Source organism: Salvelinus alpinus, chromosome 15, assembly GCF_045679555.1.
Source record: "Salvelinus alpinus chromosome 15, SLU_Salpinus.1, whole genome shotgun sequence".
Lineage (NCBI taxonomy): Eukaryota > Metazoa > Chordata > Actinopteri > Salmoniformes > Salmonidae > Salvelinus > Salvelinus alpinus.
In genome coordinates, this window is record NC_092100.1 from 44,451,926 (window position 1) to 44,595,703 (window position 143,778).

At 42.1% G+C, this 143,778-nt stretch overlaps 7 protein-coding genes and 1 long non-coding RNA gene across 14 annotated transcripts; 2 read left to right on the forward strand and 6 right to left on the reverse strand.

Moving 5' to 3' along the window:
* Positions 1–7,029: 7,029 nt before the first annotated feature.
* On the forward strand, positions 7,030–9,106 carry LOC139540150 (LYR motif-containing protein 5A-like). Of its 3 annotated transcripts, none has more exons than XM_071343738.1 (3): positions 7,030–7,240; positions 7,826–7,919; positions 8,403–9,106. In XM_071343738.1, exons 1-3 carry the CDS (start codon positions 7,230–7,232, stop codon positions 8,613–8,615), a joined length of 318 nt encoding a protein of 105 aa, XP_071199839.1. In that variant the 5' UTR covers positions 7,030–7,229; the 3' UTR covers positions 8,616–9,106. The 3 variants fall into 3 exon arrangements, with proteins under 3 accessions (XP_071199839.1, XP_071199838.1, XP_071199840.1); XM_071343737.1 differs by lacking the exon at positions 7,030–7,240 and adding an exon at positions 7,242–7,328; XM_071343739.1 differs by lacking the exon at positions 7,030–7,240 and adding an exon at positions 7,356–7,487.
* LOC139540147 (uncharacterized) lies at positions 8,010–17,933 on the reverse strand. 3 transcript variants are annotated; one of them, XM_071343735.1, is made up of 12 exons: positions 17,789–17,857; positions 15,086–15,117; positions 14,574–14,803; positions 14,363–14,417; positions 13,686–14,232; positions 13,312–13,436; positions 13,019–13,108; positions 12,803–12,896; positions 12,576–12,685; positions 12,243–12,364; positions 9,545–9,644; positions 9,065–9,324 (listed from the first exon to the last, which is right to left on the reverse strand). In XM_071343735.1, exons 3-12 carry the CDS (start codon positions 14,750–14,752, stop codon positions 9,268–9,270), a joined length of 1,479 nt encoding a protein of 492 aa, XP_071199836.1. In that variant the 5' UTR covers positions 14,753–14,803; positions 15,086–15,117; positions 17,789–17,857; the 3' UTR covers positions 9,065–9,267. The 3 variants fall into 3 exon arrangements, with proteins under 3 accessions (XP_071199834.1, XP_071199836.1, XP_071199835.1); XM_071343733.1 differs by lacking the exon at positions 15,086–15,117 and having other exon boundaries at positions 8,010–9,324; positions 17,789–17,933; XM_071343734.1 differs by lacking the exon at positions 15,086–15,117 and having other exon boundaries at positions 17,784–17,913.
* Positions 17,934–18,139: 206 nt separating this feature from the next.
* On the reverse strand, positions 18,140–22,380 carry LOC139540149 (ADP-ribosylation factor-like protein 1). The gene is made up of 6 exons (XM_071343736.1): positions 22,269–22,380; positions 20,608–20,745; positions 20,328–20,409; positions 20,063–20,174; positions 19,690–19,868; positions 18,140–19,440 (listed from the first exon to the last, which is right to left on the reverse strand). Exons 1-6 carry the CDS (start codon positions 22,270–22,272, stop codon positions 19,410–19,412), a joined length of 546 nt encoding a protein of 181 aa, XP_071199837.1. The 5' UTR covers positions 22,273–22,380; the 3' UTR covers positions 18,140–19,409.
* Positions 22,381–28,530: 6,150 nt separating this feature from the next.
* On the reverse strand, positions 28,531–41,840 carry LOC139540130 (uncharacterized). 3 transcript variants are annotated; one of them, XM_071343711.1, is made up of 13 exons: positions 41,347–41,840; positions 39,873–39,966; positions 39,697–39,784; positions 39,025–39,376; positions 38,727–38,820; positions 38,349–38,436; positions 37,833–38,157; positions 30,900–30,993; positions 30,710–30,797; positions 30,215–30,539; positions 29,971–30,064; positions 29,790–29,877; positions 28,531–29,607 (listed from the first exon to the last, which is right to left on the reverse strand). In XM_071343711.1, the coding sequence occupies exons 1-13, from the start codon at positions 41,396–41,398 to the stop codon at positions 28,999–29,001; spliced, it is 2,391 nt and encodes a 796-aa protein (XP_071199812.1). In that variant the 5' UTR covers positions 41,399–41,840; the 3' UTR covers positions 28,531–28,998. The 3 variants fall into 3 exon arrangements, with proteins under 3 accessions (XP_071199812.1, XP_071199813.1, XP_071199814.1); XM_071343712.1 differs by having other exon boundaries at positions 39,697–39,771; positions 41,347–41,485; XM_071343713.1 differs by lacking the exon at positions 39,873–39,966 and having other exon boundaries at positions 41,347–41,485.
* Positions 41,841–69,804: 27,964 nt separating this feature from the next.
* LOC139540132 (caldesmon-like) lies at positions 69,805–72,114 on the reverse strand. Its single transcript, XM_071343714.1, has 4 exons — positions 71,736–72,114; positions 71,477–71,570; positions 71,071–71,158; positions 69,805–70,823 (listed from the first exon to the last, which is right to left on the reverse strand). The coding sequence occupies exons 1-4, from the start codon at positions 71,785–71,787 to the stop codon at positions 69,891–69,893; spliced, it is 1,167 nt and encodes a 388-aa protein (XP_071199815.1). The 5' UTR covers positions 71,788–72,114; the 3' UTR covers positions 69,805–69,890.
* A 3,393-nt stretch (positions 72,115–75,507) lies between these two features.
* Positions 75,508–77,306, reverse strand: LOC139540133 (uncharacterized). Its single transcript, XR_011668093.1, has 2 exons — positions 77,166–77,306; positions 75,508–76,649 (listed from the first exon to the last, which is right to left on the reverse strand). It is a non-coding gene; the product is annotated as an uncharacterized lncRNA (long non-coding RNA).
* A 7,980-nt stretch (positions 77,307–85,286) lies between these two features.
* LOC139540151 (guanine nucleotide-binding protein G(i) subunit alpha-1-like) lies at positions 85,287–101,264 on the reverse strand. The gene is made up of 9 exons (XM_071343740.1): positions 100,847–101,264; positions 89,737–89,779; positions 89,414–89,555; positions 88,787–88,944; positions 88,532–88,660; positions 87,284–87,413; positions 86,778–86,931; positions 85,925–86,116; positions 85,287–85,671 (listed from the first exon to the last, which is right to left on the reverse strand). The coding sequence occupies exons 1-8, from the start codon at positions 100,962–100,964 to the stop codon at positions 85,926–85,928; spliced, it is 1,065 nt and encodes a 354-aa protein (XP_071199841.1). The 5' UTR covers positions 100,965–101,264; the 3' UTR covers positions 85,287–85,671; position 85,925.
* Positions 101,265–114,713: 13,449 nt separating this feature from the next.
* Positions 114,714–126,561, forward strand: LOC139540134 (muscarinic acetylcholine receptor M2-like). Its single transcript, XM_071343715.1, has 4 exons — positions 114,714–114,831; positions 119,879–120,118; positions 120,398–121,372; positions 122,086–126,561. The coding sequence occupies exons 2-4, from the start codon at positions 119,945–119,947 to the stop codon at positions 122,413–122,415; spliced, it is 1,479 nt and encodes a 492-aa protein (XP_071199816.1). The 5' UTR covers positions 114,714–114,831; positions 119,879–119,944; the 3' UTR covers positions 122,416–126,561.
* Positions 126,562–143,778: the final 17,217 nt, after the last annotated feature.

A 143,778-nucleotide genomic window follows, 5' to 3' on the forward strand; every position in this document is an offset into this window, starting at 1 on the left:
TATTGTAATTTAAAATTCTGTAAAATGCGATTGGAAAAGGTGAAAAGATTGTCTATCAACAATGACAAGTCACCGGGGTCTGACAACTTGGATAGAGAATTACTGAGGATAATAGCGGACGATATTGCCACATCTTCAATTTAAGCCTACTAGAAAGTGTGTGCACTCAGGCTTGGAGGGAAGCAAAAGTCATTCCGCTACCTAAAAATAGTAAAGCCCCCTTTACTGGCTCAAATAGCCGACCAATCAGCCTGTTACCAACCCTTGGTAAACTTTTGGGGATTTTTTTTTTTGACCAGATACAATGCTATTTTACAGTAAACAGATTGACAACACACTTTCAGCATGCTAATAGAGAAGGATATTCAACAAGCACAGCACTTACACATATGACTGATTGGCTGAGAAAAATGTATGATAAAAAGATTGGGGTCTGTTTTGTTAGACTTCAGTGTGGGTTTTTACATTATCGATCATAGTCTGGTGCTGGCAAAACTTGTGTGTTATGGCTTTACACCCCCTGCTATATTGTGGATAAAGAGTTACCGATCTAACAGAACATATAGGGTGTTCTTTAATGGAAGCCTCTCCAACAAAATCCAGGTAGAATCAGGAATTCCCCAAGGCAGCTGTCTAGGTCCATTACTTTTTTCAATCTTTACTAATGAATTGCCACTGGCTTTGAGTAAAGCCAGAGTGTCTATGTATGCGGATGACTCAACACTACATGTCAGCTACTACAGCGACTGAAATGACTGCAACACTTAACAAAGAGTTGCAGTTAGTTTGAGTTGGTGGCAAGGAATAAGTTAGTCCTAAACATTTCTAAAACTAAAAGCATTGTATTTGGAACAAATCCTTCACTAAACCTTAAACCTCAAATCTTGCAATTAATAATAGGGAAATTGAGCAAGTTGAGGTGACTAAACTGCTTGGAGTTACCCTGGATTGTAAACTGTCATGGTCAAAACATATTGATACAACAAAAAAGGACTCAGGAAAATTGCAATTGGTTCAAGGCAGCACGGTACACAGAGCGCTAATATTAATAATATGCATGTCAATTCCTCCTGGCTCAAAGTGGAGGAGAGATTGACTTCATCACTGCTTGTATTTATGAGAGGTATTGACATGTTGAATGCACCGAGCTGTCTGTTTTAAATACTGGCGCACAGCTCGGACACCCATGCATACCCTCAAGAGAGGCCCTCATCCCTGAGTGTAGCTCCGAGGCCACAGCTACTCACGTCCGCACTGACCACAGTTGGTTTGCTTGGCGTCGTAGTATGCCAATACCATCATGCTGTGGGGGTGTTTTTCAGCAGCAGGGACTGGGAGACTAGTCAGGATTGAGGGAAAGATGAATGGAGACAGGTTTTTTTCTTTACTAAAACATGCAAAAAATCCCTGCTAGGGGGAAATGCAGGTTTTAACTAATTAAACAACAAAGAAATATGATCTACATGATCAGTCTCTGTGTGTAAAATAAGTGGTTAATGTGAACCTAACTCACAGCTTAAAAAATGTAAAGAAAGCAAGCCAATGTTATTTGTTGTCTAGACTTTACTGCAAATGACACTTAAGTCTTGAGAAAAAAACAATACACTAATATTGCAGTTAGCCATGACAGCCTTTATAATAGAATGCTAATGACCACACACATCTAAACATTGCACTTGGGAAATAAACATCTTAAAGTAGAAATAGGATGAAACCAACAGGCATTCTATTTTTGCTCAATTATAGAGGCCAATATAGTAGACATCGACAAGTGCACAAGGCTACATGTGTGCAAAATAACGTTCACTGAGTAAAAAAAGTAATAATCCCCCCCTCACTCACGTGTTACTGTCAAGTTCAACACAACAAAAGCAATATATTTGGGCTACACTGCACATTACATTGTCTGTGGACAGCTGTTCTACAAAGTGTACAATGTGCCAGCAGAGCATGATACCCTTTGTTGGCAGAAGTGATCTCTTTCAGGCAGAGTACACTTGACCTCTTTTTATCCACTGTATTGAAAAAATGAGAGAGGGAAAGTGTGTGGTGTTCCTTTCACCTCTATAGTGGCATCCAGCTTAAGCCAGGCCCAGCTCCAGCTCCACTTGATCCCTGAATCCATTTGTATAACAAGCAATGCCTCATTTTCACCTAATTCTCGCATTCTGAAAATATACCACATACTGTAGAGGAAAAACAAATCACAGATAGTAGTTAGTTCGTTAACATTTCACACAGATTGCCATGGTCCAGTAAGTGTAACGGATGTGAAATGGCTAGCTAGTTAGCGGGTACGCGCTAATAGCGTTTTAATCAGTTACGTCACTTGCTCTGAAACCTAGAAGTAGTGTTGCCCCTTGCTCTGCAAGGGCCGCGGCTTTTGTGGAGCGATGGGTAACGACGCTTCGTGGGTGTCAGTTGTTGATGTGTGCAGAGGGTCCCTGGTTCGCGCCCGTGTCGGGGGGAGGGAACGGTTTAAAGTTATACTGTTACATTGATGCTGTTGACCCGGATCACTGGTTGCTGCGGAAAAGGAGGAGGTTGAAAGGGGGGTGAGTGTAACGGATGTGAAATGGCTAGCTAGTTAGCGGGTACGCGCTAATAGCGTTTCAATCAGTTACGTCACTTGCTCTGAAACCTAGAAGTAGTGTTGCCCCAAGGGCCGCGGCTTTTGTGGAGCGATGGGTAACGACGCTTCGTGGGTGACTGTTGTTGATGTGTGCAGAGGGTCCCTGGTTCGCGCCCGCGTCGGGGCGAGGGGACGGTTTAAAGTTATACTGTTACATAAGCAACTAATGCGTTATAACTTGAGGAACGGCAAGGAGTCGTATACCAGTTAATACTATAGGGAAATTGTTAGGTTACTAACGTTAGCTCATCTGATGTTAGCTAGCTAATGTTAACTGTCTGACTTTATTAGCCATCTTATTTTCACACAAAATCAATTATTTGATCAGCTAAGTTGGCTAATGTTACTCAACATTTCTCTGGCCAGCTAACGGAGAATTCGATCCAGCTAGCAAGATACTTGGTCCACCACACTTTCTTCATCACCTCAAACTTTCCAAATGCCAGTTTTTCAGTTACAGCTTATGAAGTATGCTTCATCACCTTCTCACCCCTATCTCCATGGTCAGGCTTCTCACCTACCTCTTATCGTTCAAGTTGTACGTACTGCTGTAACTGGCAAACTGCCTTTCCACTCTGTCTTTCCAGAGCGCGCACTGATGCTGTAACTAGCAAATTGGTTGTCTCTTCTCCAGTTGTGTGCTCCATTCTGTTATGTGAATGATTGGCTGAGCCTTGGATACAGCCAGTATTGCTCCAAATGAGCATCACTCGTTCGCTTACAGCCAGTAGTGGGGGAGAGGAGACCATTGTCTGCACACAGGCTGGATGACAGAGGAGACACGCAACGATGCAGACCTCCAAATGGTCATGGGCTACATCCGAAAAGGTTGGTTTCAGAGAATGGCGCAGCTACCCTACTCACTACAGGGATACCACACAGCGAGAGCACATCTATCGGAGCTGGACGGACTTGTGCTATATCAAGACAGGATTGTCGTTCTAGCTTCACAGAGAGAAGAAGTTCTACTAGTGGTGGCCAGGCATCAGCACCCACAGAATTAGAGGGAGCATACTTAGTCACACAGGACAACAGATAGGACAGGAGAATTACACAAGATAAACAGACTGACCCTAGCCCCCCCCCCGGCATAAACTATTGCAGCATAGATACTGGAGGCTGAGACAAGGGGGGGACAACCGACGATACACCCGGGCAGGGCCAACCAGGCAGGATATAACCCCACCCACTTTGCCAAAGCACAGCCCCCACACCACTTTGAGGGATATCCACAGACCACCAACTTACTACCCTGAGACAAGGCTGAGTATAGCCCACGAAGATCTCCACCGCACGAGCCGGAGGTGGCGCAAAACCAGACAGGAAGATCGTCTGACACATCCCTCCTAGGGACGGTATGGAAGAGCACATGGTCAGGTCAGAGCCAGAGAATCCCAGTGGAGAGAGGGGAGCTGGCCAGGCAGAGAGAGCAAGGGCGGTTTGTCGCTCCAGTGCCTTGCATTTCACCTTCGCACCCATGGGCCAGACTACACTCAATCATAAGACCTACTGAAGAGATGAGTCTTCAATAAAGACTTAAATGTTGAGACCGAGTCTGCATCTCTCATATGGATAGGCAAACCATTCCATATAAATGGAGCTCTATAAGAGAAAGCCCTGCCTCCAGCTGTTTGCTTAGAAATTCTAGGGACAGTAAGGAGGCCTGCGTCTTGTGACCGTAGCGTATGTGTAGGTATGTATGGCAGGACCAAATCGGAGAGATAGGTAGGAGCAAGCCCATGTAATGCTTTGTAGGTTGGCAGTAAAACCTTGAAATCAGCCCTAGACTTAACAGAATGCCAGTGTAGAGAGGCTAGCACAGGAGTAATATGACACATCACACTTTTTGGTTTTAGTGCTAAACGCGGCTGCTAGAATCTTGACTACCTGAAGTTTATTTAGTGCTTTAGCTGGAGACTAGTGCATTGCAGTAGTCTAATCTAGACGTGACAAAAGCATGGATTAGCTTTTCTGCATCATTTAACAGAAAGTTTCTGATTTTTTAAATGTTACGAAGATGGAAAAAAGCTGTCCTTGAAACAGTCTTGATATGTTAGTCGAGAGATCAGGGTCCAGAGTAACGCAGAGATCATTCAGTTTTATTTGAGACTGTACAACCATCAAGATTAATTGTCAGATCCAACAGCAGATCTCTGTTTCTTGGGACCTAGAACTAGCATCTCTGTTTTGTCCGAGTTTAAAAGTAGAACATTTGCGGCCATCCACTTTCTTATGTCTGAAACAGGCTTCCAGGGTAGGCAATTTTAGGGCTTCAACATGTTTCATTGAAATGTACAGCTGTGTCGTCCGCATAGCAGTGAAAGTTGACATTGTGTTTCCGAATGACATCACCAAGAGGTAGAATATATAGTGAAAACTAGCCAGCAGGTCATCACCCGCCTCAAAGGTATGTTTGTAAGATGGGGGATACCTACCGAGATCGTTAGCGACAACTCTACTCAGTTTGTCTGCACTGAGTTCAAGGAGTTCAGAAGGAAGTATGGTTTCGCTCAAACCACCTCCAGTCCCCACTACCCGCAGGCAGTCTGAGCTGCGGAGAGCTGTACAGACAGCTAAGCAAATTCTTAAACAACCAGACCCACACATGGCACTGATGTGCTACGAGCCACGCGCAACAGGAGCAAGCCCAGCACAACTCATGACAGGACGTCTGATCAGAAAAGGGGAGATGTCTCCATCATGACATGCTCATCCTTGAAAAATGCCATAAGGTCTGAAATAGACATACTGTACAAACAATTACCTGGTCTAAGTAAAATAAAATAAAATTTGATCTACTGCTCTGCTGACCAGCTAGCTAAAGTGTAGTCAGTGGCTATCTAAGACAGAAAGGGGACGGAAGAAGTTCAACACTTCATTCAAGTCATTTCAATAGAGCACATGGATTCATCATGGATTGGGCACAGAAGGTCTCTGATCGCGCTGGTGAACGGTAGGTGAAGTGTCATGCAGGAGCTTCCTGCAAGAATTTATAGTCATGCTGAGGTCTTCTCTTGCTAATTAGCATTTCATTTTTTTGTTGTAAATTGAGGCTACTATATTGATAATTACACGGTTATCAAAACCTCATGCCAAAGTAAGCCTACTAATGTACACATAGTGAATTTTACGAGCACTTCAAATTAAGTATGTAAAAAATGTATGGTGGAAAGACAAATGGAACCATTTCTGTGTTTGACCGCTAGGTTTTATGGGTATTAGGAAGCATCCACTGTGGCAGACTAAATGGCACACTATACCCTACAAAAATAAATTGAACTGTATTTTAAGACAGTTAAATACTCTAACAAAAAAGCTGTTAGAATTGTAAGTATGTCCCTTAAGGTCCTTGTGTAATTGTAATGTGATATTGTACCCCCTAGCTCGATTGTCCATTATATATAATCTATATATACTTGTGTTCCCTTATGTACTTTCTGTATTGATTTGTTGTTAATAAAAATAAAATAAAATTATATAAAAAAACTAAATGGCACAGATATAAAGATGAGTCCTCTCTCTCTCTCTGCTGCTCATTGGCATGGTTGAGAAAATCGGACGTTGAGTGATGCGCAACAGAACACTGGTCAGGTTTCCACTAGATAGCACAGCCACAAAGTAAAAATTAATGGGACCAAAAATTAGCTTTTTGGTCTTAATTTAAAGCTACAATATGTAACTTTTTGGGCTACCTGACCAAATTCACATATAAATGTGAGTTATTGATCTGTCATTCTCATTGAAAGCAACAACTCACATTTATATGTGAATTTGATCAGGTAGCCCAGAAAGTTACATACTGTTCATGTGCATTATTTCTGCATCCCGTTAAGTTTTGTTTTCATCTTTTACTTTTCATTGTGGAAAGATATTTTACAGCGGTTTAGATGGTACATCTAAATGTACCATCTCTAATTCTCTACACTATACTTATTAGGCAAACTATTAGAATTTTTGCAACCAGGAAATGTCAGTGATTTCTGCATAGTGCATCTTTAAGGTTAGGCATAAGGTTAGCAGTGTGATTGAGGTTAGGTTTCAAATCAGATTTTAGAAATAGGCGGGTTTTATGACTTTGTATGTGATAACTAGTGACGACCAACTGGTACGTGTTCATTAGTTATCACAGTCATAAATCCTGCCTGTTTCTACAATTTCTCTTCTTAAAATCTGATTTTAAACAACACTAACCACACGCTTAATCTTAAATTAAGACCAAACACCAAATATTTGTTTACATTCATTTTTACTACATAGCCAATTTATGCTGTGGTAACCCTGATCCGGGTACAAATGAACGTAAAGGCTGCGTAAACTTTGTTTTGCGGCATTGCGCGAACGTTTACAGGAGTATTTTTTTTAATTATTATTTTTTAAACCTTTTTCTCCCTAATTTCGTGATATCCAATTGTTAGTAGTTACTATCTTGTCTCGTCGCTACAACTCCCGTACGGGCTCGGGAGAGACGAAGGTCGGAAGCCATGCGTCCCCCGAAACACAACCCAACCAAGCCGCACTGCTTCTTAACACAGCGAGCATCCAACCCGGAAGCCAGCCGCACCAATGTGTCGGAGTCAGGCGATGCAACGATGATCCAATGACACCTTTGTAAGTTAACTGTAATATCCATATGTGTAAACATACTGAATTGTAATTGGATGCATTTTACCGCCGTATCATACTGCGCTATGATTGGGTAAGACCACCCAGGTGTTGAGGTCATCTTCGGTTGATCAATGTATGAGACATGCCAGTTATAGCTAGCTAATAAAGAGCTACGTTTAGAAATATCCTGTCGTACTGCATTTTATTATTTTGTACAAAGCGTGCAAGACAGTAACTATACCCTGCTAATGTATGTTAAGCTACTTTTATGTATTGCAGTTTGTTTTAACTTTACTGTAGGTTATTGTTTAGCTGTCTGCTGTGATCTACATAATATATTAGAGTAGAGTAAAGCATTGGCTAACTGTTAGCCACAACACCAGCAGCTGTGTCTAGACAAAAAGTAAACTAAAAGCTAAGTTAGCCAACTAGCTAGCGTTTTATGAGTATGTGCACTAAGGACAACCGCAGCATAGGATGGCAACCGTGTGACTAGGCTAATTAATGCCGTGATTAAGCACCTTCTGTTTACACTTTGTTTTGAGTTCACCTTCTAGGCAACTATGTTAACGTAGTTATGTGTTTCAGCACTGAAAGTCACCAGTGTGCTGTCCAATTGTCCCTAGCCTTTGGGACCATGGCTTATCCATTAAGGAGTGAAGTGGTCAGGCTGTATAAAAATGTAAGCATAACTTTGTCCCTTTCAATTTCTTCTTCGCGTGACCTTTTGTCTAAAGTATAACAGGACGTCCAGAAATCAAATGACCACAACTTTAAGATTAAGATAACTTTATTGGTAAATTGCACACAAGGTCCAATCATAATTTAACATCACCTTTTAACTGAACCCCTCCGAAAGAAACGCACACATACAGACTGGGCGCCAGGGGGAGCTGTGTTGTGGGAGGTGGGGGCAAGTGCCTTGCTCAAGGGTACATCGTCAGGCATTTGATGCCAGCTCACTTCCTGCCAGATTTTCAGTCGGACCTGGGATTCGAACCGGCAACCTTCCGGTTGCTGGCTCACCTCTCTCACCGCTAGTCTACCTGCCCTAACGCACTTTTTTTGGTTTTAAATATACGTTTCTACCACCTTCTCTGGCCATTCGTAAGTGCATGTAACTTTTGGTCAATGGGTAATTGTCACTGTTCTACTCCTCCAACAGCTCCTCTACCTTGGACGGGAGTATCCCAAAGGCGCTGGCTACTTTAGGGATAGACTGAAGTCTGCATTTTTGAATAACAAAGATGTGAAAGACCCAAAGATGATCAAACAAATGATAGCCCGAGGGGAGTTTGTCATCAAGGAGTTGGAAGCACTTTACTACCTGAGGAAGTACAGAGCCATGAAAAAGCGGTACTACGAACCTGAGGAATGACTGGCCACACTTGACACCACTGCCTTGAAATGTGACAATAACAAAGTTATGGTGCCCTCTATGAAGAGGTTTTATTAAGAAGGGTCTAAGAAGCCACCTGACCAGTCCATCAAACACCAGAATGATTGAAGGCCATATTAAGGTTGAATAGAAGCCATGACAGTGCATTCACTGTACAACAGTATATGCTGTTTAATATGCTTTCCTTGTACCAAGCATACTTGAAACAGTATACTGGCTTTTGTAGTCTTGTATTTTCCTTTTTATAAAATATTTTTACACAGATCAACTTTGCCAAAACCACCATAAAACCACCTCTAAGAATATTTATTTGAAACTATGCTGGAAAAATATTTTGGGGATCTGAAAAAACCTTCAATGTGGAATGAGAATACTAAAACATAGCAGCGATCCTGAGTTGCTTCATTCAAGTAGTATAACTTCATGTGGGTGGATAATTCTGAGGTTTTAATAAAAAAAATAAAAATAAACATTTTAACTCTTATCTGGTGAATGTTATTGTAGGATGACGATCTTCAGAATATAAAATTAAACTTAACAGTCTTAAAGTCTTGTAAACACCTTAACACATGTGAGGTTGTCGCGTTGTACGTCCGGTGAGGTCCAGGTCATGTTCCGTGGTCACTTGGGCTCAGTCACCACTGCACTCGGATATGTCAATTCGGCAGATAGGGCACGTGGAGTTTTCCTGCCAACAGCAAACAACCAGGTGTATTTTTTCCTAATAGATTTCATGTTATCTTATAGTTTACCATTTACCTTGTACAAACTCAAGGTTCAATAGTTAATGACATTTTAAATGGTGAGAACACCAACTGTTGTGTAACTGCATTGTAACACAGTGCTGTCTAAATATGTTGTGTTTGTGTGTTGGGGCCGGCTTATTTTGCACCACAGAAAAAATGTACCTTTAACCAGCGGTCGATGCATTGCATATGGTAGTTATGGAGGCATGGGAGCATCCTCAGCAGTTCCCCCTCTGTATAGTCCGAGAAACAGATCTGACACCTGTACACAGAGGAAAACATTATCACTGGAGAACACTAAGAGAACACAGTAGTAGTAGTGTTGTCACTAAACCAGAATTTTGACTTCGATACTGTCTCTTTAAACCCATTAATGACATTTATGACAGCACAAGCTCCCACAGTCAGTTGAGTTAGGTGAGGAAGAGATGTGACAGACGAAGGGGGACAGTATCTATAGACGTGACAGAGACGATTAAAGGTGCACTATGCAGATATCGTTCTGCCATTTCTTGGTTGCTAAAATTAAAAATCATTCACCTAATTACAGTTTATATGACAAAACTAGCATAGTGTACCATCTAAACCGCTGTGAAATATACTGTATGTAATATATAGTGCCTTCGGAAAATATTCAGACCCCTTAACTTTTTCCACATTTTGTTACGTTACAGCCTTATTCTAAAATGTATTAAATTGTTTTATTTCTTCATCAATCTACACACAAGGCTACAGGAAGGCCAAAAAGATCATCAAGGACATCAACCACATCCTGTTCACCCCGCTATGATACAGAAGGCGAGGTCAGTGCAGGTGCATCAAAGCTGGGACTGAGAAGCTGTTTCAGTCTCTATCTCAAGGCCATCAGACTGTTAAATGGCCATCACTAGCCGGCTACCACCCGGTTACTCAACCCTGCACCTTACAGGCTGCTGCCCTATATACATAAAACATTGAATCACTGGCCACTTTAAAAATGGAACACTAGTCACTTTAATAATGTTTACACACGGCTTTACTCATCTTATAATGTATACTGTATTTTATTCCACTGTATTTTAGTCAATGCTACTCCAACATCGTCCTAATATTATATCTGCACAGCTATTTACAGGTCTCTACAGAGATGTTCAATCGGGGTCAAGTCCAGCTCTGGCTGGGCCGCTCAAGGACATTCAGAGACTTGTCCCAAAGCCACTCTTGCGTTGTCTTGGCTGTGTGCTTGGGGTAGTTGTCCTGTTGGAAGGTGAACCTTCACCCCGGTCTGAGGTCCTGAGCGCTCCGGAGCAGGTTTTCATCAAGGATCTCTGTACTTTGCTCTGTTCATCTTTCCCTCAATCCTGACTAGTCTCCTAGTCCCTGCTGCTGAAAAACATCCCCACAGCATGATGCTGCCACCACCATGCTTCACCGTAGGGATGGTGCCAGGTTTCCTCCAGATGTGATGCTTGGCATTCAGGCGCTCCAAGCGGGATGACGCTCCAAGCGGGATGACACTCCAAGCAGGCTGTCATGTGCCTTTTACTGAGGAGTGGCTTCCGTCTGGGAACTCTACCATAAAGGCCTGATTGGTGGAGTGCTGCAGAGATGGTTGTCCTTTTGAAAGGTTCTCCCATCTCTGCAGAGGAACTCTGGAGCTCTGTCAGAGTGACCATCGGGTTCTTGGTCACCTCCTTGACCAAGGCCCTTCTCCCCTGATTGGCCAGGCGGCCAGCTCTGGGAAGAGTCTTGGTGGTTCCAGACTTCTTCCATTTAAGAATGATGGAGGCCACTGTGTTCTTGGCCCTTCAATGCTGCAGAAATGTTTTGGTATCCTTCCCCAGATCTGTGCCTCGACACAATCCTGCCTCGGAGCTCTACGGACAATTTCTTCGACCTCATGGCTTGGTTTTTGCTCTGACATGCCCTGTCAATTGTGGGACCTTACATAGACAGGTGTGCGTCTTTCCAAATCATGTCCAATCAATTGTTTTTCGCACAGGTGGACTCCAATCAAGTTGTAGAAAAATCAAGGATGATCAATGGAAACAAGATGCACCTGAGCTCAATTTCGAGTCTCATAGCGAAGGGTGTGAATACTTACGGAAATAAGGCATCTGTTTATTTTTAATACATTTGCAAACATTTTAAAAATATATATATATTTTTGCTTTGTCATTATGGGGTATTGTGTGTAGAATGACGAGAAAGGATTTATTTAATCAATTTTAGAATTAGGCTGTAATGTAACAATGTGGGAAAAGTAAAGGGGTCTGAATACTTTCCAAATGCACTGTATACACACACATTTTGCATGTGTTATTGCAGTGGCAGAGAAATGCTTATTTCTAGCGCCACGCGACCAATAAAATTGTCATTTGTATTCCTATTAACTTCCAGTTTAGTGAGAGCGGCTTTATCGCAATGCTAAGTCATACCGGCCAACTTACTGCCCGCTTGAACGGCAATAACTCAGATAAACATGAAATGACCCTGGGAATCGATACAGAGCTCAGATGCACAAAAGCAATATAACATTCAAAATGGGTGAATCTTTAACTTCTGTGCAGCATGAGTGGGGAGCTAACTTCCAGTGCTCTAGCAATAAGTGGAGCAGGCAAAAGGCATGAACTTTGCGCTCGTTGTTCATGTAGTAATGAAAAAGTACTGAAGTATATAGTGCTACACTAATCTGAAGCGTGCTGATATTCTGAGCAAGTAAATTGATGTATTTTAATTAGAACTGGTGAACTGCACTGCTTCATCTTTATTGGAAACTATGATGAGTTTAATCAATGTGTCACTGCTTAGGCTGGAACAATATCCTGTGCTCAGACAGCCCCATCTTACATTATGGAAAAGGTACTCGTTTGTGACTTACTGTGTCTTTCCTGCACTATGTGCTGGGTCGTAGGTTTTCGTAGGCAGCCTCTCAATCTCTCTTTCACTCAGGGTTTTCTTGGCCACAACAGCACCCTGGCCCTCCTCAAAGGCCAGTAGAGCCTGAGAGATCAAAACAGAGCATACACACATGAACCAAAACCCACATTATTAAGACAATAATGGGGTTACTAGGGATGCAAGACATAAATCAATGCAAGAACAATGCTGGAAAACCTATGTAAGAGTTTGACTGCAAAACAGAAGGTGTGATGCCTACATGGGGAGGACAAAAGCTTAGTTTGTTTCACAAATGGACCCAGGCAGGTTGTACCTCATAGTCGTCTCCCTGACTGTCATCAAAGAGGGAAGAGACCGCATGACGGGGGTTTCTGCGACGAGGAGTGCGAGATCGGCCTCTTCCTCTGCGCCTTCCCATCAACTCTGAATGATTCAACACACACTTTACACACCACAGCAACAAAACTGTTTTCTAACTAAGTAGTGCATCAAGCATACCAGTAAATTTCACACTACTGTGGTTGTTGTTCAGTAACATACCTTCCTCTAATCCCGCGACGAGAGGCGAAAACGCTGCGTAGTTCACTGCTGAGGGCCAGGGTGACATCCAGTTCATCCCTAAATGAGGATCATACTGGAGGGGGACAGAACAATAATCAGACCAGTTCACACAGCAGCGCAATTCTAAATAATAACAGTGGAATCCCCATTCAGTGTCACATTGAGTGTGTACGTGCTTTTGAACATAATACTCACTGGATAGTTGTGGTGGGGTCTGTTGGGCGGCATGGCTTCCTGCTGTCTCCTTTGTTCCTGCTGCAGTTGCTCCTCTCGGTCAAACTGTTCCTACAGAGAAAAAAAATCCATCATCACACAGGCTAATCAGGAGACTGAAGCTTTTATGGTTTTATGTGAAAGTCATTAATTCAGTTCCAATCCTGAATGTACTGATTACGATTGAATTAGCCTGAAGTAGAGAACCCAACAGTGTGTTGTCAACCAGTGTTGACTTAAAGCAAGCTTGTTTTTAAAAGATGAGTTATCCCTACCTGAAGACTGCGCGCAAATGCCTCATCTTCCTTCAACTGCACCGCGCGAACCACAGCCTCTACAATGACATCATCATCGTTGTCACTGATGACCACCTCGTCATATTTGGGCGGCATTGCTTCGGCTGTTGAGAGAAGAGTAGCCAGAGGGTCCAGAGACACACCAAGGATAAGCTTCTGCTGTTGTCTGTGAATTCTGTTTGAGTCAGGTTGGTCAATGTGTAGTGAGTCACTTAAAAGTGACCTAGAATCTACTCTGCAGTTAACTTTTAGGTAGGTCTACATAGTCTATATCGGACCCGTAACATTTCGAAGTAGCGTCCTATTAAAGAGCTAAACTTATTTTCGCCTTAGTATGTGTGTCATCTTCTTACCCGTAGAGAAAGGAACCTCCCAGCCAGCAACATGACTCTCTTTCTCTGTGCCTGGCAGGAATGACACGGAGTCTGTGGTGAGGTTTGTTGGAGCTCGGGCAAATGTGGAGGCCTTGGAGGTGGACTTGGTAGAGGCTGCTCTTTTACAGGTCCTCTTCCTGCCTCTGTTGTAACTAGGGAGCCCAGGTTCCACTGTGGATTCTGCCACAGGAGCCTGAGACGATGCATTTCTGCAAAATCCTTCCGCGGCTGTCATTTCCTGCGAGGCAGGGGGCGCACCAAGGGAGGATGAGGGTGGTGATGATGAATAAGAACATGGCATAGAGGACGGGAGAGGAGGTTCCAGCCAGGTAACCAGAGAAGAGTCTGTTGTCATGAGAGATGAAGCAGCAACAAAACCACTGGTTGCCCACGAGGTGCCTGGTTTGGCTTCACCTCTCATGCTGGTGGCTGGCATTGACAGCTTTTTGCATTTTGACATCTGATGAGAGGTGGGGGTCATGATGAGAGATTTGTCCTCTCGACTGGGAGGTGGGCTGAGAGAAACCTGCAAAAAAAGGGCAAGGTCAGGCTGTGGCGACATTCAGCGACTCAACTTTACATTTCTGTTGCAAGACTTGAGATGTCACACTTGGATTTTATAGTAAATTGTTGCCTTCAGAATGTATTCAACTTACCGATCCAAAGTTTTCAAACCTATTGTACCGCCGTCTCCTTCTGAGGCACTGAGGGCTGCACAAGCAAAATGAGAACATTTTTAGGAACATAGCTCTACAGTCTTGCTTCGTAAGGTACACAGACAGAAACGGGAGCTGGATCTTTATTGCACCGATGGTAGTAAGTGTTCCTAGTAAATACAGGACCATAATATGCTCAGCAGAAGTGTACCTGGGCGTCTCAAGGATGACGACAGGGGGCTCGTTGAGGGTGCCAAAGTCATTAAGATCACCAAAGAGCAGGTCTTGCTCATCCAGTAGGCATGCCTGATTCAGGGGTCCCATGGTGTCTAGTTCCTCCAAGTCCTGAAGTGGACTGCTGGGCTCCAAGTTCTCCAGTGTACTGTCCATGTCTATGAAGATGTAGCTACTAGCTTGTGTATGGTCCACACACTGTCAAAGCTGCAATGTGCAAACCAACACACATTCACACCATTTTATGTTGTAAATGACAAAGTTAGAGCAGTCTACTTGCTCATAATCAAGCAGTCTTAACGAGGTTTGCTACTGTATATCATTAATCCTAAATTACATAAGGTGCCTCTGGAGAAGTTACTAGCTGGGTAGTCCAGTTAATCACTTAATTGGTATATACAGCCTGAAACTAATGGCTGCAAAAGTGTGTAATTGTTCCTTACAAGCCAGAATGTTAAAAAATAAATAAATAAAAACACTTAAACTTACTCTACCGATTGTTTGTGTAGTTTGTACTTCAGCTGCTCATTTGAGATAAAATATTCACAGGAAAGTATTGTTAGGTGTATGGTTTGGTTCCAAGGTAAAAAAGGTTTTAAAAAAATGTATACTGAATATTTGGCTCCCTCGTCAATCGCTATTGAACCAAGTATGCCATGACAATTGAATATTGTCTCCCGGGTGGCGCAGTGGTCTAGGGCACTGCATTGCAGTGCTAGCTGCGCCACCAGAGTCTCTGGGTTCGCGCCCAGGCTGGGCTGGGTTCGCGCCCAGGCTCTGTCGCAGCCGGCCGCAACCGGGAGATCCGTGGGGCGACGCACAATTGGCATAGCGTCGCCCGGGTTAGGGAGGGTTTGGCCGGTAGGGAGGGTTTGGCCGGTAGGGATATCCTTGTCTCAGTATGTTTAAAATGTATGCACTCTACTGTAAGTCGCTCTGGATAGGAGCGTCTGCTCTTGGCCGGTAGGGATATCCTTGTCTCAGTATGTAAAAATGTAATAAAATGTATGCACTCTACTGTAAGTCGCTCTGGATAAGAGCGTCTGCTAAATGACTAAAATGTAAATGTATTCAATCACAGCCTTCCTTTTACTTGTATCACTGCACATCCTGCAAATGGGTTACCACATTTACTGTTGGTAATGCTGACAAATTGGATCATAACTCTAAAAGTAGCAGACAGCCCACTCTGGAACGTCGATATGTCCATTTAATATATTATGTTCAACAATACATTGAAACATTTGCCAAATCAAATTGTGTGTTTTCAATATTCATGTTTTATATTCTTCAATATTCATAAATTAATGTAAAAAAAGTTACTGAAATCTAAATACTACGTATTACAGAGCAAGCCGTAAAGCTTCATATGACACCAATGTTTGCTGTGTAGCACCTACAGATTAAACAATATGAAGTCTTAAAGGAGGCCTGGGTAAGGCCAAAATTGAATAAATATGCCAACTTTGATAAATTATGCTTTTAGATTAAAACATTTAAATATACAGTTCCTTCAGAAAGTATTCACACCTCTTGACTTTTTCCACATTTTGTTTTTACAGCCTGAAATAAAAATGCATTAAATCAAGATTTTGTTGTCACTGGCATACTCCAGAATGTCAGTGTTATGTTTTTTCTCCATTTTTACAAGTTAATTAAAAATGAAAAGCTGAAATGTCTTCAGTCAATAAGTATTCAACCCCTTTGTTAGGGCAAGCCTAAATAAGTTAATGAGTAAAAATGTGCTTAACAAATGATATAAGTTGCATGGACTCACTGTGTACAGATCATTGTATGTGTGGGGGTAAAGAGATGAGGTAGTCACTCAAAAATCATATTAATTTAATGACTACCTCATCTCTGTACCCCACACATGCAATTATCTGTAAGATCCCTCAGTCAAGCAGTGAATTTCAAACACAAAGACCAGGGATGGTTTTGAAATGCCTCGCAAAGGGCACCTATTGGTAGATGGGTAAAAAAAAAGCAGACATTGAATATCCCTTTGAGCATGGTGAAGTTATTAATTATAGATCAATATTGTAGTTATTCCACAATACTAACCTAAATGACAAAGTTAAAAGGAAGCCTGTACAGAAAAACATGTATCCTGTTTGCAATAAGGCACTAAAGTAAAACTGAAAAAAATGTGGGAAAGAAAGTAACTTTATGTCCTGAATACAAAAGCGTTAAGTTTGAGGTAAATCCAACACATCACTGAGTACCACCCTTCATATTTTCAAGCATGGTGGTGGCTTCATCATGTTATGTGTATGCTTGTCATCAGCAAGGACTAGGGAGTTTTTTTTAGGATAAAAACAAACAGAATAGAACTAAGCACAGGCAAAATCCTAGAGGAAAACCTGGTTCAGTCTGCATTCCAACAGACACTGGGAGACAAATGCACCTTTCAGCAGGACAATAACCTAAAAACACAAGGTCAAATATACACTGGAGTTGCTTAGAAAAGGTGTGCAAAGCTCTTAGACTTACCCAGAAAAACACTGCCAAAGGTGATTCTAACATGTATTGACTAAGGGGGTTGAATACTTATCTAATTAAGCTATATTAGTGTTATTTTTCTATGTATTTTATTATACAAATGTTAAAATTTTTCTTCCACTTTGACATTGCAGAGTACTTTGTGTAGATCCTTGGACAAAAAAGATTTTAGATTTTAATCCCACCTTGTAACACATTGAGAAACTCTAGGGGTGTGAATACTTTAAAGTCACTGTACTGTATATACCAATTAATTGTGTATTACAGCCTGATTAAATCCGACTACTAGCTAGGCAGCTAGCTTAAACGATAACTAGGTTAGTTAGATAACTACCTGTATTTGACCAAAGAATTAGAATAGTTCTATAGGATCCCTATTTATTTGACTCTGAAATTACTATTTTGACGGCATAAGGATGACTCATTCGCTTCATGATTTAAATAGTGGGAACGTAACGTCTTAACGTTACATACGCATATTGATGAGTGTACCTAGCTAGATATTCCCTATTTGAGGTGTGAACCTGTAAACATTAGCTAATTTACTGGCAAGTATGTACTGCACTCTGTTGGTATGCGTTGGCTAGCTAACTGTGCCTGTGGCTACCCGGTGGTATGCTAGCTAACGACTGTTGACTGATCTAATATAAATACAACAAAACTAATACTTTCACATAGATCACACCTTACTTCGTGATTACGATTCAATTGGTCCTTGTTCTCGAGAACCCTCTTGTTAATCCATCTCACAAAATACAACGACTAAACATTCTAGCCAGTTAGCTAGCCAGCTGCTAGTTTCCTTTCTCTTCCAGCGCCAAAACCACAACATTCTGTTTTATTTCCGTTTGTGACGTGTAATGTCCTGTGCTCACTTCCGACATCACTTCATAAAAAATTAACTTACAAGAAGTGGTTTTGAAGAGACCATAATATCAAAGATAATGACAACTCTGTGGTAATATCAGAGTATACATGTTTGAAAACTGTGGTTAAATTCTCCCGTACTCAATATGTAAATTAAAATACCAGTAACCGCCATCACTTGCAAATACGATGTAGATTTATTTAATTCATAATTTTGTATTTACATTATCATTAACGCCATTATCAAGGTACATAAATAAATATAAAAAATCAATTAACCCAACTTATCAGGACCAATGAGTCACTGCACACAAAAAAAAACAGAGACAACCACATATCCATAATTTCAACAACAACAAAAAAGATATATATATATACACACACTATACACTCAAAAACGAGTCCACCTAGCTGAATGTACTAGGAATAGAAAAGGGAAACTGATAGGAACTAAATGGAAGCTAGGGGACTCAGGGACAGCAATAAAAAAAAAAGTCCATCTTTAGGATGTCCCCTGCAACAAGGCAAACCACTCAGTCAAGGGTCCGGTTTCCTGATAGCCATGGAACTTGGTTTAGGAGTGTTTTAATGATGCCTCATTCTTACAACGGCCGAAGATGTAACGTCCGTTTCTCAAAACAACATGCAGAATGAACGTTCACTAAAAGCGTTGTTAGACCATGTGTTGACACTGATAGGATCGAAACAAAAGCAGCGCTGCTCTCAAATCAATTTTCTCCTTTCAAATCTTACTCCAAAATCCTAATGGTGGATCAGCTCCTAGAGAGATATTACCACCTGTGGCTGGCTGCAAATATTGAGGCAACTTATAATGCTTACCCAATAATGCACAAAATCACATATTGAGCACATCATTGCGCACATGTTGTTACACATCGAAATATTTTGAGGCAAAAATTACAGATACAGACAATAATAGGCAAAATAGAATTCAATTGATTGAACATGACATTGATTTCAATATGATTGAAATATATAGACACATGTAGCCTATTTATCTTTTAATGCAGTCATCTCGGTTTTAATTTGAAGCATATTTTTATCCTTCACTTGTTTGTAACAATTGCAAAGACTTTAGCAACTTTGTATTTGTAGTCAACTTTGTTCTGAAGTTATCGGTAGTCACAATCAGAGAGATGAACATCTTGATTCTATGTTTAGCAGAGATCTTCTATAAATAAAGTGACACAAAAGGTCAAAAACATAACGATGCACTTAGCTGTTCTACGAGTGGTGAGGCAGTCGGTAAATAATGAGCGTTTTCAAGTGCAACTTCAGTAACGATGGTTTTGGGAAACAGCTCAGAGATTTAACAATGCTCCAACGAAGATTCTAACGATGAATTTATGCTTTTGGGAAACAGGCCCAGGAGCATAAATATGCGGCGGGAAGTCACATTTATTTGCATGGTGTTAGGCTGAGGTTACTGTCCGCTCTTGAGAGACTCCACCAGCCTAAGGAGTAAGAAGAAACAGAAAATTATACAGTTTTGTTGTTGTATATTGAAAGACTCCTCAGCTTGTCATTCATATTTTTTGTTCCTAATGCAAACCATGTTATTAATTTAATGATAAGTTAAAACTGTCATCATCTTAACAGCTGAAAGACACACACACACACACACACACACACACACACACACACACAAAAACTGCCTTATTCGTAACTAAACAGCCTCATTCATTTGGTTCCTATTCCATTACCATTCCATGGCCTCGTCCAACCCTGTTCCCTTGGTGGCGGAGGTCTTGAAGATCTGCCACTTTCTGTCTTTGAGTGCTGGCAGGCCCAGGGAATTGGCGACCTCAGTGGGAGTCATGGCCTGCTCCATGTCTTGCTTGTTGGCAAACACCACCAGTATAGCCTTCTTCAGCTCCTCCTCCTGCAGAGAGAATACAGACAGAGCCCTCTATATCTGGAAACCTAGTCTGTGACTGCACATGCTGTTTAGCTCACAATTCCATCAAAATATAGCAAGTACATGGATAAAAAGAGCTAGTGTGAGCCATGGGACCAGTAAACATATTCAAGTATGAACGGCTTTTATACAAGCTACTAAAGCCACATTACTCATACCTCAAGCATAGCCACCAGTTCAGACTTGGAGATTCCCATCCTGTCCCTGTCACTGCTGTCCACTACATAGATAACAGCATCAGTGTTGGAGTAGTAGCAGCGCCAGTAAGGCCTGAAACAGAGAGAGATGCAAGAAGAAACATTAGGGTAACCAATACACTTGTTGGTTGACTCTTGACAAACTGACTGCTGATGGTTGCAATATTCAGATATGTGTGAGACATATGCTACAATAAATAAGTTGAAGTCAGGAATGTCTCAATACCTAATACTGGTCTGCCCTCCAAGATCCCACACCTGGAACTTCAGATTCTTGTATGTCACTGTTTCCACGTTGAAACCAATGGCTGAAAAAGAAGAGAATGGTAAGTCAACAAATTTCTAGTAATGTAGGTTAATCATAACTGTTTGCATGTCATTCTCTGCATGAGCCATTTCAGTGACCAATTTATCTGTTGCAAGACATACCATTGTATGGGCATGCAGGAGTTAGGCCATCAATGTGAGTGTTCCTCAGCACTGAGAAGTTCAGTATTTTCACTCACTGGGAATAGTGGTGACGACCTCCCCAACTTGAAGTCTGTAAAGGATTGTGGTTTTCCCAGCTCCATCCAACCCCAGGATCAGTATCCTCATTTCCCTGGTGCCAAACAGGCCAGAAAAAAGACTGGAGAAGAACCCACCTAGATTTAACAAGGCAGGAGGGATAAAGAAGATTAAAGTGGTAATACTTTACTCATATCATTTGTCAAACTATACAGATAACTTCAAAGGACAAACACTAATGTCAACTGTCAGGTCTGCTAAATGCATCACATTGTGAAAGGAATTCTACTAAAGACATAATAGCACTGTCTGGTATGCATTCACTTTCACGTGTCAGAAAGTTATTATTTTCTTGAATATGTAATACGAGATGCCTGCGAGGGTCAAACCAGTAATTCAGGTAGATAGCTGGGTGTTTCCCTTAGATATTTTAAGTAGAAATTGTACACCATTATTGGCGTGCCATTTAATATAGACCATATGGAAAATTTTCTAAAATCAGATTTTTATATGAATAAAGACTTGCTAAAGTGGCAAGAATCTGCCTTTTGACATGTCCCTCGTCATGTTTTTCAGACTTCTAGGAAGATCACTAACCCCAGCCTTTCACCATTATTGCAAAGCCCTAGTTATGTTGTTGCCATTTTCTTTTGTGGTGGAAAACGGAGCCCGTCGAGCATCACGTTAACCCTGTTGTCCATAGATAGATTAGCTAAAAATGTTTTAACAGTTTCAATTTGTGTGAAGCTTGCATTCAATTGCCCCTCCCTGTTGCACACAAGCTTACATGAAAACCTCAACCCTGTTATGGTCAACACTGTTACTTCAAAGGCACTTCATAGTCTTTTTTTACATTTAAATAAATTGCAAGTAAAACAAAAAAGACCAAATGCCAATAAAGTAAAAGGGTTGAGGTTTTCATCTTAAATCACGCATAAATCCCCTCATGACAGGGGGAATATAAGCGTGTTGTGTGCAACAGGGAAGGGCAATTGAATGCAAGCTTCAGCAGATTGAAATTGTTAAAACATTTCTATTCAATCTATCTATGGGCAAGAGGGTTAACGTGTTGCTCGACTGCTCAGTTTTCCACCAAAAAAAACCAACAGAAAATGGCAACAAAATAACTAGGGCTTTGCAATGATGGTTAAAATGTTAGGAAAGGTTGGTGTAAAGTGGGTTCAAATATTCCTATAAATCTGAAAAACATGAAAACATTTTTCCCATCTTAACCCTTTGAGATGGGAAAACATATTTTTTTATTAAGTTGAAAATTAGCTTTTTATGATAGAATGTTAGGTGAAATTAATAGTTTTCTTGGACAAAGTTACACTACCCAAAATGTACTCTACTAGTGGAACGACCCAGCTAGTAGAGCAACATGTCGACATCTGTATTTTAGACATTGACTGGATAGCAAACGTCCGTTTGGCATACCTCAAAGAATAACCAAATAATCATAATTTATTCATAGGAAATCGTACATTTACCACAACAGCCTACCTAGCTAGCTAATGCTAACACTAAGGCATACAACCAAATATTAAGATAAAACGTTGGCAGATGATGGTCAGACATTAATCAGTGGCTAAACATTGATTTCATGTACAATTTTGTCGATAACTCTAGAAGCAAACTGTAAAGTAGCAACGAATCTTACCCATTTTTGACTAATAACAGTCCCTGTTATCAATCAGTATGCAAAGCTTTTTGTAGGAAAATATGTATTGTATATTGAGTGGCGTCTCTTCTTCTTTCTTTTGGGTTTGTTTACATTGACAGCGCAGTTATTAGGACATTATCGCCACCTATTTTCAGGGATGTACTGGTGATTTGATGGTCTACTCTTTTACATTACAATCATACATTATACGGTACAGTCCCAACATTGTAAATATGAAAAAAGTACACATTAATGTTTGGAGAAAATAACTTATAGCACGAATTGAAGACCACACCGTGGATACCTCAAACTTTAGTGGATCAAAGTTTTGATATGGCTGCCTGCATTGACACATCGTGAAATACTCCTGTCTGTATTAAAAATAACTGCTACTCATAATAGTTTCAATAAAAAACATGACATATTATTTAGTGCGAATTGTTTTATAGTCACATAGAATATTGAGTACAATCACACTTCAAAAAGCAGATAAATATATAGGTTAATATACAATAACAGATAAATTGGCTAACAAATATACAAATAAGCAACATGTTAATGAATAAATACAGCATACAATATACAAACAAAAGCTTTAAAAACCTATCTCTGGCTTTCATTTTCAGTGTCTAACTGTCAGTGGGTACTTAAGAACCGGTCTCCCGGGTGGCGCAGTGGTCTAGGGCACTGCATCGCAGTGCTAGCTGCGCCACCAGAGTCTCTGGGTTCGCGCCCAGGCTCTGTCGCAGCCGGCCGCAACCGGGAGATCCGTGGGGCGACGCACAATTGGCATAGTCGTCGTTTGGCCGGGTTTGGCCGGTAGGGATATCCTTGTCTCATGTAAAAATTTAATAAAATGTATGCACTCTAAGTCGCTCTAAGTCGCTCTGGATAAGAGCGTCTGCTAAATGACTAAAATGTAAATGTAAATACTTAAGAACTACTTAAGTAGTTTGAGGTATCTGTACTTTACTATTTATATTTTTGACAACTTTTACTTTACAACAATCCTAAAGAAAGTAATGTACTTTTTACTCCATACATTTTCCCTGACACCCAAAAACACTCGTTACATTTTGAATGCTTAGCAGGACAGTAAAATTGTCTAAATCTAGCGGACTCACTAAATACATGCTTTGTTTGTAAATTATGTCTGAGTGTTGGCGTGGCTATCCGTAAATAAAAAAAAGAAAATTGTGCTGTCTGTTTTGCTTAATATAAGGAATGTGAAATTATTTATACTTTTACTTTTGATACTTAAGTATATTTAGCAATTTCATTTACTTTTGATACTAAGTATATCTAACACCAAATACTTTTACTCAAGTAGGATTTCACTGGGTGACTTTCACTTGAGTCATTTTCTATTTAGGTATCTTTACTTTTACTCAAGTATGACAATTGGGTACTTTTTTCACAACTGCCCACATGCTAGAAGTTGCACTGGACTAGAGTATCTACAGTGCCTTGAAAAAGTATTCATCCCCCTTGCCATTTTTCCTATTTTTTTGCATACAACCTGTAATTTAAATGTTTTTTTTATTTGGATTTCATGTCATAGGCATACACAAAATAGTTCAAAGCTAAATGAAAAAAATAACTTGTTTCAAAAAAATTCTAAAAAACAAAAAATGGAAAAGTGGTGCGTGCATATGTATTCACCCCCTTTGCGATGAAGCCACTAAATAAGATCTGGTGCAACCAATTACATTCAGAAGTCACATAATTAGTTAAATAAAGTCCACCTGTGTGCAATCTAAGTGTCACATGATCTGTCACGTGATCTCAGTATACATACACCTGTTCTGAAAGGCTCCAGAGTCTGCAACACCACTAAGCAAGGAGCACCACCAAGCAAGCAGCACCATGAAGACCAAGGAGCTCTCCAAACAGGTCAGGGACAACGTTGTGGAGAAGTACAGATCAGGGTTGGGTTATATAAAAATAATGAACATCCACGGAGCACCATTAAATCCATTATTATAAATTGGAAAGAATATGGCACCACAACAAACCTGCCAAGAGAGGGCCGCCCACCAAAACTCACAGACCAGGCAAGGAGGGCATTAATCAGAGGCAACAAAGAGACCAAAGATAACCCTGAAGGAGCTGCAAAGCTCCACAGCGGAGATTGGAGTATCTGTCCATAGGACCACTTTAAGCCATATACTCCACAGAGTCGGGCTTTACAGAAGAGTAGCCAGAAAAAAAGCCATTGCTAAAAAAATAAATAATAATAAGCAAACACGTTTGGTGTTCGCCAAAAGGCATGTGGGAGACTCCCCAAACATATGAAAGAAGGTACTCCGGTCAGATGAGACTAAAATGTAGCTTTTTGGCCATCAAGGAAAACGCTATGTCTGATACAAACCCAACACCTCTCATCACCCCGAGAATAGCATCCCCACAGTGAAGCATGGTGGTGGCAGCATCATGGTATGGGGATGTTTTTCATCAGCAGGGACTGGGAAACTGGTCAGAATTGAAGGGAAACCTGTTTCAATCTTTCAGAGATTTAAGACTGTGACGGAGGTTCACTTCCAGCAGGACAATGACCCTAAGCATACTGCTAAAGCAACACTCGAGTGGTTTAAGGTGAAAAATTTCAATTGGAATGGCCTAGTCAAAGTCCAAACCTCAATCCAATTGAGAATCTGTGGTATGACTTAAAGATTGCTGTACACCAGTGGAACCCATCCAACTTAAAGGAGAGGGAGCAGTTTTTTCTTGGAGAATGGGCAAAAGTCCCAGGGACTAGATGTGCCAAGCTTATAGAGGCTTGCAGCTGTAATTGCTGCAAAAGGTGGCTCTACAAAGTATTGACTTGGGGGGGTGAATAGTTATGCATGCTAAAGTTACGTTTTTTTGTCTTATTTCTTGTTTGTTTCACAATAAAACATATTTTGCATCTTCAAAGTGGTAGGCATGTTGTGTAAATAAAATGATACAAACCCCCCCAAAAATCTAATTAAATTCCAGGTTGTAAGGCAACAAAACAGGAAAAATGCCAAGGGGGGTGAATACTTTCGCAAGCCACTGTATAATGGGATTTGGTTTGTTTGGTTGATGTGAGGACTGTTAATGTTTGCTGTACTAATGATTCTTATGTGCCGCTTGAAACACAATTCTGGAGAAATTGGTTTACAAACAGCAAAATAATTTTTTAAGTGCAAACTGTATTTAAAAAAAAATCCAATCTGGTTTTTGGGCCCACCACAGCATAGAGACAGCCTTAAAGTGGTAACACAGAAGCCAAACAGCTCTCTGTCCAACTCTTGTATTTAAGTGCTGCATTTGACACTGTTGGTCCTAAATTGGTTTAGGACCTATTGAACCTTTCGAGAGTTTGTCACCCTTGGTGAACATAACTCAAAGAAAATATGTATCACATGTGGCGTTCCACATGGTTCAATTTTGGGTCCGGTATTGTTCAGTTTATATGTTACCCCTTGGCAGAGTTATCAGAAAGCACAGCATTGATTTTCACTGCTATGCAGACGATACACAACTTTACTTTTCTGTGTCACCAGAGGATTTTAGTTCCACTGATAAATTATTAGACTGTATTAGTGATTGAAATACTTGGATGGGTCAAAATGTCCTCCAGCTAAAGACCGAGGTACTTATTGTTATAGCCAAAGCACAATGAGAGAATCTGAGAATATGGCCCCACATTTTAATTAATGGACAATAAAGATTGCCAAGGTGCAGCCGTTTCTCTCTCAGGCTGGTACAGAAAGACTCATCCATGCTTCTATAGATAAGAGCGTCTGCTAAATGACTTAAATGTAAATGTAATGTATAAGAAGTAGGCTTAACTACTGTAATGCTCACCTGTCTGGTCTACCCAAGAAAGCCATTGGTCAACTGAAAAACATACAGAATGCTGCAGCACGGGTACTGACCAAGACCAGACAGAGAGCACACATTACACCAATTTTAAGGTCTCTGCACTGGCTGCTTGTGAGTTTTAGAATTCATTTTAAGATTCTTATGTTGGTTTTTAAATAAATTCCCAATTGTGCACCACAATACATGTCAGACATGCTTTTGAGTTATGTACCCAGTAGGTCCCTCAGGTCTACTGTCACTGGCCTTCAAAGCCTAGGACCAAGAGACATGGAGAGGCAGCCTTTAGTTATTATGCCCCCAGCCTCTGGAATACCCTGCCAGAGAACCTGAGGGGGGCCCAAACTGTGGACAAATTTAAAAGAGATCTTAAAACACACCTTTTTAGCTTTGCTTTTCCTCAGGGTGCTTTTTAGTCATTCAGTTGTTATTCTTTAGTTTTTATCCTCTTATGTTTTTTGTGTAGTAAATATTTGTTTTTATTTTGATTGTTCATTTTTTCCTGTGAAGCACATTGTGTTGCATTCCATGTCTTGAATGTGCTGTATAAATAAAGCTTGATTTGATTTGACTGGGTAATGTCATCATTTCATCCACGCTGGTATGAGGTGAAGTCTCCCCTGTCCCCTCTCTGTCTGTCATGGCCCATTATGCTGCTACTCGCCCGTGGGCAGGGGCCCATTTCATAATGGAGGATTTGTGGGACTTTTACAGATTCTGAACTGATGTTCTCATTAATTACATGTTTATGTTGCATATTGTATATGAATAGCTATTCTTGGAAGATGTTAAAATACTGTTACTTTGAGGATCTGACGCTGTAAAATGAATTGTCAATTTCTCTCTGAACTATGGAAGAAACATTTATCATTTCAAATGGAAGGGTCATATTCCTGCCCTTATAGCCCAGGGTTGGATTTCTACTAAGCTAACATATTGAATTGTTTTAAGATGGTCATACCAAGGATCATTTAGACATTAGATTTAGAATTTTAAGACCCCTGTAGGTACGGTTTGTAAATGTGATATTTCAGTTTTTAATACATTTGCTAACATTTCTAAAAAGCTGTTTTTGCTTTGTCATTATGGGGCATTGTGTGTCAATAAATGAGAAAAAAAAACAATTTAATACGTTTTAGAATAAGGACAATAACCTAAAACACAAGGCCAAATATACACTGCAGTTGCTTACCAAGACTACATTGAATGTACCAGAGTGGCGTAGTTACAGTTTTGACTCAAATTGGCTGGGAAATCTATGGCAAGACTTGAAAATGGCTGTCTACCAATGATCAACAACCAACTTGACAGAGCTTGAAGAAATTTAAAAAAGAATGTGCAAATATTGTACAATCCATATGTGCAAAGCTCTTACAGACTTACTCAGAAAGACTCACAGCTGTAATCGCGGTCAGAGGTGATTAACATGTATTGACTCAGGGGTCTGAATACCTATGTAAATTAGATATTTTTGTATTTAATTTTATACATTTGCAAAAACATTGAAAAACATGTTTTCATTCTGTCATTATTGGGTATAGTGTATAAATAGGTGAGAAAAATATTGAATCCATTTTGAATTCAGGCTGTAACACAACAAAATGTGGAATAAGTCAAGGGGTATGAATACTTTCTTCAGGCACTGTACATGGAAAAAGTGGCAGGATCATGCTGTGGGGATGTTTTTCAGCGGCAGGGACTGGGAGACTAGTCAGGATCAAGGGAAAGATGAACGCCGCAAAGTACAGAGAGATCCTTGATGAAAAGCTGCTCCAGAACGCTCAGGACCTCAGACTGGAGCGAAGGTTCAACAGGACAACGACCCTAAGCACACAGCCAAGACAACAGTAGTGGCTTCGGGACAAGACTCTGAAAGTCCTTGTGTGGCTCAGCCAGAGCCCGGACTTGAACCCGATCAAACATCTCTGGAGAGACCTGAAAATAGCTGTGCAACAACGCTCCCCATCCAACCTGACAGAGCTTGAGAGGATCTGCAGAGAAGAATGGGAGAAACTCCCCAAATACAAGTGTGCCAAGCTTGTAGCGTCATACCCAAGAAGACTTGAGGCTGTAATCGCTGCCAAAGGTGCTTCAAAGTACTACGCAAAGGGTCTGAATATTTATGTAAATGTGATCCGTATAATTTTTTATAAATTCGCAAATAAATTGTAAAACCTGTTTTTGCTTTGTCATTATGGGGTATTGTGTGTAGATTTGATTAAATTGTTTTTCCATCATTTTAGAATAAGGCTGTAACGTAACAAAATGTGGAAAGTCAAGGGGTCTGAATACTTTCCGAATGCACCGTACATTTCCCTTGACTGAGTGATGCTAAATGTAAAACAATGGCTCAACTTAACCCTCTCCCCTACCGTGATTAGATTTTTCAAACAATAATTCACTTCCATACTTTTTTAGCAGTACTTTACAGCATTTTTATTGTTTGAAAGTGAAAACAGCTTTCACAGAGACATTTTAAAAGTTATAACTTTTATAAGCATCCAGTTCTCTCACTTATGGTGCTTATTTTTCTTTTATTACAATATACTGTAATTGCTACCAAGATTGAAAAGACAGTATGAGGTCATTGGAATAACTTTGAGTCAAATCACAAAAACTTTTAAGGCTTATATCATTAGCCTTTTCTGTCAAAAGAAAGACAACAGACAAATTTCCAAATATCATTCAAAACAAGTGAGCAGTGTCACAGATTGAAATCTCTCACTGGTTTAGTTGAACAAACCATTAAGTTTAGAGATAGTGTAAAAAGAGATTAATCTCGAGCCAATAAGGTGAAAACATGCTGAAAAGTCTGTTCTCCAAGTAACTTGAAAGCTCTTGATCAGTCCTTGGCTTCCAATCAGTCTATAACATCAGTCTACATCCCCATCCCACAGTGGTTGATGTGTCCAGTGTGCACCACTGTAGCGCTGTTCATCACCACTGCTGCCCTCTGGCTCTCAAAGGCCTCTCTCTCTCTCCCCAGGACCATCCTGTCCTGTTCCAACAGCATCCTCTCTCTTGCCAAGTTGGCTCTCTCGCTCTCCAGCCACTGCCGCTCTCTGTCCACTGCCGCTCTATCCCCCTCTATCGCTGCCCTCTCCCTCTCCACCATCTCCCACTCTCTCTCCAGTGTCACTCCCTTGTGAGCAGCAGTGGCACCAGCTGGCCCCCTACCCAACCTCTCCTCTCTCAGGGCCCTCTCACACTCCGCTGTGGCCCGGTGGCACTCTTCTGTGGCGGGGTCCGCATACATCTCTTGGTCGTACTCCAGTGTGGTGTCGCCCCTGTCCAGCAACGGGCGTCCTCTACTTCGAATGGGCTGCGAAGGGGAAGGCTTTGGGTCGTCGCCATCCGTTATAGGGGTCAGGACAGGTCCGCTGGCAGCGAGGCGGCCCTCCATGGCCTCGTTCATGAGGTAGAACCATGGCCAGGAAGCAGCATTGTCTGCCATGCTCTCCATGCCCACAGGAGGGTACTTCAGGTCCTGTTCAGAGAACAACAGGGGACAAACTATAGAACACAAACACAGAGCAGACTACAGTGTTTGAGCAATGCATGTGCATTAGGAAGGATTGGTCCTTCACTAAAGACATTCAGATTTGTATCCACTTACAGTTTGGTTTATTTCATGTTGCACACATTAACAGCAAACACTTGATCGTTTACCTTATATCTCCTCTTTAAGTTGTCCCACTTCTTGGCCACCTGGTAAGTTGATACCTTTCCCAGGAGACCCAACTCTTTTAAAATGGCCCTGCACACAAACATGATCAATGAGTTTTGATAATGCATATCTGACTTCATTGCTTTGTCGTTGACATTTATTTTCATACTAAATCCTACTAACTTCCATGCAGTCTTGGCAGCATTTCTCCTCCCAGTGAAGAGAACCTCATTGGCAGCCCGCAACTTGATCAGCCTCCTCGTATCCTGCTCTGTCACTGTCATCAAAACAAAAATAAAGTGGATATTTGTTTACCTCATATCTTGTCAACATTCATACATTTTTAACTCCTGAAGTTTTACATTTTAAAAGTCTATTTTATCCTCCTTAAAAAGTACATTCTGAGACATGAAGAAATGGTACTGACTTTTATAGGAGAATTCCAAAGGTGTGGGGCACTCCTCTCCACTGGCATCGATGAACGTAACCGTTCCATCCACATCTGTGTCCCCTGGTCCCATTGCCTCTTCCAGCTCCGAAATCCCACTACTCTCTGGCATGGGACACGGGTCTCTCTCTGTAGGCATCGGTGAGGATACAAACAAGTAGTCTTCCTCGCTCATCCATACAGGCGTTATTTTGGGGGCTCTCCCGGCCAGTCGGCCCTCGAAGGCATCGTTCATAAGTTGGAACCAAGGCCAGGAGGCAGGGCTGCTCTGGTTCTCCATGCCACGTGGCGGGTACTTCAAGTCCTAAAGGACAAAAGAAGATCTAAACTTATTGGGAGATAAAACTTAGAGACTTACCCATCCTCCGGTACTCATCCTCCGGTACCACAAATAAGCATGGATGTTTACATACATGCGAAAGTAAACACACAGGCTCTGACAAACAAGGTGAGATTGTACACTAGTTACATTACCTTGAATTTTGTCTTCAGGTTGTCCCACTTTTTAGAGACCTGATCAGCAGACAACTTGCCTGCGAGGCCCATCTCTTTTACTATTGCCCTGCAGAGAAATAAGGGATTTACAAAATAAACCGAGTACATTGACTGGAAATAGCAGATTTTTATTTAGCCAAATACTTTCTTCCAACACAAGCCAACTCACCTCCATGCAGGCTTGGCAGTATTTCTCTTTCCTGTGAAAAGAGCCTCATTAGATGCACGCAGCTCTATCAATCTCTTGGTGTCCTCCTCAGTCACTGTAATGCAAGCAAGTATAACAACTAGTGTTATTCTTCACAAATACCTGTTATCGAAGTAACTTGTTCAAATCAAAGTTAATCAGTCGCGTACACAGTTTAGCAGATGTTATAGTGGGTGCAGCGAAATGCTTATGATAATAACTCCTAACAATGTAGTAAAATGTAAATCAAGTACACAAATAATAATACATATCAAAAACAAGAAAATTTCCGAATTAATCCAATTAACAACCCAAATAGCACTAACCCAAATGCAATCTATACGCATACGCATACACACACACACCGGATGAATTTACACAGTAGATATATTAGTGAGCCATGTCAAGATTCCAGTATACACATAAATACGCGGTGTTTAAACTGTAACTAAAATGCAATAGAATGAGCTTTTGAGAATACAGTATTTAAATACACAGAACAAAACCCCCATGGCAAAATGGATAATATTACAGGAAATTTGCATCAAGACCAGAGACCAGAATATACACTGAGAATACCAAATATTAGGAAGACTTTCCTAATTTTGAGTCACGCTCTGAATGGCACACACATACAATCCATGTCTCAATTGTCTCAAGGTATAAAAATCCTCCATTAACCGTCTCCTCCCTTCATCTACACTGATTGAAGTGGATTTAACAAGTGACATCAATAAGGGATCATAGCTTTCACCTGGTCAGTCTGTCATGGAAAGAGCAGGTGTGCTTAATGTTTTGTATACTCAGTGTAAATGTATAAAGTACCAGCTTTCATTTTTTTTTACAATTTTCTACATTGTAGAACAATAGTGAAGGCATCAAAACTATGAAATAACACATATGGAATCATGTAGTAACCAAACAAAAGTGCTATATTTGAGATTCTTCAAAGTAGCCACCCTTTGCCTTGACAGCTTTGCAGTCTTGGCATTCTCTCAACCAGCTTCACCTGGAATGCTTTTCCAACAGTCTAGAAGCAGTTCACCAATAATCTGGGCACTTGTTGCCTGCTTTTCCTTCACTCTGCGGTCCAACTCATCCCAAACCATCTCAATTGGGTTGAGGTCGGGTGATTGTGGAAGTCAGGTCAACTGATGCAGCTATCCATCTTGGTCAAATAGCCCTTACACAGTTGGGTCATTGTCCTGTTGAAAAACAAATGATAGTCCCACTAAGTGCAAACCAAATGGGATGGCGTAATGCTGCAGAATGCTGTGGTAGCCATGCTGGTTAAGTGTGCCTTGAATTCTAAAGAAATCACTGAGTGTCACTAGCAAAGCATCCTCCATGCTTAACGGTGGGAACCCCACATGCGGAGATCATCCGTTCACCTACTCTGCAAAAATCTCAAATTTGGACTCATCAGACCAAAGGACAGACTTCCACCGATCTAATGTCCATTGCTCATGTTTCTTGGCCCAAGCAAGTCTCTTCTTATTAGTGTCCTTTTTAGTAATGGGTTCTTTGCAGCAATTTGAACATGAAGGCCTGATTCATGCAGTCTCCTCTGAACAGTTGATGTTGAGATGTGTCAGTTACTTGAACTCTGAAGCATTCATTTGGGCTGCAATTTCTGAGGCTGGTAACTCTAATGAACTCATCCTCTGCAGCAGAGGTAACTCTGGGTCTTCCTTTCCTGTGGCATTTCTCATGAGAGCCAGTTTCATCATAGTGCTTGATGGTTTTTGCGACTGCACTTGAAGCAACACTGAAAGTTCTTGACATATTCCGCATTGACTGACCATGTCTTAAAGTAAAAAATATTTAACCTTTATTTAACCAGGTAGGCTAGTTGAGAACAAGTTCTCATTTACAACTGCGACCTGGCCAAAATAAAGCATAGCAATTCGACACATACAACACAGAGTTACACATGGAATAAACAAAACATACAGTCAATAATACAGTAGAAAAATAAGTCTATATACAATGTGAGCAAATGAGGTGAGATAAGGGAGGTAAAGGCAAAAAAAGGCCATGGTGGCGAGGTAAATACAATATAGCAAGTAAAACACTGGAATGGTAGATTTGCAATGGAAGAATGGGCAAAGTAGAAATAGAAATAATGGGGTGCAAAGGAGCAAAATAAATAAATAAATACAGTAGGGGAAGAGGTAGTTGTTTGGGCTAAACTATAGATGGGCTATGTACAGGTGCAGTAATCTGTGAGCTGATCAGACAGCTGGTGCTTCAAGCTAGTGAGGGAGATAAGTGTTTCCAGTTTCAGAGATTTTTGTAGTTCGTTCCAGTCATTGGCAGCATAGAACTGGAAGGAGAGGCAGCCAAAAGGAGGAATTGGCTTTGGGGGTGACCAGAGAGATATACCTGCTGGAGCGCGTGCTAAAGGTGGGTGTTGCAATGGTGACCAGCGAGCTGAGATAAGGAGGGATTTTACCTAGCAGGGTCTTGTAGATGACCTGGAGCCAGTGGGTTTGGCGACGAATATGAAGCGAGGGCCAGCCAACGAGAGCGTACAGGTCGCAGTAGTGGGTAGTATATGGGGCTTTGGTGACAAAATGGATGGCACTGTGATTGACTGCATCCAGTTTGTTGAGTAGAGTGTTGGAGGCTATTTTATAGATGACATCACCGAAGTCGAGGATCGGTAGGATGGTCAGTTTTACGAGGGTATGTTTGGCAGCATGAGTGAAAGATGCTTTGTTGCGATATAGGAAGCCGATTCTAGATTTAATTTTGGATTGGAGATGCTTAATGTGAGTCTGGAAGGAGAGTTTACAGTCTAACCAGACACCTAGGTATTTGTAGTTGTCCACGTATTCTAAGTCAGAGCAGTGATGCTGGACGGGCGAGCAGGTGCGGGCAGTGATCGGTTGAATAGCATGCATTTAGTTTTACTTGCGTTTAAGAGCAGTTGGAGGCCACGGAAGGAGAGTTGTATGGCATTGAAGCTCGTCTGGAGGTTAGTTAACACAGTGTCCAAAGAGGGACCAGAAGTATACAGAATGGTGTCGTCTGCGTAGAGGTGTATCAGAGAATCACCAGCAGCAAGAGCAACATCATTGATGTATACAGAGAAGAGAGTCGGCCCGAGAATTGAACCCTGTGGCACCCCCATAGAGACTGCCAGAGGTCCAGACAACAGGCCCTCTGATTTGACACACTGAACTCTATCAGAGAAGTAGTTGGTAAACCAGGCGAGGCAATCATTTGAGAAACCAAGGCTGTCGAGTCTGCCAATAAGAATGTGGTGATTGACAGAGTCGAAAGCCTTGGCCAGGTTGATGAATATGGCTGCGCAGTAATGTCTCTTATCGATGGCGGTTATGATGTCGTTTAGGACCTTGAGCGTGGCTGAGGTGCACCCATGACCAGCTCTGAAACCAGATTGCATAGCGGAGAAGGTACGGTGGGATTTGAAATGGTCTGTATTCTGTTTGTTAACTTGGCTTTCGAAGACCTTTGAAAGATATAGATAGATATAGGTCTGTAGCAGTTTGGGTCTAGAGTGTCACCCCCTTTGAAGAGGGGGATGACCGCGGCAGATTTCTAATCTTTGGGAATCTCAGACGATACGAAAGAGAGGTTGAACAGGCTAGTAATAGGGGTTGCAACAATATCGGGCAGATAATTTTAGAAAGAGAGGGTCCAGATTGTCTAGCCTGGCTGATTTGTAGGGGTCGAGATTTTGCAGCTCTTTCAGAACATCAGCTATCTGGATTTGGGTGAAGGAGAAATGGTGGGGGCTTTGGCGGGTTGCTGTGGAGGGTGCCGGGCAGTTGACCGGGGTAGGGGTAGCCAGGTGGAAAGCATGGCCAGCCGTAGAGAAATGCTTATTGAAATGCTCAATTATAGTGGATTTACCGGTGGTGACAGTGTTTCCTAGCCTCAGAGCAGTGGGCAGCTGGGAGGAGGTGCTCTTATTCTCCATGGACTTTACAGTGTCCCAGAATTTTTTTGAGTTAGTACTGCAGGATGCAAATTTCTGTTTGAAAAAGCTAGCCTTAGCTTTCCTAACTGCCTGTGTATATTGGTTCCTAACTTCCCTGAAAAGTTGCATATCACGGGGGCTATTCAATGCTAATGCAGAACGCCACAGGATGTTTTTGTGCTGGTCAAGGGCAGACAGGTCTGGAGTGAACCAAGGACTATATCTATTCCTAGTTTTTTTTTTAATTGAATGGGGCATGCTTATTTAAGATGGTGAGGAAGGCACTTTTAAAGAATAACCAGGCATCCTCTACTGACGGGATGAGGTCAATGTCATTCCAGGATACCCCGGCCAGGTCGATTAGAAAGGCCTGCTCGCAGAAGTGTTTTAGGGAGCGTTTGACAGTGATGAGGGGTGGTCGTTTGGTCGCAGACCCATTATGGATGCAGGCAATGAGGCAGTGATTGCTGAGATCTTGATTGAAAACAGCAGAGGTGTATTTGGAGGGCGAGTTAGTTAGGATGACATCTATGAGGGTGCCCGTGTTTACGGATTTGGAATTGTACCTGGTAGGTTCATTGATAATGTGTGTGAGATTGAGGGCATCAAGCTTAGATTGTAGGATGGCCGGGGTGTTAGGCATGTCCCAGTTTAGGTCACCTAGTAGCACGAGCTCAGAAGATAGATGGGGGGTAATCAATTCACATATGGTATCGAGGGCACAGCTGGGGGCAGAGGGAGGTCTATAGCAAGCGGCAACAGTGAGAGACTTGTTTCTGGAAAGGTGAATTTTTAGAAGTAGAAGCTCGAATTGTTTGTGTACAGACTTGGATAGTAATACAGAACTCTGCAGGCTATCTTTGCAGTAGATTGCAACACCGCCCCCTTTGGCAGTTCTATCTTGGCCGAAAATGTTATAGTTAGCGATGGAGATTGCAGTGTTTTTCCTAAGCCAGGATTCAGACACGGCTAAGACATCCGGGTTGGCAGAGTGTGCTAAAGCAGTGAGTAAAACCAACTTAGGGAGTAGGCTTCTAATGTTAACATGCATGAAACCAAGGCTTTTACGGTTACAGAAGTCAACAAATGAGAGCACCTGGGGAGTGGGAGTGGGGCTAGGCACTGCAGGACCTGGATTAACTTCTACATCACTAGAGGAACAGAGGAGAAGTAGGATAAGGGTACGGCTAAATGCTATACGAACTGGCCGTCTAGCACGTTCGGAACAGAGAGCAAAAGGAGCAGGTTTCTGGGCTCGATAGCATAGTTTCAAGGCATAGTGTACAGACAAAGGTAAGGTAGGATGTGAGTACATTGGAGGTAAACTTAGGCATTGAGTAATGATGAGAGAGATATAGTCTCTAGAGACGTTTAAACCAGGTGATGTCATCGCATATGTAGGAGGTGGAACAACATGGTTGGTTAAGGCATATTGAGCAGGGCTAGAGGCTCTACAGTGAAATAAGACAGTAATCACTAACCAGGACAGTAATGGACGAGGCATATTGATATTAGAGAGAGGCATGCGTAGCCAAGTGAACATATGGGTCCAGTGAGTGGTTGGGCTGACTGGGGACACGGCGATTCAGACAGTTAGCAGGTTGATGCTAACAAGCTAACAGTTAGTAGGCCGGGGCTAAACAAGCTAACAGCAGACCGGGGCTGGCAAGCTAGCAGACCGGGTTAGCAAGCAAGCAGTTAGCAGGGGCTAGCAGTTAGCAGACCGGGGCAGGCAAGCTAGCAGTTAGCAAACCGGGGCAGGCAAGCTAGCAGTTAGCAGACCGGGGCTAGCAAGTTAGCCTTTGGGGGACGTCGCGATGGGGTAAGTCTGTTTTTGCCTCTTCGTGCGGTGACATCGATAGACCAGTCGTGGAATTAGTAGGGTTCCAGGTAGCGCCAGGTAGCTAGCAGGCCTAGCAGGTTAGCAGAATGGGCCTTCAGCGGGCGTCGCGCCTGAGGGGCCTGTTGGAGTCCTCGGGCAGATTATGTCGGTATTCCAGTCGTAGAGGATCGGCGTGGTTCCGTGCCCCGTACCGGAAGTAGAAGGGGTCCGGATATTGTAGCCCAGGAGTGGGCTTCGGTGGTAGCACAGGAGCCCTGGCCGGGCTAGCTTCAGGCTAATTGGTGCTTGCTCCGGGATGGAAACGCTAGCCAGGAGTGGTCACCCGGGATTGCGTTTAGCTAGTTGCAAAGATCCAGATGAAAATGTTCAGAGTTTGCGGTAGTAAACTAACGGACTGTCGTTAGTTTATATAAACATTGAGTTGTTATTTTACCTGAAATGCACAAGGTCCTCTACTCCGACAATTAATCCACACATAAAACGGCCAACCGAATCGTTTCTAGTCATCTCTGCTCCTTCCAGGCTTTTTCATCTTTGGTGATCGGCATCTAAACTTTCATAGTATTACCACGACAACCGGCAAAACAGTTCGTCTTTCAATCACCCACGGGGGTATAACCAATGAGGAGATGGCACGTGGGTACCTGCTGTGTGGATTCATTGTCGGAGTAGATGACCTTGTGCATTTCAGGTAAAATAACAACTCAATGTTTATGTCCCAGGACAAATTAGCTAGCAACAGCAAGCTAGCTAAATAGGACAAATTAGCTAGCAAGTGCAAGCTAACTAGCTAAATTGCCATACATGTTTAATGCTTTTCGACCTATCCTCAAATTAATGTCATTGGTTCAGAGTTTGTTTTGATATTTTAACCTGCGTGTCGTGATCGCGTTTGGTGTAGGGGGACAAAATACATTTATGCACGATGGCGCACGCGCGCAGCCGGTTTGGGTTCCGTGTTAGGGTCACAAGATGGTGAACGTAACTAAATAACTCAAACATGCACTTTAAAAACTGTCTGGGTCAACCAATACCAGCCTAAGTGGCAAATCATAATGATTTTGTACAGTCATATTGTATTTTGAGCAAATCATCCCTTTAAAAAAGGCAAAACATCACTTACGCTTATATGAGAATTCCGTGGTCCTGTGATACTCCCCTATGGCGGCCCCTGGGAACATGGCTGCACCGTCCCTATCCTCCGTTTCTACAAGCTCATCCATTTCTGACTCTGTCAAGAACTCCGACATCCCCCCCCTCCCTGGTGTGCGACGAGCCCTCTTCCTTGGTGGTGGAGAGGGCTCAAACTCCTCATCACCCTCCTCTACTACTGGCGTCAGGATGGGGGCGCAGCCGGCGAAACGCCCCTCGACAGCATCATTCATGCGGTAGAACCAGGGCCAGGAATTTGGGTTGCTCTCCATGCCGCGGGCTGGACATTTCAACTCCTGCGCCAAAAGAGGAACAACACAGTGGACAGAGCAGTGTGGAGTGGAATTTGCGAGGAGATTTGTGCAGGACGTGATGCGAGATACATTGTGAATCAATAATAACTTCAAGAGATTAGGAGAAAGTTCACTAATACAAGTTACATACACAACTGCACTAGTTGAGTACTGCCATCACTCTCTCACACTACCTTATATCGCCTCTTGAGATTATCCCACTTTTTGGCTAGCTGGTCAGTAGTCACCTTTCCCTGAAGACCCAACACATTCAAAATAGCTCTGCAGGAAAACATGGAGACAAACAACAATGGTTAACTTGAGACAATAATTTGCAAAACAATTCTCAGTTAAGACACTAAACGAAATCTGAAATGATCAAATAGGTGTAAGCAATAGGGTAATAGCTCCATTTTGCCTTCTGATAGGTAAAAATGTCTTCCTAGCTAGCCTGTCCAGTCCCTTTAGACATATGTAAGTGTGAAAGAGCTAGGGGTGGATTAGGGACAGACAATAACAGAATTTGCTGGGCAATAATATGGTCTGCATCTGTCCATCCCAGACATATTCACCTCCAGGCTGGCTTCGCAGTATGTTTTCTGCCTGTGAAGAGGGCCTCATTCACAGCACGCAGCTTTATCATTCTCTCCGTCTCCTGCTCTGTCACTGTTGAGCAAAAAACTATGTCAGTAATATGAATGATTACTTTGTATCAAGTAACACTATTTTTGCAGCAAGCTTGCTAACAATCAATAACTACAATTACTAAAGACCTAGACTCTAGACAGACCTCCTGGACAAATAAAGGTTGAATAAATCATTAACTATCAACCTATCAACACAATCACAGAGTATGCTCAGCTCACTTACTTTTATATGAGCATTCTGACATTCTTCGCCAGCCCATAGTAGTAGGGGCCCCAGTCTGAGTTGCATCAGTGTTAACTGTTGCATTGTTTTCCAAGTTCCCTGTCCCTGCACTGTCCTCCATCTCCGTTTTGATCAAGAACTCCAAAATGTCAGCACCCTCGGTCCCCTGTTCTCTCTCGTTGGTTAATGGCGAGGGAGCACCTGGATCCTCACCACACAAAGATTCCACCGCCAAAACGTGGGCGCTGTTGAAGAGGCGTCCTTCCATGGCCTCATCCATAAGTTGGAACCATGGCCAGGAGGCTATGCTAGTAGAAACAGTGTCCTTGCCAAGAAAAGGGTATTTTAAATCCTAAAGGAAAAAGACAAATACAGAAGTGGGACTATGACTGGGATGCAGAGGAGGCTGGTGGGAGGAGCTATAAGAGGACAGGCTCATTGTAATGGCTGGAATGGAATTCATGGAACGGTATCAAACATATGGAAACCACACATTTGACTCTGTTCCATTAATTCCATTCCAGCCATTACAATCAGCATGTCCTCCTATAGCTCTTCCCACCAGCCTCCTCTGCTGGGATGAAGCTTTTTTGTTTTGACGACATGATCAGTAAATATTTACAATATCAGTAAACACCCAACTTCATTATTCCAAGTGCACACACACTTTACCTTGTATCTAGTCTTCAGATTTTCCCACTTTTTGGCAATCTGGTCAGCTGTCAGCTTTCCCTCAAGACCTAATCCCTTTAGAATTGCACTGCACAGTTAAAGATAGAAAACAGTTACCACCCTGATTGTGGTATACTGGTGTATACAATTTCATACATATGACAACCCTCACATACTTCCAGGCAACCTTGGCAGCATTTCTTTTTCCTGTGAAAAGAGCCTCATTGGAGGAACGCAGTTCTATTAACCTCTTGACGTCCTCTTCAGTCACTGTAAACAAAACACATTGGATTGTAATCACCTAATAGTCCATAGCTTGCTGCAACTAGATACACTACATGGCAAAAAGTAAGTGGACACCTGAAAGTCAAACATCTCATTCCAAAATCATGGGCATTAATATGGAGCTGGTCCCCATTTGCTGCTATAACAGCCTCCACTCTTCTGGGAAGGCGTTCCATTAGATGTTGTTACATTGCTACGGGGACTTGCTTCCATTCAGCCACAAGAGCATTAGTAAATTTGGGCACCGATGTTGGGCGATTAGGCCTGGCTCACAGTCGGCGTTCCAATTCATCCCAAGGGTGTTCGATGGGGTTGAGGTCAGGACTCTTTGCAGACCAGTCAAGTTCTTCCACACCGATTTTGACAAAGCATTTCTGTATGGACCTTGCTTGTGCACGGGGGCATTGTCATGCTGAAACAGCAAAGGACCTTCCCCAAACTGTTGCCACAAATTTCAAAGCACAAAATCGTCAAGAATGTAATTTATGCTGTAGCGTTAAGATTTCCCTTCACCGGAACTATGGGGCCTAGCCGGGAACCATAAAAAAAACAGCCCCAGACCACTATTCCTCCTCCCCCAAACTTTACAGTTGGCACTATGCATTTGGGCAGGTAGGTTCTATTGGCATCTGCAAACCCAGCTTCGTCCATTGGTCTGCCTGATGGTGAAGCGTGATTCATCAATCCAGAGAACGCATTTCCACTACTCCAAGCTAATGGCGGAAAGCTTTACACCACTCCAGCCGATGCTTGGCATTGCATATGGTGATCTTAGGCTTGTGTGTGTGGCTGCTTGGCCATGGAAACCCATTTCATGAAGCTCCCAATGAACAGCTCTAGTTCTTGTGCAAACGTTGCTTCCAGAGGCAGTTTGGAAATCGGTAGTGAGTGTTGCAATAGAGGGCAAACGATTTTTACGCACTACAGCACTCGGCGGCCCCGTTGTGTGACCTACCACTTTGCGGCTGAGCCACTTCACAATAACAGCACTTACAGTTGACCGGGGCAGAAATTTGACAAACTGACTTGTTGGAGAGGTGGTATCCTATGACGGTGCCACGTTGAAAGTCACTGGCCATTCTACTGCCAATGTTTGTCTATGGAGATTGTATGGCTGTGTGCTCGATTTTAAACACCTGTCAGCAACGGGTGTGGATGAAATAGCCAAATCCACTAATTTGAAGGGGTGTCCACGTACTTTTGGCCATGTTGTGTATCGCTACAACGGAAGCAGAGGGGATAAAAACAACCCATTCAATAAATGACTTCACTACCACAACAGCCTGCAGTTGCATGCGACAATTTACCTTATGGTAGGTAACTAAATGAGACGAAAGAAATTAGCTAATAACATTTACTACTTACTTTTATACAAGTTATCTGTGACATTAGGCGTTGGGTCCATCGTTGACTCCATTTGCACCAGCTAGAGAATAGAACGTACAGGAAGGAAGCGTGCTCATGCACACAAGCTTTCCATCCAGGAGGATAAGAATAGCTTAGTAGGCAGTGGTAGTTAGCTATCCAGCATCCACCAGCTCCTTAAGTTTGATAGTTGGTATTTTTCCTCTTCGGGAAATGGTTATTTCTCAAATGTATGGGGCAATTTGCCAACAAAGAATGTAGGATTTGCCAGCCCTTGATTAGTTGTTTAGCTAGCTAGCAGCTAACGTTTGGTATCAAGTAGCTAGTTACGACAACCCAACCACCTAGCAGGATAAGTCAAAACAAATTTCCTATTTTCAACACCCAGTAAATTCGTCTGTTATAAATATTTCGAGTTGGTACCAAAGTGAAAGGGTTACTCAGAAAGCACTCAAATTTTTAACAAAAGTTATGCAGTTTTTCTTCTGTATTCCTATCTGGTTAGGGTTGTGCACGATCCAAGAAGGGTGCACCCTATTACGATCGGGGGAGGAGTGTCATGTATTTCAACGAATATGATTGGTTTTTTCCTGTGGCGTAACCCTGTAGCATGGGGTACAACAACGGCATCAGGAACTAAACGTTTGTTCCCACTTCCACAACTGTGAGGTCGACACATAGTTGTTTGAGAACAAGCTAGCTTTTTCAACAACAACAAATCTAGCATATTCCGAGGATAAGAAAATATTTTCAGTTTGTTAACGGAAACATTTTCTGTACTAATTGTCAATGCGGTTTACAATACTTCTTTCAACTCAATCTTAAAATATAGGTAACGACTAACAGTAGCTAGCCACCTGAAAGACGTTAAGGACCGTCCTACGCCCCCTGTTAATATAGGGACACGAAACATTTAGCCCTTGCTATCGGATGTCGGTGAAAAAACAATATGTAGTCTAGGCAGCCGGTCAGGAGTATCAGTATCGTCTGAACTTGGTGTGCATTCGAGGTAATCCACTTGTGGACCGGCTCGTACATAAAGTACCCTCCATCCAGGCTGCAAAAACCTAATTTGCCTCCTTAACTAGCTTTATGGCGAGCAAACGGGAAAAATATATACCGTTTAAAAAATAAATGATTTCTTACAGTTTAAGATGTTTCACCGCGTTCGGCCAAGCGTGTGCAACTAACTACATCCCAGGGCTGATGGCTTTGAGTGAGATTTCCTGCTCGGGGGAAGATGATAACATGCGAATTTCAAACCATTCAAATGTACTCTGTTGGGTATTTCAACAACTACGAAAATATAGGTGGTTTTGGCTAAAGTGTTTACTTGTCAGGTAACCTTTCCTTTAACTTCCACGACTAGGTCCTCAACATCAAATTTGGACACCTGCAAAAGAACTTGTAATCAAACAATTTTCATTCAATCATTCCATGATAAATGTTCTTGCTTGGAATTAGACTGAGTTTAAGTAATTCAAAGCATACATAAATTTACTCTACTTAGTACACGACACACCTCAGGAAAAACCCTGTCCAGACTTTTTGGTAGTGTTGTGGATGATGTGACGGCCATGCATGGACATAGATGTTTGTATTTTCCTTTAACCTTCTTGAGTGATGGAATTCAAAACACCTTTTAACAGGTGCATTATCAATGCTCACACCATTGTCCTGTGGTATGTTGTTCTCCTTCAAGCCCCATCTATCTTTGGTAGATCATTTCAGCTGTGCTGCACTTTGGCCCTCTGGTGGTAGTGCACATATCAAGGAACCTGTGCACTCTCTGTTAGTGTCATAAATGCACTGTGATTGGGTTAATCTTTTCTCTTCCTGCAATGACAACAAATAGGCTTATCCGTTTGAAGACTCACTTCTTTTGAGTGCATGGCCTACTATATAAAACAAGGGAAAATAAACTAAATGCCAAGATACCAAACTTTGGAAACAATCTCTATATACATTACCGTTCAAACGTTTGTGGTCACTTAGAAATGTCCTTGTTTTATAAAGAAACGCTATAAAAAAAAGTGTCCATTAAAATAACATCAAATTGATCAGAAATACAGTGCAGCCATTGTTAATGTTGTAAATGACTATTGTAGCTGGAAACGGCTGATTTTTAATGGAATATCTACATAGACGTACAGAGGCCCATTATCAGCAACCATCACTCCTGTATTCCAATGGCACGTGTATGAGCTAATCCAAGTTTATAATTTTTAAAGGCTAATTGATCATTATGTGGTATCCCAGGAGGTCTACCCCGGGGGATGGTAATAGAGGGGAGGTACGTGAGGCGACGTTGGCTGGGAATACGGGAGCTGGGCACCCCGACACGAACAGCTCCAAGTGGAGGTAATTAGGGGGAAGTGCCAACCAGCGGTGGAGGCCAAATAAAAGGAGCACTGTGGCGCACCGCGAAAATGAACGGGGAGAGACCGACACCGAGTAAAAGTAGAGAAGGACCGAGCCAAACTTAAGTGATTTTCTTTGTTATGTTTATTTTCTGTCCTAGTAAAGTTGTTTTTGCGGACTAAAACCTCCCTATTTCTGTGTCAATCTCTGCACACTAAGAAATTATAACTAGCTAAATGATTTACTGCAGAACCGAGGTAAAGACAGTTTCAAGTTCGATATTCGACGGATATTCGCGCTTTCAAACCTCTAGCTTTCAAACCACTTGAGCCACAGACTCCAAATAAGTGTCATGGTGTTGGAAAAATTGCGCGCAACATTGCACAGGTCTTATTTTACCGATTTAGTCATTAATTTGCTTTCCAACGCTATTAAACATGTGGGAATGTGAGCAGCGTCTTGTATGCCTAGTTAAATTAGTTACGGAGCGTGAACAAAGTACACACTTTTTTTACATTCAAATTTCAATAGCTCCTTGGTCATGTGACATACTTACTTCAAATAAGGTTCAGAATGTCCGACTACTCTTCTATATTGCACACCCTTTCGTTTGTCAATTTTCAACTCACAAGATTTTACATTAATTTTTCCAAATGTAAAGTTTCAATAGCTCCTAGGTCGTGTGACCTAGTGACATCAAACAAGGTTCAGAATGTCCACTGAGTGGGCCTACATATTGCACACCCTTTAGTTTGCCTACTTTTATCTCACATGGTTTTACATGAATTTATCCAAATTTAAAATTTCAATAGCTCCTTGGTCATGTGACCTAGTGACTTCAAACAAAGTTTAGAATGTCCACTGACTATACTTTCATATTGCACACTGATGTTTGTCTACTTTCATCTCATGCTATTAGACTTAAATATGTAAGCTTTGCAGGCCTTCATTTTACATGGGTGTTTAAAAAAAACTTTTGTCAACAAATGTTCCATCCTCGCAATAACTATCTTTCACATGGACACTGAAAAGATACGCAAATGGCTGTATGTGGAATGGATCAAGTACAGGAGAGGTGTTCAGAGGTGCTTAAAGGAAGGCGCACAGGTAGGCCTCATGGAAAAACACTGTTTCATATGCTCTTTTTAATCACAGTAATAGGCAGTGATTTGTCAGTCACAGTGAGCTTGAACGTGAAAGAATCCTTTTTATATCATCACTTTCATATACTGTACATTAAGACAAATTCTTCTACGTTGAGAATTAGAACGCAGTTTACATAACCTGATAATGACTTGATATTTGAGTGCATTCACAACAAGCCACCTGCAGACAGTTTACAAAATGCAATAGTGCATTTGAGAGTTTGTTTTTCTGATAAATAGTTATTTGATGCATGGCCTACTATTTCTAACTGGGGAAATAAATTCCTACGTCTTTTGTGAGTAAAATCCTTTTCCCAAAATTGATTTAGCTACATTTTTGTGAAGAGGTATGAGGGTTGTGATATGGGTCATTTAATAGGGAAATCATTTAAGGGATCAATACATTTCTATATTGCTTCCCCAGTATCTGCATGAACCATCAGGCCAAGTGTTTTTGGTTGACCCTGCTGGACAGAAAGAGAAGGAAGAATCGGAACACGCTGCATTCAAATTCAAGTCTTAGTTATTCCATTGTACTGGATCTAATACATATTAGCATTTTACATACATTCATAAGTGTAATACTGTTTTATGACATACTGTGAAAAACTCTCTTGGCTGCTGGCTCTGTCACTTTCAGACATGCGCAGAGCAGACTTGAACCACAGGGGTTCTCTGTAAAGAGAGAGTAATCCAAAAGGCACAGACACACCCCTTGACTTTCAATTGGCACCGTTGACCTGTATGTATTCTCTCCTGATTGGCTCTGTGGTGCGCAGTCTGACTAAAGTGCCAGAGGTATGAGGAGAGACATCCTCCTTTGTATTTATGGGAACAAATATTTCCTAACACTTTGGATCCTATTCGTGGACAGTTAGAAGACACAATGCATCAATGCAAAAACAATGTATTACTAATTGCTGTCCATGAATAACCTCATCCTTGTGGGTCTATGGGTGTTTGGGCCAATAAAGTGCCAACTCAATTCTACCACTGACTAGTCTCTCATGCCCCTATGAACGGGGACACAGGGCAATAGTTTTTAATCTAAACCAGCCCTTTTTTACTAGAGTACACTAACCCCTAATTGGGGCTCTTTTCTTGACACATAGTAGCAGTTTACCAGATAACAAGTCAAGAAGAACAAAAAGTAGATTGTTGTAAGGGTGTATTACATCCTGTGCTGGCCCCATTGTCATATCCATTCTGGATTCTGAGTGGTAAAATCATAGCTGGAAAATGCCTTTATGTACATGTATACATTTTCCGCCAAGACAGAACTGCCAAAGGGGGTGGAGTTGCAATCTACTGCAGAGACAGCCTGCAGATTTCTGTCATGCTATCCAGGTCTGTGCCCAAACAGTTCGAGCTTCTACTTTTAAAAATCCACCTTTCCAGAAATAAGTCTCTCACAGTTGCCGCTTGTTACAGACCCCCCTCAGCCCCCAGCTGCGCCCTGAACACCATATGTGAATTAATTGACCCCCATTTATCTTCAGAGTTTGTAATGTTAGGTGACCTAAACTGGGACATGCTTAACACCTCAGCCGTCCTACAATCTAAGGTAGATGCCCTCAATCTCACCCAAATTTTCATGGAACCTACCAAATCAAATCAAATCAAATTTTATTAGTCACATACACATGGTTAGCAGATGTTAATGCGAGTGTAGCGAAATGCTTGTGCTTCTAGTTCCGACAATGCAGTAATAACAACAAGTAATCTAACCTAACAATTCCACAACTACTACCTTATACACACAAGTGTAAAGGGATAAAGAATATGTACATAAAGATATATGAATGAGTGATGGTACAGAACGGCATAGGCAAGATGCAGTAGATGGTATAGAGTACGGTATATACATATGAGATGAGTACTGTAGGGTATGTAAACATAAAGTGGCATAGTTTAAAGTGGCTAGTGGTACATGTATTACATAAAGATGGCAAGATGCAGTAGATGATATAGAGTGCAGTATATACATATACATATGAGATGGGTAATGTAGGGTATGTAAACATTATATTAAGTGGCATTGTTTAAAGTGGCTAGTGGTACATTTTTACATAATTTCCATCAATTCCCATTTTTAAAGTGGCTGGAGTTGAGTCAGTATGTTGGCAGCGGCCGCTAAATGTTAGTGGTGGCTGTTTAACAGTCTGATGGCCTTGAGATAGAAGCTGTTTTTCAGTCTCTCGGTCCCTGCTTTGATGCACCTGTACTGACCTCGCCTTCTGGATGATAGCGGGGTGAACAGGCAGTGGCTTGGGTGGTTGTTGTCCTTGATGATCTTTATGGCCTTCCTGTGACATCGGGTGGTGTAGGTGTCCTGGAGGGCAGGTAGTTTGCCCCCGGTGATGCGTTCTGCAGACCTCACTACCCTCTGGAGAGCCTTACGGTTGTGGGCGGAGCAGTTGCCGTACCAGGCGGTGATACAGCCCGACAGGATGCTCTCGATTGTGCATCTGTAGAAGTTTGTGAGTGCTTTTGGTGACAAGCCGAATTTCTTCAGCCTGCTGAGGTTGAAGAGGCGCTGCTGCGCCTTCTTCACAACGCTGTCTGTGTGGGTGGACCAATTCAGTTTGTCCGTGATGTGTACACCGAGGAACTTAAAACTTTCCACCTTCTCCACTACTGACCCGTCCATGTGGATAGGGGGGTGCTCCCTCTGCTGTTTCCTGAAGTCCACAATCATCTCCTTTGTTTTGTTGACGTTGAGTGTGAGGTTATTTTCCTGACACCACACTCCGAGGGCCCTCACCTCCTCCCTGTAGGCCGTCTCGTCGTTGTTGGTAATCAAGCCTACCACTGTAGTGTCATCCGCAAACTTGATGATTGAGTTGGAGGCGTGCATGGCCACGCAGTCGTGGGTGAACAGGGAGTACAGGAGAGGGCTCAGAACGCACCCTTGTGGGGCCCCAGTGTTGAGGATCAGCGGGGTGGAGATGTTGTTACCTACCCTCACCACCTGGGGGCGGCCCGTCAGGAAGTCCAGGACCCAGTTGCACAGGGCGGGGTCGAGACCCAGGGTCTCGAGCTTGATGACGAGTTTGGAGGGTACTATGGTGTTAAATGCTGAGCTGTAATCGATGAACAGCATTCTCACATAGGTATTCCTCTTGTCCAGATGGGTTAGGGCAGTGTGCAGTGTGGTTGCGATTGCGTCGTCTGTGGACCTATTGTGTCGGTAAGCAAATTGGAGTGGGTCTATGGTGTCCGGTAGGGTGGAGGTGATGTGGTCCTTGACTAGTCTCTCAAAGCACTTCATGATGACGGAAGTGAGTGCTACGGGGCGGTAGTCGTTTAGCTCAGTTACCTTAGCTTTCTTGGGAACAGGAACAATGGTGGCCCTCTTGAAGCATGTGGGAACAGCAGACTGGGATAAGGATTGATTGAATATGTCCGTAAACACACCAGCCAGCTGGTCTGCGCATGCTCTGAGGACGCGGCTGGGAATGCCGTCTGGGCCTGCAGCCTTGCGAGGGTTAACACGTTTAAATGTTTTACTCACCTCGGCTGCAGTGAAGGAGAGCCCGCAGGTTTTGGTAGCGGGCCGTGTCAGTGGCACTGTATTGTCCTCAAAGCGGGCAAAAAAGTTATTTAGCCTGTCTGGGAGCAAGACATCCTGGTCCGCGACGGGGCTGGTTTTCTTTTTGTAATCCGTGATAGACTGTAGATCCTGCCACATACCTCTTGTGTCTGAGCTGTTGAATTGCGACTCTAATTTGTCTCTGTACTGGGACTTAGCCTGTTTGATTGCCTTGCGGAGAGAATAGCTACACTGTTTGTATTCGGTCATGTTTCCGGTCACCTTGCCCTGGTTAAAAGCAGTGGTTCGCGCTTTCAGTTTCACGCGAATGCTGCCGTCAATCCACGGTTTCTGGTTTGGGAATGTTTTAATCGTTGCTGTGGGTACGACATCGTCAATGCACTTCCTAATGAACTCGCTCACCGAATCAGCATATTCGTCCATGTTGTTGTTGGACGCAATGCGGAACATATTCCAATCCGCGTGATCGAAGCAGTCTTGAAGCGTGGAATCAGATTGGTCGGACCAGCGTTGAACAGACCTGAGCGCGGGAGCTTGTTGTTTTAGTTTCTGTTTGTAGGCTGGAATCAACAAAATGGAGTCGTGGTCAGCTTTTCCGAAAGGAGGGCGGGGGAGGGCCTTATATGCGTCGCGGAAGTTAGTATAACAATGATCCAGGGTTTTACCAGCCCTGGTAGCACAATCGATATGCTGATAGAATTTAGGGAGTTTTGTTTTTAGATTAGCCTTGTTAAAATCCCCAGCTACGATGAATGCAGCCTCAGGGTGTGTGGTTTCCAGTTTACAAAGAGTCAGATAAAGTTCGTTCAGGGCCATCGATGTGTCTGCTTGGGGGGGAATATATACGGCTGTGATTATGATCGAGGAGAATTCCCTTGGTAGATAATGCGGTCGACATTTGATTGTGAGGAGTTCTAGATCAGGTGAACAGAATGACTTGAGTTCCTGTGTGTTGTTATGATGATCACACAACGTCTCGTTAATCATAAGGCATACCCCCCTGCCCCTCTTCTTACCAGAAAGATGTTTGTTTCTGTCGGCGCGATGCGTGAAGAAACCAGCTGGCTGCACCGACTCCGTTAGCGTCTCTTGAGTTAGCCATGTTTCCGTGAAGCAGAGCACGTTGCAATCCCTGATGTCTCTCTGGAATGTTACCCGTGCTCGGATTTCATCAACCTTATTGTCAAGAGACTGGACATTGGCGAGTAGTATGCTAGGGAGTGGAGCGCGATGTGCCCGTCTCCGAAGCCTGACCAAGAGACCGCTACGTTTGCCCCTTTTACGGCGTCGCATAGGGTCCCCGGCTGGGATCAGATCCATTGTATTGGGTGGAAGGCAAAACACTGGATCCGTTTCGGGAAAGTCATATTCCTGGTTATAACGATGGTGAGTTGACGTTAATCGTATATTCAGTAGTTCCTCCCGACTGTATGTAATGAAACCTAAGATTACCTGGGGTACCGATGTAAGAAATAACACATAAAAAAACAAAATACTGCATATTTTCCAAGGAACGCGAAGCGAGGCGGCCATCTCGGTCGGCGCCATTTTACCAGGTACAACTCCAAATCCGTAAACTCGGGCACCCTCTTAGATATCATCCTGACCAACTTGCCTTCTAAATACACCTGCTGTCTTCAACCAGGATCTCAGCGATCACTGCCTCATTACCTGCGTCAGTAATGGGTCCGCGGTCAAACGACCACCCCCCATCACAGTCAAACGCTCCCTAAAACACTTCAGCGAGCAGGCCTTTCTAATCGACCTGGCCCGGGTATCCTGGAAAGATATTGACCTCATTCCGTCAGTAGAGGATGCCTGGTTATTCTTTAAAAGTGCTTTCCTCACCATCTTAAATAAGCATGCCCCATTCACAAAATGTAGAACCAGGAACAGATATAGCCCTTGGTTCACTCCAGACCTGACTGCCCTTGACCAGCACAAAAACATCCTGTGGCATTCTGCATTGGCATCGAATAGCTCCCGCGATATGCAACTTTTCAGGGAAGTTAGGAACCAATATACACAGGCAGTTAGGAAAGCTAAGGCTAGCTTTTTCAAAAAGAAATTTACATCCTGTAGCACAAACTCCAAAAAGTTCTGGGACACTGTAAAGTCCATGGAGAATAAGAGCACCTCCTCCCAGCTGCCCACTGCACTGAGGCTAGGAAACACTGTCACCACCAATAAATCTACGATTATCAAGAATTTCAATAAGCATTTTTCTAAGGCCGGGCTTGGTTTCCACCTGGCTACCCCTACCCCGGTCAACAGCTCTGCACCCCCCACAGCAACTTGCCCAAACCTCCCCCATTTCTCCTTCACCCAAATCCAGATAGCTGATGTTCTGAAAGAGCTGCAAAATCTGGACCCCTACAAATCAGCTGGGCTAGACAATCCGGACCCTCTCTTTCTTTTAATAATGAATTAAAAAAACTTTTTTATTTTTTATTATCCACCGCAATTGTTGCAACCCCTATTACTAACCTGTTCATTCTCTCTTTCGTATCGTCTGAGATCCCCAAAGATTGGAAAGCTCTTCAAAGGGGGAGACACTCTAGACCCAAACTGTTACAGACCTATATCTATCCTACCCTGCCTATCTAAGGTCTTCGAAAGCCTAGTTAACAAACAGATTACCGACCATTTCGAATCCCACCGTACCTTCTTCGCTATGCAATCTGGTTTCCAAGTTGGTCATGCGTGCACCTCAGCCATGCGCAAGGTCTTAAACGATATCATAATCGCCATCGACAAAAGACAATACTGTGCAGCCGTATCCATCGACCTGGCCAAGGCTTTTGACTCTGTCAATCACAGCATTCTTATCGGCAGACTGAACAGCCTTGTTTCTCAAATGACTGTCTCGCCTGGTTCACCAACTACTTCTCAGATAGAGTTCAGTGTGTCAAATGGGAGGGCCTGTTGTCCGGACCTCTGCCAGTCTCTATGGGGATGCCAAAGGGTTCAATTCTCGGGCCGACTCTCTTCTCTGTATACATCAACTAACCTCCAAACGAGCTTCAATGCCATACAACTCTCTTTCCGTGGCCTCCAATTGCTCTTAAATGCAAGTAAAACTAAATGCATGCTCTTCAACCGATCGCTGCCCGCGTCTGCCCACCCGCATAGCATCACTACTCTGGACGGTTCTGACTTAGAATATGTGGACAACTACAAATACCTAGGTGTCTGATTAGACTGTAAACTCTCCTTCCAGACTCACATTAAGCATCTACAATCCAAAATTAAACCTAGAATTGGCTTCCTATTTCGCAACAAAGCATCCTTCACTCATGCTGTCACGTTCTGACCTTAGTTCCTTTTTTATGTCTTTATTTTAGTTTGGTCAGGGCGTGAGTTGGGGTGGGCATTCTATGTTTTTCTATGTTTTGTTCTGTATGTTATATTTCTATGTGTTTGGCCTAGTATGGTTCTCAATCAGAGGCAGGTGTCAGTCGTTGTCTCTGATTGGGAGCCATATTTAGGTAGCCTGTTTTTTCATTGTGTTTTGTGGGTGATTGTTTCCTGTGTTAGTGTTTGCATCATACGGTACTGTTTCGGTTTTCATAAATTTCTTTTGTTCTTTTGTATTTTGTATTCATTCTCGATTAAATGATATTATGGATACGTACCACGCTGCATTTTGGTCCTCCTCTCCTTCCACCAACGAAAGCCGTTACACATGCTGCCAAACATACCCTCGTAAAACTGACGATCCTTGACTTTGGCGATGTCATTTACAAAATAGCCTCCAACACTCTACTCAGCAAATTGGATGCAGTCTATCACAGTGCCATCCGTTTTGTCACCAAAGCCCCATATACTACCCACCACTGCGACCTGTATGCTCTCGTTGGCTGGCCCCCGCTTCATATTCGTCGCCAAACCCACTGGCTCCAGGTCATCTATAAGTCCTTGCTAGGTAAAGCCCCGTCTTATCTCAGCTCACTGGTCACCATAGCAGCACCCACCCGTAGCACGCGCTCCAGCAGGGGTATATTTCACTGGTCACCCCCAAAGCCAATTCCTCCTTTGGCCGCCTTCCAGTTCTCTGCTGCCAATGACTGGAACGAATTGCAAAAATCACTGAAGCTGGAGACTCATGTCTCCCTCACTATCTTTAAGCATCAGCTGTCAGAGCAGCTTACAGATCATTGCACCTGTACGTAGCCCATCTCTAAATAGCACATCCAACTACCTCATCCCCATATTGTTATTTATTTTATTTATATATATATATTTGCCCCTTTGCACCACAGTATCTCTACTTGCATATTCATCTTCTGCACATCTCACTCCAGTGTTTATTTGCGAAATTGTAATTATTTCACCACTACGGCCTATTTATTGCCTTACCTCCCTAATCTTACTTAATTTGCACACACTGTATATAGACTTCTGTATTGTGTTATTGACTGTACATTTGTTTATTCCATGTGTAACTCTGTGTTGTTTGTATCACACTGCTTTGCTTTATCTTGGTCAGGTCGCAGTTGTAAATGAGAACTTGTTCTCAACTGGCTTACCTGGTTAAATAATGGTGAAATAAAAAATACTGTATGTGGGAATGTCTTATGTCCATCCTACATGTAGTGTTGGTGCATGGAATATTCCTCAACTACATATATCATAAATTGCTATAGCAAAAATAAGTATTATGTTCAACAACTGACATTTTAAGATATTATTTTGACAAACACACTTTGGTGCTTACAATTCGTTCTCTATTGTCATAGATTTGGTGGGCACTGTCATCTGTGATCTTTGTGATATGACTTTCTTTAAGCACGTACTGATGAAACTGTCACTTAATATTTTTTTCTTAAAGTCTACAAACGCTCTACAGTCGTGGCCAAAAGTTTTGAGAATGACACAAATATTAATTTTCACAAAGTCTGCTGCCTCAGTTTGTATGATAGCAGTTTGCATATACTCCAGAATGTTATGAAGAGTGATCAGATGAATTGCAATTAATTGCAAAGTCCCTCTTTGCCATGCAAATGAACTGAATCCCCAAAAAACATTTCCACTGCATTTCAGCCATGCCACAAAAGGACCAGCTGACATCATGTCAGTGATTCTCTCATTAACACAGGCGTGAGTGTTGACGAGGACAAGGATGGAGATCACTCTGTCATGCTGATTGAGTTTGAATAACAGACTGGAAGCTTCAAAAGGAGGGTGGTGCTTGGAATCATTGTTCTTCCTCTGTCATCCATTGGTTACCTGCAAGGAAACACGTGCCGTCATCATTGCTTTGCACAAAAAGGGCTTCATAGGCAAGGATATTGCTGCCAGTAAGATTGCACCTAAATCAACCATTTATCGGATCATCAAGAACTTCAAGGAGAGCGGTTCAATTGTTGTGAAGAAGGCTTCAGGGCGCCCAAGAAAGTCCAGCAAGCGCCAGGACCGTCTCCTAAAGTTGATTCAGCTGCGGGATCGGGGCACCACCAGTACAGAGCTTGCTCTGGAATGGCAACAGGCAGGTATGAGTGCATCTGCACGCACAGTGAGGCAAAGACTTTTGGAGGATGGCCTGGTGTCAAGAAGGGCAGCAAAGAAGCCACTTCTCTCCAGGAAAAACATTAGGGACAGACTGATATTCTGCAAAAGGTACAGGGATTGGACTGCTGAGGACCGGGGTACTGTCATTTTCTCTGATGAATCCCCTTTCCGATTGTTTGGGGCATCTGGAAAAAAGCTTGTCTGGAGAAGACAAGGTGAGTGCTACCATCAGTCCTGTGTCATGCCAACAGTAAAGCATCCTGAGACCATTCATGTGTCGGGTTGCTTCTCAGCCAAGGGAGTGGGCTCACTCACAATTTTGCCTAAGAACACAGCCATGAATAAAGAATGGTACCAACACATCCTCCGAGAGCAACTACTCCCAACCATCCAGGAACAGTTTGGTGACGAACAATGCCTTTTCCAGCATGATGGAGCACCTTGCCATAAGGCAAAAGTGATAACTAAGTGGCTCGGGGAACAAAACAAACTAAAGGGTGTGCAATGTAGAAGGGTAGTCAGTGGACATTCTGAACCTTATTTGAAGTAACATGACCAAGGAGCTATTGAAATTCTACATTTTGAAAAATGTGTGTAAAACCATGTGAGATAAAAATGGACAAACTAAGGGATGTGCAATATAGAAGGGTAGTCAGTGGACATTCTGAACCTTGTTTGAAGTCACCAGATCACATGACCAAGGAGCTATTGAAATTATACATTTGGAAAGATTAGTGTAAAACCATGTGAGATAAAAAGGGACAAACTAAAGGGTGTGCAATGTGTGTCTATGCCATCGGGTTAGCTACAACCAGTTTTGAAAGTGTTTGGAGTAATGGCTAGAGCGATTGAAATTTGAAAAATGTGATTTGTCACTATGTTGACGGTCCCTAACGGCTGTTGGTGGACGTAAGGAAAACTACAGGTGAATATCTGTCGAATATCCAACCTGAAACTGTCTTTACCTCGGTTACTGCAGAGTAGGGCTAGCCATGATCTAACTAGTAACTTAGGTTGGTAGTTGATTTTAAGGTACAGTTATGATAATGGGGATTTGTAATTAAGATTGAGATTGGACTAAAATGTGGGTAATTGGATGCTTAGATGTAACCATAGACTGTCTTAATTTTGCATAGGGTCAATTAAACATGAAAAGAAAGCTATCAGACTTATTTTTAAAGAAGCACAAACAGGCAGATCAGGTGCAAACAGACCCCAGCCCTTGCATCACCACCGGACCCCAGAGCAGCTCCCTACCTGAGGCTAGTCAGTGTGGTCAGACTTCACAAGGACCCAGTCTACCACCACCAGGTCAGACCATCAACCAGGCAGTCAGTCACATGCCCAGTTCAGAATTTAAGTTTAGCTTCAGTTTGTAATAAATTATTGTCAGATTAAGTCTCACTTTAAAGTGTTGGTTGTTGATTCATGTGTGTTCTTGTTTTGATGGCTATGGCATTTTTATTGTGATAATACACTAATGGTTCTTGTGTTATTTTAATGTAATAGATGTATCAAGGGATGATACAGAGACCTCTAGCTCTGAGCCAGACAGTGAGCCAGAGCTGCCAGGAGATTTCATTGAGCCCCTCCCAACTGCATCAAGCACCAGATATGCTGTTCCAAAAGGACCCAATGGTAGGCCAGACCTATACTTTACACTACACATTTTAGTTAGCAGCTGTTAGTATCTAATCTTGTGGATCCTTTAATTATACATTTCCATAGAGATATGACATTATTTAACATGTATTTCAGACATTTCAAGATCCAGAGAAGAGGGTCCTGTACAGCCGTGTTTGAAAACATTTCCCAGAACTCAGCATGGTAGTAGGAAATGGGCTTTCAACAGCTCCTGGTATAAGGACAAATCATGGCTTGAATATTCTAAGTCAACATTCAACTTATTGTTTCGCCTGTAGGCATTTTTCTCTGCCCAATACACCTGAATCTGCCTTCGCATCAGTCAGGTTTTTGTAACTGGAAAAAGGCGCTGTTTAAAGATTCTGGGTGTAAGCTCCATTCGAAGGCAGAGCATCATATCAATGCTCCGTATGCTTGGAATCAGCATAAAAGGGCTATTGACAGCAACTCAATGTTAGATGTTATAAATGAGGACCGGAAAAGAAAGTGGAGGAAAACTGTACTTACATTAAAACAATTGCAGATGTGCTCCTATTAACTGCCACACAAAATATAGCTCAGAGAGGTCATCGAGAGTCTAATGACTCTCACAATGGTAATTTTTTGACAATCTTAGAAGAAATAGCAACGCATGACCCTCTCATAGAGAAAAGGATGAATGCATGTGGCAATGCTAAGTACACAAGCCACCAAATCCAGAATAAAGTTCTTGAGGGCTGAGCTGAGATGATACAAAGTGAAATAATAAGAGAAGTAAAAGAAAGTAATATTTTTAGTGTAATTTCAGATTAAGCCAAATTTTTTAAGAAAAAATAAAACATTTATTTAGTTGTGAGGTACTATTACAACGGGGCCATCCACAAAAGCTTTTTACACTTTCAGTCAGCTGAAAGCTTAGATTCAGCAGGTCTCACAAAAAGGATAATTGATTGCCTTGAAAAACATGGTCTAGACTACTATTATAGACTACTATAATCTTGTGGGGCGCATCCGTCATGAGCGGAAAGCATTCTGGTGTGTCTGCACGGATTAAAAACTGTGCAAGATTAGCATTTTATGTGCACTGTAATGTACATTGTTTGAATTTGGTTGTTGTCGATGCTGTAAAATCAGTGCCTGAGGCAGTTCACTGTTTTTCTCTCCTGCAGAAGCTTTATAACTTTGTATCTGGCTCGTACATTCATCTCAAGTGGCTTGCGGTTCAGAAAGAGCTGTATCCACAGCAGCAGCCCAGGGAACTACAGAGACTTGCAGATGTAAAGTGGGCATGCAGATACATGGCATGCCATAATCAGAGTGACAGGCTTCCATCAGTTCTGAGAGTGCTACAGGATATCAATCAAATGTATTTATAAAGCCCTTCTTACATCAGCTGATGTCACAAAGTGCTGTACAGAAACCCAGCCTAAAGCCCCAAATGGCAAGCAATACAGGTGTAGAAGCACGGTGGCTAGGAAAAACTCCCCAGAAAGGCCAGCACCTAGGAAGAAACCTAGAGAGGAACCAGGCTATGAGGGGTGGCCAGTGCTCTTCTGGCTGTGCCAGGGGGAGATTATAACAGATCATGGCCAAGATGTTCAAATATTCATAGACGACCAGCAGGGTCAAATAATAATAATCACAGTGGTTGTCGAGGGTGCAACAGGTCAGCACCTCAGGAGTAAATGTCAGTTGGCTTTTCATAGCCGATCATTCAGAGTATCTCTACAGCTCCTGCTGTCTTTAGAGAGTTGAAAACAGCAGGTCTGGGACAGGTAGCACGCCCGGTGAACAGGTCAGGGTTCCATAGCCGCAGGCAGAACAGTTGAAACTGGAGCAGCAGCATGGCCAGGTGGACTGGGGACAGCAAGGAGTCATCAGGCCAGGTATTCCTGAGGCATGGTCCTAGGGCTCAGGTCCTCCGAGAGAAAGAAAGAGAGAGAGAATTAGAGAGAGCATACTTAAATTCACACAGGACACCGAATAAGACAGGAGAAATGCTCCAGATATAACAGACTGATCCTAGCCCCCCGACACAAACTACTGTAGCATAAATACTGGAGGCTGAGACAGGAGACATATCACACTTGAAAATAGTGGTGATAGATCAGTGGAGGCAAGGGGCCTTCTTTCTCAGATAGATTTACATTTCATAGGGCTTTTGGTTACCTTTTGTAAAGTGCTTGGTGATGCCAAATGTCTTTCTGACATGCTCCAATCAATCTCTCTTGACCTAGCAAGGGCTGTGGATCTAGTAGGTGCCCTAACGGACACATTACAGGACTACAGAAGTGAGGGTTACTTTGGAGAACTATGGAAAAAGGTTGAAGAGATTGCAGAGCACTGTAAAAAATAAGTGTACAAACAGTGTGTAAAAGACAGCCTAAAACAAGCTTAAGATTTCACGACTCATTGATGATGAGCACTGTAGGACAGAAAAATTGTGACCAAAGTGATGGTGAGAGCTTCCAAAGAGCTATCTTTTATCAGGTGCTTGACAGTCTCACAGCTGAGCTGCAGAGGCGTTTTTCAAAGAAGAATTGCGAGATAATGCAAGAGGTCCAGTCTCTTAACCCAAAGAGTACAACATACATGAATGAGGAGCCTCTGTTTGCCTTTGCTCCGACCTTTGAGTCAGATTTAGAGGACCTCAAACATGAGGTTCATCAAACCAAGCGGCTTCTTGATAGGAGAGAGAAAAGTGGAAGGGACAGACCGTCTACTCTCCTTGACTTTGTTGTGTTTCTAGAACCTTATAAAGAGGTGTTCCAAGAGCTATTTCGACGTAAGATTTCTGTTGTTACACCAGTCAGCAGTGCTTCTTGCGAGAGAAGCTTCTCAGCTTTAAAACTGATTAAAACCCACCTTAGAACAACATTGGTTGATGACAGGTTGTCACCTCGAAATTCTCTGTTGAGTTAAGGAGGCACGCTCCCTCAACATGGATGAGTTTGTGAAACATTTAGCCAGTTCTCACCAGAACCTCAGAATTATGCAGTTTTAAATCTACCTATGATAATTTGGCACTTAGGTGGTCCCTGGAGTGACCCAAGTCTCTCCAGTATGTGAGTACAGTGTGTGTGTGAGAGAGAGAAAGAAATTGAGCTGCAGTTCCGAGGTAGACACACGGACTATTCATAGTATGTTAAAGAATTCTAGTGAAGTAACCCTTTTGGACCACACTATCTGTCACATTGAAGAACTCCGGGTTCAGTGAATTATCACTTTTACCTCTATTATCACTTCTACCACTTCTACCTCCAACAATCATAGGATTCATTCATGCTCCTTAGATGCCAGGTTAGGGTTATACACACATTTTCTGTCGTGGTCTATGGACCCCCTGAAGTAACCTTGGCCACCCCATGTATAAAACTCTAGTTCCGTCACTGATGCCATTGCGAACAGAGAAGGTCACTAGACCTAGGTTGGGATGAGAGTGGAGAGAAGAAGAGAGGAAAGGAAAGGTGGAGAACTGAAGGAGAGGTGTCGTACCCAGTGTATTCCTGGGTGATATTAGTTTGGGATTGGGACAGAGCTTGGACAGTGTTTTTACTCATGTTTAAAAAAAAATATGTAATCTCTATATTTCTGTACATGCTGTTTTTTTCATTGTCATTATTCTTCCCCCTTGACAACGTATAGAGGATTGATCCACTGATGTTACCTGCATGATCAGAGGACAGGTCCTCATGCATGTTGACTGGCAGCAGATGTTTTTATAGCATAAGTCTACTGCAGAACTACGTGTATATGGTACCACCCATTGTGGAATAGTTTCTGTACAGTAGATACTGTAGCTAATACCTCACGAGAGATAGAGTTACATGCAAGGCAGGTCTCAGTTAACCCACAGAGCAGTGGCGACCCGTCATTTCGACCACACTTTTCTAGCAAAAATAAATACATGTTTTGCATGTTATTTTGGCATTGTCACATATACATGTCACATATCAGTTTGCAAACAATGTAAAACAAACAAACAAGAAAATACAGAGATTAGGGGTTGGTAATGTTCTCTAGTTACTCTGTAATTGGCTCATTGTTCTGTCACTCATGGAGACACTACGTCACCGCCAAATATAAGGGTAGAGATAAAAAATTCAATCCCCTTGGGTGCTGCCATAGAGTTACATTAGACGTGCCCATCCAAGAAGGCTCAAGGTCATTGGCCACAGATAAAATGACATCAAATCACGTTATATCTACAGCAGCTTTGATTGGACTGATCATGTCAACGTCATACTTTCAAAATCTTAGCTAGCAAGGTAGCAGTCATGACTCAAGTTGACAATCTACTGGCAAATCCTTTGTAATCCTTGTCATATGAAGAGAAATAATGAAGAGAAATTACAGAGGTGCTCATCGGCCATAAACATTACACAACAAGTTGGAAATCGCAAATTCAACAAAGAATGGTTTGGAAGGAATCAGTGGCTATATTGCAAGCATTGTAAAGCAATCACTAGCCTGCTATTCAGTGTATTTGTATTTATTATGGATCCCCATTAGCTGCTGCCAAAGCAGCAGCTACTCTTCCTGGGGTCCAGCAAAATTAAGGCAGTTTATACAATTTTAAAGCATTACGATACATTCACAGATTTCACAACACACTGTGTGCCCTCAGGCCCTTCCTCCACCACTACCACATATCTACAGTACTAAATCCATGTGTATGTTATCGTGTGTGTGTGTGTGTGTGTGTGTGTGTGTGTGTGTGTGTGTGTGTTTCGACCCTGTTTTTTTCATAGTCCCAGTTGTCTTAAACACCACATCCTGAGAATGCCAGACTTTGATGACGAAGTTTGATGACAAAATTTGCCCATGAAGGACCCGCCGCGCCACCTTCCTGTTCAAGTGAGCACAGCACAACAAGGTGAGTCTGTAATATGCCAGAGAGAAATGTTTACTATATCTAAGAAAGTAATACTAAGTGTATGTTGTGTAGTAAGCTGTTAGTAGCCCTTTAGTAGCCCATGTGCCTCACCCTAATAATTTGGTATATTTTCCCCTCTTAATTTTGCCTACTGTTCTGACTTGGTGGTGCACATGTAGCCTATAGCCTGTTTTAGAGAAATGTAATAATCAAATATTTTAAGAGTTTTCATTGTCTGCTTATATGCCCCCTTTATTTATCCGATGGTTCTGACTTGGTGTACAGGGAGAATACTGTAAGAATGGCCCGTGTTCTGAATTCTGTCGCTATACATTTCAAAAGTGCTGAACAAATAGTTATATTGACTACATCCGTCGTAGCTCGCTCATTAATGTCTTAATCAAAATTACGGATTGCCTCTTATCCGCTTGTCGTCCCCTTAGGCCATAATTTGTACATCTCAATTGTCAGTAGAAACCACATTTGTTAAAGTAAGTCAGCCATATCAGCTATGTTTTTTTAAAGGCAGTAAATGAGGCTGAATAAACTGTTTCGATGCCAGACAAGGCTCCGCTGATATCCAGGAGTACCAATGGTAAGGTGTTGGAGCTGCTATTGGGACTCTGCCTTTGGGACAGCTTTATGTAGGCCCTAACAGTGTGTGGGCACCGTTTGTCACCGTTATAGTGCAATTAATGTATTTGTGTTGTATAGTGGGTTTGCTGGCATGTATCTAAAAAATATAATTTTTTTGTTTGCCCCACCAAGATTTACATGCTAAAATCGCCACTACCACAGAGGTCTCATTTAACCCACAGTTTTACTCCTTGATGTTTAAACCACATTCTAACCTGACAGGGCAATATGATCCTGTTGATAGACTCTTTTGGGGGAGAGTTTCAGCCTAGCTTTGAACTGGTCAAAACTTGATCTATTTAAGTCATTAAGACCATGGAAGATGTAATGAGCACAGGCCTCTTGCTTAAGAGCAGGGAATGATGTGTCTGAATACAAAGCCAAATATGCATATGTTTTTCATCGTGTAACTTAGATACAACCAAGTAACATTCCGTTTTGGATCACCATTCCGTGGATCTTTTCTTCATTCATATTTTTTTTTCAGCACTTGAATTAAATGATGTAAATAATAATCCAATCGTCTTGTCTCACATCATCATTACATCTGTCACTCTTGCTCTTACCATAAGGTCATGTTAAATTGCTACTTTTCATAACCTATTGCACATACAAAAGTGGGATTTCATGTTATTCGCTCAAGACTACTCATTAAAAAAAATATTTACACCACCCTATTTTTTTGTCCATTATTTTAATGTAGTACGAGAAACAGCTTGCCCTGCGAACATTTGGGGTCTAAGATGTTAAAGTGGTGCAAATAAAGTGGCATTGAAAAGTCTGACATGGAATACATACCCTGATCTGTGTAAGAGGTGATATAGTGAGGAATTGTCAGTTGTAACCTCAGCCGAATGGGTTTTCAGCCCTCTATCAAAATATTTCAAGTTATATGAGCTTAAAATGGGTTAATTAACAACCTTCGGGGTCTAATATGTTAAGAAAAGTGGCATTGATGAGTCTGACATGGAATATCATGCCTAAACCGTGAAAAATGAATGTACTCCAACCTACCCCCAATTCAGTAGTGGTCTTCAGGGAGGTGCCCAGCTGCATGTTTCTGTCCTCCATTACATCCATCTCATTAGATCAGAACAGGATGGACCAACAGTGATTGATATCTCTGGTTTGGTTTACATCCTAAAATATAGTGTTCATTTTTTTCACAGCCCTTTATGTAATGAGAATAAGGACAGGTGTCACATGATTTTTAAACATGTTATGAGATATGACATAGTGGTTCCCAACTTTACTTATGACACATACTATACATCATGAGAAAAAGGCTGTTTAAAGCCATTCATCTTTGGATAAAAGTGTCCCATGTCAGTCTAGAAAGTTTTCATTGTAATCCATTAGGGAGTCATGATGACTGTTACCCTATAAATAAACCTGCTATTCAACATATTTGGCTTGCAGTATGTTTGGCTTGGAGTCTTGCATTGGCAGTTATCTGGCTGCTGTGGTGATGACAGTAATACTGGAGGTCCTTGGTAAACCCCAGGATGTAGACCACAGCCTATAGAGTAAGTATTTTGTCAGGACTTAGCTATTCAGATTTGCCAATTTTCCTCTTTCTGAGAATATGGAGACACCAACAAAAGGTTGGTTCAACCTCACAAAGCAATCGGTCTATGAAGGAACAATATATTTTTCTCATGCTATTTTGACTTTCAGGGATTCATCAGTCTTAGTCAAGGGTTTCATAAAATAGTTTTTATTTAATCAGGTAGTTTTTCATACAGTATATGAACTGTTTTCACACACGCACACTTGTTTATATGGTTTATGAGGTCAATCAGTTTATAACATGGTTTATGGATACCTACCTTTCCCATGGTCCAATCAATGAAATGAAACGTTTATGTAGAAGACACATCTGACTTTAGATTTGTTCATATTGAAGTAACATACCTGTAAATACACACATTTGACTTGATATCATTCTCCTCACTCCTACTCTTGAGGAGGGCTGGATGGAGGGCAACCTCAACCTGAAAAACAAACACATATTGTCCACATACACGCTCATAAGTTGTTTGGCACAACATATTTACACAGCCATTGTGCCAAATGCTTTAAATATCAGTTGTACACCCTGAGTGTGTACAGACAGGTCCATTAAGGGAAAAAAGTATTTAAGCTGTAATTTGAATAAACTTGACATTTGTAAAGTCATATACACTGAGTACACAACACATTATGAACAGCTCTTTCCCTGGCATATACTGCTGACCAGGTGAATCTAGGTGAAGCTATCCTCCCTTATTGAGGTCACTGGTTAAATCCACTTCAATCAGTGTAGATGAAGGGGAGAAGACAGGTTAAAGGATGATTTTTAAGCCTTGAGACATGGATTGTGTATGTGTGGCATTCAGAGGGTGAATTGGCAAGACAAAATATTTAAGTGCCTTCGAACGGGGTATGGTAGTAGGTGCCAGGCGCACCGGTTTGGGTCAAGAACTGCAATGCCGCTTGGTTTTTCCACACTCAACAGTTTCCTGTGTGTATCAAGAATGATCCACCACCCAAAGGACATCCAGCATCCCTGTGGAGCGCTTTTGACACCTAGTAGAGTCCATGCCCCAACTAATTTTAGCTCCTAGTGGAGCATAGAGCCTCAACAGCATTGAGGGTTAAGCCTACAGGGTCATGGAGACACGTGACGCATGCTGCCCTACCATGACAGAAAACTGTCTCTATTATTACACCCTAAACCCTCATCCCAGCAATGATCATACCTTCATTTGGAGTACTTGTAGAAATGTGTGAATGCTATTCCTTTCTACTTAACCAAAAACTGTAAAAATGTTACTTCAAAAGACACTGTTTATCATGAACAATGCTTGGATTAACAAAATAACATGAACAGATCAAACATTGCAGTATGAACAACTACAAAAGAAAGTAATTTCAATTCACAATTTATTATAGCATTTATTTGGGTAGAACATATATTATTTGGGCAAAATATTACTAAGTTATGTTGACTTCACTTTCCATGTGAAATGTGTATCTAATGATTGTTAATAACATACCTGCATGGCTCCATGTGGGTTCAATCCCTTTTGTAGGGAAGTGAACCCAAGTGGCATTCACAAGAGGTGAATGGCCACACCTCTCCTAACTCTCCCTACACCGCCATGCAGTTATGGTGGTAACATAAATCATTCAGTAAACCAAAAGATATGCTGTCTTTTTATCGATGTGATCTAAATACACTTATAAAGTCACAAATATAGGCTATATTCTATTTAAACATACTCTTAGATAAGGTCAAATGATTTGTTATACTTAAATGATGATTATTCTTTAAAAGACCTATATTGTCACTATATCTGTCAAATAACAAAATAATATTGTACTGCTACTGTGGAATTGTAATGGTCATAATGCCATTTACCTTCTTTTTTTTCAATGGACTGCCAGCGTGGGAATTGGAACATCCACTGTTTACAGCTCTCATTTCTCGGTCAGAATTTGACCGTCTTGGAGACAGAAGTAAATATAATTAAGAAACATCATGAACACAGTCTGAATGGGTCTACAGCCATTACATCTGTAGAACACTGGAACAAGTCTGGAATACTAGAGCTAAGGTGGCTGACAGTTTTGCCATCGATCGGATAATAGAGGACATCGGCCACAAGCTTGACCCAAGACAGTTTGGATGCAAAAAGGGCAGGTCGACGACAGATGTCTTGGTCAGCCTCCTATACATTATGTAAAATCCACTGATGCAAGTAAGACCATTATATATGCACTATAATAACAGCAGATTTTGCTTAAGCCTTCATCAAAATGTATAATACAGTGGTAACAAAGTGCCTGATTCAGCTAGGAGTCAGAGCCCCTTTCCTCTGGGCTGTAGCTTCATCTCCAAAAGGAAGCAGAGAGTGAGGTACTAAGGCACCCTTTCACCATGGCAACATCTGACCTGTGGAGTGACTCAAGGTCCAATTCTTGGACCCCTTATCTTCCTGGCCCTCATCCACAGCGCACTTCAGAAGTTCGCTCACAGGTGGACATATATTGATGACATGAACATTGCAGAGTGCATTAGAGTGGGGCAGCTTTCCAGCCTTCAACATGGTCTAGAAAAGTTGTGCTCATAGGTAGATGAGCACTCCACACAGCTCAACCCAAACAAGTGCAAAGCAATGCATGTTTGCTTTACAAATAACCCATCCCCTTTGGAACCCTTGTAACTAAATGGGACACTCTGCAAACATCTGATATTAAACTGCTGGGATCCAGGATGACTTGAGCTGGACCAACGAGTGGAAAAGGGTAACCAGAAACTCTTTGTGGTTCTCTGTGGCTCAGTTGGTAGAACACGCCCATGGGGATCATGGGTTCCATTCCCAAACCTGGCCTAGTCACCATCTACACCACCAACTTTGGGCCTGTACTAGAACACAGTGCCCCTGCATGGCACTACTATCTCACCTCAAACATGACTGGACAATTGGAGTGAATAAAGACACGCGCATGCTGGAATATCCTTGGACCATGTTACAGCAGGTACACATCAGCACACTCGACCCTCAATCTCTGCCCAGTCTACCCATCATCTCTTCCAGTCTGGCAACAGGAACTTCCTTGTTGAGTTGACTGGTGGCACGGTACAGATTGAATGGCAGGAGCTAATGTGAGCCTTTGCAGGGATCGGGACACCTTTGGAAGCCTCCAATCAACGGACCAATTGTTATTAGCATAGACTGTTGTACTGACCAATAGAACATGTTGAAAGCATATATACCTGTTCTCTTGGTCGGTTCAACATTTTATCACAATCTATTGGTCAGTCTTTGCTAATAACAATCGATTGGTTCATCTTGCTACAACTGTTTTAACCAACCACGTTTTTATTAACATATTCTTTATTGGTCCCTGAGGTCATTTTAAAAGCCTCATGACTTATTACCGTAAAAACCCTGAAAGCCAAAAGCCGAAAATGCGTTGGTTCTCCTTTTTGCAATAAAGCTTTATTTCTCTCTCCCCGTTTGCTCCCCAATTCATACACCTTGGTTGGAACGTGAAGTATTGGCAGTGATCCCTTCCCGTTGCAAGATTCGAGCACCCTTTAAAAGTAAATAATGAAATTACCAGAACATTTTGACAAGGTGTCAGTGGGTGGTATTATTCCAAGGTGATATAGAGGAACATTACATTGTACCACGTATGTAAATATAGGCTGTTGCCTAGTGCTTACTGTAAATGACTATATTTACTAGCTTGGTACAGGGTAATTACATGGGTAGTAATAGCAGTATATGACAATTAGAAGAACGTCTAAAAAAGGTGTAGGCTTTATTATCAGTATAGCATTACACGGGCACTCTGGCAGGTCGAACAGAACATACAAATAATTGCCAAATGCACTTTAACAAATGCACCTAGGGATCAGAGACTAATTTCTGCTAGTGTAAACATATTTAAATAGTATTGTATAGAGGTGCCTATCAAGTGGTGTGGATGACGTGTGTGTGTGTGTGTGTATACATACACACACACTGCATTCGGAAAGTATTCATACCCCTTGACTATCCACATTTTGTTACGTTACAGCCTTATTCTAAAATGTATTAAATTGTTTTTCTCCCTCATCAATCTACACACAAACAATACCCCACCATGGACAAAGCAAAAACAGGTTTATAGAATTTTTTGCAAATGTATTTAAAAAATAAATATGAAATATCACATTTACATAAGACCCTTTCCTCAGTACTTTGTTGAAGCACCTTTAGCAGCGATTACAGCCTTGCGTCTTCTTGGGTATGACGCTTCAAGCTTGACACAGCTGTATTTGGGGAGTTTCCCCCATTCTTCTCTGCAGATCCTCTCAAGCTCTCCAGAAATGTTCGATCAGGTTCAAGTCCGGGCTCTGGCTGGGCCACTCAAGGACATTAAGATAATTGTCCTGTAGCCAATCCCGCATTGTCTTGGCTTTGTGCTTAGGGTCATTGTCCTGTGAAGGTGAACCTTTTCCCCAGTCTGAGCGCTCTGGAGCAGGTTTTCATCAAGAATCTTTCTGTACTTTGCTCTGTTCATCTTTTCCTCAATCCTGACTAGTCTCCCAGTCCCTGCCGCTGAAAAACATCCCCACAGCATGATGCTGCCACCACCATGCTTCACCGTAGGGATTGTGCCAGGTTTCCTCCAGATGTAAAACTTGGCATTTAGGCCAAAGAGTTCAATCTTGGTTTCATCAGACCAGAGAATCATGTTTCTCATGGTCTGAGAGTCCTTTAGGTGCCTTTTGGCAAACTCCAAGCAGGCTGTCATGTGCCTTTTACTGAGGAGTGGCTTCTGTCTGGCCACTCTACCATAAAGGCCTGATTGGTGGAGTGCTGCAGAGATGGTTGTCCTCCCATCTCCAGAGAGGACCTCTGTCGGAGTGACCATCGTGTTCTTGGTCACCTCCCTGACCAAGGCCCTTCTCCCCCGATATCAGTTTGGTGGTTCCAAACTTCTTCCATTTAAGAATGATGGAGCCCACTGTGTTCTTGGGGACCTTCAATGCTGCAGACATTTGTTGGCACACTTCCCCAGATCTGTGCCTCGACACAATCCTGCCTCGGAGCTCTACGGACAATTATTTTTACCTCATGGCTTGGCTTTTGCTCTGACGTGCATTGTCAACTGTTGGACCTTATATAGACAGGTCTGTGCCTTTTCAATTGATTGGACATGATTTGTATTTACCACAGGTGGACTCCAAGTTGTAGAAACATCTCAAGGATGATCAATGTAAACAGGATGCACCTGAGCTCAATTGCGAGTCTCATAGCAAAGGGTCTGAATACTTATGTAAATAAGGTATCTGTTTTGTATGTTTAATAAATTAGCAAACATTATTAAAAACCTGTTTTTGCTTTGTCATTCGGGGGTATTGTGTGTAGATTGATGAGGATTTTTTTATTTTATTTAATCCATTTTATAATAAGGCTGTAAGGTAACAAAATGTGGAAAAAGCGAATGTGTCTGAATACTTTCCGAATGCACTGTATATACAGTACCAGTCAAAGGTTTGGACTCCAACTCCAGTTTTTTTTTTTTTTCCACTATTTCCTACATTGTAGAATAATAGTGAAGACATCAAAACTATGAAATCATGTTACCAAAAAAAGTGTTACACAAATCAAAATATATTTCATATTTGAGATTCTTCAAAGTAGCCACCCATTGACTTGATGACAACTTTACACACTCTTGGCATTCTCTCAACCAGCTTCATGAGGTAGTCACCTAGAATGCATTTCAATTAAAACAGGAGTGCCATGTTAAAAGTTAATTTGTGAAATTTTTCCTTCTTAATGCATTTGAGCCAATCGGGTGTGTTGTGACAAGGTAGGGGTGGTATACATAAGATAGCCCTAGTTGGTAAAAGACCAAGTCCATATTATGGCAAGAACAGCTCAAATAAGCAAAGAGAAACCACAGTCCATCATTACTTTACAACATGGTCAGTCAATGTGGAAAACTTCAAGAACTTTGAATGTTTCTTCAAGTGCAGTCGCAAAAACCATCAAGCGCTATGATGAAACTAGCTCTCATGAGGACTGCCACAGGAAAGAAAGACCCAGAGTTACCTCTGCTGCAGAGGATACGTTCGCGTTACCAGCCTCAGAAATCAGCAGTTGACTGCACCGCAGATTGCAGCCCAAAGAAATGCTTCACAGAGTTCAAGTAAAAGACATCTCAACATCAACTGTTCATAGGAGACTACGTGAATCAGGCCTTCTTGGTCAAATTGCTGAAAAAAAGCCACCCCTAAAAGGACACCAATAAGAAGAAGAGACTTGCTTGGGCCAAGAAACACGAGCAATGGACATTAGACGGGTGGAAATTTGTCCTCTGGTCTGAGGAGTCCAAATTTGAGATTTTCGGTTCCAACCACTGTGTCTTTGTGAGACGCAGAGTAGGTGAATGGATGATCGCTGCCTGTGTGGTTCCCACTGTGAAGCATAAAGGTGGTGTGATGGTGCTTTGCTGGTGACACTGTCGGTGATTTATTTAGAATTCAAGGCACACCTAACCAGCATGGCTACCACAGCATTCTGCAGCAATACGCCATCCCATCTAGTTTGCGCTTAGTGGGACTATAATTTGTTTTTCAACAGGACAATGAACCATAACACACCTCCAGGCTGAGTAAGGGCTATTTGACCAAGAAGAAGAGTGCTGTATCAGATAATCTGGACTCCACAATCACCCGACCTCAATCCAGTTGAGGTGGTTTGGGATGAGTTGGACCAGAGTGAAGAAAAAGCAGCCAGCAAGTGCTCAGCATGTGGGAACTCCTTCAAGACTATTGGAAAAGCATTCCAGGTGAAGCTGGTTGAGAGAATGCCAAGTGTGCAAAGCTGTCATCAAGGCAAAGGCTGGCTACTTTGAAGAATCAAAAATATATTTTGATTTGTTTAGCACTTTTTTGGTTACTACATGATTCCATGTGTTATTTCAGTGTTGATGTCTTCACTATTATTCTACAATGTAGAAAATAAAAAAATAAGAAAAACCCTTGAATGAGTAGGTGTGTCCAAACTTGACTGGTATTTATACATACGCACTGCAAGCAAAAAAATGAAATGAGCGCAACATAAACATTGTAGCAGCTTCTCTTTCAGGGTGCAACCTCACACAGACGCACTCAATGCTCATTACAGCCAGCACCAATTGAATGACTTTGCACTCCCTGTGTGTGCAGGTTAACCTAAAATGATCACAAAATGATAGGGGACTGATGACATAGAAACCTGTTTATGACTTGTGTGCACTCTCACCTACAGTACATCCTTCACCTATTCAACTTTTACTTATGGTTCATCTTTCACAGCTTATCAACAAGTCTCTCAAATATGGAAAGCAGTTTCTCTCTTTTTTCTACAGTGGATGAGTCCAGTTCCACATCAGTGGAGCCGTTGTTCCTGGAAATCTTGCTTTTCATTAGGGCTTCCTTTTCTTTCTGCAGCTCTGCCCTCTCTCTCTCGATTGACGCCCTATCCCTGTCCAGTATGGCTCGCTCCCGTTCCATTGCTGCTCGCTCTCTGTCCATCGCTGCTCTGTCCTTGTCTAGTGAAGCTCTGCCTCGTTCAACAGCCACCCTCTCTCTGTTCACCACATCCCTCTCTCTGTCCAGTATCAACCTCTCCCTGTCAAAGTCTGCCTGCTCCCTCTCTAACACTTCTCGCTCCTTCTCCAAATCTGCTATCTGCCTCTCTAGTTCAGCAGTCTCCCTCTCAATGTTCCTGCCAGGGTTTCTCACCAACATGGCTCTTCCGTCTTCAGCTATGGTCTCTACATCCTCAGCCATGGTCCTCCCGTACACACCCACTGGCATCTTGTCAGGCGCGGCCCTCTCATTCTGAGCTGCACCCCTGCCCTCCTCTCGCAGGGCCCTCTCGCACTCCACCGCTGCCCTCCGGATCTCCTCTGTAGCTGCATCTGTGTATGCCACCTGTCCATCTGCTACCGTGCTCGCAGCACCAACACTCTCCCCCAGCTGTGCCTTGGCCCAGAACTCAAAAATGTTTGTTCCCTCACCTCCCTCCGGCCTCATACATAGTCTCTTGTTGGCTATGGGAGAGGTAGTGGGAGAGGACGCAAATGAAACGTCCCCAACTTCCCCAAAATCAAACAGTGAAGGGTTTAGGATACGGGCAGACCCAGCTAGGCGGCCCTCGATGGCATCGTCCATGAGGTGAAACCAACGCCAGGACATTGGATTGACTTTCTCCATGCCAAGAGGAGGGTACTTAAAATCCTACACAGAAAAAGGGACAAGGGGTACAATCAGATTAATGCTTTATATTGGTATTGGGTTTGCTGGAGTTTGTTCCAGGCAGGCCTTATGACACACTTGATTCAACACATCATTGAGCCCTTGATTAGTTGAACCGGGTTAGTACTTAACTGGAACAAAAGCCTGGAATCTGTGTTTAAGAGACTGAATTCAAACAAAAGAGAATACATGTTGCACTAGGACCAAGGATTGGATTCATAATCATTACCTTATATTTCTTTTTAAGGTTTTCCCACTTCTTTTTCAATTGCCCGGTTGTAAGCTTTCCTTCGAGACCCAACTCTACTAACATTGCTCTGCAGAATCAAAGTGAGACAAGTCAGATACTACAGATAGGGTTTCATCTTCATAACCAGCTCTTAATACAATGACCTTCGCGGAGGGCTTTTTCAAATAACATTGTTAGTAAAAGCACATCAGTGAGTCAGTGAATCAACATTGATGAATCAATTAAATGGATCAAATGTTTTCCATAGACATCAATTACAGTCAACAAATGGCATGTGACGGTTCATTTTGAGGTACAGATAAAAGTCAAAACAAATTGTGCTGGATTATCAAACCAACAAACAGAACATTCACTAGTAGTGCATCATTGTATCACTCTCACTCACCTCCAGGCAGGCATGGCAGAGTTTCTCTTCCCAGTGAAGATGGCGTCATTCGTTGCACGCAATTTTATCAATCTGGATATGTCATTTTCCGACACTTATTGGGGGAAAACACAACAATGTTAATCCATCAGCACACGCATAACTTTGACAGACCCCAACTCAGCGACGTCGCAAAATAATATGGTTAACATTATGGCATTAACAATATTAACATTATATTTGAAAACGACATTCAATTTTAACAATACCAAACACTTACTTTTATAGTTATATTCTGCACCAAAAGGTCTTTTATCCATCGCATCCATCATGAACAAATACAAGGGTACTAAATTGAAGGGTACTCGAAACAAAGCCCGTATCTTGTAGTGCACTAGCTAGCAAGAGCAAATATGGCGGCGTCCCTCGATCCCTCGTCCTCCTTCGTGAAGAGCTCTATTTATATAATCCACATTTAAATGAAACAATATACGGCGTTTCTTACTATGAATGATTTACTGGTTTGTGATTACAGACCGATGTGTAATCAAATAAAAAGTCTGGATAAATTCGACTCAGAAACTAGCCTATTTGATAAGTGTGGAGGAGGGTTTTTCACAACGTTAGTAGAGAAGAAGGCTGCGCCGAGAAATAGACAAATTCAATTGGTTGTGCGCGATACTTCCTTTTAGAATGCTCAGTAGTGTACGTCCCAAAGGGTAGGCCACAAACAATTACTAAACCTACAGTACCACACAATCTTTGGTTATGCCATTCAACATATTCTATTGCCAACTACCCTGAACTGTCATTTTACGATTAAAGTGTGAAACCCACAGAAAAAAGTTAAATCCCTCAATTGTGCCCTATGAACAACCCAATAATAACATTTTTGTATTTTACATTATATAATGCACACTGTAAAGTAAGCAATGTGCAATACAATTACAAAATTCAGTGTTAGATGTATACTATATCAAACAGAGCGTTCCAGTGTCTGATTGAGGATACACTGGCTGAACGCTTTGGAGATAAATGTGTGAATTTATTAAGTCAGTAAACTGTTTGCTTACTGCATTAGATTCCAAGTGTCATCTCTCATTCTCACTTATAAGAGAAGTCGACTTATGGTCTTCACCAAAGACAGTAAACCTGTAAGTGGCCTGGCTCACAGGACTGGAGCAATCTCCTGTTTTTGAAGCGTGTGGCAGAAACAGGACATTTTGTAGTGTTATGTATATTATATTATATGTATTATGTATTTTATTTGTTGTTTTGTTTCCTGTTTGGACCCCAGGAAGAGTAGCCGCTGCCAGGTGATCCTAATAAAAAAATGGGCCTCATGATAGGCCTCAGGATCTTGTCATAGTTTTTTTGTGCATTCAAATTGCCATCGATAAAATGTAATTGTGTTCTTTGTCCGTAGCTTATGCCTGCCCATACCATAACCCCACCGCCACCATGGGGCACTCTGTTCACAACATTGACATCAGCAAACCGCTCGCCCACACAACGCCATACACGTGGTCTGCGGTTGTGAGGCCGGTTGGACGTACTACCAAATACTCTAAAACGATGTTGGAGGCGCTTATGGTAGAGAAATTAACATACATTTTCTGGCAACAGCTCTGGTGGACATTAATGCAGTCAGTATGCCAATTGCATGCTCCCTCAAAACTTGAGACATCTGTGGCATTGTGTTGTGTGACAAAACTGCACGTATTAGGGTGGCCTTTTACTGTCCCCAGCACAATGTGCGCCTGTGTAATGATCATGCTGTTTAATCAGATTCTTGATACACCTGTCAGGTGGATGGATTATTTTGGCAAAGGAGAAATGCTCACTAACATGGATGTAAACAAATTTGTGCACAAAATAAGCTTTTTGTGCATATGTAACATTTCTGGGATCTTTTATTTCAGCTCATGAAACATGGGACTAACACTTTACATGTTGTGTTTATATTTTTGTTCAGTGTATAATAAAAACTACTGTTATCCACAAAAAAACACTAGTAAATACTACAGTAATGTCTGCAAAAACACACTTTTTTAACTATAGTAAATGGACCCCTATTGTTCTCAGGCCACCTCTGCAAGTTATCACACTAAGTTATCACCCTGTTCCTGGAGTGCCACATGTACTGAAGGATTTTTGTTCCAACTAGGTATCACACGCGACCAACTGAGCAAATTGATCAGTTTAGTGATTTCCGAAATTCCAACACCTGGTCTTCCAGGTCGGTTAAATCAGAAACATGAAGTGCCTGCGGCACTCCAAGACTAGGGATGCCTACCCCTGCACAGGTATCTGCAAAAATGACTAAATACATTGATCTTTATGTTGTTGTCATGTTGTGTTGCTACCATGCTGTGTTGTCATGTGTTGCTGCCATGCTATGTTGTTGACTTAGGTCTCTCTTTATGTAGTGTTGTGTTGTCTCTCTTGTCGTGGTGTGTGTTTTGTCCTATATTTTTATTTAATGTATTTTTATTTTTAATCCCAGCCCCTGTCCCCGCAGGAGGCCTTTTGCCTTTTGGTAGGCCGTCATTGTAAATAAGAATTTGTTCTTAACTGACTTGCCTAGTAAAATAAAGGTTAAATAAATACGTAAAATAAATAAACGACCAAAATGTAAATGTATATTAACATACCAAAATTAATTGCAAAGCATACTGGGTATTAGTATTGACCATAAATAAACGACCAAAATGTAAATGTATATTAACATACCAAAATTAATTGCAAAGCATAATGGGTATTAGTATTGACCTTGTTTCGGGGTGGAGCTCATTAGAATAATACTCAGCATGCTTTGCAATTGTTTATTTTGACATTATATTTAGTTAATTTAGCAGACACTCTTATCACACCATAGGGCCATCAGACTTCTGATACCAATGCAGGGTGAAAGGGGTCCACAAAGTTGTGAACTGTTACATTTTTTTAATAGAAAAGTATTTTGTATTTTGAAAATACTAATTATAGCTCTCAAAAGTATCTTGTTACAAAATACATTGGAGTGTAGTTCAGTCCAGTGTAATACAAATTACTCAGAAGTAATTTAAATACATATTTCAAATACATGTAACAAAAATGACGAGGCCGTCTGCACTCATTTGTCATTACTACTAAATAGTGTCTGTTCCAGGTGTGTAGGAGTCAAAATAAGAATACTGGAAGAGATTCTGACAGTGTGCAGAGACCCGCAAACTGTAAAAAAAATAAAAAGGAATACATCCAAAATGGAGGCTTGAAGGCAAAATAAAGAAGTTTATTAAAACATCATGGTGCATGCCCCCAGAAAATCATAGTGCAAGAAAATGCATGAATGAAAGGTGAAAACAAAAGTTTCAGCCATAGGCCATTATCAGTGTGAACGTAAGGATGTCACATGATCAAGCAAGAAAACACATTATACTATGAATCACACTAGTAGAATAGAATGCATGATCTACAAATATATACAAAAGTGAAAGTGGACAGAGAAAAATCCTCAATTATTGCTTTAACATGTACCATGTGAAAATGTACTCAGAATAAATAACACAGGGTGGTAAGAGTAGGGAGTTAGAGATACCACTAGATGGAGGTAGCAAACACCAACAAGAGGAAATATACCACTTAGAGAAAACACTTCAATAACAATTCTTCATTCATGCCTGATGGGTGGAGAGTTTGTAAATAGAACATGCACCTGCATTCTGTCTGGAGAAGACTGACTTCAAGATGACCACCCCTACGTGAATGTTTTATCTGCTGTAAAGCACAGAAGGACATGGGGGTGACCGGCTTTTGAGAAATGACATCCAACAGGGGATTTAGGGTCATTTCTCCTTACAGCACTCTTGTGTTCTATAATATGTGTTGTTATCTGTCTACTGGTTTTGCCCACGTATTGCTTATTGCATGGACAGGAGATAAGGTATATGACGCTAGAAGAGCTGCATGCGAGGAGCTGTTGGGTAGTGTATTGTTTTCCATTGGCAGAGCTGCTGAACACACTCATTTCACCTGAGACCAAAACCTTTGTGTTTTGTTTTCACCTTTCATTTATGCACTATGATTTTTTTGGGCACCATGATGTTATAATAAACATCTTTATTTTGCATTCAAGCCTCAGTTTTGGACAGTGTGTGCAGATCTCCCTCTCTTTCAAATACTGCCCATCTCTGCCCCTGCAATAAGGTGTGACCCACCTTAGCGAACGTTGGTTTGATCGTATTGGATATATTGTTTGGTTTTTGGTCTGTGGTTGGTCAAATCTGGTTTGAAAAGGTATATGTTGGTATAAAAGAAGGACAGATTTAATGTTCAACCCTCTTCTTACTTCCTGTCCATAGAGAAAGGTTGTTTGACACACTATATAGAATATTGAGCCTGATTATGGGTCAGGGTTCTCTGTCTTCATGCCAATACATTGAAAATATACAGGTCAAACATTACCATCTAAACACACCAATCTAAAGGACTGCTGATACTGAACTAAACAAAGGTCATGTAACAAAGACTGAACAAAGTAAAACTAACTATTTACGCATACCAGTACACAATGTATGACACTTCTAGTTCTTGAAAGTAACAGTATTGAAGGGAGGGCACTTTGCTAAGGGAGGGGTCCCAATGTTCCAAAGAAAGGTCAAGAGTTGGAGCAGGACTAAGCTGGAGAATCAGCGTGTTTGAAGGGATCATTTTGAGCAAGGCAAGGCACAGAATCACTAGTCCGGATCACATAATGAGGAGTTATTTGGAATGCAAAGTGATTTGTAGAATAGTTATTCTGAGCAGATCAACCACAGACAGTACATGGAACCTGACAGGAAGAACTGCTCCAAATACAGCATTCATGTTTTTACTCCTAAAGGCACTCCTCTTGCCTTAGCCATTCTGGGGCACCAGCATCGAGGGGAAGACTGTGCAGCCATAGAAAGAGTGAAACTCCTCCTGATCCGCTTCATCTGGGTGGGAGTCACCCAACTCAACCCCATCATCAGTACTGTCAGAGTCCCAGGAATCCTGCAGCACCCGACGCAGCATCGCTGATGGTGGCGTGGCATCAGTTGGCAAAAAATTCTCACATACAGAGATGTATTCCATGATGCGAGTCATCCAGGTCTCATTCTGTTGTATTTGCAGCATCCTGTAGAACCCGGTGAGATTTTCTCCCCGCATTATCATCTTGTTGCAAGACAAGCTGTTGTACGCAAAAAAGAAGACACACACACATCAAAGGTTAGACAGGATCAGTAGCAATAAATGTAGAAGAGGAAATTCTGATTAAGCTGAACCGCAGTGCACTGAGTTATGGCCCGTGATGTGAATGGGCAAAAGTGGTGAGGGAGGAGCTCCCTTCTCAAATCAAACAGTAATATGCACCGTTCGGTTATGTTGTCAACAAGGCTTCATGATATGACATTGAGAAACAGACCAACTTTTTTCCATAAAATATACACTAAATTGTACAAAACAATAGGAAGACTTTTGTAATATTGAGTGGCACCCCCTTTTGCCCTCAGTCTTAATTTGTCGGGGCGTGGACTCTACAAGGCATCGAAAGCATTCATGTTGACTCCAATGCTGCTCACAGTTGTATCAAGCTTGCTGGATGTCCTTTGGATGGTGGACCATTCTTGATACACAAGCATTGCAGTTCTTGACACAAACCGGTTCGCCTGACACTTACTACCATACCTCGTTCAAAGGCACTTACATTTTTTGTCTTACCCATTCACCCTCAGAATGGCACACAATCCATGTCTCAATTTTCTCAAGGCTTAAAAATCCTTTAACCTGTCTCCTCCCCTTCATCTAAACCGATTGAAGTGGATTTAACAAGTGACATCAATAAGAGATCATTGCTTTCACCTGGTCAGTCTATGTGATGAAAACTGCAGGTGTTGCTAATGTGTTTTACACTCAGTGTATGTTCGAAGTTTCAAACTAGTTTTCATTGAGGAGGCAGATAAAGCATTTATATCAAAAGCAATCACTTTTGCATGTGAAAACATAGAATCCTACTCATTACTCCACGTTCTTAACTTACGTCACTTTTGTTTTGAGACGACTTCGCCGTCGGCTCATGGCCAGGAGGCAGCCCGGTCCCAAAAAGAATGCAATCAACGCTAACCCGGTTCACTCGGGGACCGCCCAGGGCATTCATGGAATCCCCTCATTAGCTCATCAGGTGTGCAGAAAGACCAACTTTAGGTGACATTTTCCTAGAGATGAGCTGTTGTAGGCCCTGCCCCCACCTGTGTCCTTTCAAATCAAATGTTGTCACTTGCTTCAGAAATAACAGGTGTAGATGATCATTTAAATGCTTACTTATGGGTCCTTTTCCAACAATGCAGAGTTAAAGATAATTTTTTATATATATGAATAGTGACATGATAAAAAAATACACAGTCAATAACGAATAACTATAACGAGTAAAAATAACATGGAGTACCAGTAGAGGTACGATGTGCAGGGGTACGAGGTAATTGAAGTAGCTATGTACATATAGTAGGGGTAAAGTGATTAGGCAACAGGATAGATAAGACAGTAGCAGTAGCGTATGTGGTGAGTGTGAATGTGTGAGTGTGTCGCACATTGACCATGCTGGTCGTTTATCAACATTTGAACATCTTGGCCATGTTCTGTTATAATCTCCACCCGGCACAGCCAGAAGAGGACTGGCCACCCCTCATAGCCTGGTTCCTCTCTAGGTTTCCTCCTAGGTTTTGGCCTTTCTAGGGAGTTTTTCCTAGCCACCGTGCTTCTACACCTGCATTGCTTGCTGTTTGGGGTTTTAGGCTGGGTGTCTGTACAGCACTTTGAGATATCAGCTGATGTAAGAAGGGCTATATAAATACATTTGATTTGTCGCATCAGTATGTATGTGTGCACGTGTTGTGTGTGTGGGCATATGTAGTGTGTGTGTATGTGTGTGCTGGGGTTTCAGTGTAAGTGTGGGTAGAGTCCAGTGTGTATGCATTGTGTCAGTGCAGGGGAGTTGGTGCAAAAAAGTGTATGGTGGGCTGTATGTGTGTGTTGGGGTGTCGGTGTCAGTGTAAATATGTGTGTGTTGGGGTGTCGGTGTCAGTGTAAGTGTAAGTATGTGTGTGTTGGGGTGTCGGTGTCAGTGTCAGTATGTGTGTGTTGGGGTGTCGGTGTCAGTGTCAGTATGTGTGTGTTGGGGTGTCGGTGTCAGTGTAAGTGTAAGTATGTGTGTGTTGGGGTGTCGGTGTCAGTGTCAGTATGTGTGTGTTGGGGTGTCGGTGTCAGTGTCAGTATGTGTGTGTTGGGGTGTCGGTGTCAGTGTCAGTATGTGTGTGTTGGGGTGTCGGTGTCAGTGTAAGTGTAAGTATGTGTGTGTTGGGGTGTCGGTGTCAGTGTCAGTATGTGTGAGTTTGTGGGCAGTATGTGTGCATAGAGTCAGTTCAAAAAAGGATCAATGCAGAAGCTGTTCAGGGTCCTGTTGGTTCCAGACTTGGTGTACTGGTACTGCTGTAGAGTTGAGTGGATAACTTCCTCAGAGAGAACAGCCTATGGCTTGGGCGGCTGGAGTCTTTGACAATTTTTGAGCCTTCCTCTGACACCACCTGGTATACTGCCCTACCAAGCAAAAAGGCAGTAACTGCTCATAGCGTGGAACTTAGAAAAATTGCTACAATTTACCTTGGTTTCTCAGTAACCTTATGCAGTTACTGCTAACATGACCCCCATTTTCTCCAAAACACAATACAATAGATGCAGGATACTTGTCCACATGATTAAGCATGTATTTAATGTAGCAAAAATGACAACTCATTTTTGACCAAATGAGTAGTTACTGTCTTTTTGCTTGGTAGGGCAGTATAGAGGTTTGACTACTGAAATGTTTGGTATTGGTCTGAACCTTGTGCTCTGAGGCAAACTTTGATGTCATTTATTTGGGATGTGTGATGTTTTATATTTCTCTGTAGTAATTTGTATTGTACTCACACTACCCCTGCAGGTTATCACTCTAAGGTGTGACCCCTCTTTGGTTGGTTTTATCTGATTGGATATATGGTTGGTTTCAGTCTGTGGTTGGTCAACTCTGGTTTGAAAATGTCACACCTTCGGATGGGTAAAGATGCAGTGAAAGTCTTTATCTTCTTGTTTTCCTGTACTGAGGTAGTAATGCTACGAGGCATGGACCACTGTTATCGCTCTCTTCCTCTCCTCCTCTTTAGATACTTAGTTGAGGCCCATCTGGACCAGAGAAAGAAAAACTTGCCAGAGGTAAGGATTGCTGGAAATGATAACCTGGAGGCAGTTGATCTAGCACAGGGGTCTCCAACCCTCTTCCTGGAGAGCTACCGTCCTGTAGGTTTTCGCTCCAACCCCAGTTGTTACTAACCTGGTTCAGCTTATCAACCAGCTATTTATTCAAATCAGGTGTGATAGATTAAGGTTGGAGTGAACGGTACCTCTCCAGGAACAGGGTTGGAGAGCACTGATCTAGCATCTCCAGAGACCACTCTGACACTGACTGCATTCAATGCATTCTGTGGCCATGTAATACGACTCATCAATGTTCAGTGTCCAGAATCCAGCCCAGTCTGAGAGCAGCTGGCCTTGGCACTAGGACTGAGTGCATGCCAGCTTCAATTGCCACATTCATTGGGGCATTCACAAGAAAAACGGTTGCAAAGAAGGGGGCAGGTGAGGTTGGTGGCAGGTGTTGGGGTAGATTCCTTGTTCCATGTCAATCATTGGCTTATTGGTGAAATCAGACAATATCTTCTTTAAGTAAATCAATCAAACCTTTATTAATGCAATTGCAGACAGAAGTTGACAACGGAAACATAGCACACATGTTTCAGAGTAAGTTCTGCAAAATAAAAAAGGTCAAAGTTCCTTTAATATGCTTGCAGTCAACCTCTAGTGATGTAACTGCCTACGTCAACACCTTCTACTCATGAGACCAAGCCCATGCATATACAGTTATACAAACTTGCAGCAGAAAACAATAGCCCAGTGTTTTCTAAGGGCTCAGCAGTAATTTTCCATTCCCGTGTGGTTTACAATGGTGTGTCTGACTTGTCTCTTATCTATTTACTCTCCTGCAGGGGTCTGTGTCTATGTATCTCTTTTAGCGTTGAGGCGCTTTCTCACAGATACCCTGTTTTGACTGCAATAACTCACACATCTCTCAGACCGTTTCTTATAAGAGGCAGAGACTAGAAAATAACTGTGGAACAGTATTAAAACTTATAATGAATATATTGCTAATCTGTGGTCCAGGACCCTATAAATGTAGTGGGGGAGGGTCTTATAGCCCTTCCCCTTCTATTAATACAACATAAGCATAATCAATTATTATAATACATCAATCATTTGGTGCAGCCCCTATCATGACCCCCATCACAGGTCATGGTTGGCGTACAAAAGAAGAACATACGCTCATCTCCTCTGTGACGTCTTGACCATTTCTATTCCAAATGATCTCAGAGAACTAATAGGATGTCCAGCTTATACAAGATTAACAAAACATCTGGTTGCTGTTCATTTTGTATAAACTGGACATTAGTTCTCTGAGATACATTGGAATAGAAATGGTCAAGACGTCACGCAGGGGAGGGAACATTGAGAGGAAACTTCTTCAAAGGGAATCTGTTATCAAGGCAAAGGGTGGCTACTTTGAAGAATCTCTTTGAAGAATTTGTTTAACACTTTTTTGGTTACTACATGATTCCATATGTGTTATTTCATAGTTTTGATGTCTTCACTATTATTCTACAATGTAGAAAAAGGTTTAAAAAAACAACAACCCTGGAATGAGTAGGAGTGTCCAAACTTTTGACTGGTACTGTATATATAACTGCACATATTGATCACATTCCTTGTGTATGATCATATATTTTGATACATTGAATGTTTAATATTGTGAACCTGTTATATATTTTTTACCTCCTGTTTCAGGAAGTGAAAGTACTGAGTTATGCCTCTATATATAGGACCTTCCACCCCCACTTGGGATGTGGATGCCTGATGAAGTCCTAAGGGTTGAAACATTGTTATAAATAAAATCACCTGGGAACATGAGCAGCAGGTCATGGTTGGAAAAAGATGTAGCTCTGGTGGAACGTACTCAATGTTCCCAGAACTGTCCCTCTGAAACAGGGCCTGGCTTACCCACTCCTGCTGCTGAGGCAGGAGGGATGTCCACCAACCATCAGGCAGAAAGATCTGCAACAGACAACGGAAACATTACTCTCTTTGCTATTCTCACCATGACTTTAGTGCAATCTGTACCAAAGGGTAAGGATAGGCTGCTCACCTACTGGTCCTTCGTATCTCAGTTGATAAGAGCATGGCGCTTGTAACGCCTGGGTAGTGGGTTCACTTCCCAGGATCGCTCACACGTAAAATGGAATCTACACATAGATCATTTTTGCAGCTAGCGGTCTGTTCACTTCTCCAGTCTTATCACTTGGCACACCGACACAGGCAGACTCAATGAAAGTTATCTGAAATATGGTGAATCCAGTAGTTAAGTGTTCTTACGAAAACAGAATAATCTATTGCCATGCAACACATTGAGTTGTAAGCACGTTTTTACCAGGAAGTAGGGTACGTATGGCATCTTGGGGAGTTTTTATTGACTTGGTCTTGTTTTAGATGATAGACCACAATGCCTGGAAAATAGTTTTAAACTCTCAGAAACCACATCAGTGTCATAGCAATCTACTGATATGTGTGCATGCAGAATTCTTTATCATAATGTGGTCCCTGAGAAGTTGAACTTACACAAGGGAAAGGTGTTGTTGAGACTTGAGTGGTCTAGGGACCAAAATCCAACCAACCATTGCCACAGACATGCATGTGGGTTAAAGTGTATGCTAGAGAACAAAGTGAGTAACAAGTCATAATGGCTGTATGGCATATCTACAAATTTAGCTCTAGGTTTGTCTTGTATATGTAGAAGAACTGAGTGGATAACTTCCTCTGAATGTATCTGTGATGCCCATCAGTTTAGTCTTCTTGAGGATTTCTTGTGTGCTTGTTTTTTTGCAGAAGAGAAATCACTGATGTTAATGTACTACTACAACAGACCAGCAGTATAGTATGCAGTATGCATTGATCACCTATAGAGGGTGCTGTGAACTAATGTTATAAATTACTGTATTGTTCAATGCAAATTTGTGGAGTGTATTTCCCACTTCAAATCATTAAGAACACCTGCTCTTTCCATGACATACTGATCAGGTGAAAGCTATGATCCTTTATTGATGTCACTTGTTAAATCCACTTCAAATCAGCATAGATGAAGGGGAGGAGACAAGTTAAATAAGAATTTTTAAGTTGAGACAATGGAGAAATGGATTGTGTGTGTGCCATTACAGGTGAAAGAGCAAGACAAAATATTTTGTTTCCTTTGACCGGGGTATGGTGGTAGGTGCCAGGCGCGCTTGTTTGAGTCTGTCAAGAACTGTAACGTTGCTGGTTTCCCCCCGTGTATATCAAGAATGGTTCACCACCCAAAGGACAACCAGCTAACTTGACACAACTGTGGGAAGCATTGTAGTCAACATGGGCCAGCATCCCTGTGGAACGCTTTCGACACCTAGGAGAGTCCATGCCCCGATGAATTGAGGCTGTTCTAAAGGCGGGACTCAATAATAGGAACGTGTTCCTAATGTTTGGTATACTTATTTTATGTCAATGTTGCAAGCCAAAAGGTGGCTGTCTTTTGTTTGTTTTTCAGTCTCTCAAAATTAACAAGAAACACAGGTCATCATTGTGAAGGATGCTGTGGTTTCACCACAGCAACTATTTATTAGCAAAATTATGGAAATTAGTCCCCTAACGTCCCCATCCAATGGAAACCGAGGGGTGGGGGCAGATATGTAACCTGAAACCATTACGAATCATATCATCGTCATCATCATAACAGTGCACTCCCACCCATCCACCTCCCTTTGTCTAGCTTTGCACGTTATATCTATGATCCTGTCTGCTACAATGCTGTAGTTGTCATCCTCTTTTCAAAGTTTCTTTAAAATGATTTGGTGTAGGAATGTTACCGCCCCAACATCACCCCAACGATGTGATGTCAAATTACATTTTAGGTTGACTTTTTGGTCACTTTTCCAGAAACCAGACAGAAAGGATGACAAGTAAAAGTAATTAAGTCCCTTTGTACTTACAGTACACAAGTCAAAAGTTGATACCTACTCAATCAAGGTTTTATTTTTACTATTTTCTACACTGTAGAATAATAGTGAAGACATCAAAACTATGAATTAACATATGGAATCATGTCATAACCAAAAAAGTTAAAATCAAAATATATGTTATATTTGAGATTCTTCAAAGCAGCCACCCTTTGCCTTGACAGCTTTGCACACTCTTGGTATTCTCTTAACCAGCTTCATGAGGTTGTCACCTAGAATGCATTTTAATTAACAAGTGTGCCTTGTTATAAGTACATTTGTGGAATTTCTTTCCTTAACGCGATGGAGCCAATCAGTTGTGTTGTGACTAGGGTTGGTTTACAGAAGATAGTCCAACCAAGTCCATATTATGGCAAGAATAGCTCAAATAAGCAAAGAGAAACGAAAGTCCAATACTTTACGACATACATGGTCAGTCAATGCAGAACATTTCAAGCACTTTGAATGTTTCTTCAAGTGCACTCGCAAAAACCATCAAGCGCTGTGATGAAACTGGCTCTCATGAGGATCACCACAGGAAAGAAAGACCCAGAGTTACCAGCCTCAGAAATTGCAGCCCAAATAAATGCTTCACAGAGTTCAAGTAACAGACATGTCAACTGTTCAGAGTGAATCAGGCCTTCATGGTCAAATTACTGCAAAGAAACCACTACTAAAAATGACACCAATAAGAGACTTGCTAAGGCCAAATACATGAGCAATGGACATTAGACCAGTGGAAATTTGTCCTTTGGTCTGATGAGTCCAAATTTGAGATTTTTGTTTTCCAACCACTGTGTCTTTGTGAGATGCAGAGTTGGTGAACGGATGATCTCTGCACGTGTGGTTCCTACCGTGAAGCATTGAGGTGGTGGTGTGATAGTGCTTTGCTGGTGACACTGTCGTGATTTATCATTCAGGGCACACTTAACCAGCATGGCTATCACAGCGATACACAATCCCATCTGGTTTGCACTTAGTGAGACTATCATTTGTTTTCAACAGGACAATGACCCAACACACCTCCAGGCTGTGTAAGGGCTATTTAACCAAGGCAAGTGATGTATCAGATGACCTGACCTCCACAATCACCTGACCTCAACCCAAATGAGATGGTTTGGGATGAGTTGGAACGCAGAGTGAATGAAAGCAGCCAACAAGTGCTCAGCATATGTGGGAACTCCTTAATGACTGTTGGAAAAGCATTCCAGATGAACCTGGTTGAAAGAATGCCAAGAGTGTGCAAAGCTGTCATCAAAGCATGGCTACTTCAAAGAAACATTTTAAATAGATTGATTCACATTTTTAGTTACTACATGATTCCATATCTGTTATTTCATAGTTTTGATGTCTTCACTATTATGCTACAATGTAGAATATAGTAAAAATAAAACCTTGAATGAGTAGGTGTGTCCAAACTTTTGACTGGTACTGTATGTCCACACACATTCAAACACATTCATGCACACAGCTGCACACATTCACACAAGCAAACAGTGATGCAGCAAAGGCACTCACACACAGTCATGCACACAACGCTCACAGTGTCAGTGTGAATTGGTCTATCAAGATCAAGTTGGTCTTAAAATTGGTCTTTTTCATTAATTCCATGGAAGCCATCAGTCACGGAACCCAAATATTGAGACATTTTTTTTTGTGTGTGTGTGGGGGGGGGGGTGGTATTCAATTATAACATCTACCATTTAACCCAAAAAACTGGAACTAAGGCATGCAAAGGCGCAAGTACCTAAACAGAAAAATGTCTCCATTCCTTTCCTAGAAGAAACAAATGCAAAGGCCACCCTCCATCCTTTTTTAAATAACTTGACCGGTTAAAACAAAAACATCTTAAAAACAGTGAAAAACTCCAGCCATAGTGACAGTTGTACAAATATTTTAGACAAACGTTTTCTACATGGCATTTTAAAAACTTTGAGTTTAAAGTTAAGAGGTTAAGTGAGGTTCTCTACAAAGTGTCCATGATCCAACCCCCTCCAGCCACAGACGTCCCAAAGAAAATGGTCACTGAACACACGCTGGCCACCACACTGCCTGTACAGAAAGAAGGTAAAACAATGTTTAGAGAACATCGATGATATACTAGGTACCATGCCATACTGCCTATGCAATCGTTTCAGACCTACACAATGGCATCAGGCTAGAGAGGCTGATTTGGAATTGAGCATCTGTCCAGGCCAGACTCTAGAAAGTCTTAATACAACCCCTTTATTATTACAACATGTAATTGCCTTTCAAGAACATTGAGTCTCTAACATGTTATAAGATATATTAATGTTCAGACTACCCTAGAAGAGGCCACAGTCCTTCAGGTTGTTCTTGATGATGACGTCGGTGACTGCGTCGAAGACAAACTGCACATTCTTGGTGTCGGTGGCACAGGTGAAGTGGGTGTAGATCTCCTTGGTGTCCTTCCTCTTGTTCAGGTCCTCAAACTGACACTGGATGTAGGCTGCTGCCTCCTCGTACGTGTTGGAGCCTTGGAAAGTCGGGGCAAGGACAAAGGGAGACAGCCATAAATTAGTTTAGTCTTTTACCTTCACCATTGTGAGTTCCTGAGATGTTAAAGGTCCTATGCAGCCATTATTTCAATTTCAAATAATTTCTGGGTAACAATGAAGTACCTTACTGTTATAGATTTCCATAAAAATAAAATATGGGCAAAAATAGCTTGTTAGCTAAATATTTCTCAAGCAAGAATTTTGCTCAGACTATCTGCGAGTGGCCTGAGTGGAGAGAACTGAAAACTAGCCGTTATTGGCCTATTAAACAATTAAGCACATGGTGATGTCACCATGGAAAGCTGTAACCTCCGCCCATGCAAACCTGCTGATTAGAAGGTCCTGTGTAGATTGTATTTTCAACCAGCAACTATCAGGAAATAACACTGAACAAATGTTTTTACACTTTTGAAGTGTTAGTTTCATCAGCTATTTTACAGTATGATATAAAAACACAGGAAAAACAGAATTGACTGCAGGTGTGGTGAGATCTGATAATTGGAGTCACGTTGTGAAGATTAAGATGACCTGGAACTCGCTGTGCGTTCAACCTGAGCAAGGCTTAGCAGTTTCACTAAAATGTGGGATTCAAGATGATTTGTAGAGTAGCTGATAGTGATACATATATGTGTGTCTTACCTGCATACTCCGGGTAACAGATAGTGAGAGGACTCTTTTGGATCTTCTCCTCAAACAGATCCTTCTTGTTGAGGAAGAGGATGATGGAGGTGTCTGTGAACCACTTGTTGTTGCAGATGGAGTCAAATAGCTTCATGCTCTCATGCATCCGGTTCTGAGGGACAAAAAGACAACCACACAATGCTTTTAGTTACACATGTTTGTGGGTATCACACCATACAAGTTTGTTCTTTGAAATAATGTTTTTTTTAAAGGCATATAAAACATATTTCACAACTGTTGCTATGGTTCTGATGTAATTCTGTCTTCCTGACGCAATAGGGGCAGAAAATGTGAAACTGGATCTGTGGATAAATGAACACTTGTTTCATATGAGAAAGAATGAAAGATGACTGAGGGATTGCAGTAAATGAGATGAGAAAGATGACCGAAGCGTGAGTGAGAGTGTATAAGGATTAGAGAGGGAGAGCAATATCAATGACTGATGAGCAAGGGATGAGTCTCACCATCTCCTCATCCTCGGCCAGCACAAGGTCGTAGTCACTGAGTGCCACACAGAAGATGATGGCGGTGACTCCCTCAAAGCAGTGTATCCACTTCTTCCTCTCGGACCTCTGACCCCCCACGTCAAACATTCTGGGGAAAAAACACACATACGGACTGTTAGTATGCATGAGCAAACACGCACACAAAACTTTCAAAAGGTATTTTCAAACAGCTCTACATTAAACGTTTTGCATTCTCTCACAAACCATCACACTCCTCATGAACACTACAGCTGGCAAACTTTAGCCCTAAACTGAACCCTCTGTGGACTAGAGGGTGTCATCAGCTGGCTTAAGGCGTCCGCATGCTTCCCAGCCAAAACAGTTCGGAAGAGTTTGTGCAAATATAACATTTTCTGACGTTTCTGTTAGTTTTGGAAGTCGGTAAGGTTTTTGGGGGGCTGTTCGAGCACATTTTCTTTTTGCGGCCAGTTGAAGTCGGGAGCCGAAGTCTACGCCCCTTCGTCTGATTGGTCAACTGTAGGGATTCTTCAATAAGGTCTTAGTTGTCATTCAACGAGAGACGACTTGTTTTCATGGACATTTTTGCCATTGGGAAATACTACACCAAACATCTTAGATGTAAAATTTCACGACTAAGATCTCCTTGGCAAAAACTTTTAAATTAATGACAGATTTCCTGAGTTATCTTAGATTCATTCTGAATTTGATGAAGTGTATACTGGTTACAAGTGTCTCAAAATGGACCAAGTTCCATTGTTGTTTTGTTCTAGTTTTTCCAAGCGAAGGTATTTTAAGTGAGTATGCGAGCACATTCGTTCGGTTCGCCTGTTGAGACCCCCTTATGGCGCATCTCCATACAGGATTTACCTCAGTGTTTTACCCACAAGGCTCAGACTTTTCTGTTTCCATCTACGAGGGCTGGCACATGTTCATCACTGGACCATGGCGCTGGCATACCTGTTCTCACATGTGGCCAAAGCCAGGCCACTGGTCTTTTACATAATGGCTAACTGAACATTAACACCTTCTCACAAAGTAGCTGTTTTGATTATGCAGAGGTTGTTGATGCTGTTCTTCACAAGTCTTTACTGTCACAATTTTCCTTGTATAACACAAGGGTGTATACACTAGTGTAACATTGGTGTTTGTCAAAAAGGAGCACTAGTGGGTACAGCTGTTAAATGAGGTGGTTTCAGACACTACAGTGATGCACCCTTAGAGTGGGTACACTGGGGACTGTCTCACTTGAAGTGGAGGTCTTTGAAGGTGAAATGAGTCTCCACGATTCCGGTGGTCTTCACCCTGGTCCTCAGCACGTCTTGCTGGGTGGGCACGTACGCTCCGTGGGCTATCCTGTCCAGGTCATTCAGATAACTGGGAGAGAATGATGGATAGGGAGGTCAGTGTTAGCAGTTTATTGAATGTTGCAGTTGTGTGGAGGAGGTTAGTGTACTTTCTGAAGCAGGACTCTGTGTGTGTGTGTGTGTGTGAGATACTCACTAGGCAGCCGAGTCATTGAGCTGGTACTCTCGTGAGCGGCCAAAGCAGGCCTGGACCCCCCCGTCCTTCCAGAGGCGCTGGATGACTCCGGCCAGCTCACCGGTCATGAAGCCCTCCTCTGCCGATCCCGCCAGCACAAACAGCTGACGAGCATCATCCTGGTAGGGGACATGAAACAACTAACGGTTAGGAGGCAGAAGCAATAAGGTAGGGTTTATTCAGACATTCTCCCTATTGTTTTAAACCTAAGATTCATCGCAGACCTTCTGGTAACCTGGCTGGGTAAAGTTGAGCTATATTGTTTACTTCCACCCATTAACTTTTTCCATCTATGAAATAGCACAAATTTGTATCTTTTTGAGGTCAGGGCTAGAGGTTGAGCTGGGAATTACTTTTCTTCACCTCTCCATTAAAACTACCATCAACCCTCCCCGTGCCTCTTATAGCCAAACCCTATCCCCTGCCATTTGACCCAATAGACTAACCACCACTCCTGAACTCCCAGGCACAGATCTAGGATCAGCTTGCCCTCACAAAACCTCATCTTAACTATAAGGAGTACAAAATAAAAGCACAAAACTGCTCTTGAATCAGTGTGTAGATCTCCCAGTGTCCTACTCCACTCACCGCTCTGGCTGCTTCAGCGAAGTCTATCTTGAGGCGCCCCATGGCTCTGATGATGGCGATGATGGACTGGATGGTGTTGCTGTACACCACCGCCTTGTATTGCTTACACTCCTCCTCTGAATAGCCCGCCTCATGGATGATCCTGGGAGGGGAGGGAGAGAGCGAGGGAAAGTAGCAAGACGTGGCAGAGTAGGACAACAGGAGAGAGAAAGAAAGCATGAACAAACTAGGCCTATTGCCTGTTATTCAAATGTGTTATGGAACGACATTGATACACCTAAAGTGAACATTTCCGTAAACTATTTAGATAACGAGAAACTTACTTCATCTGTTTGACAATGGTACTCTTCCCTGACTCCCCAGCACCTGAGAGAGACAGGGACAGAGGGAAAGAGAAGGGAGGAGGCCAATTAATGAGTGATAGACTTAACATTCTCCATTCATTCATGGCTGTTTTGACTTGAGCTATTGGGCTAGATCCTAACATGTAAGCAGCCTAACTCACGTTTTGCACAAGGCCCTATGAGACTAACCTGTCCAGGGACTGAGTAGCTCATAGGTATTCAGCGTTGGGAAACCAAGTGTCTGATCTGCCCTAAAGGGAGTTCGTCAGGCTCTAGTTTAATAGGATTAATTAACTGCATCTTCCTACCAATGAGCTTATAGGTCTGGCATGCTGAAGACTTAGCATCCCACATTATACTCTGGCTAACTGGTTGTGTACACCATCCACAGCGTCACATCCACTTTGGCAAAGATTGATATGAGTAGGAATGTCACAATAATAAAAAACAATAGTGTTTTACAACGATACCAGGCCAAGTATCATGATACCGAGTAGTTTCGCGATACCCCCAGTGGAGGAGAGAAAAAAAAATCAAATAAAGCACACTTCTACTCAATACTACACATTGAACTGAACTTCACTGTTCAGTGTATAATAGAATACTGGATAGAATGGCTGATTTGCTAATATTTGCAAAGGCCTACCTGTGATTTGGCTGGAGGAATGGGAGGAAGTAATATACATCAGTGGAGGCTGCTTAAGGGAGGACGGCTCATTATAACACATAGAAACCATGTTTGATACCATTCCACTCCAGCCATTACCGCGAGCGTGTACTCCCCAATTAAGGTGCCACAAACCTGTGATACACACGCATAAATGATCTGCATGTCATTGTGTCAGTAAGGAGAAAACTGAAGAGTGAAGGTTTCATGCAGTTAACAGACACACACCTGCTCCCTCACTCTCATACATACCTGTCGCTCACAAACACACATTGCTCCCTTTTTAAACATTACGCACCAGAAAGAATTTGATATATAGTTTAGGCCTATATGAACTACCTTTTGAAGCACTACTCATGGGTAGCAGACCATTTTCCTTTTTTCCTGTGCCAAATCAAAATTTGCCTAAACCTATTGTCAAGTTAACAGGTTGTTAGCTAGCTAGGTAACATAACAACGTTTGTTATCAAAACAATAAATCGGCGACCCGGGATTAATTAAAAACGGCCCGCAACATGGTTTGTGAAATTCTATAAAATGCGCTGGAAGCAAGCATCGTTTAGGCTAGAGACAAGCAGTTGTCTTCGCTGTAAAGTTACAAGCATGCCTGTGGCGAAGCTCTGCTCCATTTGCCCTCCAACACTCAGAGGCTGCATGACAGTGAACTCGCAAAGTCTACTCTGGACTGGTCTGTGCTGAGGGAGGCATTTTCATCCTCGGGCTTGAAAGAGTAGCGCAAAGTATGTATGACTAGCGACAGAACACCGTCAAAGCATTGGAGCTGAACAAATGGACAAGCCTAGGGTGTTTCAGACTACACATTGCTATTGGTAAGTCTCAACATCCAAAACAGAGCTAGGTAGAAAAATAACTTAAAATACAGAACTATTGTACTCCTTAAAAGTTATAGCTGACGACCCTCCCGGATCCTTCTTATACGTTAAGCCGAATATATACAGCTATGCAAGTCTATAATTTGTAAGTGTGTGCAATATACAAACATTACATGGACTACATTGCTTTTATTTATAATTGATACATTAGCCTATGGTTTCAATATATCCTCTTTCAATAATAAATAGCCTACTCAATAAATGTCTAAAGCAACATAGCTCTCACAATCACTACAGCTGTATATAAATCTATAGATGGATTCAATTGTAATCGTGTCCAGTGTCCATGCTGTAAATTGTTGTAATTACAGATGCAATGTTATTTATATTGAATGATTGTGATTCATATGTAATTATTTCTCACCATTTTATTTTTCAGAGAGGAGCGTCCAAAACGAACCTCGGGTTTCCCAGGACACCGAAGTGAGCAAGTGGTCAGCACATTTTCCGAGGTGGAAGAGGCAGAAGGCCATGACAAGAGCACAGGATAAACTGAGCCTGCCCCTCTACAAGCACATCACAGAATCCCGACTGCAGATGGAAAGAGTCCTGGAGCAGGAAAAGGCCATCACACAAGTCCTGGCAGCAGAAAAAACTAAAACTAAAGTGACTGCACCTTGCACCCTCCTGGCAAGACATTGAGGTCTTTGAATCTATCACGACAGCACTTAAGCCCCTCCAGGATTTCACAGACGCCCTGTCAGGAGAGACATACGTGTGTGTCTCCTATATGAAGCCGGTTCTCCATTTGTTCAAGACGAGGTTCTGAAATCAAATGAGGGCGAAGCCAAACTGACCCGAGAGATTAAGATGAGGGTCCTCAATTACTTGAATGACAAATACACCAACCCTGAAACAGATGAGCTGCTCACCATGGCTACCTTTCTGGAGCCAAGGTTCAAGACCACCTACATGACCACTGAGAAGCTGGTGGAGGTGAAGGTGAGCTGCCTCTGAGACAGAAGCCTTCCTGGTAGGGAACACAGCCGTGGGAGACTTCGCTCTTGAAGAGGACCAGAGTGAGAGAGAAAGAAGCTGCCACTGCTCCACAATCAGCAAATAAGTCCAAGTAGAGTCTTGGGAGCTTCTTACATTAGGCATCCCTGCCACAAGTTGGCCCTCAGATAGCATTTAGCACTGGGGGCAGTGTGGTCACAAGCCACAGGGCAACTTTGAAGCCAGAAACTGTCAATAGGCTGGTGTTCCTGGCACAGAACTTGTGAAGAGGGAGGTAGTGAATTGTTACATGGTGAACTGAGAAACATAGACTGTCTGGTTAAGGCTTGAAGAAGTTATTTTGAAAAGGTTTACAACTTAAATTCATAATGACTGGTGTTGTGCTGAAAAAGACTGCATTTATATTTGTCAGGAAAAAGTTTAAATACTCTTTACACCCTGAGAACTTTTTTTTTTACTGCATATTTAACTCGTATACTTTTTTCATGTGCGCAATTTTGCCACAGAAAAAGACTAATAAAAGTGCATTGCCCACTTTCTGTTTCTCTAAGGTTAAAGGCAATATTTTGTCATTTATAAACTTTGAAGGGCTCATATATATTTTTTTTAATTGGACAGTATATCGTTATTGTCCGGACAGTGGAAAATAGTGATTTGAATTTTACTTCATAATCGTCCACCCCTAAGCCAAATGCAGGCAAAAAACTAAAATAAATAAATAATTAAACAACCAAAAATTGTTCAGTTTGACATTATGGGGTACTGTGTAGATGAGTGAGACTATTTAATAGATTTTGAATTCAGGCTGTAACAACAAAAGTGTGGAATAAGCCACTGTATGAATACTTTCTGAAGGCACGCAGGCCTATGGCACGTCAAGGGAACTGTAGCCTACTGTTCAGAGGGGTTAAATGGGAACTGAAATCTGGACCATTTCTTGCAGTAAAATGATACACCAAAATGTAAGCTTAATCGTTACTCAGGAACACGAGTGAAGAAATGTGATTTCTTTCAGCATCTTGAGTGAATGTGAATGCACATTTAGTATCAATCTTTATAAGCAAGTTTATCATATTTCAAACCACATAAAATATGCATCCAAGCCAAACTGAAATCGTATCAGAAATATGTTGGGTTTTCACAACCTTCTATTAACTTACAAACCAGTCAAACTGATGTCATTTGGAAATTCTGCCCCGAAAATAGTAGTTTAAAGTTCTTGCATTCTCTCCCCGGTCCCTAAACACCTTTGTGCTGCAGAAGTGCATACAGCAGTGGTGCCATACTAAAATGTTTAAACAAAGAAGAGTGATGAAAAAGATCACAACATTTACCTTAAAAATTGATAAACTATGAATAATTTACATTACAAGCGCAGCAATGTGTCTCGTCTCAGCCATTTGCGTGAATGTTCCAAAATGCTATTATGGGAGAACACCATTCTAAAACACGCACCTGATGCGAGCGTTTTCTATTATTGCAACAGAGATGGATATACAGCCTAATTGTAGAAACTTAGAGGGAATATCTGAAAATGTAACAAGGATTGTGCCTTACTGCCTTTGGACAGTAGAATAAATGCTGGTTTTAATGGCATATCAGGAAATCTTTGCTTTTTTTCTATGGTCAGATTTTGGCTGTAGGCTATTAAAATCAAATCGTATTTGTTACATGCAACGAATACAACAGGTGTAGTAGACCTTACAGTGAAATGCTTACTTACAAGCCCTTAACCAACAATGCAGTTTAAAAAAAATACCCCCCCACCCAAAAAAGAGAATAACAAATAATTAAAGAGCAGCAGTAAAATAACAATGTGGCTATATACAAGGGGTACCGGTAGAGGCAATGTGTGGGGGCACCGGTGTCGAAGTAATATGTACATGTAGGTAGAGTTAAAGTGACTATGCTTAGACAATAACAGAGTAGCAGCAGCGTGGTGGGGGGGGGGGGGGGGGGGCAATGCAAATAGCCTGGGTAGCCATTTGATTAGATCTTCAGGAGTCTTATGGCTTGGGGGGGGTAGAAGCTGTTTAGAAGCCTCTTGGACCTAGACTTTGCGCTCCGGTACCGCTTGCCATGCGGTAGCAGAGAAAACAGTCTATGACTAGGGTGGCTGGAGTCATTGAACATTTTTAGGGCCTTCCTCTGACACCGCCTGGTAGAGGTCCTGGATGCCAGGCAGCTTGACCCCAGTGAAGTACTGGGCCGTACGCACTACCCTCTGTAGTGCCTTGTGGTCAGAGGCCGAGCAGTTGCCATACTAGGCAGTGATGCAACCAGTCAGGATGCTCTCGATGGTGCAGCTGTAGAACTTTGAGGATCTGAGGACCATGCCAAATACTTTGTCTCCTGAGGGAGAACAGGTTTAGTCGTGCCCTCTTCACGACTGTCTTGGTGTGCTTGGACCACGTTAGTTTGTTGGTGATGTGGACGCCAAGGAACATGAAGCTCTCAACCTGCTCCACTACAGCCCCGTCGATGTTAATGGGGGCATACTCTACCCTCCTTTTCCTGTAGTCCACAATGATCTCCTTTGTCTTGATCACGTTGAGGGATGGGTTTTTGTCCTTGCGCCACACGGTCAGGTCTCTGACCTCCTCCCTATAGGCTGTATCATCGTTGTTGGTAATCAGGCCTACCACTGTTGTGTCATCAGCAAACTTGATGACGTTGGAGTCGTGCAATCATGAGTGAGCAGAGAGTACAGAAGGGGATTGAGCATGCACCCTTAGCGGGCTCAGTTCCCTCCTGTACACTTATGACTGCACGGCCAGGCACGACTCCAAAACCATCATTAAGTTTTCCGATGACACAACAGTGGTGTTGAGGATCAGCGTGGAGGATGCGTTGTTGCCTATCCTTACCACATGGGGGCTACTTGCCTCGAAGCTAACATAGAAGTTATTTAGCTCGTCTGGTAGGCTCGTGTCACTGGGCAGTTCTCGGCTGTGCTTCCCTTTGTAGTCTGTAATAGTTCGGATGTTTGGAGTATATCCTTATATCACTTATGAACATTTTTGAACATCTTGGCATAGTTCTGTTATAATCTCCACCCGGCACAGCCAGAAGAGGACTGGCCACCCCTCATAGCCTGGTTCCTCTCTAGGTTTCTTCCTAGGTTTTGGCCTTTCTAGGGAGTTTTTCCTAGCCACCATGCTTCTACACCTGCATTACTAGCTGTTTGGGGTTTTAGGCTGGGTGTCTGTACAGCACTTCGAGATATTAGCTGATGTACGAAGGGCTATATAAAATAAAATTGATTGATTGATTGATCCTTCCCGTCCAACTTATTAAAAGAAAAGAAATATTTGTCCAATTCGAGGCGAGTAATCTGTTTTGATGTCCAGAAGCTCTTTTCGGTCATAAGAGACAGTAGCAGCAACATCATATACACAATAAAGTTACAAACAATGCGGAAAAAAACAAAACAAAATAGCACGCTGGTTAAGAGCCAATAAAAACAGCAGCCATCCTCTCCGGCGCCAAGGTAAGATAGGCTATGTAAAACGTCCAGGTTTCAAACGATGATATGCCTGGCTAGGCATTGCAAATTTAAATATTTTGGTTATGGAAATGTATAATATCATTCCAATGTTGAGCAAATAGGCCTATTAGTATACACATTTTACTCTCCCAACCTGTCTGCGGGCCCGCCGGCCCAGAGCCGAGGTTTCGTGTGCATTTGCATAGTATGTAGGCTATGGCTAGCTCCTATGATATTCTAGAGATTATGGTTGTATCTCCCTGACCTGAACCAAATGCACACTAAAATGTGCAAAGTATTTCTGCCTTGCGCTGCAACACTGCCTGGCTGGGGGCTGTGCGTGCACACATGAAGAGCAGAGAGTCAGATTCATTTTTAAAAGCGCTGCACACAGGCATAAAAGTTTAATTTACTTGAAATGTAAGTCTACTGAAGTGAGACGTTGTCCTTGTGTTCCTTGGCCATTATTGAAAAACAACCTAGCTTGTGAACAAAACAATGTTAGACTTTCAAAATGCTAGGGAAGAGAAGCAACGTGGATACTAGTCAGACTCAATCGCTCAGGAACAAACATGACTTGAGTCGCATTACCACGGTAACCTCCCACCCTTAAAGGTGGAAGGTGAACATTTGTCTCATCTGATATTTTGGTTAAAAGGCTAGGATCAGAAAAAAATGAAATATTTCACATGACTTAAGAAATGTATTGTTTTAGAAACCTTACAATGCATGCTAATCCATTTGTGTAATTTCAGCTAAATATATTCTAGCTGCTAACATTTTTTTTTTGTGGCTGCTAGATAGATAAAAAAATACATCTGCCACAGTGACCGGTGTACCAAAAAGTTAATTTTAGATCATGGCTGCTAGCAAGTGGTGGCTCTCAACAAGGTCAAGGCGAGGGTGAAGCAGAGAAAGTGAAGGCTGGGGAACACACACATTCTTTATTGTATATTTTTTAGTTATGTTGTTTAAAAATGGGGCAGCTGGTGGTAGGATGTAACATCTCTAACTTAAGTTTATTCAGTAACCAGTTCACAATAACATTGTTCTCTGAGATATTGTATACATCTTAAATTAATCAATGATAATTAAATGTAATGGTTATTGTTCTGTTTTCATAAAGATGAAAAAAGGTTTATAAACAAGTTTATGCAATATAGACTGTTTTAGAAATACACCAATCACATTAAAAGCACTGCAAATGACCTAGACCCATGTAGGCATATATAAAAAAGATATTTGTCACTGTTCAAGTTCCGTTTGGGACAGTTGAAATTGCATTTTGGGACGGCGAGGAAAAAAGTTATTTGTGAGCCCTGCTCACAACCACATGTAACCATGCCAGCCCAGGACCTCCACATCCAGCTTCGTCACCTATAGTCTGAGACAAGCCACCCGGACAGCTGATGAAACTGAGGAGTATTTGGCTGTAATAAAGCCCTTTTGTGGGGAAAAACTCATTCTGAGTGGGTGGGCCTGGCTCCTAAGATTGTGGGCCTAAACCCTCCCAGGCCTACCCATGGCTGCGCCCTGGCCCAGTCGTGAAATCCATAGATTGGGGCTAATTAATTAATTTTAATTGACTATTTCCTTATATGAACTGTAACTCAGTAAAATTGTTGCATTTATATTTTTGTTCAGTATAGTATAACCTTGAAAACACAGGGTGTGCCTATATGGAAAAATACACGGTTTAAAATTTCAACCAATCAATTAGTTGAAAGAACAGATGACTTTCGGTCGACCAAGATAGCCCTACAGAACACATATTGCGTTGTGCCCCAGGTGTGAGATCTGATACGGCAACTAACACGACACGGACTGGAACATGCCTGGGATGCAGAGCACCTAATGGTTGGGGAAAGCTACTTTGTGCCAAAGACCCTACTGGCTCATAGGGGTAGGCAGGTAAGTTAGATTCATTCCAAACTCTTAGAGCCATGTAAGTTTGGGTCATCATGCCTCGTCTTAGAGCCACTGCCCAGGTAACATTTGGTTCATCCCCAAGCCTTTGAGTCAGGCGAGTTTGGTTAACCGTGCTAGGTCTTCCAGAAGCAGTCAGGTGAGAGTGCTTCATTATGCCCCAGTTGCATTTGTTTAGCCCACAGTTTCCCTCACAGCTGGTAATGTGAACCAGCCTGTGCATGTTGCCAAGCAACCGCCTGTTGTAGAGACTCAAGACAACCAACAGGGTGAGGAAAGTGACAAGCTACTCAGTTATCTTGGTCAGCCAAGTTCAGGCTAAAATCACAAGATTAGGGAAGAAAGACTGGTAGATAGAGTTCCATGTTAGCATCCAAATGATCTATTATGAAGTTTCCTACAGTGGCTTTGGGTTGTACTTCTTGCAAATGTACTGTAGCTTGTTAATGAGCGCTAGTAATCATTGTATGTTACATTGACAAAATGTATCAAAAACCATCCCAAGACCAGAATCATAAACATGACACTATCCATCTTCCTTGGAATGTGCCTTAATCGTGCACAATGGTACACACTTCTTCTAGACTGCCTGAGCTGCCAATGGACATTTTCTGGGAAGCCAGGTTGGGGATGCAGAGTATTTGCATGTAAAGACATCACACAGACAGTGTGCATGGACTTCAGGTTTCACTGCCAAACACTCAGGGGGGGAAAAAACTATTCTAATGAAAAGGAGAAATTCAGAGCTTGAGTTCAGTCCCTATGGACAAAACCAAGAGACACAATTGCAAAATACAAAACATATCTAATATTTCAGTAGTATACACAAAAGATAAGTCTATTTGGGAAGCAAAAGGAGAAACGTATTCTTATGCTGTGGGAATCATTTATATCAAAAAGGAGAGTAGAAGAATCTGTGTCCATTTCCAGCGAGATTGTTATGGATTTATATTTTAGCTAGTGTGATATGTCATATGGCTGCTACTAGATTCGAACGTTCACTACAGTTGCACCAAATACAGTATATTGTTGCCCTTGCACTTTTGCTCTCAAATAAGTTGGTAATTAAAAATTGGGTTCTCAACTACGGTTGAATACTTTGTTTTACAAATGTTCCATCCCAAGAATATATAAAATATTATCCCGGCATATAAATGTCTGGATTTGATTAGAGCTTCGATCGGCATGAAAATGAATGCCTGATGCTACCAGAGCCCTACGTTAAAGAAATGTTATGAGCCCTATATTAAAACCTCATCAGGCCACAGGACTAAGGCTGTCAAAGTCTTGGAATTTGAGGTTAGGCCAGGTCAATGTACACAGTCACTGACATATCACCAACGCTGCTGTGTCATTCTCTGTGGAAATATGTTGCTCAACGTGGCTAGAGGACGCAGTAATGAAATAAATCATATACTACTGGAAAAATAATATGCTACTGAAAATATTAGTTTATAGTTCTAAAAAATACATGCAACTTCATGTATTCCACCGCAAACTGTCACAGGATACATATATAGTTTCAGGTAATAATAAAACATGTTTTGTTTAGATACTTTCCCTCAGTTTATAGCAAGTCAAGCTAGCGTACAATGCAGAGCAGCTAGTTAGCTAAAAGCTAGGCTGAAGATACCATTGTAGCTAGCGACGTCTACCTAATAACTATAACCAAAAACAAACGTCGTTACCATCATAATAAACAATGGTATCTTCAACCTAGACTAGCTTTTAGCTAGCTGCACTACAGTGCAAGCTAGCTTGACTTCCTATGGAGTTAGAGAAACAAGTTGAGGAAAAACATGTTATCGTCACCTGAAACAATACATTTATCCTGCCATGAATGAAATGGCCAGGCTCGCCATCTTGCGTTACAAACACGACACTTTTACGTTCGGTAGCGAGGCAAGACTGAAGATGTACGGCTTAATGAAATACATCACAAGTCGACGTAAACTAGGCATTAGAACAGCCAATACACGTCCAAAACAACTTGGAGTTCGGAAATGGCCGACTTTAGACCTGTGTTCCAGACAACTGGGAATGGGGGAAAAAAATGGGAAAAAACGTTTAACCCCGGTCATCCGACTCGGAATTCCAAGTTGGAAACTTCGGCCTCTAAGATCACGGACGATTTGACCTCGATTTCCCCACTCCCAGTTCCCTTGAAAGTACAACTAATGTGTCGTTTGTTGCTTTCCTGCCCTCCCGCGTCACTTTATACAAAGATCTCCGCTAAACATAGAATAACATGGTTTATCCGTCTCTCTGTGGCCGCCGAGTACTATAGTTGACTACCAATACCATATTGCCGATGTCTGCAACTGATACAAACAAGCGACGTATATAGAGACGCTTCAAATTACAAGTGAGATGACTACATTAAAATATAAAATAGGCATATTTCAAGCATGTTGAAATACATTTAATGTTCAATTGAGTTACTTGCTTCTTTTAGGCTACTGTCTGATTTGTCTCAATATATGCCCATTTCATGATGTGTAGCCTAACATGTGCACAATGTTCCAAATCGGTGACTTATGAAATGTATTGGGTAAACTCTAGGAGATGTTCCGTCGTCAGAAGTATGAAATATTTGAATTGAGAAAGATGATCCGAGAGCAGCGCTCCCTTTCATCTCGCTTTCGACCCCATCAGTAAAGACATGCTCCAACAAAGCACGTAACGATCGATTTCTCTGCGTGGTGTTTTGGGAAACGCAATTACATTACATCTTCGGCCGTTGTAGGAAATATGCATAGTTAAAACACTCGAAAGAATACATTCCATCGCTATTGGGAAACGGGGCCCTGATTGAGACAACAGTTAGCTAGCCGTGACACTGTAGATATTAACTAGCCAGTTAAAAGCTAACTATGGATGGGGTAGTTGGCTAGCTGCATGGCCAGTAGTTTGCTATCCAACAGGGCTAGCTAAGTAGCTAGTTAGCGAGCTATTGACTAGGTTAACATTAACTAGCAATTTGGATTTGTTCAATTTAATTTCATTCAGCAAAGTTGTCAATGTTAACACTATCAAACTATTGTACACCAACTGTATAAAACTGTTAGATATATAGTTAAGCAATATAAGCTAGCTCAGGTTAGCCAGCAAGCTAACTTCTCATTCAAACATTCGTTCGACACTCCGTCTTGGTCTCACCGAGCAGAAGCAGCTTGACTTCCCGTGCTGCTTTTTCCCCGTCGTCCCGTAAATTCCTGTCGATTATTTTACTGCGCTCCTGCGCCGCCTTATCACCCGTGCTCAGAGTACACCCCATCTTTAAGCAGATTCCCCAAAAGGTGTAAAAGTTAAATAGATAAAATGTTCAACATGCACAAGCTAAAAGGAGGGCGCCTCCCTCGAGTCGGAGATTCAAACACAACCCTTGCCTCGCACCCAGGCTAGCCAAACAAATTGTTTCTCAGCAGCACTATTAAAATTACTTCACTTGAAAACAACGTTTCGTTCCTGTTTCTATCTCTGTTATCTGCCGATGTATACGTATTCTGATGTTTCGGCAGTGTTCACAATTTTCACGTTTCTTTACGCTTTTGAGCTGTTGAAAGGTTTGTTTCCTGTTCTTCAAATACCCAATGTATGCGCATGCGTGATAGCGCGCAGCACTTTTTAATACCCGCATCAAATTATATTTTCTGTCTGGCACCAAACTGATAATATTGCTGCTCTCTTGAGGTGATGCCCAGAACCCATTGAGATGAAGGCAACATTTTGTACCTGTGAGTTTATAACATACATGACAGGTTCAAAAAGCAGTTGGGTGCATTATATGCAATATCATATCTATCTCTGTTTTATCTTTACAGAAATGCAGAAGTCAAGAAAGTAGCCTACCTACCTAATAGTGCAGTGCCAGGTTTCAGAGCCTGGTCCAGAGATATGAGTATATAGCCAACAAACAGTGTACATATCTGGATAAAGGTCTATTTATTGCACCATAATAGTCATTGTATGGACAATGTTAAATCCTAATTTTGACAATGCAAATAATTCACACTATAGTTCAATTATGTGATGATATGCATTATAACGCCAATGCTGGGGGTTGAATGTGTAGGCCCTATGGAGTGGATCCAGAGAGGCTAGCCAGTGTAATCTAAAATGGATTATGGAGAGTTAACGGAGACTAATGGAGATTAGGCATTGAGTTAATAAATGGCTTTGCCTGGCTGATGTTTGTTTGTTGGCTGCGGTGGGTGGCTTGTGCTCAGTATAGATGCTCAGCCATTTAGATGATGAAACTTTGTAATGTTTTTATGGATCCTAGGCACGGCCGGCCCGCTCCTTAGGCAGGATTAGGTGGTCGCCTATGGCGGCAGATTGACGAAGGTAGCATTTTCTGAGCTAAACTGGCCAAGACGCATCTCCAACATCAACACATAAAACCTCACATAGTTCTGCCCCAAAACAATGACAATTTCTCTCAACCAGTGCCATATGGGTTTTTAAGGTGAGCGCTGATGCCGCCCTTTGATAAACAGTGAACACTTTGTCAAAGGCAGGGGCGCTAAATATTTTGCTTGTCCATTCCCAGCGCGCCTCTCCATGGTGCTGTTGGAGAGACGCATCTCTGAAGTGCACCAATGTTCCGTCAAGAAAACTATCTAACATAAATCATGTAGCGGATACAGGATAGGGTCAGTTGCGATTTTAGCATGTAAATCTTGGTGGGGCATGCATCCCCCCAAAAATGTGGGATGAATGCCAGTAAAGCTACTACACAACACAACACGAAACAATACATTAATTGCACTATAACGGTGACAAACATTGCCCACAAACTGTTAGGGCTTACATAAAGCTGTCCCAACAGCAGAGTCCCGACAGCATTCCCAACACCTTACCACTGCTACACCTGGCTATCAGCGAAGCCTTGTCTGGCAGTGAAACAGTTAATTCAGCCTCATTTACTGCCTTTAAAAAACATAGCTGATATGGCTGACTTGCTTAAACAAATGTGTTTTCTATTGACAACTGAGATGTACAAACTATGGCATAAGGGGACGACAAGCGTATGAGAGGCAATCTGTATTTTCGATTAAGACACTAATGAGCAAGCTAGGACGGACGAAGTCAATATAACTATTTGAAATGTACAGTGACTTTTGAAATGTACAGTGACAGAATTCAGAACCTGGGCCGTTCTTACAGTGTTCTCCCTGTACACCAAGTCAGAACTGTAGGATAAATAAAAGGGGGATATAAGCAGACAATGAAAGCTCTTACAATATTCAATGATTACATTTCTCAAAAACAGGTTATAGGCTACATGTGCACCACCAAGTCAGAACAGTAGGCACAATTAAGAGGTGCAAATAGACCAAATTAGGGCTACTAACAGCTTAGGGCATTAGGGCCTACTAACCGCTCAAGGCATTAGGGCTACTAACAGCTTACTACACAACATACACTTAGTATTATTTCCTTAGCTAGAGTATACATATCTCCCTGGTATATTACATAATTTATGCAGCAGCATACAATACATTTTTGGACTAACCTTGTTGTGCTGTGCTCACTTGAACAGGAAGGTGGTGCGGCGGTCCTTCGTGGGCAAATTTTGTCATCAAATGTATCATCAAAGTCTGACATTCTCTGGATTTATGGTGCTTTCAAGACAACTGGGAACTTGAAAAAAAAGGTTGAATCATGATGACGTCAGTGATCTTCAGGTCGCAGCTCTAGAAAGAGGCCTGAGTTCCCGATTTACAATTCCGAGTTGGATGAAAGTTCAAAACTTATTTTCACGAGTTCCCAGTTGTCTTCAACTCACTGAAGTCAGATTTTGCAGTTCCAAGTCAACAGTTGTTTTGAGCGCGGCACAAATCATGCTTCATTGACAGCATGGCCAATGTTGAATGTTTATCATTTTAAACTAGGAAAAGAGACCCTTAATCTTAGACTTGGGACCACACAGCCACTCCACTGAATAGCAGGATATTGATTGCTTTGCAATGCTTGCAGTTAGCCACTGATTCGTTCCAAACCACTCATTGTTGAATTTGCGATTTCCAACTTGTTGTGTAATGTTTATGCAGTGGTGTAAAGTACTTAAGTAAAAATACTTTAAAGTACTACTTAAGTAGTTCTTTGGGGTATCTGTACTTTACTTTACTATTTTTTTTTTGGCAACTTTTACATTTACTACATTCCTAAAGAAAATAATGTACTTTTTACTCCATACATATTCCCTGACACCCAAAAGTACTATTTTCATTTTGACAGGAAAATGGTCAGTTTCACATTAATCAAGAGAACGTCCCTGGTCATCCCTACTGCATTTGATCTGGCGGACTCACTAAACACAAACGTTTCATTTGTAAATTCTTTCTGAGTTTTGGAGTGTGCCCCTGGCTATATGTCAATAAAAAAATAGAAAATAAAATTGTGCCATCTGGTTTGCTTAGTATAAGGAAGTTGAAATTATTTATACTTTATCTTTTGATACTTCAGTATATTTAAAACCAAATACTTTCAGACTTATACTAAAGTAGTATTTTACTGGTGACTTTCACTATTACTTGAGTCATTTTCTATTAAGTTATCTTTACTTTTTCCACCCCTGTGTTTATGTCCAATGGCCAATGAGCACTGATATGTTTTATCTATAATTTCTCTTCATTATTTCTTTTCATATGACAAAGATTAAAATGATTTGCCAGTAGATTGTCGACTTGATTCATGATGATGACTGCAAGCTAAGATTTTGAAAGTATGATGTTGACAGTCCAATCAAAGCTATTGTAGCTATAACGTGATTTTATTTGTGGCCAATGACCTTGAGCCTTCTTGGATGGGCACTTTTAATGTAACTCTATGGCAGCTCCCATTGGGCTTGAATTTTCTAGCTCTACCCTAAGACTTGGCGGTGACATAGTGTCCCCATGAGTGACAGAACGCTGAGCCAATCAAGGCACAACGCTCTGTACTTTCTGCTGGCTTGACCCACCACCAGAGAAAGCACTGGAACACCTGCATTTTGGAGCTGCCTTACTCAAGAAAACAAAAAAAGATGTTTGTATGTTTGCATGCGGCTTTATTAATTCAATTATATATATATATATTTTACATTGTTTGCAAACTGATATGTGACAGGTTGTCAGGTATGCGTAAATGGCTGTAAGAGAGTCAGGTGCAGATATTGGGTAGCCAATGGAGCCTTTTATTTAGGCGAACCTAAAGCACACGGCAAAATAAACACGAAATAACAATTTGGGTTAAAATAACCCAGCGCAACAGACTAACGTGCGCATAACATGAAACAGAATAACCAATACCACACAAAGGCATGGGGGAAACAGAGGGTTAAATACACAACACATAATGAGGGAAATGAGAACCAGGTGTGCGGGAAAACAAGACAAGACAAATGGAAAATGAAAAATGGATTGGCGATGGCTGGAAGACCGGCGACGTCGACCGCCGAGCACCGCCCGAACAAGGAGAGGCATCGACTTCGGTAGAAGACACAGGTATTAATGCCAAAATAACAAGAAAACAGGCAAGCCCCCCCCAAAAAGTTGAAAGTAAATAATTTATAGATGTCAATGTTTGGTTCCAGATTTGATGCGATCCAGACCGGCCTTGATTTCAATGTCCATGGACATAGATTTTTAGTCCGGTAAGGACCAAATCTGAAACAATCACAGACGTCTACGTACTGTAGAAGAATGGCACCGGAGGGGATGGCTGACATTTTACCAAACCAATTGTGATATTTTGTGTGTTTTTTCACATTGTTTGTAACTTATTTTGTATATACAGTGGATTTGGAAAGTATTCAGACCCATTGACTTGTTCCACATTTTGTTACGTTACAGCCTTATTCTAAAATGGATAAAATAAAATAATTTCCTCATCAATCTACACATAATACCCCAACATAAAAAAGGAAAAACAGGTTTTTAGAAATGTTTGCAAATGTATTTAAAATAAAAAACAGAAATACCTTATTTACGAAAGTATTCAGACTCTTTGCTATGAGACTCAAAATTGAGCTCAGGTGCATCCTGTTTCCATTGATCATCCTTGAGATGTTTCTATAATTTGAGTCCACCTGTGGTAAATTAAATTGATTTGACATGACTTGGAAAGGCACACCTGTTTATATAAGGTCCCACAGTTGACAGTGCATGTCAGAGCAAAAACCAATCCATGAGGTCGAAGGAATTGTCCGTAGAGCTCCGAGACAGGATCTTGGGAAGGGTATCAAACATTTCTGAAGCATTGAAGGTCCCAAAGAACACAGTGGCCTCCATCATTCTTAAATGGTAGAAGTTTGGAACCACTAAGACTCTACCTAGAGCTGGCTGCCCGGCCAAACTGAACAATCGGGGGAGAAGGGCCTTGGTCAGGGAGGTAACCAAGAACCCGATGGTTACTCTGACAGAGCTCCAGAGTTCCTCTGTGGAGATGGGAGAACCTTCCAGAAGGACAACTCTCTGCAGCACTCCACCAATCAGGCCTTTATGGTAGAGTGGTCAGACGGAAGCCACTCCTCAGTAAAAGGCACGACAGCCCTCTTGGAGTTTGCGAAAAGGCACCTATAGGACTCTCAGACCATGAGAAACAAGATTATCTGGTCTAATGAAACCAAGATTGAACTCTTTGGTGGAAAATTGGTGTCCTCATCACCAATAAACTATCATGGTCCAAACACACCAAAAAAGTTGTGAAGAGGGCATGACAACACCTTTTCCCCCTCAGGAGACTGAAAAGATTTGGCATGGGTCCCCAGATCCTCAAAAGGTTCTACAGCTGCACCATCGAGAGCATTCTGACCGGTTGCATCACTGCCTGGTATGGCAACTGCTCCGGAGCACCAAGTCTAGGTCCAGCTTCTACCCCCAAGCAATGAGACTGCTGAACAATTAATCAAATGGGCACCCAGACTATTGGCATTTTCTTAACTATATTTTCTTAAAACTGCATTGTTGGTTAAGGGCTTGTAAGTAAGCATTTCACGATAAGGTCTAACTGCTGTATTCGGCGCATGTGACAAATACAATTTGATTTGATTTGAATATCTTTTCACCTTTCATTCAGAACCTAAATTGAACCTAACTTCAACGTCTGGAAAATACGTCTTTTAGATGTCTTTTCAACGTAATTTTACTTACTGGGACTATTCTAGTTTTGCGGGGGATACATTTTGTTGGCTCGCCTATGGCAGCAGAACGGCCGAAAAACAATAACCATTGCAATTGCTGCTGGTCACTGTTAATACATCAGAATATGAATATATCTGAAGACAGTAGCCTATGTTTAACAATCATATGTTGGTCCAAATTTTGAAACCTTCATTCAATGTGTGCGTGTCTGTTCGTAGTACACGTTTGTGTGCAAGTGTTTGTGGAGGTTTGAATTAATATTTCATAGATCCTGTCATGTTAACTGACAGAGTTTATGAGCAGGAGCAGATTTGCATTGAAAGCTACAGCCACAATAATATGAAGTGTTATACACAGCAGCCCTATATACTGTCAGACAGAGATGCTATTCAGAGCCATTGGTTGAGAGCGAAAACAAGCTTTCTTATTGGACAGGAATAGCTATGACATAAGGGTCATAACCCTTGGGTAGTTATTTCACTCCAACCACATCCAGAGGGATTAGACATTCAAATGACTGTATCCTGACAGATGCCTAATGACTCATAGAATACATAGAGAGTGAACTTCAGTCATAGAAGTAGAATAAAAAGTGGACATTCCAATCAAAGCAATTCTCTGTGGTGTATGGACCACCACAGCCATATTGGGTCACAGTGGACAATCTGGAATGTTTGATTAATTGCAGTTTATCTCATTGCTCAGAATACTGAGCATCTTTCCTTGCTTCACACATGCAGCTATGGCATATACAAGTTATATTAAGTACTGTGTAAATAGGAGGCTCTATTCTATTGATTCTATATCTTTGGCTTCAGTATTATGCCCTTCTCATGCAGGTGCACTGCTAATGCTGTGTTCATAACCAAGTGGGAAGGTGGTAATTACCAGTTGTGAAGTCATAAATACCAGTTGGATGCATTCACGTGCTTTGAACTCGTTGAGAAACGCAGATGGTCTAATGGCCAACAAGCTGCGTCAACCATAAACTAAAAGTACAGCTATTATGTTTATAAACAAATGATAGTGTTAAAAAACCATACTACTAGATTGCTTTTTATAAATCATGTTTGGTTATTACATTTAACTGCCAAAAATGATGTTATTGAGGTAATTTCCTTAGTAGGTCACGTCATAAGTCAGCATGTGGGAGAAGTCGGGGCTCAGGGACGATAGACGAGTTTCCCTATAGTAATTACGAGTTGGAGGGGCGTTCAAGTGGATTTTTTCCAGTTGTATATGGTAAATATCACCTTCCCACTTGGTTATGAACATTGCATTGGATACAGTATATAAAGGCAATGGAAGATATGGTCATAATCCACCTCCTTGCTTTACATGGCATTTCCATTTCAGATGAGGCTTTATGCAAACTAGTGGCATAATTTTTCCAATCCACTCACGGTGAAAGATTTTCCTAAGCAACCACACAGGGTAAGAGAGCACAGACTAAAACAAAGACTCAGTAGGGATCAACACAAGGGGCTTACAGTCAAACACAAAGTCTAATTTCCTTTTAAACTGTTGTCTCACACTCCTGTGCCCTCATTAGTCTTACCACCGTATGGCCAACACCATACCCGTGTCTACTGTATTCTGAGTAAACAAACTTGTTATAAAGTATAAAGATTGTCTGTGATTTTTCATGAGACTTTAACACAGTGAGTTCAATTTGAGAATAGCAGTTGTGCCATTTTCTGGATTGCCATGTGAACAACCCTATCACTAAGGTCCCAGCTATGCTGTGTTTTCTTTTAGCAGTAAGTGATAGCATTCCCAGTATGTGTGGGGTGAATGGAGAGTTTAAATTAGCGCCTTGTTAGTACTGTGGTACTCATTATGCTCATAAGAGAACTTGGCCTCCATGTGGGACTGATTAGTGTGTGTGTGTGTGTGTGTGTGTGTGTGTGTGTGTGTGTATGTGTGTGTGTGTGTGTGTGTGTGATGTGCACAGGGTCCCATAGGGTGGAGAGAGATGCGCAGTCAGCCCATATGCTTCTATTCAATTTCCTTTAGGGCTACTTTATGATTACTTGGTCTTCCAACTGGGGGATGAGATAATGTATACTCTCTCTTCCTCTCGATCTCTCTCCACCCTCTCTCGATGCTCTGTCTATATCCATTTCTGATGTCTCTTTCTACTCTACCCCTTTGCTCCCTCACTCCAGAACCAGTAACTCATTGCAATACAGCAGAGGTGGATAAACCAGGTCCAGAGGAGAACCAGTGTGCAGAGTGTTGTTCCAACCCAACTTTAAAACATCGGATTAAATGATCAATCGACCATGATTAGTCAATTATTTCAATCAGGTGTGTTTGTAGTGCTGAGCGGGAACAAAAGCTGTCACCACAGCAGCACTCTAAAACCAGGGTTGGCCAGTTAAAAAACATTTATAACTGCAGCTTTAAACAGTTTTGTTCAGACTATACCCGTATAATTATTCAAATACACTTACACATGATGAAAGGGGTGTTGGGGTTAACATGAAAACAAATCACTGTCTGAGAGAGTAACACAGATTGTCATGAGATCGAACTGCTATTGCGCCATCACGTTGTATTGTGAAACAGTGTCCCTGTGTGGTAGTAAGATTTACCACAACCTGTTCGTTTTTTGGAACTGAGAATGTCATCCTTTTTATTTACTTATCTTGACCATGTTTCTACTATGAATGGCCATGCTGGTCAAGAGTGTTGGTCTCTAAGTCTAAGTCTGGGTCTTGTCTGTCCACAATTAAAGTGGTCTTGGTCTTGATAAACAGGGTCTTGTTGGTCTCTCTCTGTCTCAAGAGGTTGTCTTGGTCTGGTCTTGGTCAGATCTGGTATTGGTTAAGTCTGATTCTGGTCTGGGTCTTGAAGGTTCTTCTAGTCTTGACTCCCATCACTGCTATCAGTCAATACTGGTGGTGTCCTGTCAGTACTAAAACATTAAAACAATGATCCACTAGATGGCAGTGGTGTCGTTAAAACACAACTGACCTAGCCAGCAGGTGAAATGTAGCCTATATGATCATGGGTCCCTGATTGTAAACCAATTATTATATCATAAAAGAGTCCACATTTTTTCATTGGGTTGCTTTGGTTCCACCCATCTTAACAGTAAACCCCTTAATTTAATCTCCCTGTCGGTGTCTAATAAACTGACCAGTGAGAATATATATATATATATAAAAAATACTTTTATAATTGTACATTTTTTACTCAAATCACCCACAGGCCGTATGTTTGACACCCCTGCTCTAGTTATATGTGGCCTCTCTGCATTCAAGCAGCTACTGTAGATCGTAACAGAGTGACCTCATTTCCTTTGGTACCTTGGGGCATTTCTCCATATAGAGTCAAAGTGGTAAGCCCTGTTCACTGGTCTTTTCTTCCTCACATACAGATTAGTGGACAACCAGCTTTCATGGGAACAGTGTTATGAAGGGCCATCCCAACATAGAATGGAACACATAGCACCCCTTTTGAATTTAAACAGCACTCTGGTGCGTGTGGGATGTGTGTGTGTGTACGTGTCGGTATTTGTGTTATCACTGAGTCTTGGGTAATAGTTCATGCCCCTTCGGCACAACTGCATCGCTTTCATAATGATAATATTTCCACTGTTTTACCTCTGAAAACACATTCATCAGAGCTCATACATGTACACACAACACACCATACACAGCATTTGTTTTTTCTGAATGTATGCACCTCCATTGAGTAACATGGATTATGTAACACCATTGTGAAATACAGCGCCTTCAGAATATATTCATAACCCTTGATTTATTCCACATTTTGCTGTTACAGCCTGAATTCAAAATGGATTAAATACATTTCCAAAAGCACAGTTTGGTTTGGATGGCCAGCTCTAGGCAGAGACTGGGTTGTTCCATATATTTTCAATTTCCCAGTGCTGGAGAACACTGTGCTCTTGGAAATTTTAGAAATTATTTTATACCCTTCCCCGGATATATGCCTCATCACACTTCTATCTTGGCGATCTACGGACAGTTCCATGGACTTCATGGTATAGTTTCTCATCTGACATGCACTGTCAACTGTGGGACCTTATACAGTATAGGCAGGTGTGATATTTTCTAAAGCATGCCCAAACAATTAAATTGGCCACAGGTGGACTCCAATCAAGTTGTAGCGACATCTCAAGGATGATCAAAGGAAATTGGATGCACCTGAGCTCAATTTGGAATGTCATAGCAAAGGAGTGTGAATACTTATGTAAATGAGATATTTCTGTATTTCATTTTAAATACATTTGGAAAAATAATTCAAAAAACATGTTTTCACTTTGTCATTATGGTGTGTAGATGGCTGAGAAAAAACAACAATTTAATCAATTTTGAATTCAGGCTGTAACACAACAAAATGGAATAATTTCTGAAGCACTGTATTATTATCCAAGGTATAAAGATATTACTGAAGGCTATATCCCTCTCGCACAGGTTTATTATGGAATGAGACCGCTCCAGTGCCTATTGCCCCAATGGCCAGTAGAACTAATACAGGTACAGATTTCCTCCAAAAGTAAAAGGTACTTTGTGCTATTTGCACACTCATAGTCACATACCATCTTCATCAAAGAGCACCCAACAGAAAGGCACTGTCCCATAATGTAACGAGTATTACCGAAGGTGGCTTCCCTTCCTGTTCGAGTGGCGCTCGGCGGTCGTCGTCGCCGGTCTACTAGCTGCCACCGATCCCCTTTTCCTTTTCGTTTGGTTTTGACTAATTGATTTCACCTGTTTATTGTTTGGTTGTTAGGGTGGTGCTATTTAAGTTCGTTTAGCCCGTTTCTGTTTGTGCGGGCTTGTCTGTCTGTTTTGTATGAGGTTGTTCGTTTATTTTGGGGTTTTCCACAGTCTGGATTTATTTTCCAGTGTGTACTTTATTCAAGTTGGATTTTTACGCCAATGTTTTTGACGTTACCAGTTGTTCTTCTGGTTGGACATTAAAGAGTGTTTTTTCCCCATATCTTTGCTCTCTGCGCCTGACTCCTCACAATTGTCCTCATTGTTCGTAACACATACACACAATAATGGAAAGAAAATCTCAGATAGAAATCCAACAGAGAATAACAGGGCGAGAAACCCAAGGCCTGACATTTAGTTGATCAGGAGGCTAGGCTCAGTCGTCTCACTTGTCTAACCAACCATTTATCAAATCTAGGAAATCTACATTACTCAAGACTGTATTAACCCACTGAGCCGAAGCCTAGGTGTAAGAGCTGGGAGCTAACACTTCGGGTCTCAGGCAAAGGTGAATCATCAGAGAAACTACCTGTATTACACAGGCACTGTAACAGAAAACACAGCATGATGCACCTTTTGGCATGTATTATTCATTGTTAAACATAAACACATTTTTCCTGTCACAATACAATACCCAACACCCTGGGACACAACGAAACCTACTCATACACACAGTTGGAAGCAGACACAGAGATGCTCCACTGGAGCAGCTGATGGTTATGTTTCTTGCTTGGCAGTAGATAGCATCTGAGACAGTGATATCAGCAGCAACCCTCAGGTTGCACACTCACATCCCTACAGGTTTTCGTGCCAGACCTGGAATTCGAACCAGCAACCGTCCATTCACTGGCTCTCCTCTTAGGCATAAAATAAAGCTGTCCCTCTCAAGTGATATTATGACAGTGATAAACACAGGCATCATCATATGTCTCTATATATGGTTGTGGGTCCCATATCTCGTTGTACTACTGTCATTGAAAACTGGTTGATGCTTCAGATGCTTGTGACCATCTCAATGCGCTGTGTCTAAAACACCAATCACTAACGCTAATCAGGGTTGAATGACATAATCCCCTTCAGTTTTAGCCCGACTCACGTTACACTTAACTTCATTTCCTATTATTATTTATTTCCAGTGTGAGAGCCGTCACCAACGTTAGCATTGTTTGTCGCCATGGAGAGACGATGTCCACATGTCTTAAAACAAACATGATGCTTATTGTAATAACGACTGATCACAAACAATAAACAGAATGTTATAATCATAGAGATAAATTCAATTATGTTTTGCTACATTATGTTCTATTTAATTATATGGTAATAAGGATGTGTGTATGGAGTCTAATGGGGAGGAAGCTGCAGACATGCTTGTGTTGTGGTCAGTAGTAGTCTGCGGCAGAGACTCCAGCATGGAAACACTAAACCCAATTTACAAATGGGTAATGACCCATATACACTAATATATGTATGTATATTTCGGACAGACTGTAACTACAACGACTTATGTCCAAAACTGAGGCACAATCTGATGGGATTTCAGATTACTGTGTTATACATTGATGTACAGTATGTACTATGCTACTATTAACCATGACTCGGGATAAGAATATCATGAGAATTATATGTGAGCTCTTCCATTCTCAGCCTGAATCATATTTAAGTGCCTTGTATGAGCCTGTTAGCTGACAGATCCACATCTCGTCTGTAATAGTTTGAGTGTGGAGGCTGTTATTCTCTCTAGTAATTCCATCAGGGTAAGGCCACACTCAGACTGGGGCAGTGTACGTCACGTGTGGTGAAGGTCAATACGACAGAGTTATAAAGGTTAAAATCCTCCGGCTACAGAATAACTATGGAGTTGAGCAGAATCTCGTTCCCTCATTATGCTGAGAGGGAAAACCATTTGTTTAACATGGATCCATTTTGTGGATCCTTTTTCACTATTAGGTCCTCATATAGTTTCCATAACAACTTTGCTCTAAATACTTTTGCAAAGCCCCTCATTTGATTACTGTGATGCATTAAGTGAGCTAGGCCTACTAACATGGAATACATGGTTAATACAGCAAATAGGACTGATGCAGGGACAGATTTCATCCACTGAGTGAATAGTACCATTATTGAATGGTATTTTGTACATTTTCAGCCATAACAATCAACTCCTAGGCTTGCATTGTCACAGAATGTACTTAACAAACACCATATTCCGCCTAAATGTCATTGTTCAAGTTAAAAAGCGGGGCACTTTAATTAATTAATGAATGTTTCATAAATAAATACAAGTCAGGGCTGTTATGTGTATAGAGGAAATTGTTAGGTTATATTACTTGTTAGATATTACTGCATGGTCGGAACTAGAAGCACAAGCATTTCGCTACACTTAAATTAACAGCTGCTAACCATGTGTATGTGACAAATAAATGTGATTTGATAAGCCGTGATATTATACATCTACAAGGGACACGGAATGGAACTAACTTCATATATATATTTTTAAATAGGCAAGCCAGTTATGAACAAAGTCTTATTTACAATGACGGCCTAGGAACAGTGGGTTAACTGCCTTGTTCAGGGGCAGAACGACAGACTTTTACCTTGTCAGCTCGGGGATTCGATCTAGCAACTTTTCGGTTACTGGCCCAAAGGCTCTAACCACTAGGCTACCTGCCGCGACATGCTTGCTGTGTTTGAATGCCTGTCAATAAATACTCCACAGTAAAAACACACATGCTTGGATTCTCAAGCACTGGCAGGCTTTCTGTTTGTCAGATTCTGCTTAAATGAAGTCATGGCTAATGCAGTGCATCATGCAAAGTTGTTTACCCACGGCCTTTCAATTGGCACCGCGCGCGAGCACTGTCCATGGTTCTTAATTAAACAAAATCTTGCACGCACCACAAATAATGCGTTCTGGAATAGGCTTTACTTCCTCATTGCAAAGGAAAATAACTTACACTTGAATGTTTAGTGTTGACAATGTTTCATCAACTTCATAAACTAGTCGAAATACAACTTCATTTTATGGTGCAGCGTCGTGATTCATTCACGAGCTCCCCCCCCCCCCCTCTCTCTCTCTCTCTCTCTCTCTCTCGCACATACGACTACTGGCGAACACGCAAAGTCGCCCTTTGTCCTTCAGCCTGAGAAGTATGTCGACATCTGCCATTACATTTCTCCAGGTTGTTGAAGCTATATTTTCTGGACGGTTACAGTGATATGGGCATAACAACTGGATCCATCCACCACCTGACTCAACTGGTCGAAGGTAAGTCCGGGACAACCATTGTCACAGCGAGACTGTTCAAACTTTAACATAGCCTATCAAATATTATATTATTTACGCGAACTGCGTTTGGTTTGTAAGTGTGGAGTTCATGCCCGAATAGAAACGCACAGATCATTTTAAAAGTTGGGTGCATGTACAATTTTGGGTGGAGTTTTGTAGCTACGTTTCTTGAATGAATTGAGACTGTTCTCAGAAATAAAATTCCTGTACAAACACAACGTTTCTGTCGGAAAATAAACGTGTACATTATTGATTTGTGACAACTTTGGCGCTTACAGTGTTTTAACAGAGCATAGACCATTTGAACATGACTGTTCTTGTGCTTGTGTAATAAAACTGTACTATTGGAGAAACATCATATTAGCATGTTGTTGCATAATACTTTGGTAATTGCATTTTAATTGGATAGCAATGAGCTGAACGTTTTTGCAAGAGAAATAATAGTGACTGTTCCTTATATCACTTATGTAATAACTCCATTATTATGCAATTATAAAGCAATTTCCAAAGTCCTATGTAACAACAATGGTGATATTGTAATAATCCCAAAGTTACAACACGTATAAGAACTAGATGTCAAGTGTTACTGTATTTCCTGATGTCTCACTCATGAAATATATTTGTCAGTAATTTTGAAGCTGCCTAAGTGGTTTACTCAAATGTTGAGGTGATTCCATGTCCCTCATGTATTTAATTGTAGGTTATTGGCTATATTCAGATTTATATCTAAGGGCCCTCCAAACCATGTGCTTATGATCATATATTTAGACTAATTCAATAAACTGTTGTAGTTTTTGGTTCTTCATCAAGTATTTGGCAGCCATCAAATAAATATATTTTTCTTTTTTAAATGTCACTTGCATATATTCAAATACCTTCAGTATTATTTGTTTTTTTGTGAGGTATTCAAAATACTTTTGAATACTGTTTTTCTGAGACCTGTATTTGAATATCAAAGAAAAAAGTTGCCTTTTAGTTGAAACTCTATATAAACTATATTACACTACCTCGACTATTTGAAAAGTTGGTATTTTCAAATAAACTACAAAATACAACTATTTTCAGCCCAGGCCTGGAGTGTCTCATCATTGTGACTTCCACACAATATCCCTGAGGCGCGAGTCTTCATGTAACCTTGACTAACCTTTCACTCTTGTCCTGTACCATTACCCTTTAATATCATGATTTAATGATAGTGTCAAGTGAGGCCAGAACAATTATATTGTTTCTCACCAGGAATCTCCCATGCTGTACTGTGTGTGTGTTAAACAGCTAAATTAGAGTGCCGACGGACTCCTCCCTGGGAATTGTACATGGTAGATCTTATTATGTTTCCTAATCTTCTCCTATTAACTCTCATATTCCTCCCCAGGGTGCCCTGGCTCAGATAGACTGACTCCGTCTTTCTGCCTGTGTGTGTACAACGATCATCCCTTTATCCTCTCCTCTGTCCCATAGTTTTCTCCTCTCCTCCTCCCCTCTGTTCTCAGGGTGTGTTGTTTGATAGAATCTGGTGTTGGCAGGTTGTTTCTGTCTCTCCTGCTTGGCTCTGTGATGCAGAGTGGCGTGTGTTTTTTCCACACTCTGTTACACTCCTACGTCAATGCAGAGCACACAGTGATGTAAAATTTCCCACCTCTCCCAGTGTAGCACAGACTTCCCAGAAATTGTTACAACAAGTGGTGGCAATTTTATTGGCCTTGTATACTGTCAGGTTGTTTATTTGCGATGGACTATGCAGAGAAAAGAAAGGTGATCCAAGCCCTCAATGGAAAAACAGAGTAACGTGCTTTGAGTGGACTGAACACGAGAGGGTCTAAAAGAGAAAGATCACACACACGGACACACGTTCCAAGTTGTGTTCCAGTGCCCCAGATTCGTTCTCTGTAACATGGTGAGACAGAATGTAGCAGCAGCATGCGGTGCCTTTCTCAGAGTCCCAGTGAGAAGAGAATTATTCCCTGAAAACCAACTCAGCCAGACAGCCAGTCATACTAGCACATTACCGGAACCAGCTGTTGGGGCAAGCAGCTGTTGAATCAGATTACGCTAGATAAGCTAGTGGGCCTGTCAAGGAGCTGCTTCGTTTTTTTCTCTCCAGATTCCATCCATAACAATTAGTAGGAGCTGTCCTGTTATCATCCTGTTATGTTTGAATCAGAAGGTCTGGGTGTGAGGGGCTACATGTGCACGTGGTATGAGGGAGGGAAGAGGAGCTCTGTCTGACCCATAGACATACATATGTACATTATTATTGCATAATGTTTAGACACATCATTGGTCTGACCCCTATCCTCATTGTAGATTCATAAATAAATGTGTTTGCCACTCAAGCAGCTAATTGGACAGTTGTGTAACGGCTGTTTGGTCTCCCTGCATTAACCCTTAATGCCTGAAGCAAAACACAATGACTCTGAGCAGGTCACTGATTGATTCATAATGTTGATGTAACATTTAATGCCAGGTCTGTATATGAGGTTCTCCATAGGGCCACCTATTACAGCATCTACTGTACGTGTATATGAGTGGGAGGGGGCTTCATGAATAATTCATGAGCAAATATGTTTGTCAAAATAATGAGAATATGAAACGTGTTTGTCTTACTTTCACCTCAAACACATACATATCAATAGAGCAGAGCAGGCTCTCTTCCTGATCTTTTGAGTGTTATGACCATACTGTATTTCTATGGTTATGACCCTGTAAGTGCAGCACAGCACTGTTTCATAATTGAACAAAATGGGGTATCTGAGGGATAACAGATGGGGGTACTCATACTGTAATGATATTTGAGCTGATGTTAAAAGCAGGAAGGAAGCCTCTATCAGGTACAATCTTATCACATAGTCTAATGGAGTTGCTTATGGGGCTGCTTCAGCAGCATGCAATGATCCTTAAAGTCTCTCCTGAGTGTCTTTCCATTGATTTTCTGATCCGAATAGATCAGGTAATCACATCGCTGTCTGAGTAATGTTTGTGCTGTAGATACTTTTTGTTCTTACCGTCGTTCCTTAACAGCTATTACAGGGGTGTTCTTCCATTTGCTAAATGTAGTTATGGTGTTGTTTGTTTTGTGTCATAGGGAATTGCTATACCTGTAAATCGAGCTATCTGCTTTGTTACTGTCAGACAGAAGAGGGTTGGGGTTGGTGCAGAGATGAGCTAGAGATGAGCCAAGACAGGATCAGAGAGAGATTAGGGTCTCACAAAGTGTAGAAAGTATAAAAGACAGCAAGGAAGATGAACAACTGCACCAACATCACTCTCTCAAAGTGGACAGCATCCCTCACTATTCCCACAGTCAGTTACTCATCTTTAGCCTGATAGGATCTGTGCTGTCGTGACATAGAGACAGTATCTTGCTGATAGACCTCTATCTATCTGTACATCTGCCCCTCACAGTTAGCCCAGAATGGCAGCATGAATGTAGTTTATTGCTGTGACAGCAGCTAGCTTGTGACCAGTGCAGATTCAAGATTACAGGGTTAGCTGTAGTAGTAAAGCACCCCTGGAGCAAATTAGGGTTAAGTGCCTTGCTCAAGGGCATATCAACAGGTTTTCAACTTGTTGGCTCAGGTATTCAAACCAGCAACCTTTCCGTTACAGGCCCAATGCTCTAACCACTAGGCTACTTGCTTGTACTTCTACAAGCCTATAGAATTAGGGGAACAACTTGACATTATTAACTTGGCTCTTAAAATCAGATTAGCTATCTGCTAAAATGTCAACATGTATGTTTCCAGGTAAACCAGAAAATGTAAATGAGCTGTCTTAGAGGTTAGGGTGACCTAATAATGTGTTCTAACTCGACCTGTCAGATCACATCCTATCCCAGTGAGTACTTTCAGGTCCTCAAAGAGCCAGGAGGGGAGCCTTGTCCAGGAAACCATGCAGTTAAAATGCATTCAAACTCATAGCATAGATGAGCCAAATACAGTACAAATAAGACCACATTCTAAAAAAATGGTTTCAATATTTCAAAATCATCCCAATGTGACTGGAATTGACTGTGTAGCTCAATGAAGTTACCTAAAGATTGAATCCTTATTTGGTGAAAGTGCCGCGTCCGTTTGGGATACTACAACAACAAAGAGGTTACTGCAAACAACTACACTGCTTCTTCCCTCTGACATCACTGCAGACACGATAGAACAGCAGAATATGTACTACACATTCCATCAATAAAACAAATTCAAAAAAATATTTGGGAGATATTGACTTGCATTGGGTTTTGGACAGAAATGATAGCATTAGGTAGACAGCAGTCAGGTAATCCAAACCATAGAAAGGATTGCGGTCCCTCCTTATCCAAAGGCTTATAGGATAAGGAAACAAACATTTCATTTTGTAATTTAGGTAATTATTAGGTCAACTATTTACTTTTAATTTAGTCTTTAGTGTTCAGCAGTTAACATTCAGGTCAAATCTACTTTCTACAAATACAGCAGCAGGTGGATAAATATTAGGAGTCAGGTCATTGCTGCTCACCAATAATCCTTTGTTAATTGGATCTGAGAATGTTCTTCCTTCATACCTGTCCTAAAATATCCAGGGGTGATACTGCATATTGATTTTGAGATATAGGACACTACTGTGTGGATTTCTAAACCCTGCAGCTACGGGAAAGGGCCTTTATTTGCTCACCTGCCATTTTTTTCACACCTGGGTAAAGGAACACACACCTGCTCTCTCCTCTACCAGTCAGGAAGCTGTTGTCGGAAATCACAAAGGAACCAAGTATAAAACCATCAGGTAGTTGATTGTGAGGAGTACAGAGAAAATGCTTACACACACACACACACACACACACACACACACACACACACACACACACACACACACACACACACACACACACACACACACACACACACACACACACACACAAAAAGAGATGCACTCATGCTTAGACTTAATACACTATGGGCTGGTTTCCTGGACACAGATTAAGCCTTATCCTGGACTAAAAAGAAGGCTTAATGGAGAATCTCTTATCAAAAGCGTATGTAATCTTTGTCATTACCAGGTGTATCTTGTAGTTCTGAGATTGGCCCCAAAGCATACTTGAAAAGGATAACCAAGACCAGACAAGATGGAGACGCTCAACCTCACCAACTACTCCAACCTCAGCTCAGACAATGGAAGCAGCAGTCTCTTCTCTGGGAGTCCCTATAAGACGGTAGAGATCGTCCTCATCATCCTGGTGGCCGGGTCACTCAGCCTCGTCACCATCATTGGCAACATCCTGGTTATGCTCTCCATAAAGGTTTGGATTAAAGATCCATCACTTAGTTTTTTAAATTAATCATATTCTTAGGATACAGTTGAAAAGGTCATTGGATAGCCAATATTCAGCCAATATTCAGTGCACCTAAAATACTGGAGACCTGTTATTCTTTAGTGTTGTGATTGAAAGATATTGGCAAAATGCATTGCACATTGTTAGTGATGTGTGACCTTGGCCAGATCACATGGTCAGGAAAAACTCCTGGTCCTACACATATCATTGTCTTTTCTAATATTCTCCTGTATGCTCTCCATGAAGGTCAACAGGAACCTCCAGACTGTCAACAACTATTTCCTGTTCAGCCTAGCCTGTGCTGACCTCATTATTGGCCTTTGCTCCATGAACCTCTACACTATCTACATTGTGATTGGACACTGGCCCTTAGGCCCGGTTGTGTGCGACCTGTGGTTGTCCATTGATTACGTGGTCAGCAACGCCTCAGTTATGAACCTCCTCATCATTAGCTTTGACCGCTACTTCTGCATCACCAAGCCTCTCAGCTATCCGGTGCGCCGCAGCACCATGATGGCGGGGATGATGATTGCGGCGGCCTGGGTGCTATCATTCGTACTATGGGCTCCTGCCATCTTGTTCTGGCAGTTCATCGTGGGTGGGCGGACGGTGCCGCCTGGTGAGTGCTACATCCAGTTCTTCTCCAACGCAACGGTGACGTTTGGCACGGCCATCGCGGCCTTCTACCTGCCTGTGGCCATCATGATCAGTCTCTACTGGCGCATATCCAAGGCCAGCCGCAGCCGGGTACGGAGGAACAGCAGGAAACCTTCAGGGAATAGCCTGGGAGAAGGCCCATCGCAGAGCCAGGAGGATGGGAGCAGGGCCAAGCCCAATGACTGCACTGTGACTGGGGAGGAGGAGGAGGAGGGTGGGGATGGAGAGAAGGTCGGGGAGGGGGTCCAGCAGCAGAATGGCAGGGAGCCCTGCACAGGGGAAGGGCCAGACAGAGATAGCTCTACCACAACAGTCAGCAACCTTGCCTCATCATCCAATCAAAAGGAAGAGCCTGGCCTATCACAGAAGGGGTCAAACGGTGAGGCCAAATCCAGACAGACACGGTGTTGCTCTCAGAACCAGGCCACAGGCTGCGGGCCCAAACTCTCCTGTATCAGAAGCAACCCCCGGCCTGAGGGAGAGACATATACAGCCACGCACAGCAACACAGATTCCACCCCTGCCACAGAGAAACACAGCCTGGTGACACGGACGCTGTTAAAGGTGTTGATATATATATAATGCACAACAGAATAGACAGCAACTTCCCTTAAATAATAATATGAAGTATGTGTAAAGTGAAAATATATATACACTGAGTATACAAAACATTAAGAACACCAGCTGTTTCCATGACATAGACTGACCAGGTGAATCCAGGTGAAAGCTATGGTCCCTTATTTATGTCACTTGTTAAATCCACTTCAATTAGTGTAGATGAAAGTGAGGAGACAGGTTAAAGAAGGATTTTTAAGCCTTGAGACAATTGATACATGGATTGTGTATGTGTGCCATTCAGAAGGTGAATGGGCAAGACAAAAGATTGAAGTGCATTTGAAACGGTTATGGTAGTAGGTGCCAGGTGCACCGGTTTGTGTCAAGAACTACACCGCTGCTGGGGTTTTCACCCTCAACAGTTTCTCTTGTGTATCAAGAATGGTCCACCACCCAAAGGACATCCAGCCAACTTGATACAACTGTGGGAAGCATTAGAATCAACATGGGCCAGCATCCCTGTGGAACCCTTTCGATACCTCGTAGTCCTCAACCTATCTCAATATTAGGTATATGTTCCTAATGTTTTGTATACTAAGTGTATACTTATAACCAAAATCAAAAAGCACAAGATATTTTATGTGGTGGGGGAGAATGTAGAATCATGAAAAAAATGCATGCATGCATACTCATACAAAAATCGATCACTTTTCTGTCTCCAGGTGACAAAGAGGAACTCCAAGCAGAGCCCCAAGAGGAAGACGAAGAAGAAGAAGGGCCCTCCGTCCCGGGAGAAGAAGGTGACGCGCACCATCATGGCCATTCTGGTGGCGTTCGTGGCCACGTGGATGCCTTACAATGTGATGGTGCTCATCAACACCTTCTGCTCCAGCTGCATCCCCAACTCACTGTGGACCATTGGCTACTGGCTGTGCTACATCAACAGCACCGTCAACCCGGCCTGCTACGCCCTGTGCAACACCACCTTCAAGAACACCTTCCGACAGCTGCTGCTCTGCCAGTACAGGAACATACGCACGATGAGGTCATGAGGACCAGGGGGTCAGGGGTCATGGCTGCGAAGCTTCTGTCTTCATTCACTCAGATACTCACAGATCTGATAGGACTGGATAAGTGAAAGTAGGTGAAGCTATTGTTTAGACCTACCCAGTCACCTTTGATCTGTGCAGAGGCTGAACCAGAGCAGAAGGAGAGGGGAGATAACTTCTTAGAATGAAATGCAGCTCAGATGTGTATCTATCTATGTTGGTTATGGTTTTATATGAGTAGGTTCCAAATTAGACTGCTATTCTCATGAAACGTTTGGTTTCAACATGGTGGCTAAACTCGGTTTACATAATGGCTGTCTATGTTATGTTTTGGGTATGTGACATGTCTACTCTATGGTATGAATTTGGTTATCTCGGGTATGTCTGGGTGATTCTGTCTGATGTCTTGTGATTGCTTGTTGTACAGTGCTTGTTTGATAAACAGGTGCAGTGGCAGAGGTTTGCTCAGAGCTGTTTCTGCACTGTTCAGACACTTAAGGTTTGTTTGTTGATATACTATGACACATGGTTATAGATGTTCCCCTATGTACAGTTTAAGTCGGAAGTTTACATACACCTAAGCCAAATACATTTAAACTCAGTTTTTCACAATTCCTGACATTTAATCCTAGTAAAAATTCCCTGTCTTAGGTCAGTTAGGATCACCACTTTATTTTAAGAATGTGAAATGTCAGAGTAGAGAGTAGTAGAGAGAATGATTTATTTCAGCTTTTATTTCTTTCATCACATTCCCAGTGGGTCAGAAGTTTACATACACACAATTAGTATTTGGTAGCATTGCCTTTAAATTGTTTAACTTGGATCAAACTTTTCGGGTAGCCTTCCACAAGCTTCCCACAATAAGTTGTGTGGATTTTGGCCCATTCCTCCTGACAGAGCTGGTGTAAGGTTTGTAGGCCTCCTTGCTCGCACTTGCTTTTTCAGTTCTGCCCACATATTTTCTATAGGATTGAGGTCAGGGCTTTGTGATGACCACTCCAATAGCTTGACTTTGTTGTCCTTAAGCCATTTTGCCACAACTTTGGAAGTATGCTTGGGGTCATTGTCCATTTGGAAGACCCATTTGCAACCAAGCTTTAACTTCCTGACTGATGTCTTGTGATGTTGCTTCAATATATCCACATAATTGTCCTTCCTCATGATGTCATCTATTTTGTGAAGTGCACCAGTCCCTCCGTGCTTCACGGTTGGGATGGTGTTCTTCTGCTTGCAAGCCTCCTCCTTTTTCCTCCGAACATAACCATGGTCATTATGGCCAAACAGTTCTATTTTTGTTTCATTAGAACAGAGGACATTTCTCCAAAAAGTATGATCTTTGTCCCCATGTGCAGTTGCAAACCATAGTCTGGCTTTTTTATGGCGGTTTTGGAGCAGTGGCTTCTTCCTTGCTCAGCGGCCTTTCAGGTTATGTCGATATAGGACTCGATATAGGACTCGATAGGACTCGTTTTACTGTGGATATAGATACTTCTGTACCTGTTTCTTCCAGCATCTTCACAAGGTCCTTTGCTGTTGTTCTGGAATTGATTCACACTTTTCGCACCAAAGTACGCTCATCTCTAGGAGACAGAATGCGTCTCCTTCCTGAGCGGTATGACGGCTACGTGGTCCCATGGTGTTTATACTTGTGTACTATTGTTTGTACAGATGAATGAGGTACCTTCAGGCGTTTGGAAATTGCTCCCAAGGATGAACCAGAGTTGTGGAGGTCTACAATTATTTTTTCTGGGGTCTTGGCTGATTTCTTTTGATTTTCCCATGATGTCAAGCAAAGAGGCACTGAGTTTGAAGGTAGGCCTTTAAATATATCCACAGGTACAGCTCCAATTGACTCAAATTATATCAATTAGCCTATCAGAAGCTTCTAAAGCCATGACTTCATTTTCTGGAATTTTCCAAGCTGTCTAATGGCACAGTCAATTTAGTGTATGTAAACTTCTGACCCACTGGAATTGTGATACAGTGAATTATAAGTGAAATAATCTGTCTGTAAACAATTGTAGGAAAAATCACGTGTGTCATGCACAAACTAGATGTCCTAACCGACTTGCCAAAACTATAGTTTGTTAACAAGAAATTTGTGGAGTGGTTGAAAAACAAGTTTTAATGACTCCAACCTAAGTGTATGTAAACTTCCGACTCCAACTGTAAGTATAAATGAGGTTTAGATTGTTCAAAAAAGATGTGTAAGTATTCTGAGAAAGAACATAAAAACATCAGTACTGTTGATATATATCTAGGAGAAGAAGAGGGAAGAGAGAGAAGAGAGGAAGAAGACTGAGAATTTCCTGCACTGCCAAAACCAACAGTTTCAGAGAAACATAAGACTACGAATACACCTGTAAATATACAGTACCAGGCATAAGTTTGGACACACCTACTCATTCAAGGATTTTATTTTTACTATTTTCTACATTGTAGAATAATTGTGAAGACATAACAACTATGATATAACACATGGAATCATGTAGCAACCAAATAAGTGTTCAACATTTTATATTAGAGATTCTTCAAAGTAGCCACCCTTTTCCCTGACAGCTTTGCACACACTTGGCATTCTCTCAACCAGCTTCATATGGAATGCTTTTCCAACAGTCTTGAAGGAGCACTTGTTGGCTGCTTTTCCTTCACTCTGCGGTCCAACTCATCCCAAACCATCTCAATTGGGTTGAGGTTGGGTGATTGTGGAGGCCAGGTCATCTGATGCAGCACTCCATCACTCTCCCTCTTGGTCAAATAGCCATTACACAGCCTGGAGGTGTGTTTTGGGTCATTGTCCTGTTGAAAAACAAATGATAGTCCCACTAAGTGCAAACCAGATGGGATGGCGTATTGCTGCAGAATGTTGTGGTAGCCATGCTGGTTAAGTGTGTCTTGAAATTCTAAATAAATCCCTGACAGTGTCACCAGCAAAGCATCCCCATACCATCACACCACCTCCTCCATGCTTCGTGGTGGGAACCACACATGCGGAGATCATCCATTCATCTACTCTGCGTCTCACAAAGACACGGCGGCTGGAACCAAAAACCTCACATTTGGACTCATCAGACCTAAAGACAGATTTACACTGGTCTAATGTCCATTGCTCATGTTTCTTGACCCAAGAAAGTCTCTTCTTCTTATTGGTGTCCTTTAGTCGTGGTTTCATTGCAGCATTTCGACCATGAAGGCCTGATTCACGCAGTCTCCTCTGAACAGTTGATGTTGAGATGTGTCTGTTACTTGAACTGTGAAGCATTTTTTTTGGCTGCAATCTAAGGTGCATTTATCTCTGCAGCAGAGGTAACTCTGGGTCTTCCTTTCCCGTGGCGGTCCTCATGAGAGCCAGTTTCATCATAGGGCTTGATGGTTTTTGTGACTGCACTTGAAGAAACTTTTAGTTCTTCAAATTTTCTGGATTGACTGACCTTAATGTCTTTTTATTTTTGGTCTTTTACCAAATAGGGCTATCTTCTGTATACCCACTCTACCTTGTCACAACACTGATTTGCTCAAACATATTAGGAAGGAAAGAAATTCCACAAATTAACTTTTAACAAGGCACACCTATTAATTTAAATGCATCCCAGGCCTTTTGAACCTGATTGAGAGAATGCCAAGAGTGTGCAAAGCTGACATCAAGGCAAAGGGTAGCTACTTTGAAGAATCTCTAATATAAAATATATTTTGATTTGTTTAACACTTTTCTGGTTACTACATGATTCCATACATCCATTCTATATTTCATAGTTTTATTTCTTCATTATTATTCTACAATGTAGAAAATAGTAAAAAAAGAAAAAACTGGTATGAGTAGGTGTATCCAAACTTATGACTGGTACTGTATGTAACTACACTGTATATACAAAAGTACGTCGACAACCCTTCAAATTAGTGGATTCGGCTATTTCAGCAACACCCATTGCTGACAGGTGTACAAAATCGAGGACACCGCCATGCAATCTCCATAGACAAACATTGGCTAAAAACATGCTAAACCACATCTGTTATCCAACCCTGTAACTGTACAATGCGAGCTATTGTGATATAACTACCTTTGCTCCCCATTACCGATCCTCTACCCTCCCCTCCTCATGTTCTGCTTATTCATACTCCATACATTTAACCACAACAGGTATTTTGAATTGGGAATAAATACAAAATAATATGTCAAACTGAATGTCCTTTCTTTATCACAGAGAATGGTTTAGAGCACTATTCAACATGGTAACACATCAACCAACAATTTTCACCACCGTGAAACTGGATCTTACTGGGAAATGACACAGTGATGTAGTTCGTGGGGTGGTTCTTTGTCTGTGTTCATATTTTCCAGCTTGGATAGCTCGTTCATTTCCACCAGAAGACAGCTATTGAGAGAGGAATATGTGTATTTATCACCTGGACTAGTCAAAGCAGTCATCAGACACAGGTCGTAATGTTATAATTCCCCTGTCTTCAGTAGTGCTATAAATCACAGCATGAAAAACACAACATCAACAACAGTAGTAAAGGCCCATTCACTTAGCCATATTTAGTCCTGTGTTTTTAAACACCAAGAGTGTTTCATAACGAATGGACTGTCGTACTGTATATGGGACATCATGTGTAACACAGCCCTCCAAACACACACAAACACATGTGTGGTGTTTTCATTTATGTACTGGTACTGTGGGTGCCAGGATAAGTAATGAGTTGTGGAAGCTACAGTGGTGTATGTCTTAACTATGTCTTAACTCCTTACTCAAAGCTCCCATTGCATGGATTGCTGAGGTGTGAGTGCCCTCTAGAGGTTAAATTGATGGGACACAGCAACATAGTGGCACTTGGATGCCGTTTTGCACCAGACACGGTAGTGTGTGTGTGCATTGTGGTCGGTATGGCAGGGGATATGCTGATTTGCTACCAAAAACAAACCTGACTTTACTCATATGCAAGCTAGAAGAGAATATCAGTGTCATGTTGTGAATGTAGCCAGTACCAATATAGCCTATTTTGTCCATAACCATTATTATTAGGTTTACATACTGGTGGTTGACATAACGGCCACACAGTCAAAGTTTGACACAACTTTAAAAGCTGGCTGAACTGACAGGATGCACAGAGGGCTGTTCTGATATCACCTTGCATGAATTTGTAGACACAGACTCTTACCTGTGTCGGTATGTTGCTCAAATGAATACCAAGAGAGTGAGAGAAAAGAAAACCGGAAAAAAAAATTCAGCATCAAACAAGACTTTGATGCCAAGCCGTTCAACTTCAGAAGAAATCCTGTTTGAGATGAGTAGGCCTATAAAGCCAATCGAACCTAAGCCTACAGCCATTCATCAGGCTGGGGACCCCAATGAAAATAGATCCACAGATGAAACCTGTAGAATAATGATGGTGGCCAACGTGAGCCCTTTGGAAACTTCAGAATGATCCAGATTCTGTAAACCTCGTTTTTGCAATCCAGGATCAGATCGATCTGGCTGTTTTAAAGACGTCAGAAAGGATCATTCTGATCCAGATACCACAACATCAAGATCACAGAATCTGGATTTTCAGGGCTTTGAACAGGCCTACACCTTGCTATCTACTAGACAGGTTATGGTACTACTTCTACACTGTCATAAGGAAACAGAGAAGAGTAAACTACATGAATAAAGGTAAAAATAATATGTAAGTACAAACCTTTATTTGACACTTCTCAATATAGCAACTGACCACATACATATATTGCGGTCAATTTAACATAATGAACCTTTGCTTTCAAGTACATTACAACCAAGACATTTCAATGTAACTAAGGTGACAAGGTTTATACATTTTTTATACATTCTTTCTTTCACTTTTCTAAATCCACCCTTCCAGTAGGACTAATATAATCCCGATTTTCGGCATGAAAAATATCCTAATCACCTTTGAAAAATGCAATAAAGACATTTGATCCTGACTAAAGCGCAGATTGGATTACCAGATCCAAATCCCTATACGGAGGATCAGAATCAAATTTTTCAGTTTTGAAAAACCCAACTATAACATTTAATCCTGCAAATTTGAGGAACTTTTAAACATGCCACCTGAAGAAAATCAGTGTGACTGTTAATGTAGGCCTACTTAATTTGTGCTCAACTGGAATGTTTATTGGAATATGCAAGTCAAGTTCCCAAAATACTGTATCTGGTTTCCGAGCTTGCACATTTTGGTTCCTTGGAAGTTGTGGAAAGTACGTTTTTGGTTTCCGATTGATTCTGGGAATGAAGCCAACGGTAAACCTGAACTTTTTGTAAACATTCTGAGAATGGAAGTGAACATTTTTAGTTTGTATGGAGGTTCTGAGAACGTTTTATTATGGTTCCCTGAAGTTTTCCTGGGAGGTTTTATTAACATTCTGAGAATGGAAATGATAGGTTACTTGAAAGTAATTTTCTAATGTTGTGAACATTTAGAATGACATTTAAAGTTTATTTTGAGTTTTTTTTAATAACCTCTTTAAAACCTTCACTGAATGTTTCAATAAGACGTTTAGTAACACTGCTAGCTTAGTTTGGGTTAACTGTTTTCAACTCCAAGCATAGATAGCACACATAGAAATGTGTTTCCTTCGGCATTAATCATTGCAAACATTTTTATTTTTTATTTTGTCACGGTGTCTGTGAGATTCTAATCTATGACCTTCTGTTCTCTATCCATGGAAATAGTTCACTGGCCCCAGGAGGTTTTTTTAACTGATACAAAGCAGGGTATTTTTTGTCTATTAAATGCTTGATTGGTTTATTCAGGTAGGCATGGATAGAGGGAGAACATTTACTCCCTTTTAAAAAAACATAGCTGATAAGGCTGACTTGCTTAAATAATGTGGTTTCTACTGACAATTGAGATGTACAAACTATGGCATAAGGGGACGACGAGTGGAGAGTTAAAATGAGAGTCGCTACATGCAAAATTGTCTAGGGCAGTCAGATATAGCCTATGTTTTTGAGTGGCAATATAATTCTAAATTAATATTCAGAGATGATTAGTCTTCCTGTCTGGTTTTGCGCCCCCTCGGGCTCGTGCGGTGGAGGAAATATTTGTGGTCCTATACTCAGTCTTGTCTCAAGGTAGTAAGTTGATGGCCTGTTGATAGCCCTCCAGTGGTGTGGGGGCTGTGCTTTGGTAAAGTGGGTGGGGTTATATTCTGTCTGGTGGACACTGTCCAGGGGTATCGTCGGACGGGGCTACAGTATCTAGGGTCAGTCTGTTATATCTGGTATAATTCCCCTGTCTTATCTGGTGTCTTGTACAGTGGCATGCCAGCAAAGCCCCTACACAATACATTTATTGCACTATAACGGTGATAAACGGTGCCCACAAACTGTTAGGGCCTACATTTTTTATTTTAACTAGGCAAGTCAGTTAAGAACACATTTTTATTTACAATTATGGCCTACCCCGGCCAAACCCTAATCTGAACGACGCTGGGTCAATTGTGCGCCACTCTATGGGACTCCCAATCACGGCCAGTTGTGATACAGCCTGGAATCAAACCAGGGTCTGTAATGACACCTCTAGCACTGAGATGCAGTGCCTTAGACTGCTGCGCCACTCGGGAGCCCCCCAAAAAGCTGTCCCAACAGCAGAGCTATCTTTTCAGCACCATGGAGTGAATCCTTACTACTGCTACACCTGGCTATCAGCGGAGCCTTGTCTGACAGCGAAATAGGCTGTATCAGCCTCATTTACTGCCTTTAAAAAAAACATAGCTGATATGGCTGACTTGCTTAAACAAATGTGTTTTCTACTGACAATTGAGATGTACAAACTATGGCAGAAGGGGACGACAAGCGTATGAGAGGCAATCCGTATTTTCGATTAAGACATTAATGAGCGAGCTAAAACGGATGTAGTCAATATAACTATTTGTTCAGCACTTTTGAAATGTACAGTGACAGAATTCAGAACATGTGCCGTTCTTACAGTATTTTCCCTGTACACCAAGTCAGAACCTTAGGATAAATAAAGGGGGCACATAAGCAGACAATGAAAGCTATTACAATATTCAGTGATTACATTTCTCTAAAACAGGCTATAGGCTACATGTGCACCACCAAGTCAGAACAGTAGGCTAAATTATGAGGGGGAAAGGGACCAAATTATTAGGGTGAGGCACATGGGCTACGAACAGCTTACTACACAACATGCACTTAGTTTTACTTTCTTAGCTAGTATACATATCTCCCTGACATATTACATCAGTTATGCAGCAGCATACAATACATCTTTTGGACTGTTGTGCAGTGCTCACTTGAACAGGAAGGTGGGCGGTGGTCCTTCGTGGGCAAACGTTGTCATCAAAGTCTGGCATTCTCTGGATGTACGGTGCTTTCAAGACAACTGGGAAAAGGAAAGGGGGATTCCTAGTCCAACTGAATGTATTCAACTGAAATGCGTCTTCCGCATTTAACCCAACCCCTCTGAATCAGAGAGGTGCACGGTTGAATCATGATTCAGTGATCTTCATGTTGGAGCTCTAGAATGAGGCCCGAGTTCCTAACTTGGAATTGTGAGTTGGAGGACCATTCAAAATGTATTTTCCCAGTTGGAGCTCATTTTTCTCCCAGTTTCCAGTTGTCTTTAATTCACTGAAGTCTGAGATTTCCCAGTTCCGAGTTTCCAGTTGTTTTGAACACGGCAGAAGTCACGCTAGATTGACAGCGTGGCCAATGTTGAATGTTTATTATTTTTAGCTTGGAAAAGAGACCCTTAAACCCAGACTTGGACCACACACCCACTTCACTGAATAGCAGGCTAGTGATCGCTTTGCAAAGCTTGCAGTTAGCCACTGATTCCTTCCAAACCACTCATTGTGGTCTGGAAGGATTTGCGATTTTTGTGTAATAAACATTTGTGTAATGTTTATCTCCAATGGCTATAATTTCTTGTCATAATTTCTCTTCATATGACAAGGATTGAAAAAGATTTGCCAGTAAATTGTCGACTTGATTCATGATGATGACTGCTAGCTTGCTAGCTAAGATTTTGAAAGTATGATGTTTACATGATTAGTCCAATCAAAGCTATGGTCGATATTATGTGATTTGATGTCATTTTATCTGTGGCCAATGACCTTGAGCCTTCTTGGATGGGCACTTCTAATGTAACTTTATAGCAGCACCCAAGGGGCTTGAATTTTTTTGCTCTACCCTTAGATTTTGCGGTGACGTAGTGTCCCCATGAGTGACAGAACACTGAGCCAATCACGGCGCAACTGGAGAACATTACCAACCCCTACGCTAAGGAATTTTCAACAGGCTGCCACACCACCAAAGAAAGCACGGAGCTAGCCTGAAACACCTGCATTTTGGAACTGCCTTACTCAAGAAAGCAAAAAAGAGATCATGTTTGTATGCAGCTTTATCAAGTCAATCATTTATTTTATTTTAAATTGTTTGCAAACTGATATGTGACACGTATTATGGCCAAAATAACATGCAAAACAGACAAAAAATAATAATAAAAAATAATGAATAAATATATATATTTTGCCCCACCTGCCCTGAATGACGAGTCGCCACTGGCCTGTGTGAATTTAAGTATGCTCCCTCTAATTCTCTCTCTCTCTCCCTCTCTCCCCTCCCGGAGGACCTGAGTCCTGGCTGTCCCCAGTCCACCTAGTCGTGCTGCTGCTCCAGTTTAAACTGTTCTGCCTGCGGCTATGAAACCCTGACCTGCTCACTGGACATGCTACCTTGTTCCGACCTGCTGTTTTTGAATCTCTCTCTCTCTCTTTCTCGCACCTGCTTTCTCAACCTCTGAATGCTTGGCTATGCAACTGACATTTACTCCTGAGGTACTGACCTGTTGCACCCTCTACAACCACTGTAATTATTATTTAACCCTGCTGGTCATCTATGAATGTTTGAATATCTTGAAGAACAATCTGGCATTAATGGCCATGTACTCTTATAATCTCCACCCGGCACAGCCAGAAGAGGACCTGCCACCCCTCAGAGCCTGGTTCCTCTCTAGGTTTCTTCTTAGGTTCCTGCCTTTCTACATCTGCATTGCTTGCTTTTTGGGGTTTTAGGCTGGGTTTCTGTAAAAGCACGTTGTGACATCTGCTGATGTAAAAAGGGCTTTATGAATAAATGTGATTGATTGTCTATATACTAATTCATCTGAAAGGTACAGTATTCACAAATGTCTCTTTACCGGTTTACCTGTTTGTGGTGTCTCTCTTGTTGGGATGTATGTTTTGTCCCAAATTTTTTTTATCCCAACCCCCATCCCTGCAGAAGGCCCTTTGCATCTTGGTAGGCCGTCATTGTAAACAAGAATCTGTTCTCAATTGACTTGCCTAGTTAAATAAAGGTTAAAAAAGAAAGAAAACGTTAGCCACCTAGCTAACATTCGCATTAGCCACCTAACTAACATTAGCCACAACAAATTGGAATGTAACATTTCATTCGAATTGTAATTTGTAACATGTTGAACAAATTACAATTTGTAACATATCATACGAATTGTAATTTGTAACATATCATACGAATTGTAATTTGTAACATATACGAAATGGATGATGAACATCCACAAATTAATATATGTACATACCATACGAAACTTAACATATCATACTAATGAAGTGTCTCGGATTTACATTTACTATGTTACATCTACACCTGAGTCAGGTTGCCCAGGGATGAATGAGATCTGCAGGAAGGATCTACTGGCCAGGAACATGAACAGGATGCTTCGACTCGTCCCTAAAGAGTACAACATCTTCCCCAAAACCTGGTGCCTCCCTGGAGGGTAAGAGCTCACCATGGGAGACTGGGGAACAGCTGCATGTTGGCCTACTGTGTAAATCGCACATGCAAACACACACACATTTTTCAAAGGCACCAAAGTTCACAACACTGTGGGTGCAAGGGTTGAAGAGAAAATTATGAAGGAACGAAAGCCTTAAACCAATAAGCTATAAAATGTCATCATTTGAAACCACACAACATCCCTTGCATTGCAGGTACATTGAATTTCAAGGTTACTGTAAGAGTGTGGAAGCAAAAGACCTTTATCCGCAAACTCGAAAATGGTTGCCAGGGCAAAGGGAATCACATCAACCATCAGCCCCGGGATATCAACCCTGAGGAGCACATCATCTGCCAGAACTACATCTCCAAGGTAACCATTCCAAGACATGCAAGGCATGGCTACCTGCTCATCCATATGAACTGCCCTGCTGATTGGGCAGTCAGTTGAGTGTGATATGATTACTGTACCTGCAGTGAAGGTGGTTGATGTGTAGGAAATAGGAATATACACTGAGTGTACAAAACATTAGGAACACCTTCCTACTATTGAGTTGCAACCCCTTTTGCCCTCACAACAGCCTCAATTCGTCGGGGCATGGACTCTACAAGGTGTCGAAAGTGTTCCAGAGGGATGCTGACCCATGTTGACTCCAATTCTTCCCATAGTTGTGTCAAGTTGGTTGGTGGACCATTCTTGACACACATGGAAATTGTTGAGTGTGAAAAACACAGCAGAGTTGCAGTTCTTGACACACTCAAACCGGGGGACCTGACACCTACTACCAAACCCCGTTCAAAGGCACTTAAATCTTTGTCTTGCCTATTCACCCTCAAAATGGCACGCACACACAGTCAATGTCTCAATTGTCTCAAAGCTTAAACCTTCTTTAACCTGTCTCCTCCCCTTCATCTACACTGATTGAAGTGGATTTAAGAGATGTCAACAAGGGATCATATCTTTCACCTGGATTCACCTGGTCAGTGTATGTCATGGACACTTACCCTACTACTAGTCTCCTCTTCTTGTTTGCTGTGTGTGTGTACCCGTCTTTTTGTTGTGGCAATAAAGTGTGAATTGTATCCATGTCTCCTACTGGTCATTATCAGTCCTCTTACTGGGATTCTGGGACAGTTGCACCTATAATCGAAACCAGCACCTCTATTGGAGGCCACGACATGGTGGCACTCTTTTTCAGACGGGGAGGATGTGGTCATTAAGACCCTGATCACGGCCCACCCGACCCTGAAGCAGAAATACCGCACAGGCTTCCCTAGCCAGCTAGGGCACAGCTCCAGAGATCCTGGACTTTGACATCCTGCTGGATGCCAAGCTCAAGCCCTGGCTCCTGGAGGTGGGTGGTGTTATGCATGGATCTGGTAACCTAGCCAGGACCTTATCAAAACTGCTGACCTTAGGCTATACGGTATGATGTGATTAATCTGTTGTATTTAGGTTTAATATGGCCTTTGATGGGACCAGAGTTTTTCTAATCAGGTCACATGGTTTTTTCATACCGCCCCAATAGATCCACAGACGATGCAATCGCCATCTCACTGCACACTGCCCTATCCCAAGTGGACAAGAGGAATACCTATGTAAGAATGTTGTTCATTGACTTTAGCCCAGCATTCAACACCATAGTACCCTCCAAGCTCATCATTAAGCTCGGGGCCCTGGGTCTGAACCCCGCCCTGTGCCACTGGGTCCTGGACTTCCTGACGGGCCGCCCCCCAGGTGGTGAAGGTAGGAAACAACACTTCCACTTCGCTGAGCCTCAACACTGGGGCCCCACGAGGGTGCGTGCCCAGCCCCCTCCTGTACTCCCTGTTCACCCATGACTGCGTGGCCATGCACGCCTCCAATTCAATCATCAAGTTTGCAGACGACACAACAGTAGTAGGCCTGATTACCAACAATGACGAGACAGCCTACAGGGAGGAGGTGAGGGCACTGGGAGAGTGGTGCCAGTAAAATAACCTCTCACTCAACGTCATCAAAACAAAGGAGCTGATTGTGAACTTCAGGAAACAGCAGAGGGAGCACACCCCTATCCACATCGACGGGACCGCCATGGAGAAGGTGGAAAGTTTCAAGTTCCTCGGCGTACACATCACTGACGATCTGAAATGTTCCACCCACACAGACAGTGTGCTGAAAAAGGCACAACAGCGCCTCTTCAACCTCAGGAGGCTGAAGAAATTTGGCTTGGCCCCTAAAACCCTCACAAACTTTTACAGATGCACAATCGAGAGCATCCTGTCGGGCTGTATCACCGCCTGGTACGGCAATTGTTCCGTCCGCAACCGCAGGGCTCTCCAGAAGTCTGCTGCGGTCTGCCCCACGCATCCACAGGGGCAAACTACCTGCCCTCCAGGACACCTACACCACCCGATGTCACAGCACGGGCAAAAAGATCATCAAGGACATCAACCACCCAAACCACGGCCTGTTCACCCCACTATCATCCAGAAGGCGAAGTCAGTACAGGTGCATCAAAGCTGGGACTGAGAGACTGAAAACAGCTTCTATCTCAAGCCCATCAGACTGTTAAACAGCCACCACTAGCCGGCTTCCACACGGTTACGCAACCAGGCACCTTAGAGGCTGCTGCCCTATAGACAGACTTGGAATCACTGGCCACTTTAATAATGGAACACTAGTTACTTTAGTAATGTTTACATACTGCTTTACTCATCTCATATATATATACTGTATTCTATTCTACTGTATTTTAGTCAATGCCACTCCGACATTGCTCAATCTAATATTTATAGATTTCTTAATTCCATTATTTTACTTTTATATTTATGTGTATTGTTGTGAATTGTTAGATACTACTGCACTGTTGGAGCTAGGAACACAAGCATTTCGCTACACCCGCAATAACATCTGCTAAATATGTGTATGTGACCAATAACATTTGATTTGTTTTGGTTAAAAAAAAACTCCTGGAAGAACTCCTGAACTTGGGAAGGATGAAAACCCTGTCAAAGTGCAGAAACCTTGTAGCCTACTGGAATTATATTTAAACACAGACACATAGAAAGCAACATGATTGGAAAATAAAACTCAGAGGGCTGAGCTTGCTTTATGCAGGTTTGCATAGTGTAGTCCTGCCCTATGAAACTGTAGGCCGAATTAAAAATGGACTCAAAGTCTATGTCTGCTAATGTGTTTATTGATTAATTCCAGTTATTCATTTTGGATTGAAAAAGTCTAAGTAGCCTAGTCAGCCCAAGTTTGAATATAAACCAAGTTTGATCCCATTCACATTTTCTCACAAACTTATGGGCTATAAATACAACCTATTACAGCTTTGTTTACCCTGCCCAGAGAGACAGGGCACATAGTAGGCTAGACTATGCACCTGCTGTTGTTAGTAGTCTACAGTTGATCAACCTGAAAAATAGTCTCGTTTCCATTCAATGTCAGATCAATCAATCAATCAAATATATTTATAAAGCCCTTTTTACATCAGCCGATGTCACAAAGTGCTATACAGAAACCCAGCCTAAAACCCCAAACAGCAAGCAATGCAGACGTAGAAGCACGGTGGCTTGGAAAAACTCCTTAGAAAGGCAGGAACCTAGGAAGAAACCTAGAGAGGAACCAGGCTCTGAGGGGTGGCCAGTCCTCTTCTGGCTGTGCCGGGTTGAGATAACAGATCATGGCCAAGATGTTCAAACGTTCATAGATGACCAGCAGGATCAAATAATAATAATAACTACAGTGGTTGTAGAGGGTGCAACAGGTCAGGACCTCAGGAGTAAATGTCAGTTGCATAGCCAAGCATTCAGAGGTTGAGAAAGCACTCAACCCACTCATGTGACGCAGCCATCGTAGGGATGGCATGGAAGAGCACCAGTAAGCCAGTGACTCAGCCCCGTAATAGGATTAGAGGCAGAGAATCCCAGTGGAGAGAGGGAAGCAGGCCAGGCAGAGACAGCAAGAGCGGTTCGTCACTCCAGTGTTTTTCCGTTCACCTTCACACCCCTGGGCCAGACTATACTCAATCATAAGTCCTACTGAAGAGATGAGTCTTCAATAAAGACTTAAAGGTCGAGACAGAGTCTGCGTCTCTCACGTGGGTAGGCAGACCATTCCATAAAAATTGAGCTCTCTAGGAGAAAGCCCTTCCTCCAGCTGTTTGCTTTGAAATTCTAGGGACAATAAGGATGCCTGCATCTTGTGACCGTAGCGTACGTGTAGGTATGTACGGCAGGACCAAATCGGAGAGATAGGTAGGAGCAAGCCCATGTAATGCTTTGTAGGTTAGCAGTAAAACCTTGAAATCAGCCCTAGCCTTTACAGGAGCCAGTGTAGAGAAGCTAGCACTGAAGTAATATGATAAAAAATGGTTAGAGTCAAGATTCTAGCAGCCGTGTTTAGAACTAACTGAAGTTTATTTAGTGCTTTATCCGGGTAGCCGGAAAGTAGAGCATTGCAGTAGTCTAATCTAGAAGTGACAAAAGCATGGATGAACTTTTCTGCATCATTTTTGGACAGAAAGTTTCAGATTTTTGCAATGTTACGAAGATGGAAAAAGCTTTCCTTGAAATAGTCTTGATATGTTCATCAAAAGAGAGATCAGGGTCCAGAGTAACGCCGAGGTCCTTCACAGTTTTATTTGAGATGACTGTACAAACATCAAGATTAATTGTCAGATCCAACAGAAGATCTCTTTGTTTCTTGGGACCTAGAACTAGCATCTCTGTTTTGTCCGAGTTTAAAAGTAAAAGGTTTTCCGCCATCTAATTCCTTATGTCTGAAACATAGGATTCCACGGAGGGCAATTTTGGGGCTTCACCATGTTTCATCGAAATGTACAGCTGTGTATCGTCCGCATAGTAGTGAAAGTTAACATTATGTTTCCGAATGACTTCACCAAGAAGTTAAATATATAGTGAAAACAATAGTGGTCCTAAACCGGAACCTTGAGGAACACCGAAACTTACAGTTGATGTCAGAGGACAAACCATCCACAGAGACAAACTGATATCTATCCGACAGATAAGATCTAAACCAGGCCAGAACTTGTCCGTGTAGACCAATGTAGGTTTCCAATCTCTCCAAAAGTATGTCATGATCGATGGTGTCAAAAGCAGCACGAGGACAGATGCAGAGCCTTGGTCTGACGCCATTAAAAGGTAATTTACCACTTTCAAGAGTGCAGTCTCAGTCCTATGATGGGGTCTAAAACCAGACTGAAGCATTTTGTATTCATTGTTTGTCTTCAGGAAGGCAGTGAGTTGCTGCGCAACAGATTAAAAAATATATTTTTAAAAGGATTGGAAGATTCGATACAGGCCGATAGTTTTTTATATTTTCTGGGTCAAGGTTGGGCTTTTTCAAGAGAGGCTTTATTACTGCCATTTTTAGTTTGGTACACATCCAGTGGATAGGGAGCTGCTTATTATGTTCAAGATAGGAGGGCCAAGCACAGGAAGCAGCTCTTTCAGTAGTTTAGTTGGAATAGGGTCCAGTTTTCAGCGTGATGGTTTAGAGGCCATTATTATTATCATGAATGTGTCAAGAGATATTGGATTAAAAACTTGAGTCTCTCCCTTGCATTCCAATTTTCTGGAAGCTTGCATCAGGGCAAAGGTATTTCTGTATACCAGGGAGCTAGTTTCATATGACAAATGTTTTTTGTTTTTAGGGGTGCGACTGCATCTAGGCTACGCACGGTCCCAGCTTTGATGCACCTATACTGAACTCGCCTTCTGGATGATACCGGGGTGAACAGGCAGTGGCTCGGGTGGTTGTTGTCCTTGATGATCTTTTTGGCCTTCCTGTGACATCGGGTGGTGTAGGTGTCCTGGAGGGCAGGTAGTTTACGTAGCCTAGATGCGACTGCATCTAGTTTACGTAGCCTAGATGCAGTCGCAAGGTTACATTTAGTTCCTCAGTTCGGTGGTTAACCGATTTTTGTACTCCAACGTCCTTGGGTAGGTGGAGGGAGTCTGGAAGAGCATCTAGGAATCTTTGGGTTGTCCGGGAATTTATAGCACGGCTTTGGATGATCCTTAGTTGGGGTCTAAACAGATTATTTGTTGCCATTGTAAACGTAATACATTGGTGGTCCGATAGTCCAGGATTATGAGGAAAAACATTAAAATTCACAATATTTATTCCACGGGACAAAACTATGTCCAGAGTATGACTGTGGCAGTGAGTAGGTCTGGAGACATGTTGGACAAAACCCACTGAGTCGATGATGGCTCCGAAAGCCTTTTGGAGTGGGTCTGTGAACTTTTCCATGTGAATGTTAAAGTCACCAACAATTTGAATATTGTCTGTCATGACTACAAGGTCCGATAGGAATTCAGGGAACTCAGTGAGGAACACTGTATACGGCCCAGGAGGCCTGTAAACAGTAGCTATATAAAGTGATTGAGTAGGCTGCGTAGATTTCATGACTAGAAGCTCAAAAGACGAAAATGCAGTAATTTTTGGGGGGGGTAAATTGAAATTTGCTATCACCTTTGCGGGATGCGCGGGGATATGGTCACTAGTGTAACCAGGAGGAGAGGCCTCATTTAACACAGTACATTAATCATGCTTAAGCCATGTTTCAGTCAGGCCAATCATATCAAGATTATGATCAGTGATTACTTCATTGAGTATAACTGCCTTGGAAGTGAGGGATCTAACATTAAGCAGCCCTATTTTGAGATGTGAGATATCACAATCTCTTTCAATAATGACAGGAATGGAGGAGGTCTTTATTCCAGTGAGATTGCTAAAACGAACACCGCCATGTTTAGATTTTCCCAACCTAGATCGAGGCACAGACACGATCTCAATGGGGATAGCTGAGCTGACTACACTAACTGTGAAAGTGGCAGACTCCACTAAGCTGGCAGACTGGCTAACAGCCTGCTGCCTGGCCTGCACCCTAGCTCATTGTGGAGCTAGAGGAGTTAGAGCCATGTCTATGTTCATAGATAAGATGAGAGCAACCCTCCAGCTAGGATGGAGTCCATCAATCCTCAGCAGGTCAGGCTTGGTTCTGTTCGTGGGTGTGTCCCAGAAGGGCCAATTATCTACAAATTCTATCTTTTGGGAGGGGCAGAAAACAGTTTTCAACCAGCGATTGAGTTGTGAGACTCTGCTGTAGAGCTCATCACTCCCCCTAACTGGGAGGGGGCCAGAGACTCTGCTGTAGAGCTCATCACTCCCCCTAACTGGGAGGGGGCCAGAGACTCTGCTGTAGAGCTCATCACTCCCCCTAACTGGGAGGGGGCCAGAGACTCTGCTGTAGTGCTCATCACTCCCCCTAACTGGGAGGGGCCAGAGACTCTGCTGTAGAGCTCATCACTCCCCCTAACTGGGAGGGGCCAGAGACTCTGCTGTAGAGCTCATCACTCCCCCTAACTGGGAGGGGCCAGAGACAATCACTCGATACGACACATCTTTTAGCTGATTTACACACTGAAGCTATGTTGCGCTTGGTGACCTCTGACTGTTTCATCCTGACATTGTTGGTGCCAACGTGGATAACAATATCCCTATACTGTCTACTCTTGCCCGTTTGAGCCTTAGCCAGCACCATCTTCAGATTAGCCTTTACGTCGATAGCCCTGCCGCCTGGTAAACAGTATATGTTTGCTGATGATTCTTTTTAAGTCTAATACTGTGGGTAATGGAGTCGCCAATGACTAGTGTTTTCAATTTGTCAGAGCTAATGGTGGGAGGCTTTGGCGGTTCAGACCTGTAACGTTTTGAGGAGAGACCAGAGAAGGCTCGGCCTCTGACTCCGACTCGTCGGTTATTGGGGAGAACCGGTTGAAAGTTTCTGTCGGCTGAATGAGTGACACCGCTTGAGCATTCCCAACAGCATTTCCTTCCAGAAGCATTGAGAAAATTGTCCGGCTGCGGGGACTCTGCGAGGGGATTTATACTACTATCTGTACTTATTGGTGGCACAGACGCTGTTAAATCCTTTCCTACAGTAAAATTACCCTTGCCTAACGATTGCGTCTGTAGCTGGGCTTGCAGCATGGCTATCGTCACCATAAGGCGATAGTTCTCCTGTATATTATGAATACAGCGACTGCAATTAGATGGCATAACGTTAATGTTACTACTTAGCTTCAGCTGGTGGAGGTCCTGTAGAACCATGTCCAGATAAAGCGTCCGAGGTGAAAAAGTTGAATGAAAAAAGTAGAGCGAAGGAAAAATAAAAATATAAAACGGTTATTAAGAATTTAGAAAGTAAAAAACGTTAAGTTGGCAGGTAGCAAAGTAACGTTAGCAACAAACCGCACAGCAGCACGTAAACAAGTCCACAAGTTGTGATCGCTAATGTTTAGGTGTATAGGCTACTACATTTATGTAAGAGATTTTGCTTGTGTCTGTCGGGGGTGATGTGTTATCAGGCTTGCAAAATAAATATCTGAGGAAAGTGGAGAGCGAGCCTTGCGCTTTGTGCCTGGCCTGCACGACTTGTGATTTCCGTGAATTTGATTGGTCAAGACATGCAGAGCCTGGAGCAGACACACCAACATAGAGAGAGCAAGTACACATCAAAATGTATCAAATCAAATTCAAATCAATTTTTATTGGTCACATACACATGGTTAGCAGATGTTAATGCGAGTGTAGCGAAATGCTTGTGCTTCTAGTTCCAACCGTGCAGTAATATCTAACAAGTAATCTAACAATTTCACAACAACTACCTTTTACACACAAGTGTAAAGGAATGAATAAGAATATGTACATATAAATATATGGATGAGCGATGGCCGAACAGCATAGGCAAGATGCAGTAGATGGTATAGAGTACAGTATATACATATGAGATGAGTAATGTAGGGTATGTAAACATTATATAAAGTGGCATTGTTTAAAGTGACTAGTGACACATTTATTACATCCAATTTTTTATTATTAAAGTGGCTAGAGATTTGAGTCAGCAGCCACTCAATGTTAGAGATGGCTGTTTAACGGTCTGATAGCCTTGAGATAGAAGCTGTTTTTCAGTCTCTCGGTCCCAGCTTTGATGCACCTATACTGACCTCGCCTTCTGGATGATACCGGGGTGAACAGGCAGTGGCTCGGGTGGTTGTTGTCCTTGATGATCTTTTTGGCCTTCCTGTGACATCGGGTGGTGTAGGTGTCCTGGAAGGCAGGTAGTTTACCCCCGGTGATGCGTTGTGCAGACCTCACTACCCTCTGGAGAGCGTGACGGTGGTGGGCGGAGCAGTTGCCGTACCAGGCGGTGATACAGCCCGACAGGATGCTCTCGATTGTGCATCTGTAAAAGTTTGTGAGTGTTTTTGGTGACAAGCCAAATTTCTTCAGCCTCCTGAGGTTGAAGAGGCGCTATTGCGCCTTCATCACCACGCTGTCTGTGTGGGTGGACCATTTCAGTTTGTCCATGATGTGAGGAACTTAAAACTTTCCACCTTCTCCACTGCTGTCCTGTCGATGTAGATAGGGGGGTGCTCCCTCTGCTGTTTCCTGAAGTCCACGATCATCTCCTTTGTTTTGTTGACGTTGAGTGTGAGGTTATTTTCCTGACACCACACTCCGAGGGCCCTCACCTCCTCCCTGTAGGCCGTCTCGTCGTTGTTGGTAATCAAGCCTACCACTGTGGTGTCATCTGCAAACTTGATGATTGAGATGGAGGTGTGCATGGCCACGCAGTCATGGGTGAACAGGGAGTACAGGAGAGGGCTGAGAACGCACCCTTGTGGTGTTGAGGATCAGCGGAGTGGAGATGTTGTTTCCTACCCTCACCACCTGGTGGCGTCCAGTCAGAAAGTCCAGGACCCAGTTGCACAGGGCGGGGTCGAGACCCAGGGTCTCGAGCTTAATGACGAGTTTGGAGGGTACTATGGTGTTAAATGCTGAGCTGTAGTCGATGAACAGCATTCTTACATAGGTTTTCCTCTTGTCCAGATGGCTTAGGGCAGTGTGCAGTGTGATTGCGATTGCATCGTCTGTGGACCTATTGGGCCGGTAAGCAAATTGGAGTGGGTCTAGGGTGTCAGGTAGGGTGGAGGTGATATGATCCTTGACTAGTCTCTCAAAGCACTTCATGATGACAGAAGTGAGTGCTACGGGGCGATAGTCATTTAGCTCAGTTACCTTAGCTTTCTTGGGAACAGGAACAATGTTGGCCCTCTTGAAGCATGTGGGAACAGCAGACTGGGATAGGGATTGATTGAATATGTCCGTAAACACACCAGCCAGCTGGTCTGCGCATGCTCTGAGGACGCGGCTAGGGATGCCGTCTGGGCCGGAAGCCTTGCGAGGGTTAACACATTTAAAGTTTGCTGCGTGAAGGAGAGCCCGCAGGTTTTGGTAGCGGGCCATGTTGGTGGCACTGCATTGTCCTCAAAGCGAGCAAAGAAGTTGTTTAGTTTGTCTGGGAGCAAGACATCGGGGTCCGCGACGGGGCAGGTTTTCCTTTTGTAGTCCGTGATTGACTGTAGAGCCTGCCACATACCTCTTGTGTCTGAGCCGTTGAATTGCGACTCTACTTTGTCTCTATTCTAATGCTTAGCTTGTTTGATTGCCTTGCGGAGGGAATAGCTACACTGTTTGTATTTAGTCATGTTTCCGGTCGCCTTTCCCTGT

Excerpts from the sequence above, each read along its gene's own strand:
- LOC139540132 (XM_071343714.1), bottom strand. The coding sequence starts at position 71,787 with ATGATGGATGCGATGGATAAAAGACCTTTTGGTGCAGAATATAACTAT. Across the intron at positions 71,571-71,735 it reads TGCAGAATATAACTATAAAA|TGTCGGAAAATGACATATCC; the intron begins GTAAGTGTTTGG and ends TCCCCCAATAAG. Across the intron at positions 71,159-71,476 it reads TCTGCCATGCCTGCCTGGAG|AGCAATGTTAGTAGAGTTGG; the intron begins GTGAGTGAGAGT and ends TTGATTCTGCAG.
- LOC139540130 (XM_071343711.1), bottom strand. The coding sequence starts at position 41,398 with ATGGAGTCAACGATGGACCCAACGCCTAATGTCACAGATAACTTGTAT. Across the intron at positions 39,967-41,346 it reads CACAGATAACTTGTATAAAA|TGACTGAAGAGGACGTCAAG; the intron begins GTAAGTAGTAAA and ends TTTTGTTTACAG. Across the intron at positions 38,821-39,024 it reads GTCAGAATGCTCATATAAAA|TGACAGAGCAGGAGACGGAG; the intron begins GTAAGTGAGCTG and ends TTTGCTCAACAG.
- LOC139540147 (XM_071343733.1), bottom strand. The coding sequence starts at position 14,752 with ATGGACAGTACACTGGAGAACTTGGAGCCCAGCAGTCCACTTCAGGAC. Across the intron at positions 14,233-14,362 it reads GGTTTGAAAACTTTGGATCG|GTTTCTCTCAGCCCACCTCC; the intron begins GTAAGTTGAATA and ends CTTTTTTTGCAG. Across the intron at positions 13,437-13,685 it reads GGAGGTTCCTTTCTCTACGG|CCGAAGCAATGCCGCCCAAA; the intron begins GTAAGAAGATGA and ends TTCTCTCAACAG.
- LOC139540151 (XM_071343740.1), bottom strand. The coding sequence starts at position 100,964 with ATGGGGTGTACTCTGAGCACGGGTGATAAGGCGGCGCAGGAGCGCAGT. Across the intron at positions 89,556-89,736 it reads ACCATTGTCAAACAGATGAA|GATCATCCATGAGGCGGGCT; the intron begins GTAAGTTTCTCG and ends CTCCCCTCCCAG. Across the intron at positions 87,414-88,531 it reads TTCAAAGACCTCCACTTCAA|AATGTTTGACGTGGGGGGTC; the intron begins GTGAGACAGTCC and ends TTTTTTCCCCAG.
- LOC139540149 (XM_071343736.1), bottom strand. Across the intron at positions 20,410-20,607 it reads GGTCGTCACCACTATTCCCA|CCATTGGTTTCAACGTGGAA; the intron begins GTGAGTGAAAAT and ends CTTCTTTTTCAG. Across the intron at positions 19,441-19,689 it reads TTGGACGAGGCCATGGAATG|GCTGGTGGAGTCTCTCAAGA; the intron begins GTAATGGAATAG and ends CTTACTCCTTAG.
- LOC139540134 (XM_071343715.1), top strand. The coding sequence starts at position 119,945 with ATGGAGACGCTCAACCTCACCAACTACTCCAACCTCAGCTCAGACAAT. Across the intron at positions 120,119-120,397 it reads TGGTTATGCTCTCCATAAAG|GTCAACAGGAACCTCCAGAC; the intron begins GTTTGGATTAAA and ends CTCTCCATGAAG. Across the intron at positions 121,373-122,085 it reads TGACACGGACGCTGTTAAAG|GTGACAAAGAGGAACTCCAA; the intron begins GTGTTGATATAT and ends TTCTGTCTCCAG.
- LOC139540150 (XM_071343737.1), top strand. The coding sequence starts at position 7,291 with ATGCATTTTACCGCCGTATCATACTGCGCTATGATTGG. Across the intron at positions 7,329-7,825 it reads TCATACTGCGCTATGATTGG|CACTGAAAGTCACCAGTGTG; the intron begins GTAAGACCACCC and ends TATGTGTTTCAG. Across the intron at positions 7,920-8,402 it reads TGGTCAGGCTGTATAAAAAT|CTCCTCTACCTTGGACGGGA; the intron begins GTAAGCATAACT and ends CTCCTCCAACAG.